General features: G+C 40.0%; 2 protein-coding genes across 3 annotated transcripts in view; one reads left to right on the forward strand and one right to left on the reverse strand.

Moving 5' to 3' along the window:
- Positions 1–3619: 3619 nt before the first annotated feature.
- me1 (malic enzyme 1, NADP(+)-dependent, cytosolic) lies at positions 3620–92050 on the forward strand. 2 transcript variants are annotated; one of them, XM_071469609.1, is made up of 15 exons: positions 3711–3846; positions 4658–4747; positions 36408–36541; positions 39913–40062; positions 65760–65835; positions 67865–68026; positions 76598–76701; positions 86838–86947; positions 88161–88258; positions 89312–89425; positions 89990–90095; positions 90625–90767; positions 90904–91077; positions 91159–91257; positions 91379–92050. In XM_071469609.1, the coding sequence occupies exons 3-15, from the start codon at positions 36411–36413 to the stop codon at positions 91544–91546; spliced, it is 1635 nt and encodes a 544-aa protein (XP_071325710.1). In that variant the 5' UTR covers positions 3711–3846; positions 4658–4747; positions 36408–36410; the 3' UTR covers positions 91547–92050. The 2 variants fall into 2 exon arrangements, with proteins under 2 accessions (XP_071325709.1, XP_071325710.1); XM_071469608.1 differs by lacking the exon at positions 4658–4747 and having other exon boundaries at positions 3620–3846.
- A 50801-nt stretch (positions 92051–142851) lies between these two features.
- The window catches only part of prdm13 (PR domain containing 13), a 6096-nt gene continuing 4768 nt past the window's right edge, over positions 142852–144179 (reverse strand). The window contains exon 4 of the mRNA XM_071470604.1: positions 142852–144179. This exon is cut by the window's right edge and continues 737 nt beyond it. Coding sequence (XP_071326705.1) covers positions 143427–144179 — 753 coding nt within the window. The 3' untranslated portion in view covers positions 142852–143426.

Genomic DNA, 144179 nt, shown 5'->3' on the forward strand with positions numbered 1-144179 from the left:
ACAGAGATACATCATGACATGATTGTACAAAGTATAACAGTCATGTTAACTACAGCAATATCTATTATTCTGAATGGGGTAGTTTTCTACTTATTTTTGCGTCTGGTTTGAATATTTATTGGGCTGCTCTTCATTTTTCTTCTCTACTTTTGTCAGTGGAGCAAATACCAAGCATAAAACTGGTATTAATTTTGTTTGTTTTTCCACTTGCTTTTTTAAAGCCAGATGATAGACAGATGAAAGATGACAAATTATACAGAAAATAATGAGGTAATAAATTAACTAAAGTATTTTCCCTCATGTACTCCCTCAACAAGCTGTAGATTCCCCTTTTTTGCTCCAGGTTGGTTTTATATTTACATTCCTTTCAACTAGATTTATATATGTAAATATCTAGAAACATCTTGTTGTAATTTTCAGATTTAATTTGAAACAAGAGATATTTAGGATTTTACACAAATAAAGCAGATATTTTTGAAACTGTCAATAAAAACAAGCCTTGTTTCACTGACAAATGATCTGTGGGAAATGTAGTGTTCGCCAAATTTAAGCTGTTGCATATTAGAATCAGATTTTCATAATTTGTTCTCACTCAGAGACATTACATCCAGGTAGACAACCTCTCTGACAACATCCAGCTGTTCCAGAGCTGTGATCGCCCTCATTGGGTGGGCTGATGGTGCTTCCCAAACTCTCACTGCATTCCTCGTGCCAGGCCACTGCCAACTGGCATCGTGCCTGAACCTCAAAAACAACTTCCAGACTTCCCTCCTGATATAGACACAGATGTTTGTCATCCAGATTAGTCATTCAAACAGGGGCTTGGCGCTGCTATATAAGGAGACATTGATCAATATCAAACAGTGACCTCGCCAGTGCAGCTGCTACTAGTCCTCAGCATTCACAGCTCTTTTTCAACATTCATTATTCAGCCAGTGATAAATTTTACCCGTGTCTGGTTAAAACTATATCTTCTCAGGTTTGGTCATTTTTATGTTCATAAAATGGACGATCTCGCTCAAAAAATCCTTTATGTGTTGTAAAATTTCTCCAAGCATCTCCTTCATTCAAAAATGCACTGTCATCAGGCCTGAGACCAGGTTGTTCTGGAGAAGAGTGAATAGTTTGGAGATGAAGGACATATGTAATAATGATTTGCACATTTAATGATGATAAGCCACCAATAAACTATAAATTCGACTACATTTTTGTTGATGCCCATACACCACGTTTGTTTGTAACTTTTCTACCTTTTAAAGGCCCTGAAAACATATTGTCCTATCAGTATTTATCATAATGTGATGACAGTAGGTGGTTTTACCGTCAAATCAACCTGATGAAGTAGATACGCTCAGTTTTTGAGAGTTAAACATTTAATTAACAATATCTGTGGATGTTTTTCCTCTAAATATTATTTCAACATGGATATTTAATATTTACTATCGTTGCAAAAATAATAGTTTTCTTGGACTTTAAAACATCCCAGCCCTTGAGCGAGGGAGGTTTTCGACTATGCCGGGTTAAGACAGAACCTACATGGTGTATGCAGTGGGTCTGGACCAGTAGCTGCTGATCACAGAGAGAGTAGTCTCACAGAGCTTAGTCAGGTCTGTCCATTTGGCAGCAGTCTGATGTTGACTCTGAGCCTTATGGACAAAGGAGCCTACCACTGAGTCTGTTGCCAGAGGGAACCATGCAGTATAAATCCCAAGTGACCCCATGTGAACCTCCACACGCTGTGGGTACTGCATTGGTACTGCATGTTTATTACTCCTGCAGATAAATATGCAATTGTATTGAAGATAACACTGCACTGTAATTCTTTCTTTCTTTCTTTTTTTTTTTTTTTTTTTTTTACTTCAGCTGGAATGGAAAATATTAAGAGAAAAGTGTTCAACAATCCAAAACATCAGAAGAAATTTCCAGGCTCTTTGAGTACCTGCCATTTCACATATTCAGCAGCACATGCAGAAATCAGAGAAGAAACAGAGATACCAATCTCTTTACTAATAGCAGTGTGATGACATTGACATAGAGCCACAGTGTGGCATGATTTATGTGAGGAAAGAATGTCTGGATGCAACAAGTTCAGACATTTGCTCCACTCAAAGTATTGTTGGGAGATTGGGTACAGTTTTAGGGGAATATGAGGGGAGAAGACATGAACAAAGAAACTTAATCCACATAAATCTTGAAAACCTTTCAAGTCTGACACAGTGTATGGAGGCTACCCTTCTAGGTTCTTATACTCTCTGTTCTGCAGACACACTCTAGATGACATTATCAGTGCAGCCATCTTTACAGTCTTGGCACAAGATCAACCTCAGTGAGACATAAGGCGTCCTCACCCTGGGTGCCACTCCTTTTATCTCAGTGGCAGGAACCCTTGGTAATGACGACAGGCATGAAGGAGCCAGAAGAATAATCAAAACACAAAAATTATCTGTAACCTAGTTAGTCAAAATGAAATGGATAGAATATACTGCTCTTGACAGATCAACAAGACTGTTGTGAAATTGGAGCAGTCACCCCATCAACAGGAGGTATATGGACTGAGGGTTGAATAACCTTTCTCCCCCTCCCAGAATGCAGTGATATTCCTGACTGTCAAACTCACTGCTGCCTAATGTTGCATAACTCTCCTGCTGTAACCATGTGAAGGCTGAAAGTTGACCTCGGCTAGAAATATCCTCACTCTTATCACAGTCCTCAGACACATCGTGTTGTAAAATGATCTTGGTTAAGTGTTTGTGACAAATGACATGACTCATTAAAAACTGGGGGATACATGGTACAACATGAAGGTCTCTGCTGTTTATTTTAGACCTAAAAATGTAGTGTCATTTGTGGGAATGCTACTTTCTCAGTGTCTAATTTTCTGCTGTTTTGCATTTTGTTGTCAGATAATGCTTTAGTTCTGGGCAAATGTTATTTTTATGTCCTTACAGGCTCTGAATAAAGCAAATACTAAACAGTATGAATTAATTTAAATTAACTCAACTATGTTGTTTGCAAAGACAGTGGTATGTGTGGTCACTTAAATTCAGTGTAGCCTTACATTTACATTACTTTTTTTTTTTTTCATTCAACCCCTTTAAAATTAGTTAAGGGAGTGATTACCTGGCTGAGGCTCAGACAGGTTCAATTTATTGGATTCATCAAATCAAATCAAATCAAGTTTTATTTATATAGCGCCAAATCACAACAGAAGTTATCTCAAGGCACTTTCCAGTTGGAGGAGGTCAAGACCTCCTCTATAAAGTATAGGAAAGAAAGAGACCCAACAATTTGGATTGTTGATATTTTCACATTAATATAATCTTTAAAAAAAAAGTCTTAATAACTACATCTCCCATAAAACACCCTGATCCAAACCCTTACAATGTAAAATTATTTTCAATTATTATTATTATTATTATTATTATTATTATTATTATTATTATTCGTTTCACAGAAAAAGGTTTAAAGGAACATTATCTCCAGCTGTACTACAATAACTAAGCACCTGTGCACCTGTTGTTCGGTGCCACTTCAGGCTCATGTCAAGATCTCCAGTGAATTACTGAAAACAATAAAACGGGCTCATCGATAAGGAGCCACGGCTCGCCTTCAGCCGGGAGACAGCGCAGACAGACGCTCTGTGGCTGGACTGCGGCGCATCCACTTGTTGAGTTCACAATAGTTCACCGGCGTCGCTCTATTTAAAGAGGCACCAACATGGCACACGGTCTGGTCCGACGGGAGTCAGTGGACACGGAGATGCAGAAGTCCGAGGACAAACGGAAAACCTTCGTGTACACCAAGAAGAGGGGCTACGATGTCACCCGAAACCCTCACCTCAACAAGGTGAGTCTGGACGCGCAGTTGTGTGAAGTTTTCATTTTGTTTCCATGAACGACAAGGCTGACAAGCTAGCTGTTGCCTTCAGGCGCTGTAGGAATTGGCATCAACCAACCATAAATGTCAATATGAGAGAGGATAGATGTGGATATTCTGTAGTTTAATGTACTGTAGTGTCACAGTTCACCAGATTTAGGTAACTTTTAATGTGGAGCAGGCTAACAAGCGATGAGCCGTAGGCCCACAATAACGTCTTGCTAATAAGTGGCTATTGTGCTAATGTTAAACATTGACACCTAGCTTACTAAAGACTTATGTTTTGCTACACATTCAGTGATGTTGCTCCTGTGTTCAATATATAAGCAGCAACCACGACAAATATTTAAGATTTCAGGTGTGTTTTTAATACCTTACATGTCTTGTTTTGGATTTCCGGACCTAATGGCCGAGCCCTCAAGGAGCTAGTGAACGCAGCATTAGCCTGGAGGTTTAGGTGTCAGCTTTAGACGAAGTTATATTTAGATTTAAAGCGACCAAACGCTGCTGTCACACAGCGAGGGGCTTTTGTTAATATTGCCCTGTCACGTATTGCCTTACAGAGACGGTGCGGTGTAGTTATTATTGACTTATTATTGCTGAGTGACGCCCTCCCCAGTCCCCTCAGACACCACAATATGTGATTCAGCACATTGTGAAAAGCTGCCCTGAGACCAGCCTGTAAGCTGATATCTTGCCAAGATAAGGTCACTACTGCATCTGTAAACCCCCGATAGATTTTTAAGATTAAAGCTTGTTTTTACTTTCTTTTTTTTGTAAGGGAAAATGAGGAACAATGTTGGAAGTTGCTTAATCATGCAACAGATAATGCTGAGCAGCTTCCTCCCAGCCTAGATCACAAGAGAAAGAGGTGACTTTGCATGTTCTTATTCTTGTAAAAGCCTTTCACTGTAGGCTGCTGAGCTTTCTAACATGATTCTTATGACCGGCCTTTGCTGTTGAATTCGGCTGATGTATTTTATTATTTTTTTCCCCCTCATGCTATAAATGTATCTTTAACAAAAGAGCCTGTGGCTGCCTTTTAGCCCTTCCAGTGTTTTCCTCTGGTTTGTGTGGTGGGATGGGGCCCCAGAGGTCAGGCTGTGGTGACAGGGTCTCTGTCCATGGTGCTGACTGACCATCAAAACAACTGGCTGAATTCAGGGCAATTCTTACGTCAAGTGTGCCCTGCAAACACAGAGTGTAGTCTGATTGCTCTTTGTCACTGTCAGGCTTATTTTAGAGCACTTGTGCAGTCTATTTTTTACCTTCTGATCTGACTTCTGCACTCTCACTGGCCAAATATGTTTCCCCATTGGCAGCTAGAGAAAAACATTGAAACCATAGGCTTATCTGCACCATATCTCAAAGCTATTCTGGTTTATTTCACTATGAAGATACAATTTCCAAAATATGAGAGTCCGACCACTGTGTGTTTTTAGTATAAAAGCTGTTCCACTCTGATAAAAGCTGCAGGCAGTTTACCACAGCTGAAGGAGCTGCCAGCCTGGGTGGTGTCAGCACTGAGCTGATAAGTGAGACAGTGGAGTTCAAACAGGCCAGTGTGTTTGGGGTGGGGGTGGTGGTAGCTGCACAGAGGCCTGTTTGTTAGGCGAGTTAATGACTCCACTCCTGAGACCGCCACATAGTGCACATCAACCCTGTGTGTGTTTGTTTTCATGCGTGTAAGTGTGCATGGTGTGTTAGGGGAGAGTGAAGCGAGGTGTGTATACACAGATGCATTATGCCTAATAGGAACAAATTAGGGCATCCTTTGTAATCTAGGCAAGTTCAACCAACACACAAATGTCATGTGGCTGTAAAAGGTGCATGATGCCAGAAGTTTAATCATTCATAGATAACATTCAGTGTGTAGAGAAATAACAAAATCCCCACATTTATTTTGGAAGATAGTGAATAAAATTAACCAGACCAGATGTCTTTGAGAAAATGGGCATCTATCCATCAGTATTAATATTGTTAATGAAAACTACGATGAAAAATATTCAATGACGCCCTACATTACATTTTCAGTCAACGAATATAAAATCTAAACAATAACGTGAAAGACGGACAAATGGACATGTTTTAATGCAGCCTGCGTGCATCTGCAGAACAGCTTCCTCTCCTGTTCAGGAGATAATTTAGCCACTTGACCTGTTGCATTACTATAAATAAATATCTTGCACAGTTATGTGTCTGTTCTTTGAAGAAACATATTTATGGACTAAATTAATTCACAATCCGTTGAGAATTAGACAGTGAGCGGCAATAAAACAGCCGAGACCAACTATGAAAACATGCAGGCAGCACACCAACATGTATAAAAAGCCAAACTAATATTCCTCCTATCTGAATCAGTCCAGCTGTGTACACAGGCTGTGTAGCTGTGCCTCCTGTGTAGACGTATGAGAATAGTGACTGAAGGAGCAGATTTTGGAGCATTTGGAGCTCTGGAGCATTTCCAGGGAAGGAATGTGCTTATCGTTGACTTTGTGAGGTCATTCATGATCTCTTTCACTGCTTTTGGAAGTGCTGTGTCTTTGTACTAACCTCACTTGCTGTGTCCTGATTCAAGGGGTCTACAAAGACCCTTCGTAGCTGTCGTAGACTGCAAAGGCTGAAATGAAATGAGATGGTCTGGCCTATAGAGGATTTTCACTTTGTGCTACCAGCTGTACCCCACCCTGACTACACATAACTTGAGGTTTTAAGGCCCTCGGTTTTAACAGTTGTACTGTTAGCTTTTGAACTGAGCTGAAACCCAATACTTACATTTAAAAGTGTAATCCTCTGGCGTGGTGTCTGTGTTGTTTGCTGACATATTAGTTTTATTATTGGAGCACAATGAATCTTGGGATAGGTTGGGCCATGAAGGATCCACCTGTTGCTCAGGAAAAGAAGGACACATTTTCAGGCCACATATGAAGGAGCTTTTGAAATGGGAGAGTCTAGTCATGCCGCTGTGACGCAGTTGGTCTTTCCGAAGGATGTGGCCCCTGAACTGCGACATAGCCACTTGTTGACTACTGCCAAATATTGCCATGTAGTCAAGGGATATACTTACCTGCTATCTGAGCACAGGTCTGTTAGCCCAGTCTGTTTTCTTGAATTCTTCTTCACTTCTTCAACATGTTGTCTGACAATAAGCTTCATTGTTTATGTCGATACAGGCAGCGTTTGACTCAACCAGGGTGAGGTCTCAGGTACTCAGCCACCCTTTGTGCCGCCATCTTGAAAACTCTCCTTTGAGTTTCCGTTAATGAAGCCTGAATTTGTTAAGAGAACATGTGCCCCACTGATCTGATTTGCAAACCCTCACTTTAGACTATGAGGATGGCTGTTTGTACTAGGGGTCAACCTGGAGGCCTATTGCCTCAGTGCTCAGACCTGGCCCAGTAAACTGTTTGTTTACATCTCAATTTACACCTCGGGGCCCTGAATGGACCCAGTGTACATGGAAGCTCTTAAAGAGGGCTCGATATGTTGACCTAAATCCATGTGGAAGCATGGCTGGTCTACCACTAAGGATGTTACGCGATGTTTTGTCTATTTTAATGAAGATTTTAAACTCTCTCATACAGTTCACTTTCTGTTTTTCTTTCTTGCTTTTTCCCCTGCGTTTCCTCACTCTTTCTTTTGAGCGTTTCTTTTAAGAGCGAGTGTTACAAGATCCTCAGTTCTTTGTTCTTCATTTTACGAGGAGGCTTTTAATCTCACTTTAAAGTTGGCCTGGTCTTAAATGAGCTCACAATTTGTGCTGTTCTGTTGTTTCTTAAAAAGGTGTGGTTTAATAAGATTAATTCAAAGACAAGAGCTGGATTACAGAGTTTCGGAAACAAGGGTCTGTTTTGTACTGAGCGCAACAGCATGTGAGAATCTGAGAAGAAAAACAAGGGTGAATTTCTAAAAAACATGGTCTCAGTTTTTTTTTTCTACAAAAGGAAGAATAATGAGTTTTGAATTTTAATTTTATTTGACTTAAATAAAAGTCTATCTTATGCCACCATTGTATGTTATTACAAAATGACCTTGTTTTATTGTTTGAGGAGATACCAAGAATACATTACATACTGCGTGAGTGTTGTATCTGATCCTGACCCTCTCATCAGCTGGCTAAAATGACCCAACACACAGGCTCTCTCAAACACACACAGGTTAGAGTAATAGCAGAGAAGAAGGTTGTTTATGCTGCCAGGTGAACCATCCACTGTCAGCTTCGCACATGAACTGGGGCGAGGAAATTGGAGGAGAGGGTAGGAAATGACTGCTAAAGCGTGTTAGCGGCCCGGCACAGGCTGGCTTCTGTGGCTCAGGCAGTGGCACATTGTTGCCTTACCTCTGATTTCAGCGAGGCCTGGGGGATGAGGTGTGTTTACCTCCCTCAGCTGGCCCACTTCACCTCTAACAGGAGCCAGTCATAGCACAACCTGCTAATTGATGCTGGGGGACACAGCGCTGAAAGCAGCGTGTCCTCACACCAGCGGGCTTCGATTTCTTTTAAATCTCTCCAACACACACACACACACACACACACACACACACACAGATATATATATATATATATATATATATGCAGAGCAGATGCATGGGCACACACACACATACAAACACACACTCACTCACACAACTTCACCTTACTCTTTAGGTAACACTCCCTCCTCCCTCTCCAGAGGTGGAACCGGATATTATAGGTGTGTTTTGTGTGCGTTCACCGTGCAATAAAGAGATGAAGTGGGGTGCGAGGTGTAGAAAGGGCTCTCTGTGGCGAGGAAGAGAGCGCTGGCTACGCTCCACAGACGCCCCTCTGTCTCTCTGCTTGATCACACATTAATGAGGCATCTGTGTGAATCCCGGCCCTCAGTACGTCTCTCTGACGCTGGTTCCGACTGCCGCGGCCCTGAAAAACAACAACAACTACCTCCTTAAAAACACTTAGCACCCAATCAGGGATGCTGTTTCACCTCAAACACTGAACTGAGTTGTCGGCGTGTCAGCGACCAACAGATGCCCATTCACCGGCTCGGCACTGTAGGTGACGGTGACTGTAACAAGTGCAGTCAGTCATAAAGGTGAAGGAGAATAAGAACTGCAGCTCATGTCTGTTTTACAGTTTTACACCAACTGTCTGTCAGGCACATTTTACTTGTTTGCACAAAAATGTCAAACCCGACAATGAGTTGTAAACACACAAAGACTTGCATTCAGATACAGTAGGCCCCTGAGTGAGAAATGGGGCTGTCATTCAAGCCTTTAGTACTAAATCCCATGAAAACACACATTGATCTCCTTGATTAAACAGTAACATTTTGTTTATTGAGGTTTTTAAAATCATTATGCATCATTTGAGCCTATGAATGCTGAATAAAGTGGAGAGACCAAGCCCAGACAGCACTGCAATTGGATGCCCCATTTGCAACCACAGGCTCCAAATATGACATTGCAAGATGGCCCGTCAGATGGATGACTAGAATTAAGAATCTCTGTTCTTGGCGAGCGCTGAACAACAATGTATCTGATTGGGGATTGAGGATGGGCTGGTAAGCCAAATGGCGACAGTCCTGATAACCCTCTGTTGCAACTGAAAGTCATTTGGCACTCATGTAAAATTTACTCTGGTTTGGCTTCGACACTCATCGACTTTTGCTCCCAGAAAAAGATTTTTTTTTTTTCCTCCACCAGATTCACATTTTCCTCTAACCAAAATCCACATAAACAAATTTAGCAACAAACAAACAAATGGCAACAAATATGCTGAGCTTTTAATTCTAAAGTGGAAATACCTCAGTGTGGCTCTAAATCCTCTCCTTTGGGTGTGTGCCATGCTCTGCAGGGTACCGTACAGTGACTGATTTACTGAGCCTTCCATGTGAAACATAATGTGCTCCAGCCGGTCTGTGTCTGTGGTAAGGCCTGATAAGGTTTTTATAACGGTGCATGCACTCTAATAGAATTATGTCACAATTGGTAAAAGGTGCCAGTGAGAAAGCAGCTTGATGATTTGGCACTGACTGAAGCCAACGCGGACTGGAACTTTGATTCCCACTGAGTCACCATGTCAGCACGACACGAGTACAAAGTTTGTTTTCTGCACATTGAAGATCCATAAAAGCTTTGTGCTGACAGTTTCCTGTTTTGGTGAAGTATTGCAGCAATGCTTTATTTGTGCTGCTCGCCAAGGTTCCCATGGACCTTGGTAATCTTTCTAAATTTATCACTCTCTAGGCCCCTATCCATCATAGGATCAACAAGGGAAATCCTTTGATGGATGTCTGTGATGACAGAGCAGTGGATTTATAGTTTCACGATTTTGTCAAGTGTCTCTTGACTTGACAAAATCAGGAACAAACAATGAGCACTTGCAAATGCAAATGTCAGGAGATTAGATGAGACGACTGATACAACACTCAAGTCTGCAAGATAAATATAAAGCCAGAGGCAGCGTGTGACTGTCTTAGCTCATCATAAAGACTGGAAGCAGAGGCATCTAGTTGCCTGGCATGACAGTGACTCCAGGAAGCTATTGTTCGCAGCCAAGAAATAGTTCCAGCACATGACAACCTGTAGTTTTTATATTTCAGATTTAGTTTGGATCTTGTATAGATTTAGTACAGATTAAACAAATTAGATATAATGTGTTAATTAGCGAGCTATACAGGTGCTAGCCACACTAGCGGTCAGTCAGTCACTTTTATCCGGACTGAAATATCTCAACAACTATTAGATTTCCATTAAGATTTGTACAGACGTTCATGGTCCCCAGAGGATGATGCCTACTGACCTTGTTGATCCCAGGACTTTCCCAGGACTCTTATGACCAGACATCTAATACAAAACTAATAACATTCAACAGCCTCAGCTGTTGTGTTTATAGCTCTAATTAGCAAATGTTAGCACGCAAACAAGCTAAACTGAGATGGTGAACATTGTAAACATTGCAAACGTGCTGATGTTAAGCAGATACTGTGAGTATGTTACTATGCTGATTTTAGCATTCTGCTCAAAGTACTGCTGTCCCTAAATACAGCCACACAGAGCTGCTAAAATGTTAAGCTAACTGGGTGCTGGCTCTGGCTTCTTATTTAGATTGATATCAATCCTCTTATCTAACTCTCAGCAAGAAGGGACAGTAATGGATTTCCTCAAAACTTGAACTATTCCTTTAAATGTAACCAAACTGCAGACAACTTTTAAACCTTCAATCAAGACATTTAAAGTGCTGAAAAGAAGTTGTGGCTACGTTGCTACTCGTTCTACTAATATCACTGTCTCTGGGCTGGGCAGAAATTACATTGAAATACCAGTATATATATAAGTGTGTGTGTGTGTGTGTGTGTGTGTGTGTGTGTGTGTGTGTGTTACAGGATGTTAAGAGGTGGATGACAGTGGTTATGTGAGGTTGAACTCGATGATGCTGGTAGTCAGATTACTGAGCTGCGTTTAACTGAGCGGTGAAAGTGGGACAAACCTCTCTCTGTTCAGACTTCATACAGAGCAGCTGCACTTGTCAATCCCCCTCACTAGGTGGACCGCAGAGCTCTATGGATATGTGTGTTCACGGTTTGAGTGTGTGTATGTGTGTGTGTGTGTGTGGGTTGTCCCAGGTGTGGCCAGGTGTTTCAGGTCGACCGCACGCACTGCTAGTGACCAGACATTCCTCCGATGGACTGGAGTGGATCGGCCAGACAGAAGAAAGTGCACCTTCATTCTCCTCCAGTGACCAACCTGTTAACCCGAGCTCTACACACACAGACACACACACTCTGGCATGCTCACAAACTGGTTTAAATAGGTTGTTAACCTGCAGACACATAAGTGCTTTTATGAGTGTCTTCTTCAGGATTGGCTCATGTAAACTGAATGTAATATGATCAGACTGTCAATTCAACTGTCTGCACACACACACACACACACACACACACATACACATACACACACACACACTTCTGATGCTGTGTTTATTCAGCAGCAGGTCCTTCTAAATAGCCTTTCCTCCTCAGCTCACCTTTGTGTTTTTTTTGGAAGATGGTCCTCATTCATGCGAGGACAACGGAGAAGTCATTAGCTTGTCCCAGACAGAGAGAGGGAGACAGTCTGAGCCTCATCACCTTCCTATGAAGCTCATCTCAAGCATCCCTCCTCTTTCAGCCCCTCCTGTCTTTTTCTGCTCTTCTCCTCCTCAATGCTGCTTTTGTCTGTGATATTAGAGTGGTGGAGGTCCCCATTTGCTTTAACAGATAGAGCAGCAAGAATTTAAAGGTAGTATTTGGTTTCAGCATTCTGCAACATAGTGGATGTATGACCATTATGTACAAATGGTTTTCTCATGGTCTGAGAGAAGACTATCAGTATGACTGATACTGTGTTGATTGACAGCTTTTGTGTAGTTGCAGGTGGAGTTTGTGTGGTTCAGAGCTGAAAATGTATCAGATTAATATCTAAATGCTCAGAGACACCAGCTTTTAAAATCAGTTTAACTGATGGACCTGCTGCCATCACTGGATTTGCTCATGGGGGTGAAGTAAGTCTGTGCTTTTATTTTGTGTCAATCTTAGCTTTTCTGAACTCTGACACACTAAATTGTGCAATTTACCAACAGTAGGGCTGAACGCTCATATTGCGATTATTTTGACAGATATTTCTGATAGCGTGAGTCACAATTTTAATGTGAGAATGGTAATTCTTGCAATTCATTTTCACTGAAAAAATATAAAAATTATTATGTAATCTTATCTATCAAACAAGCATATTTAGTTACATTGGGAGAATATGATTTGTGGGCCAGGACATCTCTGTAGTCCCCACAATCCTGCTATGAAACACATTTGACCTTTATCAAAAAATTTGCAGCTCCTGCAATTTGTACGTTGGACTTGGCCATAGTGCAATTTCAATATTTAGATTAATTGTTCTGCTCTTATCAATAGTGAGCCGTCTTGACCTTTGAGAGAACTGGAGAGTCAATAATGGAGGAAGCTATTGCAGCTTGTTATCTGTGTAGTACCATCATTTAACCTCCTCTGTCGGAATATGAACTGATACACAAAAGAGGGATAGTTTACAGCTGATATGACTTCGAATCAATGGCATGATTATTTCAAACTTTCTCTTTGATTACAATTAATGAGTGATTACTTTAGCGCTTATCGGTTTCTCTCTTTTTTTTGGGGGGGCCATGCACTATTCAGATTTAGCAATGTGATTGTGCTCCAAGTGATCAAACAAAGTGGTGGTATTACCTTTGATCGGTATCCATGTTGCATTCACCACTGTCTGGTAGTCATGACTGATAAGACCCAATTAGGGGGCGAGGCGGGTGTCTATGTCATCGTTTCCAAAAGTCTCTCTTTTTTCCGGCCAGACTACATTGCAACCTTGGATAAAGCAGGACCAGCAGTGATTCCAGATGCCAGAGTAGAGTGGACGCCAGACATAGATGCAGCACAGGCGAAGGGTTAAACTAAAGCATACTAGTGTGGATGCAGCCTGATGCTCGGTGTATGTGCTTGTTTCATCCATATCACCAGCTTCACTTTGAGTGAGCACTGACTAATGTTAGTTGGACGGGGCACAGGCATGTGACTGAACATGAGTTAGCATTTTTAATGGGAAAGTTCATGAACACACGCAATGGGGAAAGTATTAACCAAATTAACCAACATGAGCAATGTTGGTTAAAAACGTAGGCTAAATGTTGGTTTTCATACTTTTTCGGTCAATTGCCCAGCCCTAGTTATAAAACATGAGTCAATGGTACAAATAAGTCTTTTGAAAACACATTTGTGAACTAATTGTTCGTTCCTTCCCTCTCCTGTAACTCTATTTTGAATGAAAAGGTGTATGATTATGAGAATAAGATGCCAGGAGGGAGTAAACAGTACAGAGAAAATAGTAAGGAGCTTCTGACTGATTAGTGCTAACCTGGCAGGCCAGTCGGTCAGTCAGCGGCTAAGTTGCCAGCAATAGTTTGCCAACTGGGTGTCCCAGTTGTCCCTTTGTCACCAAAGCAATAGAACCACTTTTTTGATAAATGTTGCTATTCCACCTTCTGGGGTGACTGGGCCTTAAATCTTCATCCAGCCTGTACTCCTGATTCCTTTAGTCATCACCAACCGATCCAACACAAACAAGGCAGTTAAAAAAAAAACTGCAAGCTCTTGGTGAATTTGTGCCCTTTACCACTGACCATGAGCTCCTGCGTTGCTGATGACAGTGTTATGGCCTTTTCCTGTGTTTTAACAGCAGTGATATTTGCTTTGTGAAGAGTTGAGAAGTTGACTGGAGAAGTTGTTGCTGTCTGGGTGCATTTAGAGAACCAACTGCTGTGTAGGTGGTCATTTCTGTCATCACAGAAACTAGCACTGACAAGAGGAAAACACATTTCAGTGGGGCCCTCACATTAGCTTGACACGTCTCAGTATTGATGCCGTACCTCCCTAACTGTAGTCACACAGGTGAGTGTAGTTCATTGCTACAACAGAAAGAGAGGCAGCTGCAGCTACAGTACAGTTCCCCTCTTTGGTGATGCTAAAATATCCTTGTTGTTCCTTCTTGGGATTGCTTACAGAATTAGACAGTAATTTGAAGACAGCCTGTGAAATTGGATTGGCCGTCTGTGAGACCACAAGGAGATTAATTCAGGATTTCCTGTGTTGTTAAAACAGGTCAGTCAGACAAGTGGAGACTCTGCTGTGGAAGTGAAGATATCCGCATTATTATTGCAGCTTTTATAGTTTTTGAACTTGGGGAAATGACAAGCATTAGTTTAAAGTTTTTGTTTTATCTAATGGACTCTGTCCACATGACTCATCTGCAGAGTAGTCTTTCGTTGTTGCTCTGGAAGAAGGACAGAATACAAATGGAGAGTCACAAACACCTGTGCAGTCACACATGGATAGCGGGCACCACACTGTCGCCTTACCATGGCCAGTGAATGCTGATGCATGATTAGCCAAAAGTGAATATTGAGACCCAAGACTGAACAGATTTCTTCAGAGGCTTGGCCCCTTTCCCAGAAACACTCAGGCTCCTGAGGGACCTGGACTGTGCAGCATGAAAAGGCTGCCTCAGGGGGATCGCTGCGTTTGAAGAGCCCTACATGTCCGCTACCTCCACCCACTCAAGGCTGCCCTCCCTAAGTCAACAGTGGCTCCGTTTTCAAGGCTGTTTGACCAACAAGCGTGTCTGTACATTCACAAGTTGACACCTCTTGATTTAAGGAGCCCTGCGCTTGCATGTTTGCTCTGGATGAGGAATTTAAGCCGCTTCTTTTGGTCGGCCTCGGAGATCAGTGTTGCTAGGTGGGGATCATGACTCATGAAAGTGAGGAGTAAATTAGAGACTGAGTTGCTGTCTGCTCTCACAGATTTGGACAAGAGATGTGCTGTTGTCATCCATGTTGAAAGCTTTATACTAGATGCTAGTGGAGCCAGGGGTCATGACACACAAAACTTCAAACACTATGTGGGGTCTTTATTTCTCACTATTCCAAGATTATTCTCTAGTTATTTTCCAGGGTATTTTTTGCCTTGTTAATTGAAAATAATATGGCTCTAAAATCCAAGTGAAATGATAATAATATAATAATACTTTATTTGTATAGCATTTTTCAGTACAAGTGACAAAGTGCTTCACATGAGTCAAATATAAGACATCCAACAAATCAAATAAATATGCAAACAAATTTTTTACATTTAAAAGATTGAAATGATGGTGATATGATTCTTGCTTGGGTCTGTATGTTCCCTTACATCTGGAGAAAATGATTTGTTGGCATCACCACATTGGTTCATTGCATCATTTATAATGGTATGTTATGACACATTTTACCTTTAATAAAAAATTGCAGCTCCTGCAATTTGGATATTGCACTTGGCCATATTGCGATTACATTAATATTTTGATTAGTTGTAAATTAAGAGTAACAAGCCTCTGTGGCTTACACAAAACATTTCTGAACTAATAACACCACAGCAACACTGCAATATTGGGAGGGTTACATAATCTTTTGTTACATGTTTTTTCACCTCGTTACACTAGTTTAAATCCCTCAAAGCCCATTAATTGCTGCTGCATCTCATCACATGGTGTCAAGTTCAACATTCACCAAAAAGCTAACCTTGTCCACACTTCAGTAACAGTACCTAGCTGATATCATTTTCAACTCAGGTCCTTTAAGACTGATACATGGAGAGTAAAGAAGTTTTTTTTAAAGAAAATGATATATCACTGTGTGATTAATCACAGTTTAGATCAGTGAGATACATGGTGAAACCAAACATATGAAATTAAGCGTAAAAAGCTAGTACACAGAGCTCAATTTCTGCCTTGATTACTCCTCATTTTGTTGTCAGCATGCTTTTCTTTGTGCTCCTATACAGCATTATTAGTACAGTGCAGAAATGTTGATAGAGAAAACACTAGTTATCTTTCTGATGAATGCGTTTGGCCCTCTGAACAAAGGTCGGGTGCCACAGTGCTCGGCCTGCTAATGACCAAATTTGTTTAGGAACAAGAGTGCACATGCAGGTCTTCCACGGCACATTTATTGGGAGGTATTCACAGGGAAAAGCTTAGTCAGGCTGTAGGATCCTGAGAGGAGATGGATGGGAGCTGATGTGTGCGCTTTCTCGTCCTCCAGAGAGGAAGGGATGGATTTAAAGGGTTTTATGTGCAGGGCAATCCTCTTGAACCCTGCTATAGCTGCCATGTTAGCAGAAAACAGATGGGGGGCTGAGGAGAGCCAAAGGCTTTGGACATAATAGAGCAACCTGTTACCATGTGGCTTCACATTCAATACAAACATACTCAAACATTGAGAGCTTACATGGACAAAAAAATTACACTGTGTAGCTTCATATTCAATTCAGGCAGATCATCCCAGCACAAGCAGGAAATGACTCTTCTTTATCTTATTTTGTTTAGCACAAGAGTTTAAGATAAGTAATGTTCCATTTTATGTTACCATATCTTTTTTTTCCCCATTTCATTTGCCTTCATTGGAACATTTAGTGGCATGTGACCTTTTACTGAACTGTATCTTTTCTTCAGAAGTAGATTGAGATTAATCATTGTGAGAAATCTAATGTACCGCAGTTTCACGGTGTTGGGTAAAAAAAAAACAAAAAACAAAACTGACTTGGAGACAAATATTTGTTGAACTCATCGGCCCCATTTTCTGAGGCTTTGTACAATCTGTATATTGAGGCGATGTTTCCGTTCTGCTCTAGAAATTATTAACAGTCTCTTTGTGTGTTTCATGTGACATCAATGCCCTATACATTCCTGCACTTTTTCCTGTGCTGTTTAAAAAAGATGGACAATGAGCAAATGCTAAGATTAGACATGGACTCTAACTTCTTACCTTCCTATTTGCAGCACCAGTTAAAAGGCTCAGGCAGCTGATTTACTGTAGAAAAACATGGGAATTATTTGTAAATGAATGTACTTGTCATAAATGTTAAACACTGTGTACAGTATCATGTATTTTCTATGCACAATATCACTTTAACATTATACTTTACACTCTTCCCTCTCGGTCCTCTCTAGTGATGATCACCAGACGCTGTTGTCTCTCACACTGCATTGAATGAACTATTAGTCTGGTAGTTCATACAGGTGGTCTGGTGTTTCTCCCTGTGGCAGGTTTACTGGGCTCAGCGTGCAGTCCTGTCTGTCACTGAGATGGTCCACTAACACGTGGAGGAGATGGACAGGAGATAATGAGATAATGAGCTCTTTGATTGTCTCTAAGCCACTGCAGGCTAATACAGTATGTCATTATGAAGGAGATGGAGAAAAGCAAGAGTAGGAGTGGGTGATATGGATAAAATCCACTATGTCTGTACATGTATCACAATATCAATATGCCTCTTCTGGATAATAAATTGAGAACATTTTAATGGATATCATTACCAGGGGGCATTTACCATTCAATGGACATAGCTTCAAGAGACAATAGCTGGGTTTCTGTTGCAGTGTTTCACAAAATAGACGCTGTTGTTTTAGAAAAGCAGACAAAACGCATGGTCTGTGTTTCCATTGAGTGGTGTTATATGAAGGTGCAGGTGCCCAGACTTGAATGCAAAAGTGTGTTTCCATTTCAATTTTTCAAAATATTGTTGTGTTGAATAGTATAATAGAAAAATCACCTAATGCGAGCATATCATTTTTCGGGTCATTTTAGGGTTTTTTCTTTGCAATTTCAAATTGCACATTAAGCAGGTTAAAGGAAATGCACCTAATGAAAACACTTTTCCAGAGTTTCAAGACAGTACTGTTTCACACTTGCTAAATACTGAATTCAAATAAAAATGGCTTAATGGTCCGTACTCTCCACCCGTCCCATATACAGGATTGTCCCATATTTGAAATTGAAATGCTGCATCCTATATTGATTCAATACACACAATCTGTCCTGTATCCCGTGCTGTGAATAATGTAATGTCAAGTAAAGGGGGTTTCCCTTATTTCTTCACATAGAAGGTGGCAACTCTAACTCTGGGACCTCTCACACCTGAAGTGAAAGTTTTATGCTTGTTTCTGTGGAGGAAATGCTGAGGATTTGTCACTGTAGGAAATAATGAAATTAATAATGGCTGAAATCCATTTTACTGCTTCAGTTTCATTGTCTTGGTATTGTGCATGCTTAGTCACTGGCATGGCTTATGGGGACACTTGAATAGAGGGATCCTTATTGTCTTCCTACTGTGACAAGTGAGAATGTCTGCTGTGAAAAAGGTTTGATTTTAATGCACTGTTTTACACTTTATAAACACTGGATTCAAACTGAAAATGACTTAAAGCTCTGGGCTCGTCTGAGAATTTAACCCCCGTACTGCTCACACCTAAAGTTAAAGTCTTACCCCTCAGTCAACAAACGCTGCAGGAAATACTGCTCTGGTCATAAACATACAATAAAGTCAGTGTAACGATTGCCACAAGTAATAGCATTGCACGGTTATAAACTAATGGCTGATTTTGCATTTGTTTTTGAGACAAACTTTGTTTTTCACTTGAATTTCTCATACGAACCTGTGGTTGAAAAGTGATGCTTTACCAAATCCCTGTGCGTCATCTGTGTTCAGACACACTCATGTAGGTTTGAAAATATTAAATGAATAGCAGAAACTAAAATATCTATCCCTTTCATGTGGGGGTCTTTATGGCGCTTGAACAAACGTTTGTGTTACCATGAAGTTGTTAGAGGAGATCCATTGCAGCCATTTGTAATGGAATTTCCACCAGAGAGAGAACTTCCCCTGAACACAGTGTAGAGCAGCTGTAAGTATCTCTGGAGTGTTTCAAGGCTCTCCTCAGTACACCAAGTGGACACACACACACTCCCTCTCACTTTCTCTCTCTCTCTCTCTCACACTCACACACACACACACACACACACACACACAAAGTCCTGCACATGCATTCATGCATGCAAGCATGCACATACAAAGTAATTTATACCAGGTTGTGCAAGGTTTTCCATTCTTCGACACTACACCTGCAGGCAGGAGGCAGTCCATAAATAAACCTCCCATTCACTCTCTGTGTACAATTAGGACTGTTTAAGAAAACCCTTACTCTTTCTTTTCAGTGAGAGAAAACACTTAGGGTCCTCAAGGTGGCCTTTATGAAATGTTTGGATCTCTTCACTGAGCTTGTTACTGTGCAGTTTGTTAATTTTAGGTGACACCATGATGACAAACTGAGAAGGAGCGAGGTGTCAGAGGTCTTTAGGTTCTTAGGGAAATCTCTTGCACCTGTCATGTGCTGAACAGAAAACCAGTCATGTTTGTCGGAGGGCAGGGGTCAGCTAGCGTATGATTCTCTGGCATGTGTGGTGTTTTGAAATGAAGGCAGTGTGGGGAGGGTCATGTGAAGGATGCATGTCAGTGCCTCACATCCATGGGAAATGAGCACAGACATCTCTAGCCTCTACTGTCACATTGCTCCTTCAGACTTTCTAACTCTCCTCATGTCCTCTGGATGTTGAGACTACTACTATGTCCAGATTTGCTTTGGAGTATATTAAACAAAATGTCTAACCCAGTGAAATTTTAAGACTCTTTTGACAAAGTGTCTACATTCTCAGAAATTTACAAGCGTTTTGGCAGATGTGTGCTTACATGCTATATGCTAGCTGACCCCTGCCCAGACAAATATGACTGGTTTTTGGTTGTGGACTTTGAGTGAACATATGTTGACCGGGTGTCAGCCTGACTGTTCTGCCTGCTCCATTAAATAATCAGATGCTCTTTCCTGGCTCTACTTTCAGAGGGATCCCTGATTGAGCTGTTTCCAAAGAAAAGCCACACAGATGACTGTGTTTCTCATGCTTGTCCCCATCTTAAACATAAGCAGATATAAAATCAATTGGGACTGTAAGCTGAACACATTTATTTTTAAGGGGAGTGGGCCAGATAAATCAGTTACTGTTTGATGTGGAGGCAACAAGCACAGATAGCAGTTTGACAACTGTGATGAAAATTGTGACAAGCGGCAGAAGCGGTTAGTGAGGTCACGTCCCAGCTGACGGGTCCAGGTTATCGTTCTGCTAAAGTGACCTTAGGAAATCACTTAACCTCTGCTCACTGCAGCCTGGCAGCAGAAGTCTCCTTTGGGAAATGAAAGTTTTTACAAGTATGTTAGATGTTGGACACTGCAAAATTGGATTCAACTAATTGTTTTATGCATTTACAGTAAACACTGCTGAGGGATTTTGTATATTTTTCTTGGATACTAGCATAAAATAAAATAATGTACTTCACAATTTTGTACTAACATGAAATTATATAGGATGATTCTGATGTCAATCAACTTAAAATTTCGACTTTATACAATAAGAAAGCAAAATATTTCCTTTTAATATATTTAATACCTCATTTATATGTATTTATTTTCTGTTGGGTTACTTTCCTCAATGTAGCCGACTCACCACCAGGCACAATTTCCCATCATCAACACACACACAAAACAAATAAAACAATTTAATGGATTAGACTTGTAATATTTTAAGTTTCTTATTGCCAACAAATACCATGAAAAGACAAATACCAACAATGAAGTCAACCTACTAACAAGTATTGTTTCTGTAGCTAAGAACTAATATATCAGAGTTCCACTGTGTCACTGAGTGACGTCTTCATTACTGTCAACATGGGCACTGCAGTTTATATTAAGTAAATCTTACATACTTGTTGTTATATAGGTTGATGATATATAGAATAAAGATATAGACAGAAATGTATAATAATGGAACTTTATACATTAAACATGAATAATTGAGAACGAAACAGTTTGTTACATCCTCTGCTGTATTTTATAATATTGTGTGAATGCACTTGTGATGGACGTATCCACAGCTGCACAACTGAAATAGAAATATTTTAATACTCATCCAGTCTCACACTCAATATACCAATCCAAAGACAGGTTTATAGTTATAAACCCTTTCCCACATCATTACTACAGACTGTTAGCTTCCTTTGGAGTCACTTTTCTGAATTTTGTGGATTGTAACATTTTGATACAACACTGTATTGTTCTAAATGACGTGCACATTTGGTTTACCTTGTTCTGTCATCATCAGTTTGGACAATTTAAATTAATTAATTTCTCCTTTTCCTTTTTGGGCCAAAAGAGGTGGCAGAGGGCGGAATAAAAAAATTCAGAGGTCCATGAAATGCACCAGGCAAATAGTTGTATTGGGAGAATGTTGTTTCTTTGAACTGAGTTTTAGTTATTGTCTGTGATGTTTTCCCCTTTTTGTTTCTAATGGTGTGATCAGCCAGTATATATGTCTCCCTCCTGTCTCGTTTTATTAGGTCAGTTATTTGAGTTAAGGTCCTGTTTTATTAGCAGTATTTTTTGGGGTTGATTTCTCTTTGCGTGACCTCTTTTAAGGACCCAGATATTTACCAGATTTTTCATTTATATTTTTGACATGTTAATGGGTGAAAAGGAAACCTGTGCATACTTGTCCTTTGACTGCTTGGTCCCTAACAGCACCATACAGTCAAAGCCTGGTTAAAATCAGTATGTGGTATGATATTGAGACACACTTTAGGCCACATTTCTCTGAGGCCATATGTGAGCTGCTCTGTAGCCACAGCTGGATGACTCTGTGTCAGGATAGATGGCCTTCTTATGTTGCTACTGTTTCCACTTGATTGCTGATGCCTGTAGAATTTATATAGTGTCGGGTGACTGGTGCGGCCATCAGGAACAGTGAGTGCAGTGATGGCATTAGATTTGCTTCCTTTAAAACAGGAAATGCATTCCTGTGAAGCGTGGGCCCAATATGTAGCTCTGTGAAAAGACGTGGTTTAAGTTTACCATGAAACTTGAATTTACCTTTCTGAAATCCAAGAGCATCTGTGGGCAGACTCCATATGCATGTACAATTTAGATGATTGACACAGACACTGATCTCAAGACCCCTCCCAGCATGAAAGATATCCCATCAATGAGTGCAACAGCTGGGTGATTGACGGCAGCCATGCTATCAAGCTCACACACAGGTCTCGTGGCTCCTAGAGATTAGAGAGGAGATAGATTTAAGGCTAGAGATGATTTACGAGTGAGGAGGACAAATATTTCTGGGGAGACTGGAGCGAGTTTAAGGGGATGGGTCAACAGTTTGAGTGCGAGGGTCAGTATTTGTGTTGGAAGAGAACCAGTCCAGTGTTCACTTCCATTCAGGTTTAAAGCCACTTTATGTTTTGCAGATCAGATGCAGAGAGTGACCATGAACACACACACATGCATATACTGCCATGAACGGAATGCATTCATTTTTCCCTCCACTCCCTCTCTCTTCCCTTTTATCACTCACCCAACACACACTTACCAACTTAATTTAATGTAAAATGTGAGAGACCAGATGAGAAAACATCATACGTCACTCAGCTAGGTTTCGTTGGCTGTCCCTGCTGTGCACCGGAAACCTCTAAAGACCGCACTACAGAGGTTTAACACCTGCTTTCTTTCTCTCTCTTTCCATCTCCTTAAAAGTCTGACCTGAGAGGTTTTTTTGAAGGCCAACACCAATATTTTGTATTGAAACTGCTAATTGCAAATGAAGTTTCGGTTTTAGACGTCTACATTTTCATGCAAGAATCAAGCCATAGACATTGCATTCATAGTATATATATTATATAGTAGTTTTAGTGAGGTACCTATACCCCAGAGGTGCAGATGGCGGTATGTGGAAATACTGTAGAGTAAAAGGGGAAAAAAAAAAAAATCCACATATATAGGTAGCTGTAACATCTGAGCACATCAGTTTGTCTAAAAACTAAGGATAAGCCTTCTAAACAGTAATAGATAAATGGTTGAATTAGATGGCATACAGTCATAATAGTTAGCAAAAAGTAATGGATAAAGCCAGAAAAGATGCATAGTGGAAAAGCGAAAAGTCAGATAAAAGATAGATATATTAGATAGTTTGTTTAAATAATAAGTGATAAGTAGTAAGCTAAAAGTACTGGATGAATAGTAGTTCATAGGAAATAGCCAAAAGTAGCCGACTGATAAATGTTAAAAGAGACGGGTAAAAGTAGTGGACAAACAGTTGAAATTGTTGGTTAAAGCAATGGATAAATGGTTGAAAAAGTTAGCTGAAAATAGCTGATAAACATTTTATCCGTCATTTTCAGCTAAGTGTTTAAAGAGTTGAAATCATTAGCTAAAAGTGACGGATGAATGGTTTAAAATGTTAGCTAGTCATAAACAGTTAAAACAATTAGCTGAAAGTGACAGACTGTTGAAATGATTAGCTGAAAGTAATAGGTAAATATTAGACAGTTAAAAACACTGGATAAAATGTTCAAGTATGTAACTAAAAGTAATAAATAAATGTCTGAAACACTTTGCTTCAGTCACTAGTTGTACGAAGGCAAACACTGACAAATTAGGTCTTTGAAAAAAAATTGTTGAAACGCTCTAGTTTTGTATAGTTAGTGTTCATCCAGTTTAAATGACACCCTCTTGCCATGGCATCACATCAGCTGCGACGCCCATCAACATGTTGACGTTCTGACCCATGAGTAGTTTAGTACTACATCATTACATGAGTACTCAGCACTCAGGGGTCAGACCACACCCATCTTCGGACTGGGCCTTCATTTTTTTTGTCAAGTTTTGTGACTGTGTTTTGCACAGTTGTCGTAATGACCCTGCTCTCATGGCTGGTAATCACTTCCGATGAACACCCTTGGAAATGGCCTTGTGGTGTTGATGAGGACTTACTTCAGTTAATCTGACAGGGTTGTGATGACTAAAAAAGGTTCTTAACCACGGGGTCACGATGACGCTCACAAACTTGGGTCCTTATAAAACTCTGCTGTCTGCCCCACACATCGACCAAACCCCATTCTTTTCTCCTCTCTGTCCTCTTCATTCTTCCCTCCTTTCTCCTCCACCTTCCCTCCACCACTCTACTCTGCTCTCTTAAGGCTTTCTTCCCACATACTCTTTCACGCCCACGCCTTCTTAGTCTCTCACTGCTCACCTCCAAAAAGCTGCCCATGACTGAAACAAAAAAAAGTTCTGGTCATGTGTCATGGCTGGGTTGTCAATACCACAGCCAAAGAAACTGGAGTGGGATCTGGTTGGTGTCACGTCTCCAGGAAAATTCTCCTCAGGCTTTTCACTTCACAGTCATTAACTGAGTGTTGAGTCTAAGAGAAAAGTCTTCTCATTTACAGATTTTATTGATTACATAGCTTGACAGACACTTTAAAAACTCGCTGCGTTCCCTCTTGGGTTGTAGCCTACTATAAGCTTTATTTTTGCTTCTGCTCCTTTGGCACTTTCTGTGGACGTTTCATATGTAGCAGTTTAGACTGAAGGACAACAGCGAATCCAAAAACACATCGGGGTATTATGAACACAGGTGCCCGAGTCTGGACGAGTCTGCTGTGGTGTTGTTGTGTTTGGGTTTCGAGGTGACAGTCTGTTTCTGTTTCTCTGTTTCCGATTGGTTACAATGAACTGAGGTATCTACAGAAGCCGAGAAAGGCTATACTCGCAAATATATTTTTATCGATAAAGCTTGTTATCTTATATCTTATCTCCAGATAGTGGGATAAAAAAATATTTGCGTGTATGGCCTCTCTCTGCTTCCATAGGTGTCAGTATTTCAAATGAAATGTGCTGATTGATTTTATGGTATCTAACAGGTTTGATTGGTTGTCATTTGATTTTTTTTTTTTTTTTTTACAGACTGCCACATAGCTTGCATGATATCATATGGCTGGGCAGTGGCAGGGTGCAGAGCGTCATATGGTTACCCAGTTGTATGAACATGGGTTGAACAGACATTCAGTGGATCAGTATCACATGTGTCAATCTGTTTGAGGTTCACCATCTCTGATGTGTACCTTTCTGTGGATAAAGTGTTTTTATTGCTTCATTGCTTCCTGTGTTCGGGGAAAATTCCCTGCAGCTGACCTCACTTCATGGCAGATATGTATTTTGAATGTGCTGGGCTGCTCTTCACAGTGAGAGTCCCAGTTTTTGACTTGGACAAGTGTAATGTTACCAAACAATCTTGCCTAGTGCAGCTTTAAATGATTCCTCTGCTCACAGCTCAGACCACATTTGAGCAGGAAGCAGCCTCGGATTGGCGCTGCCTGGAGCACGGCAGACCTGTCTCTCTTTTTCTCTACGTGGCAGCACCAGAGAGAGGCTGAGCTGAGTGTGGTGGTGGTGAGTGGTTTGGTGGTTTTGCTGTTATATAACGAGCTCGGTCGGCTGACTGATCACAGCCTAAAAGAGCTGTGAACACTGGCCCACTCTTACTGGTCTGTTACATCCAGTGAGCCGGTCACCCCAGCAGCCAGACATGGGGCCTGATCAGTTTGCCTTTGACCTTAATAAAAGGAAAAGAAAAAACCCACCTCCCACTTTCTTTGTTTTTTTCCCGCTCTTTTCTTTGTTTTCGTCACCCTCCAGCCCACCATTTCTCTCCTCTTTGGACTCTGTCCTCTAATCCCAGCTATGATAACTATGGGATAAATCTGTCATTCCACTGGGGTATCCACTCTCTTACTCCCACCAGCTGTTTTCACAGAGTCTAGACACACATACCGCTATTGATAAAACAAGAGGACGCCATGGTGTGCTGCTGGACAATGAGGATGTTGTGGAGCGTGGGTCTTCTCCTGCAGCAGGATTAAATGGACTCATCGTTCATCTTTTTGGGTCGGAATCAGGATTTAGTGAAGCTTAGTGTGTAGTGTGTGTGTGTTTATGAAGCATCACCAGTGTATGTACCTGTGTATACACTGTACATCCGCACACATAAGCCCAAGGCTGTGTCTGTTTAGGAAGATTTCACTTAAATCTGCATCAACTTTGCTATTGTTGCATCGAGTGTATACGTGTGTGCATGCATATCAGTGTGTGTGTTTATAAACAGTAGAGTGGGGATGGAGAAGGGGAGGGATATGACTCAGTCTTTCCTCCAGCTGTTGGCCAGAGTCTCCCCCCAGTACGAGTCACTGTCGGCCAAACCAGTGAGCTCATCAGGAGGCTTCCTGTGATAGCACGTTTCTAATTTAGCTTCTGCTGACTCTCAATATTTACTGGTCTCCTGCATGAGCTTTGGTTTCCAAATGGGCTTGCTTTGCATGTCTGGAGCACATATTTCATTTAGGACTAAGAATAAAGATGTTCACATGGGCATGTCTGAGACCTCGAGGCAAGAAACCGCTTTACTTTGATGCCAAGTCCAAATCCTCCTCCTATTGCTGTTTTTTCTTCCTTGCAGAGATACTGTTCTTTTTTTTGCTGATTGCTCAAATTCATATGATTAACTGAGATGCTGAACGCTGCACCTCTGACTGTAACAAACAGTCTTTCTGCAGGAGTGCAGGGTGCCCTGTGGGAGAAGACGTGGCAGTAATAGTGGGGTAGAATAGATGGCGCTGATGGTGGTGTTTACGGGAACAACCTCAGCGCTGCTCTGCTCCCTGTTTGGTCAGCTGCACAGAGGTTGCTGGTCTGAGGAGCTCTGACATCACGCCCAGAAGTGAATCCAGATACAGTGGTATATGGTGTAACAACAGCGTGGGCAAACTCAACCGCTGTAGATGACTTTCTCACAGTTCTGTTCAATGTTACGCAAATTTCACCCCCCCCCCCCCCCCCCCCCACAGTTTCATTTCAGGTTTATTCAAAGTCAACTTTTGTATTGGCAGCCATTGAAGAAGTGCTTCTTTGTGCTGCCAGTACAAAAGTGTTCAGCTCTTTGCCCTCCAAGTGGTAATGATATACAGTACCAACCCTTTTGTGGGTCACTCACTATGTTAGTAGGCATGAAGCAGATAAACCAACTTCCATGGGGTGAAGTCCACCCATTAGATTCAAAAACTCATAGTGCATGTCATGGTGCCATTCCTGAGAGGTCAATGAAAGCTTTTCTTACAGTACACTGGGTTATTTAATTTGTAGTCAATTCGTAGTCATTCAGCCTGCAACAGTTAGCATGTCTTTAAGACTTCATGTCAGTTATGTGAAATCTGGTAATGTGTGATGTCTTTAAAGCATGACATAATAAGGATACATTGACTTTAGGACTTAAAAGTAAAAAATGAAAGGTTTAGGACTTGACTTGTGACTTGTTGATCTTGATTTGGTATTTGGAACTGGAACTAAATCTGCCAGATTATTTTGATAATCTGATTTTTTTTTTTAATCTATCGAATTGACAGTTTTGCATTAAGCTGTACCTAATGTTGAAATAGAGATTCTCCTCCCACCTGAAGAAGCTTATTATACTTTTATCCACACTGAGAGTGAATGACAGACACAACTGTGTCACATCAGGAGCAGCACAGCACCTGGTTCTACAATAGATCTCTGTCATAGCAGTAAAAGTTACCCACAGACTCACTTCCTCACTTACTTCCTCTTCAATGATTTGGTCTACAAAATAAGAATATTTGTTGGTTTTTTTTTTTGTTTGTTTTTTTGCAATTCTATAGTTCAAACAAGTTTTTATCTTTTATTATGAAAAGTTCTGACAGGAAGTTCCAAAGGTTCTGTCCCTTGGTGGACCTCTGAAATAGCTAGTGACATGAAAAAATAACACCAGTTCAGTGAATCAGTCAAATGTATATATGTGACTGTGGCCACACAATAAAGTAAATTTAAGTTGCATTTTTATCAATAAGTTTTTTTAAATTAGCCTCTGATTATGTTCTGCCCGCCATGTGATGGTAAAAATTGGCCAGAGGCCAAACTTACTTGCGGACCCCTGCTGTGGATCAACCTCACCTCCTTGCACCTCCTTTCCTGTCTTTAAAGTGTTAATTAAAGTCCTACATTAACACCTTTTAAACCTCAGTGTCACTTTTATTGTTTTCCAGTCTGACTGGTTTATGTCAGTGTAATGTGCTGGCCCATTTAGATTTTTTGTTCTATTTTAACCTCATGAAAAACCCCAGAACAATTTGTATTCAGAGCCCTCATAGATACTGTTGACTTGACCTGAACCATTAAGGTCAACATTCAGAAAAACATTTAAAAAAAGGCTTTGGTGGCACTAATGCAACATGAATACAAGGCTGATGAATGAGGGGAAGCAGGGTTAAGATGGCTATCACCAGACATCACTTTCAGCAAGTGGTTTTACTGATAAACAAGTCATACAAGAAGGCCATCTCTTGTAGTGCCTCAGCTCTCCCCCATGAAAAGAAAGACCTCCCTCTCCCACACAGTGCTGAATAGAGAAGTGCTCTGTGGCCACACACATCTCTGCCAGGCCCGTATCTCAGTGCCAAACATTTGAGCCCTCTCCCTGTTGAAGGCCTGTGGGCTTTTGTCTCCGTGTCTGATCCGCAACTGTGGTTGTGAGAGGCTCAATGGGGAAAGGCCTCTCTGTCGTGTTAGGCTCAGGTCTCTCTCAATAGGGGCTGTTTCTCCCAGACCAGAGGGCACTTCCATTGAAGCTGCAGCTCGGAGAACGCACAGGGAAAGAGAAAAGGTGGAGTGAGGCAACATACAACTGTTTGACAGATTTTATATGGAAGAGGGATTTTTTGTATTGGGGGTAGATGGTTGTGAGCAGGAAAGTCCCCCTCCCTCTTCTTGTCTTATCTGGGAATCTCACACGCTGTGTGGAATTACATCATTTTAAGGTTTTCCCAGAGAGCGGAAAGGCGTCTGAGGGTTTAAAGTTTTTGGTTCAAGTTTTTCTTTGGCAACACATTGATAAAAATGACCAGCTAAACCAGTTATAGTCTCATGGGGAGTCACACAACCTCAGTTTTGTTTAAAAAAAGTAGAGTAATGGCTGAAGGAAGGGATGATTGAGATGAGGAGATAGACTTCCACTGTGAGAAACTCTTGTTCCTTACTGCCATACAGTTGTGATGTGACCTTGTGTTTTATCTTAAGGTACATGCAAAAATTTTTAAATTACATTAGAAGTAGTGTAGAATAATATAAAGATACACTATATACTACAATATGCTATACATATGTGAAATGTTATAGATTTCTTGATACAATATCTATCCCCTGTGGTTGCAGATAACCTTTACCGTACCAGGTGAGTCTCACTGGATACTTATGCAATGGAGACTTGGTCAGGGCAGTTGCATATAACAACTGCAGACAAAACTATACAAAGTCAGGCAATGGATACAGCCACTCTCAACTGTTAAAATAAGGCAAAGATAAGACCAAATTCATGAGCAGGATTGTTTCATGCTATTTGCAGGCAGGTGTTCATAGCCAATAACAATACTATTTGAACTGAACTGGATAGCCAATGTGGCTATTTACACCTGGATTTAAGGCTCTCCTGGACCACTACAATGAGTCACAGCAGAAAGGATTATAACACATGGTTACATAGTGAAAGGGTCTCAACTAAGACTAAAAATACGTGAATACCATTTTGATACACACAGTACTCAAACCACTGTCTCCTAAAGAGAGTCAGTGCTTCTCGGATGAAGTGAGGAAGTGATTTAATGAAGTGCTGACATTTGTTGTGCATTTTATTCACTGGGTTTAACAAAAACAATTTCTGAACACATTTTTCTAAAACCTGCCCTTTAACAGAATATACAGTATTTTCCTGTATAAATATACCGATATATTTACAGTTTCTATATTTGCTGTTGAGAGTCAGCACTTTTTTTTCTGAAAGTGACACTTCAGCAGTTTAGTGTTGCAGTCCCACAAAGTTGGCAGACTTGCAGGAGACTGATTTAGAAAAAGCATGGTCAAAATCGAGTCACCAGAGTACGACATATTCCAGTGTTTTGTCTCCACTGTGGGTCAAACTCCAAAAATACAGAATCCTTCATTTCCCATAATACAACTCATTAGACTTCCACTTCCCTTCCTGTGCACGGCCTCCAGTGTGTATCACATGATTTATGTTATAACTTCATCATGTCCAGGCTAAGCTGAGACAACCTTGATGACATCATTAGGATTCATTTCTCACACTTCCTCCAGGGCCACAGCTGTTTTCACAGGCCAGTGAGTGAAAACTTACCTGTTCGCTCTTTTATGTTCGACTGTATGAGTGGTCCAAACGACCATTTCTTCAGTGCAGGATCTGACATTTATTTCACTCATGTATAACTTGTCTCTGCATGGTCCATTACATTCACTTAATGCCTGTCACACGTTCAGAGTAGTGTGTGAGAAAAGTTTATGAACTGTAGTAATATTGTGAGAAGGAACCCACTCCTTCAGTAAAGGAAAGGAATTTAACTCTTTCCTGATCAGGGGAAATTGTAACTGTAATGAAGGGAGTGGCTCTGCTGTCTTAGAAGCCCACTGTTACACAGACCTCTGTGTGGTTGTGGCAGAGAAAAATTAAAAGGTTGAAGGAGCAGTGTGTTTAACTTTCTAAATCTTTACACTGAAAGGTTTCAACAAACCCACCCTTTGAACTCCTTGGGAAGCACAGAAAGGCTTTTTATCGGTCTTAAAAGAACATCTCTCTCGTTTGGCCCGCGGGTGAACTAATTAGCTGTTTCCTCTCCGCTGAATGTTTTGGGGTGGGCATGGCAGCAGTCCGAGGTTAAGGGGTGGCACTGCCCAGTGGGTAGATTACAGGTTTGGTTTGTTACCACGGCTTCTGGAACATGGAGCTGCGGGCATCACATGTGTTGGCACAGGGTGCGGGCACTTCAGATGTGGTCAGGGACATGTGGAAGCTTTCGTGGATTTATCCTGCCCAGCCCAGTTTAGAGCTCCAGAGGGGAGAGAGTGCAGGGTTTACAGCAGCCAAACATTTGAAAACCTGTATTCAGTCAAACAAACAGGGACGGTTTGTGTGTATACATGAGTGTGTGTGTGTGTGAGCGTTTTTGTGAGCTTTTGGTTTTTGACGTGTAGGTGTGTATGTTTGTCACTATAATTTGGTTTTGGGGAACATAAACAAAAAAATAGAGTTAAGGAAAATGTTGACATCTGTTATTTTGATAAAGCTCTGATTCATCTGTTTGCATGTTTGGCTTATTTAGGCTGATACTAAACAATTACAAGCCAACCAGGGACTGTTATTTCCTGTTGGAGATTTTTGCTTCCTGGGGAGCAAACAGCATTTTTTTTGCCATATTAAAGGAGAAAACACACCAGAGTTTGAATATTCTTAGTATGAAGCTTTCATAACTTTTCAACAGTGAGATGAAAGCTTCCCTTTCACACCATTCTTGCAGTATATTTACCTTGGCCTTTAAGACAGTTGCCTCATGGACATGTTGACTGAAAGAGTCCAGCAGACAGGACCTTGGATTTGAAGAGATTGGCAGTTCTGTTTATGTGCTGAGGATGGGGGCATCGCACAGCCAATATTCAAGTAAGAAGTCAGAGAGACGTTTAAAACTGGCGTCACAGTTCCCACGCTTTCTCAGCTAAACTCTTCGAACCATGCACCGCTAATCTTTCTTGCAATGAAGCCACCGACCCCCATCCCCCTTTTTTTCTCTCTCCATCACCAGTGCCCGGCCCCGACCCAACCAGCTGTATCTGCTGTCATGTGGTAGCTCTACTGACCAGGGCCCCCCCCCGTATGGCCAAGCTGCCTGCTCCTTTGTGGGGATGTTAATTGGCCATTTTGAGCCCAACTGCACGATGGTATCTATTTCACATGTGAAAATGGCCTTTGAGGGTCCACAGTGCTGTGTGGGTAATTGTTCTAAATGGTGCATGGTACACTTTCACGGGCCCTTTCATTCAAATTGACTTACAGTGATGTACACCAATAATATATTTTTAATCTCTGTTTCTGTTTTTTTCATCAGTCTTTTTATTTTTCTGACCACCTGTGTAACATGAAGTTAATTTTCTGATTCATTTATACAAACCCAATTCTAACACACCATCAAAACAACTGCCTAGCAGTTTGAATTTATTTATTTTATTATGCATACATATGAATACAATACAAAATACAAACTGAACACAAGCAAAACAGGCCTCCCCAGCCATACTTCCTTACTTATAAGATATGATTTTGGAGAATTTGGAGAGGAAAGCTGTTAAATGTGAAAATCAGACAGAAAGAGAGAAAAAGGCAGAGAACATTAGCAGAACAACAGGTGGGAACCACAATTCCTTTCCTGTAGAAATGTTTGTATATTTGTGCATACAGCTGATTATCAGTTATGAATGAACAGCAATATACAGTGTGGCTTTAGTGGAACTGAACAGAAAAGAGGACAAAACTCAAACAAATCAAAACGCAGCAGAGGGATATAAATAAAATAAATGAAATAGCCCAACAGTTCTTATAGGAACAACAGCAGAATTAAACATCACTAAGGCAGACATTAAACAGTAGGAACACCACAGCGTGCAGCCCACAAAAACACACATTAAAGCAAAGAAAGAGCCTGCACAGTTTTAGTGCACTGCGCACTGAGAGCCTTGTGCACCGTGAAGTCCTCCACGACCTGCTGTAGGTTCAACTTCTTTACTTGGTCATTCTCGGGGATTGTGGGATGAGACAGGGGAGGCTGTGCACCCCTCACTCAAAGTAGAAGTCCCTAAGTGAAGGTTGAAGTCAGTGCTGGAGGATCCCAAGTCAGACCCAGCAAATTGAGCACTTTGGGTGTGTTCAATTTGGGTCACCCAGCATCCTCACTGGGTGGTGCATTAAACCAGTGATGAATTAAGGAGGATGCAAACTTTTTTGAAAACTCTGCTGAGGTATTATACCTCAACTTTACCATAAGCTATAATGATCCTAGTTATTCTTAATTTTATTGCACTGTTGTCCATTTTTTTGTACCGCTCTCAATGGAGCCAGGGGACTGCAGGTCCCTTCTCTTCTAGGAGTCAAAACTGAGGATGTGAGGAGTGAAAATGAATTCTGAAAAGCTTGAGAGTAGTGAAAACAGTAGAAAAGTCAAATGTAAGCATAATTGTTTGTGTGTGTTGATTATAGATCTGCATGCCCATGTCTGTCCAACTCTGCTTAGTTATTCTGTGCAAGTGCTGCAGGAGGAAGTGTAATCCAGTATGAACAAAGTGTGATTCAGGTAATTAAAGGCTCATGTGTGCTTGTTTGTGTGGGTGTATGTGTGTGTGTTTTCCTTTTTCAACATTTCAGTGTTCAAGTGTGAGTTGTGTCAGGAAGGGCCATTCCTCCCACAGGGACAGTATACCAGAGAACGTAAAAGCGCTGCAAAGTGCCACTCTGAGTGTATCTCAGCTAATGAAAGAGCAGAGTGACTCTGTGTGAGGAATGAATCTCATTTTATAGCCTCATATTAAGCTCAGTTCGCCTCATGTATTTTAGGACTTTGCTCATGGTCAACAGTGGCAGACAGCAGAGCAGTGGCGCGTCCCAAACACACACAGAGTCTGAAGTGAACAGCTGGCTCTCTGAAAAATAGAAAATCTTTTTTGATAATTGGGGAAGGTTGTAATTCAGAGCTGCTTCTGCCTATTTGAGGCCCTTTAAGTACAGACTGTGTCGGGCCTCGGCGAGCGACAGGCGGATGGGGACTCGTACTTCACTGTCTGAAATAACTGATGTCCTCTTTGCAGCCATGCTCAGATAATTTGGTGCTGTGGACTAAACATTGCTTGTAAGGATTTATACATTCTGTGTTAACCTGTGTAATAACATGCAGTAAGTCCTGATAGATTTTAGACAATAAGCATTTGTTTCAGATGTTCAGCCAAAAAAGAAAGTGCAGATCTTTGCTTGTTTTCCTCTTGTACACTCAGGAATATATGTGATTATATCTAAAATCCATTGTCAGCCATCTCTTCTTTTTTTAAATTCAAAATTATGTAAGTCTTATGAGATCTGGAAGCGTGTCTGTGGTCAGCACTGATGGTTCGTCTGACGTCAAAAAAAGCCACATTTTCTTCCAAATGCCTTATTCTGTGTCGTATGCTTTTTTCCTTCCTTCTAACAGCGCGTCTCATGTGATCAAGCACATATTTTTTTTTACAACCTCAGAAGCGTTTTAACACAGCCAGATACACAGAAAGTGCTGGTGGCTTGGAAAGGCTGTAAATTGTGGCGGCAGGGCCAAGCATCCGTGGACATGATCCAAAACAGAGACGTTTACGGTGCAGCTTTGCTTCTGTCTCAGCAGTCAGCAACAGTAGCTGGCATGTTGAGGCTGAGGTTTCACCGGGTCGCTGGTCTTTTATAGATGGAAGGATTAAAAATGCCCAATGCCCACCACATCATGGCTCACTGGCGGAGAATAGTAGAGAAAGCTGTTCCAGGTTTAAATATGGACTCAGTGCTTGTATGTGGTGCTTGAGGGACTTTTTTTTTATAACTTTCGAAATGCAGATGAGCTGCATCTCAATCTCTTACTTTCTGATGTCACTTCAACACACTCCACCTTTCCTCAGTGAAATCATTGTCTGCTCTGTGGAGTTACCTCACAGGTCAGAGGTCAGACTCCTCAGCGTTAAAACCTTGACACTGAACCTGTGCATGTTTTTCAATTTTTCCGCTCAGAGGTCAGGGGTGAGCGAGATACAAGCCAAAGTAAAGGTCCAAGTGAAGCAGGGCCTTGTTGTGTGTGCACTGTATATGTGTGTTGCTGAGGATGTGGAGTGGTGAAAGCTGACATCACATCACTGTGTGAGGTAACGGCAGCCTCTCTGAACACAGGGTGGCTGACAGGAAGCCCCTCTGAGAGCAAACACCCCGACAGAACAGAGGACACGTTTGACCCACTGTCTCTCTCATCACTCAGGAATGTTTGAACAGAAAGGATATTTTCCTAAATATTCATTTGTTCAAAGTTCAAACAGAGTTTTCAGAGCGTAGCGGAGCCAGGGAGGTAAACACCGAGAGTGCAGCAAGATGGACCAGGATTAGGATTGCTTTACAAGCAGAAATATCTTATTCTCAAAAAAACAAAAACAAAACATAATTTTACATAATTTTATATTCCAATGTTATTTTGTTTTATTGTGGTTTACTGTACTTCTACTTGAGTTTTATACCTCTTTTCTTGGACTGTCCAGACTGACGTGTTGTTGCTGAGAACTTGCTCTTGTGAGCAGAGGTAGTAGAAATATTCAGACCCTTTAAGGCTACTTCTGCCTGCAATTTAAAAACGTTGCAGTCCAGTAAGAATATTTCAGCCTGTGTTTGATTTAAATCAATTTGCTTAAAAAGGTTGCAGATGAATAATTGCTTTTAGGAAAGTTGAAATATTCCTATGATAATTGCTGATTTTTGCACTCTTTGTAAGAAATGAAAGGTTTAAGGGCTCAATTCCAATACAATAGTGTGTTTTTTTTTTTTTTTTTTTTTTTTACTGTAATGCATTGACATCATATTTTTTGCATCAAAAATAGTATATAAAACATGCAAAGTAATTAGAGGCTATAGCTGTGGTGCTATACTTTCCTCTGAAAGGTGGTGGATTAAAGCTATAAAGTAGTACAACATAAAATATATGTATATTCAAGTAGACAATAAGTATCTCAAAACTGTACTTGAACCAGTAGGTAAATGCACTCTTCACTGTTGGCGAGCTCACTCATTTGCAAAAATTGTTTTAGCCACTTAAAAAAAGCCCACAGAAAAAAACTAATATCAAGTCTAAGCTTTAATATTTTCACCTCTCTATCTTGCGGTCAAACAGCCCTTTCCTTTGGAACTACATTTTGTGAACTGTTGAAGTATCTGCAGATCAGCTGTTTGAGTTAGACAGAGCTAAGCGTAGGTTCACCTGTGCTTAGGAATACAGTAGTTTAATGGTTGAAGAAATGTAGTTCCAAAGGAAAGGCTGTTTGATGGCAAGATAAAGGGTGAAAATTTTTTTTTTTTAAATTTTTTTTCTGTTGGCATGTTATTAAGGGTCTAAAATATGTTTATTTGCCGACCCTGTCCACAGCAGCACATCACTCAGCTTCTGTGCTGCTTCTCTAAACTGAGAGCGCGCTGATCTGAATCTACTGCAGTGATACACTGACTATAGAGAAGCACCTCACTCAACCCCAATCAAATGACCCAGACTATCACTTTGACCTCTCGGGAGGATGATGGAGTTGGTTTGTGTGTGTATTTTTAGGGTATGGCGTTCTCCCTGGAGGAGCGTCTCCAGCTGGGGATCCATGGCCTGCTCCCTCCCTGCTTTATCAGCCAGGACGTCCAGCTGCTACGAGTGCTCAAAAACTACGACATGAAGAGAGACGACTTGGACAGGTAAGACAAACACGGAGAGAAATCGCCTCATGGTGTAGCTACTATGACTTAGTACCTTATATTCTACAGTTCTAAATCAGCAGAGTTGAGTTTCAGTTGATCCCCTCCAGAGGATTCCCCTGCCTCTGCGCACACTGAGACATCTAACATCTGGAAGCCTTCAAAACCTGAGAGGCAGATTAGCGATCAACCCTCTGAGATCTACATCAGTCTCCTAACACCATATATTTTACTAAACAAATCTCCACACTGTTCTCTTCTCTTTTCCCTGCCACATTTCTCCATCTTCTCCCTGCGCTCCTTCATCTGCATGTTTTTATAACCTCCACTGCGACCAAATAAAAACTTCAGTTCAGTTTTGCATGTTTCATTAGATGCTTTGGAGTTCTAGCTGTTAGCATTATGTAATGAATGTACCACATGCAAACATTTCAGTCCGGGCTCAAACTGAAGTCATAGCCTGGTTTACTGTTTTGAATTAAATGCTGAGGGCCTAATATAATCTGTGTGTGAAACTGCCTCTTATCCCAGTCTCTATTTCTCAGTCAGCCGTTCCATCAGCTGTCACTCCTAATGTCAGGGATGAGCGAGCTGCCTGTGAGTCAAGCTTTCGGGTCAACAGGAACTAGACAGCTTCCTAACTTTCCACCATAGCAACACGGCAGCATCAACATCTACAAACAATCATTATGAGCTTGTCACTGCCATTCCCATGCCCTATCAATGTCACTGACAATCTGTCTCAGGCTGGGGTGCGTTCCAGCTTTAGGCCTTGGATTAAGGGCTGCTATTTGCCTGCTGTTGCTAAAACCTGCTGTGTTTACACACAGTCTGTTCCCCGACTCTCAATCCTTCTTTGGTATTCACTGCTGGCCGCTGTCATTAATTTTTTACGACCATAACTCAAAACTTTCACTACTTCCCAGTCTATTTTAATCAGTTATCTTGACTTCCATGTTTAGTTTTTTCTTTCAGTGGAATTTGTTGCGGTTTTGAATTATTGTGACAAATTACTGCACAGCGCTGCTTTTATGATCTGAGATGATGGAGAGAGTCGAATACCTACTGTGACTGTGTCATCAGCAGAGGAAATGGATGTTCAAACGCTTTGCCAATCAAAATACTGCAGTATATAAAATGCTAAAGGGGAAGCCTCGTAGCCAATGAGGTTGTTAGAAAGCAGGAACATGCCTAAAACGAGCCTGACGGAGCAGAGCCGGTTGATCACTCATGGTAAAATAGATTAAGATAGAGACAGATGTGTCCTGGCTGCCTCAGAAGGTTGACTTTAAAGGAAACACTGCAGTCAGTAAGTCAGCATGGATACAGCTTTATAAAGAAGTGTGTACTGTAAATATTCCTGTTTCCTGGGTGTGGGAAGTGTTCACGCCTTGTAAGGTTAAGAATGGAGTAAGAAACCTTCCTTAATGTGTGCCAGCATAAAATCAAACAACAGCACACTGCGGTGATACTGTGCTCTATGAGGTAGGGTTGAATTGCAGTTTTGTTCGATGAGTCAGAGCCGTTGATTGAGTGAAATCATCAAAATGTTGCAACCTGTTTGAGCTAAGAAGAACTGTTTTATTCTCCTGCTGAATTCAAGTCAGTTACTAAAACATCTAGAAACTCTCTAATGTATTTCCTTACTTTTCTCTTCTTAAAGGGACACGTCACCTATTTCACACATGAAAATCAGTTTACTTGTCAAACTGCTTCCACACCTCCTGTGAAAGCAGTTGCATAATGTCTTATTAAGTGTCAAATGTATTTGAAAGAAGCTTTCTAAAGGATAAATGATATTTCACCAAGAGTTGCAACTCATGATTTTTTTTTTTTAATATTTATATGTCCCATAAAGGGTCAGAAAATACTAAACAAATGTTCATCACTATTTCCTAAGTCCAAACACCAAAATAAAAGCAGAAAATTCTTACATCTGAGATGCAGGAACTAGCAAAGTTTTTACTTAATCATCAAAATACTTGCAAGTTAAATTCTCAATGGACAACACTGAAGTCCTCAAGCATCCCTGTGAGATTGGATAAAGGATCACATGATTTGCTCCTACCAACATCTAAGTTGCAAAAGCAAATATATTTTAATGGAAACTTAATTGTGACCGGCAACATATTTTCCACTGAAATATCTGGCATTACACTTTTTTATGGTCACGCTTAAGCACCCACAACACTCTGTTCTGGTTTAATACAAGAAAGATCACAGTGACTTCAGACACAATGTGTGGCTTTACATTAAACAAAACCACAATCTCTCTTTGACCTCAACCAAAGTTATTTTGTAGCCTAAACCTAACCACAGATGGGACTGTGGATGTGAGTCACAGTCACTGGTGTGCCAGGCTAACAGGCTAACATCACGTTGCCGTGGTCAGCCGACCAAGCAGGGAATGTTTCTCCTCTGTCAGTGGTTTCTTCTACTAAAATGTAGTAGTTCACACGAAACTAAAGCACTGAATTTTAAATAAAAACCAAAGAAAAAACAAAAAAAGATCAACTTGCAGGTTTTTTCATAGCTTTCAGCCACAACTCATGGATTTCCTCAGCTAAAGAGGTTCAGTTGTCATGGAGATAGGATAGGATCTCCATGACAACTCAGCAAACTCTTATCCGACCAAGAGATTGACATGCAGTGTTGGAAAAAGCTAGTAAGTGGCTAGTGTTTGGAGCTCAAGTTAAGACATACATGTAGTCTAGTATTTAGCTATACTTCATTCTATATGACAAATATTCACTCAGTGGAAAAGTTCATTTCACCTCTGTATTGTCTGGCATACACAAACCTTTCATATGATAAATTACATGTGGCAGAAGCTACTTTGGCTCACCAATATGAAAACAGTTTTCTTCAAGAGCAGCTGTCACCACCTTGTATTGTGCAGCTGCCGTGGCCTAACCTGTAGCAGAGAGGGGGTGCATGCTTCTCAGCCCTCAACAAGAGGCACCTTGTGCTCTTGGCCTTATGGAAACTTCTCTGATTAGGAATAGAGCCCTTTCTGGTGCGCTCCTCTTAATTTGGGTCATATGCAAACCTTTAGTTCTCAGTCAGTCTACCATCAGAACAAAGCACCTGTGTAGGCTATCTGAGGGCCTGAATTTTAGAGAGTGTATTTTTCCAATCATCATAAGAAAAATATCTATTATTTAATATTTACGTGGGATTGGTCTCATACTAAAAACCTTAACCTTTTCCACCCAGTTCCTCCAATCTCTCTGGTACATTTCACTCACAAACACACAGGATTTAACATCTGACTTTAATAAAGCCTTCCTCAGTTCAGCAGGTATGAGTCTTCAAGATGTTAAAGATTAACATGCAATGTTTTCCTACCTGCTCCTCCCTGTCGTTCCCAGATATGTGTTCCTGATGGGGCTCCAGGATCGCAGCGAGAAGCTTTTCTACCGGGTGCTAATGTCAGACATCGAAAGGTTTATGCCCATCATTTACACCCCCACTGTAGGCCTGGCCTGCCAGCAATACGGCCTGATATTTAGAAGACCGAGGTGAGTCACTCTCTTAACATTCTTCTCCCTCTTGAACTGTGAAACAATTTATTCCCGAGCAAATGAACTTAATTTGTGTAAAGATGTTTTTCAGCTTATTTCTCACTGCTGTGAACAGGAAGTGGGTGATGCTATTTTCTCTCTCTGCTCCCACCCACTTAGTCCTTCACCACTCAGTTATTAAGTGTTTTATGGTATTGGCTGTTTTGTTGTTTTTGTTGCAGCATTGTGTATAAGCCAGCATTTTCTTTAACTCTTGGTTGTGTGGCACCACTATTCCACTGCTACTACACTGTACACTGGCAAAAACGTCCTGGTCACAGGTTTATGGCATACAGTACATTCAGAAAGTATTCTGACCCCTTCACTTTTTTTCACATTTTGTTAAGTTGCAGCCTTATGCTAAAATCGTTTAAATTCATTTTTTCCCTCTTCAATCTACACTCAGTAAACCATAATGACAAAGAAAAACAGAATTGTGGAAAGTTTAGCAAATTTATGAAAAAAGAAAAACTGAGCATAAGTAAATACTGGCACATCACACACTACAGGATATTATTAAGATCATCCTCTTGGGGGGAAGCAATCAGGGAGTAATGCACCACCTCACATGGTTTGTGATCACATGGGGGATGTAAACACCATGGAGACTGTGGTGTAATGACTTGTTGTTACGTTAATAAAACTTGCAGTGAGAAAAAGCAAAAGCAGAAGGCTAAACAAGTCTGGATGAGAAAATTGTTGGAGTGAAGTGGTCAACCCGGGTTTCTTTAGTGAGAACTGGAGGTGAGATTTGTACTGTCACTTTCAATATTTGTCAACAGTAGTACGTTAACATTAGCCTCAAGAGCTTTATTAGGAACACCATACTAACACTAGGTAGAGCCTCCTTTTGCTCAAAACAGCCTAAAGTCTTTTTGACATGGATTCCTCAACGCTCCATGTTGACATGATTGCATCACATAAACGCTGCAGATCTGTCAGCTGCACATTTAGGCTACAAATCTCCTGTTGTATCACATCCCAGAGGTTTTCTGTTGGATTCAGATCTGGTGACTGGTGACTGGTGACAGTGATCTGACTGTCACATTCATTGCCACCAGTTTGAGACGATTTTTGCTTTGTGAAATGGTGTGTTGTCATACTGAAAGTAGCCGTTAGAAGATGGTAAACTGTGGGTAATAAAGGGGCGCACCAGTCAGCAACAGCACTCAGACTGTGGTATTTATCGGTATTAATGTATGTATGTATTAATGAATGTGCCAAGAAAACATTCCCCACACTTTTACACCACCACCGGCCTGTGCTGTTGACATAAGGCCGGTTGGATCCATGGATTCATGTTGTTGATGAGGCGTCAGTATGATTAGATTGTCTCTGTAAAGATTTCAAAATAATTTCTTTTCTTAAAGCAGAAGCACTTTGAGTTTGATAAATGATTGCATGATCCAAAAAGTGAAATCCAAACAGAGTGTATTTTAAAGAATTATTTGAAAAGCTTTTTTAATCCAAAACAAATACAGAACCTGACAACATGGAAAGCTTTGAAATTATTAATCTGGCTTCGACCACGCATGAGGATTACACCTTCCTAAACAAAGACATCACCCCGGAGGAGCTAAAAGAAACAATTAAAACTCCAAAACCTCAGGCCTTGACGGGCTCCCTTGTGACCTGTACAAATATTTGTTGAAATAGTCACACCTTATATGATTGAAATGTTCCCTCGGGCCCTAAGAAATACACAAGCTTAATGCTTAACAAGGCTGTAATAACACTTATTCTGAACAAGAGCAAGGATCTGGATAAGGTTAGAGGATAAAGACCTATCTGTCTCTTTGATGTGGACCAGAAAATACTGGCTAAAGCAAATAGGCAAATACACTGAACAGGTTTATGAGGACACTATGCGTCTTTTTAATACGTTGCAATACGTACCATTCTAAGTTTGGCCTGAGTGATCTTGCTATTGTCTCTCTTGATGTCAAAAAAAGCATTTGACCAGGTAGAATGGTCCTATCTGTTTTGACTGCTGGATGAATTTAATTTAGGAGATAAATTTATTACCTGGGTGAAACCAAAATCCCAGAGCCTAAATATTGACTATTGAAATATTGTCTTCCCACTTCAGCCTTTTTAGCGGCACAAGAGAGGGCTGTCCCCTCCTGTTTGCAATGGCTATTAAGCATCTTGCAGAGTCAGTTCATACATTGCTTCTGTATCATACTTTGAAATCTTAATGATACTCATCTCAAGGTGAGATCTCAGTTTTAAACCCACAAAATAACACAAAGGGACCTATCTCACATCTGGCACAAAGCACAATGCAAGTGTCTTTGCTAATTTCAGACCGATACAGTGGTCGTTTTCCTGTCCACCACCCACATACCCACATTCTTTAAATTGTGCCCATCTGAGCACCTGTGGGCATGTTTGTCTGAAAATGAGGTGTGGTCAGGCACATTACCATCAAGGCAGCAGAAAGCGATTGTGCACCTGACAAGCAAACAGCTGGCCTGAAGTCAATAATGCAGTTTTTTTTAACTGTAATTTAAGGGCACATTATCAATGACTAATAGGCATCAATATAGAGGGCACAACCTGCATACACTCTGTTACGTACAAGCAGAGTGCGCTGAAAATGAGCTTCAGATGTTTGGACAAGTCAAGTGGAACATTACAAGCCCTCAGAAGGTCGGGGTGTCCTTTGTGGCCTGCTGTGTGTTGCCAGCCAGGTCCAACCCTTTCCCATTCAGACTGCGAAGGTCAGAAAATAACCATAATGTCTCTAACCCATTTTAAACTAATGCTTTGAGACTGAAAAAGTTCCACATTTACACGGGCTAATTTCATCTGTCGGCATATTGATTATCCCATTACCCAGACATCTGTTCTTTCACTGTCAATAAATGGATTCAGTTTGTTTGTGCCACTGCAGTCATGGTGGTATTCCTAAAAAGCATAACATGTACTGTATATCAGGTAGTGGGTTCATCTACATGTGAAAAACGTGTGTTAGCTATAGGTTTTTTTTTATTTCGCAGGCAGGAATTTTCTGAACTTTTCTGGGTATTGTTTGACCTGAGGCTCCATTAACTGGTAAACCTAAAGACCTTGTTCTTCTTCAAGCATGTCTGCAAAAGCCAGAAATTATAAAATGATTTGATGTTTTCTGACAAAACCAAAAGCCCAAGGACTCTTAAAGCATGTATATGTTATGTTATTGGAGCGGGTCTTTCATGTTATAAAATCCAAACCAAATTTGGAGGTTGCGGTAGCCCGTGCAGCTGGAGTTTGGTTAGACAATTCAGCTCGTGGCAAACCTCTAGGAGCTGTTGAAATCAGCTCAGGGTTCACCTTGAGTGGCTCTGGCTCTGCTTTTAGCAGACAGACGTTCATTGGTTTCCTCTCCTCATCTACTGTAAACACACTTCCACTCTCTCACACACACACACGCACACATCTCTCTGCTAGTGTCTGTTTTCCCTCAGATCGGTTCATCAGGTCCAAGTCTCTCATTATCTGATAGGAACACTCCCTAAGCAGTTCCTAATAGATATTGAATTGATAGGCTTTCTCTCTCAGTGCTGCATTCAGGGCCACGTTCTGTTGTACTTGGCCCTGCCTCCCTGCATTTACACGTACTCAGGTGGTTACGTTGGGTTTGTTTTTACTCTAATGAGAGTGATAGGAGGAAGACCACCCAGGCCAACTGTTCTTCTTGGGCATTTAAGCTCACTTACTGCTGTTAACTACAATCATATAAACTATAGGATAGATATAATTCACTAATCTACACACCAGTGGTGACCTATTGCTGGTAGCCAGAAGCAGCAAGCCAGGAGGATTTTTAACCTGATACACTGTGGTAAAAATTCATACCACATGGCTCTGGTCATTTTTTTGAAGTGATATCAGAGAAATATGTCAGTCCTAGTTTCATAAGGATGCTGGGAGTAGCTATAGAGGTTCACTGAGTATGTTCCTCTATTGTGCATCTCTTCTCTAGAAGTGCCAGAATTTGTCAAACACTTTATTCAGTGTTGGCTTAATTTATATTACCACTATGGATGTGATTAGCTGTGAAACCCCAGTTTTCCTAACTATGTCCAAGCATTTTATTATAAATGCCTGCCTTGGGTACATTTAAAATACTTTAAAACCAAGTTCTCCCATGCACATAACTTTTTTACCCAACAGCTCCCTGCTTCCCCCATCCCTGCGCAACTATGTGGAAAATATTCCTAGTATGCTTCCCTTCCTCTCACACTGAGCTGACTGGAGGAGTCATTTTATACACTCCCTCACTCTCACAGCACACTGAGCCAGTTCCTGCCGCCAGAGCCCCCAGGTTTGGGAGTTGAGCCTCTAAGAAATGTGCATCGGGGGGCAGTTAACAGAATACACCGGGGACAGCTGACTGTTTTCAGCCAGGGAAAAGGGCCTGAGAGAAGGGATGTAACATTATCCATGATACCTATGAGTCTGCATTTGCTGCATTTCTGTGTTTTAGCCATGCTAGCAGCATAGCTCCAGTGATGGAAATGTTGGTTAGTCTGTCAGCCTCTTTGGTTCAGACTGAAATATCTCAACAACCAGTATGACATTTTTGTTTTTTAATGAGGTGTCCAGACAACTATTAGATGGTTAGTCATAAGTACAGGTACTTATGGTACCCAGAGGATGAATCCCAATTACAAATCCCCAGATCTTTCTCTAGCACCAAGAGCAGGTCAAGGATAGATTTTCAGTTATCCAGTGGAACATCTCAGCTGAATAGATTTGCACAAAATTGTGTAGATATATTCATGGTTCCCAGACAATGCAATGTTATGACTTAGTTTTGAGAATATGAGTGAAATACCTTGCTAAACATAGGATGTATTGCCATGAAATTTGGTACAACATCCATGTCAACTGTCAGGATGAACGGTAACAACCATCTTCAGATCAAAATTTCAGTTTGTCTACTATTGGCCATTGGTTTACAACTAATCACCTGTCACAATATTGACATATTCCCATCAGCCTCAGCTGTACTTTGTGTGTAATGCTTATTAGCCAATGTTAGCGCGCTAACATTGTAAACTAAGATAAACATGCTGAACATACCTGCTAATCCTCAGCATTATCATTGAGAGCATTTTAGCATGCTGACATTTTAGCACTTAAGCACGACTAAGAACAGCCGTGCAGAGCCTCCTGTGTAGCTGTAGACTCTTAGGCGTCTTTAATAGCATAGTCAATGTGAGCATGTTAGCATGATGCTGTTCAGTCCAAAGCACTACTACACCTAAATACAGCCTCACACCCCTAGTCTGGCTGTAAACTCTTCATGTGGTTTCATATAATCTTGAAGGATCAGGACATGTCTCTAATCTTGGCTGCGTGTGTCTTGAGTGTAAAATATTATTCTGTTTTTATCTAAATCTAATGCACAGGGCATTTTACTCATTATCATCCACCAGAAATGCCTGTAATGGATTACTGATGCCACTTTCCGTGTGTGTGTGTGTGTGTGTGTGTGTGTGTGTGTGTGCATGCGTGTCTTCCAGCAGGACCACCATAGCAGCAGATTAGGTCTCTAATCGCTGGCTCTCAGGTATAAAGACTTTCTGTGTGAAAGCAGCAGCCTCTCTTTGTCTTGCCTGACTTTACCAGTTAATCTGCCTCATGGAGACTAAACACTCCAACACCAGGCTCTGTACCTGAGGGGAAAGGTCAAGCTCCATTAAGTGTCAAAACACGGCCGATTCACTGATCTTTAGATGGGGCAGACGCAGGAAGCAGAGCTGGAGAAAGGAACACATTCACATCATCAGAAGATTAGTGGACATGCTTACTTTTATTGGTTTGTAAGCTCATGAGCGGACACAGTGTTTAAGCAGAGAACGTTTGTCTGTCTTCATCACACAAAGTTTGTTTCTGTTTTCACCATAAATGCGGGTTGTGTACTTTGTTTGACAGCTGAAAGTGCTCAGATGTGATAAATGATAATGTTTTGTAGCAGAAAAACGATCCAGAGTATTGCATGAAAATAATTATGTTTAGTTCAGTCTTTTCCAGTGTCACTGTGAACTCTGTGGTGCACTGCTACAGAGTGTCTAAATAAACTTGTAACAGGCCCTTTTAAAGTAAGAGACTGCCTATTCAAGGGGATCTTACGATAAATGACATGAACCAATCCATCTTACTGATGGAGACAGATGATCATTGGTTGCCCATTAGTGGATTCCTGGTTAAGGGTCGAGGGTCAGTAGCTCTGTTCTACTACAGCTGTCTGTCAGGAGCTGGAAAATAAGACAGAGGCATTCTTAAACTCCCCAGAGAGGGTTTGGTTGAAGACCAGGTGCTTTCTTTTTCTACTGCCACTCCTACTGTAAAAATCTGACATATATTTGTTAGATATGCAATACAAATTTCATTTTGTTTCATTTTTTGACTGTAACTGAGATTTTCATTTATTCTTGCACAACCAATCAAAATTTCACAAGCAAAGTTTCTACTTTGTGATTAGTCTGTATGAGATTTGCCATAATTCGCAATGAGATTCCTATACAGGAAGTAGCATCAAGCAGACAATCTTTAAACAGCTGTCAATCTTTAAACAAATTGTTTATTACTTGCAATTGTGCAAGTTGTTTTTCTGCTGGTACGTTCTTATGGGTTCAATTGTTGTTATGATGATGAATGTCCAGTATACCTGCTGACCTATGGGTCATATGGGTCATATCACAGGGTAGGGACAAGTGATCTACTGTATACAGATGTTTAAGTTTGAGGACTCTTAAATACAGTGTCCAGCTGTTTTAGGAAATTACTGAGCCTTTTTGAAACTAAACTAAACAGAACAGCTGCCGCATTTTTTTCAAACAGAGAATAGCTTGTTGAATAACATGTTCATCTACTCATAATCAGGAGGGACTTATATTGATTTTTAGTGAAAGAGAACACCTACAAAATAACTGTTTGCATTGATGATGCCCCCAACCCAAGCAAATGCTTACTGAGCCTTATTAGACCACATAGAGCTTAGACCAATGTATGGATGGGCTGATTCATACCAAAAATGACTGTACTTGTCAATAATGACCTAGTATTACATCATATCAGTACAGTGTATACACCAGACTGTGATATGTCTGTGTGAGGTTGATTGTTATGAAACCACACTGAAGTGCTGTTTGATTCAGTATCAGCTCATTAAAGTAATCTGAATACAGCTGTATTTGAGTCTTGAGATGCTGGTTGGGATGAGGAGGGAGGAGGTTATAAAGGCCTAATGAAAGGCATCAGCTGAAGCTGCCTGAGCCACCTCTGAAGTGGCACGTGCTGGATGATGAAGCGTTCCAACCTTCCAGATTAGTGGCTTTTTGGCTGTGATCTCACACCATTCAAGCCCACACACAGTGTTATACTGTGTTTGTGTGAGAGAAACTCCGTCATTTGGATTGATGAGCATCCAGGGCAAGAAGAAAATACCCTTCCCTTCTGGGGCATTAATCCATACATGGTTATTGAACCATGATGACCTGCTTAAAACTGAATAATAAATAGCTACTCATTCCACATAAGTTGAGTCCAGAGAGAATTTGTCCCTGATTTTGACTGATTGCATGACTTTTACTGATGTATTTGTTTACCACAGTTTTACTCTTTGGTAGACCATGAGAGAAGCTCAGAATATGCTTTGGTTGAATGGGAGAAGTAATGGAGATGTGGGGAGGAGAGAAATGGTTTGGAATTACACTGACCTCATGAGGAACGTGGCAAACATTTGGGATTAATTCCACCCTGGACTTCGAAGACCTTGTGCAAAAATACAGAGCTCATGTCCGAGGAAGTTTTCGAGCCAGTGAAAACAAAGAAAGTGTAGGGCACATTAGACTGTAACTCCACTTTTCCTGCACTATCCCTTAGTATAATAAATGAATGTATCAGTGAATACCCAAGTTAAATCCAGAGCAGTGTTACGATTTACTGTGTAAACATGGAAAGTAATTTAAACTAAATATGTTTCCAATAACTGTCTACTCAACTAAGGCTACCTGGCTGAATTGTCTGTGACCTATACAGTACTGGAGATCATTGCTCAATCAAATAGCCATAACTTTCCAGTGAGAGCACAGGAGCTTGCCCAGGGAGAAGGGAGTTGGATTTGGCTCTTTGTTTCATTGTGTCTCTAAGAAACAACCATGGAATCATTACAAACATATGCATTTAGGTTTTGGTTGAGCTAAAGGGTGTCAGCCTAAAAGCCTGCCTGGTTCTCACTATCTCACCTCACCTGCTGGTCTAGATCCAGTCTGGGTTTGTTAACAACTGGCTGTCAGATACAGGATTCATCAACTGACCTGCTGTCACTCAGGTTTAGATTTTAAATTTGTTATAAACATTACACAGACCTTAGGAATGCCAAACTTGGCACAGTAAAGAACAGACAAGCAGCTGTTATGTCTGCTTTCACTGTTTACCTTGTACAAGCTAACAAAAATTAGCCTAGTGATGCCTTTGGCTATGTCCATTGGTTATGTGGGCCTCGCCATGCAGGTCATAGAGGTTTGTCAGGAGTCTTTTGCCAGTGCTCTGCCTGCCAGCTCACAGCCAATCAGATTTGCCCGCTGATACACCCGTTCAGAATGACACGAAAAGGAACATTTATAATATTTCCCTAAAGATCTGTTTTTGTAATGTGATTTCACTTTGACTTTACCGGAGCTGCTGAACGATGCATTAATAAAAGGCTCTCCATTCGTACCAGGGATTAAATTATAGAGTACAGTTCTTTTTGGATGCAGTCCCAACAGCATCACCGCTGGTCAAATTTTGGTGTGTAGTAGTAATATTTCACCAGCCCGCACTGGAAAATACGACTTGCTGTCCATGCAGTGGAGCTTATCTGATGCTCTGGGTGAGTCACACTCAGCCTGGTTTGTAGTTTTAAAGAAAACTCTGAGGTGTCTGAGCAGCATGCGGCAGAAAATTCATTCAGCACGTGTCACACAGATTGGCAACAAGTGTAGGTACTCTCAAATGGCTTGACATAAGAGAAGAAATTGGCATTTGGTTCAAAAGAGTTGGGTATATAAGGATATTCAGCCTAAACATAAAACGAAACATCTGTCAAAGCTTCTCCCACAATAATAATCTGAACTAGTATGGATGTAGCTTTGATCTCCTGGCCTTGTGGTACAGCTATAAAACTTACAAGTGGGAGAAGTGGGTGAGTTTAATATGATGCCTTATGGAATAACCCTTATATTTACAAATGTTGGCCACTTCCATTACTTTGAACTTATATGCTCAGTATGTTTTAATGATGTTATCTTTTCCTCACCATTACTGCTGCCAGGGCCCTATAAATTGACAAAGAGCCTGCAAATTGGAATAAAGCTACATCATTTCTTTATTATACCAGGTGACACATCAGATGTTGGAGGGCTGCCAGTGCCTCAGCAGAGTCATTTCACCACCAACCTGCTCTGGCCTCATTCCCGTGTGGCTTGTAGCAGCCAGGGGGATATGTATGATGTAATACAGTGCATGTATGCATATGTATGTGTATGGGATAACTGGAGAGTCACAAACACTTTCAGAGGTTGCATTCGGGCCAAGGGTTGGACAGATTTCTGGCCACACACTGGATTTTTCAAGCAATGTTGTTCCTCACTGACAGGCTTCCCAGTTGCCTCTTCCACACGCAGGTACACAGAGAGGAGTCTGGACGTCAGTGGTTACTGAAGATATGAGTCTGAAGGCCAAAGTAACCATGACTTTGGACAAACTGCTTTTCTGCCACAACAGTTCCCACAGGGATTCCCTCATACTTACAAGAATCTTGTGCATGAAAGCTAAAGATAAAAATAGAGTCAAACGGCATGCAATTAATATGTAAGTGCCAAATGTGAACAGATTAATGTTGTCATCTCAGATATGATGAAGTGTCCACATAGAAACCACTACCATAGAGCATGGAAAAGTGCCTCACTGGTTTGTTGAATCCAGCTTTGTTTCCCTCTGGAATGAGTGGAAACTCCAAACCAAAATTTCCCTGATTCACAGTCCAACCTTATTGGCACTTTGTCATCTACAATCTCTGGTGTTTTCTTTCCCTTTTGAGTTGAGTGTAAAACTCACATTATGGCCTTAATGTGAAACATTGTGAAAAGTGCAACATCAAGCCCATCAGATGCAAACATCTGCCGCCATGTAATGTCAGTAATGACCTGATGAAGCTGTTTGGACTGTGTGGACTTGTGAAGACAATGGAGCTTGACAGTTTGTGGTCAATGAGCCCAGCTGCCCATCTGATTCAGTAAAAGGCCTGTTTTTCCAGGTGTGGCACTCGAAGCTTCAGCTCCACATGCAACTGTTTTTTTTTTTCTGTGTTACCAAGAATTACCGTGGGAATGTGGGAGCCAAACAGAGAATGATATATGATTGGATTTATTTTTTTATTGCTCTTTTTGCATCTCTGTATTATATACACTGTTTGTTTTTAAAGCACTTAGATCAGCTTATGTGGTTTTACTCCTCTCTGCCAAGTCCCTGAACAATACAGTTAAAAGCAGACATAACAATTCTTATACAAAAATGTCGATCTTTCACTGTTCTGCTTTAAAACAGTATCCCACAGATTTAGCAGTGTGCTTCACTGCTGTAGCTAGGAGGGGGTTAGCTTAGCTTGGCATAAAGGCTGCGAGCAGGGGAAAACTGACTCTGTCCAATTAAAGGTAAAGAAAGTAAACAAATATATCCAACTATTCAAGTAGGTCTTTTAACCATAACAGCAAAGGTTTCCTGACATTAACCAAATAGTATTTTTTTGAATCCAAACTATAACATTTTTTAGTTTAACAAAGTCCATTTTGTGCCTAAGTGTAGCCTGGCCTCAACCAAAGGGATGGTTGCTTATATGGGAAGTGAAAGGAGGTTGACAAATGACTTTTAGTTTGAATGACTCATTTTGGGGAAAAAAGTCATTAACTCAGTTCACAGTGATATGATTTTACCATTCATTATGCTTGGAAGACCAGTAAAACTCTAAAACTGGGTCAGCCTCATGTTGATATGGGACACTCCTCACTGCTGATAAGAAGTAAGTCAACAAAACACACATTAATCACCATCCAAAGACACCATTTCTACATTTGCCCTTAGATATGACCATAGATCTTTCAATAGTATGAGATCTGCAGTATCTGGCACTAATATCTGCTTCTTATTTTTCAGTTTAAAACTGCCCTCTGTGTAGTTAATGGATGTGTTGAGAAAACACTGAAAGGTCATTTGTCTTTGTTTTGACAGCTCCATCAGCTCTCAGCTCAGCTTTGGCTGTGAACACTTGTAGTCCCATCATGCTTTTGGCCTGAGGTTAGAAACTGAAAATTTGAAGGTATCCATCTGCACTCACTCCATGGTGTGTGAGTGGTGGAATCAAACAAAAGGCTCCAAACACTTTCCACTGCTACAGCATAACATCACATAAGACATGCAATATTAGATAGAATAGATTTAGGTATTATGTTCAAGTTAGCAAAGACAGGCAGGCTGCTGTTTCAAACCTATAAAATGAGTCTGTCCAAACTTCAGTGTGGCCATCAATTAGAGTGAAGGTATTGAAATCAACATTAAAACTTCTCACCAACTTAATCTTGTAAATGTTGGTAAATTTGGTTAATACTTATCCCAATGTGCGTATTCATGAAGTGTCTCCTTGAAAAAATAACACATCATGTTCAGTCTCTGTGCCTCTGCTCTGTCCAACTAACGTTAGTCCACGTTCACTCAAATCGAAGCATGTGATATGGATGACATGAGCGCAGCACTGAGCCTCAGGCGACGTCCACACAGATATGTTTTAGTTTTAACACATCACCTTTGTTACATTTACATCTGGCATCCACTCTACTCAGGAGTTTTCAAGCCCCTAAAACAGGGACTTTTGGAAACGCTGCTAACCCCGTTGTAGTCTAAAAACCACAGGGTTACGTTGTAGTCTTGACAGGGACCTTTGGAAACAATGACGCAGTCTCGCTTTCTGATGGGTCTTATCAGTCCTGACTACCAGGCAGTTCTGAATGCACCATGGCAACCAAAGGTAACACCACTAATTTGTTTAATCACTTGGAGCACAATGACATTGTCGAATATGAAGAGTGCATGAAGAGAGAGGCTCATAATTGCTAAACTAATCATTCATTAATCATAATCAAGGTAAAAGTTTAAAATAATTGTGACATTGATTTGATGTCAAATCGCCTAGCCTTGTGCTCAATGGTAAAACTCTCTGTGGAAATGCACACGCATGAGCCTCCCTTCATGGCCAGTTTTTGTCAGTTGCTCTGATGCTTATATTAGATTAACAGTAACATTAAATACTCTTAATATCAACACAGCATTAAATGTAAGTGGGAAATCAGTCCAACAGAATATATCTGCAGCCGGGCTTGATCTTACACCTGCTGGCTCTTCCAAACATGGGAAGACTGAAATCAGAGACAAGTAAGGAGATGATTCAATCTACCAAAAATGTTACAAACCACTGCTATTAACAGTATATTAATGAAAGTGTACTTCATACTTGCAGTTCACACGGAATGGATGATATGTACATATTGTTGTTGGAGGTCTGTGGGGTCTGTGATACTGATTTATATGTGTGTATATATGTATGTATGCATATATCTTTGCATGTGTATATAGCCATTTTATTAATGAAATCATAAGTAAATGAAGAAGTTAGGATGTGTCTTGTGACTTGAACCCTACTGAATTTTCAATTGCATAATTGCTAATTCAATAACATTTCTATAGGAATCATACTGAGTGCTCAAATTCCACTGTGCAATGAGATGAAAATCTGACGTGGGCTCAGAAGTCAAGAGACAGTTTTTCAGTGTTTCATACATTAAATCACCGCAGCAAATCGGCTGCACAGTTTTCAGTTCCCTGCTAACTGAGAGGAATTTTACATATCTAAACACTGAAAAAAATCTTTGTGGAATCTCACAAAAGCCTGTTTGATCCCAGACATGGTGTTATTATTACATTATATATAAATATGCATGACAAATGCATGTTATATGTCGAGCATATTTTGGCACTGGAGTGCACTGGATTATAAAATCTTCCTGCTGTTTTATAGTTTTCATATTTCAACTTGTGACACTGTCTGAGGTCAGATGTTGTGCTTTTGTGTTATATAAAATGTTCTATAGAATAGAAATGATTGTTTGAGGATTCTGGATGTATAGCAGGGATTCAGTGTCTCTATGCAGGACAGGCCATTAATTAACACAATGAATCTGAGAATATTGACTCTCTGACCCTTTGGTTATTACGGATGATCTCACTGTGTGATGATTATTTTTTGTGGTGATGTAGACTAGCTTTCCAACACTCAGTCTGACCTCTACAGGAATGGGGTTTGACCCCAGGTGACTTTCCTTCTCAGCCGCCTTTGATGTGTTTTCATTATGTGAGACTTGACCTCTCCCCTGGCACCCTGAACATTCACTTTGATTTAGGTGTCAGCGTTACATCAGTCTCAGTTTCCTTGGTAGAGAGTTGCAAAATGTCACTTTCAGGGCCAACAGGGGGGTTAAATGCTAACAGGGCACATGTTCTTTTTGTGTGTAACAGAACTGCTCAAAAGCAAAAATTACACATGATGGATTATGCATAGAAAATTTCCTTTGTCACACAAATGGAGAACGTTTGAACTCATATCGATCACTTTATTTTTAATGGAATAGAATGAATTATTACATAAAAGTAACATTTACCCGATGTTGATAGTTGGTGTCTGGCACTGACCTCCTCACTTTCCATAAACAAGCACCAAGCTCAGCCCAGCAGGGAGTCGGTGTAACGATAATAACTTTCTAAGTCAGTGGTTACCAACTTTTTCCAACTCATGGCCCACTTGAAAAATCTCAAAAATGTTGGCGACCCACATCCAATACACCGGCGTCAAATAATGCGTTCTCAGAGCACTCTTTAATGAGAACGATGAAACATTCAGGATTGAAAGCAGATAACTTGTCAAATAACCTTCTGCCTCTTGACTCTTTCTTTTAATTCTTCCAGTTGTTTTCCATTTTGATGCTCCAGTTTTTGCCATGGATCTTTTAGCACACAGTCAGACTGAGATAGCAAACAAGTATATGATGTGGTCAGGTTTCAACAACATAAAGATTCCTATCATCTCAGTGATAAGTCTTTATACGAGAAATTAAAAACGCCTTCACCAAAATTGTACTCTTTTGCAAAAGATTTGTCGGCCTATTGCAATACCTTCACGGCCCACCAGTGGCCCCCACCCCACAGGTTAGGAACCATTATTCCAAGTCACGAATCCCTGGAAAAAATATATATTATATTTTTGATCTCGTCTCACCTGATGTGACCCATCAGGTGAAACATACAGCTGGTACTAAAAACATGTATTCCTTACTACTTATGAACTTTAAATTAATTGAAGACATTTTAACTATGAAAAAATTTCATTCAACAAAAAACAAATCAGACTTTAACACAGGATACTGCAGTTTGTTTCCAACCCTAAGTCGACATTACTTTTTTTAAAAGGATGACCACCATCTTCCCCTAATGGTGAGCATGTGTTTATTATTGTAACCATGACGATGAATTACACCTAACCTTAAATCTCCAGTGTGGAACTCTTGTTTCCCCCCTCTGGCAGTGAGAGTAAATACACAAACACGCCTCTCTAACAAGTAAAAGCCACACAGTGGTTATCCAGTCAAATGTGAGAGAGGGATTGGAAATGGAAGAGGCCCCATTCACCCTGTTTAGTGTACCATGTAAGTTAGTGTACCATCAAAATTATTTTGAGGCTGTTATTTTAAGGTAAATAGTTGCATAATGTTGATTTACACTTCTTTTTCTTTTTTTGATACTACAGTGGGGCCCAAAAGTCTGTTGGGAAAGTTGTCTCAGACTTTCTCAATGGGAAAGTCGTCTGTATATTGTAAAATATAATGGTTTTAACTTCTCACTTAGTGTCATTTACGACACATAACATCTCCTCTGCTATAATCCATGAAGAATTGGAAAAACTGAGAGCACTTCTCCATGTGTTTTATAGTGGACACTACACACACCCCCAAAATTGAATCCACATTTTCTGTAAATATCAGAGAGAAAACAATGGGCCATAAATCGCTGTCTTCCATGCTCCATCAGGGAGCTGTATGTCTGTTTTAAGTGAAAAGATGACCTATTCGAATTTTAGATAATATATACTGTCTGACCTGGTCTTGACCACTGTTGCGAACACAAGCCACCATTTGCAAATAAACATGCTAAAACTTCTAGTGGCATCGTTGTTTGCAGAGGCAAAGCCAATAGCTTTTGACTGTGACTTTGCATCCCACACGAAACGTCATTGGCATTCCCCAAATGTCAGGAAGTGTGTGAAAAGGCGAATGAATGGAAAACCTGGTTGCACATGGCTGAAACTCATCTAATAGCCAGCTGGGTTCATCAGGTCTGTGCCTCTGATTCCTTTAGCAGGGCCTTTGTGCTGGAATGAGCCCTTTCCTGCCGCTTGCCCCATGAGTTATGTAAGGTTGGCTGAGAAAGAAACTGGACTTCCAGAGGGGTTGTCTGGACACTTGACTGCCTCTCCTTCACCCAGACATCTACCGTAGACAACAGGCTTTGAAACCCCTTAACCTCACACTGTCTGGTTGCTATTTTCGTCACCTGCAGGTTGGCCTGTGTCAAAGATTCCATGTCTTTTTATGTTGTGCCTCAGCATGTTACCAAAAGTGATGAAAGGCCGATCAGATTGGCTGAAGTGTGTTCCTTTTGGCCCCCAATTCTCTAGAGTTTCCCTCTTCTCTAAGTCTGGAAAAGCTTCAGGAGGGAAGATTAGTTGTTGTGTGGAGGCCCGGGCTGATTTCAGTGGGCTGCAGTGGAATGAGGATGGGGGTGGGTTATGGTTTGCCAAGGCCAGGCGCTGGAACTGGTCCTCGCTTGTATAAAAAGAGAGCGTGATTCAGGCAACATGTTGAATATTTGTAATGTGATGGAATCCTGTCAAAGTCTGAGCGTGCCACAGAGGGTGGGAGGCAGAAGAAGAAGAAGAGTGCATTGTCTTTGGAGAGTCTTACTGTATGGAGAGAGGAGGGTGTGAAGGGAGAGGAAAGAGATGGGACTGGAAAGAGAATTCCTGCCCGTCACGTTTCATTTCCAAGTGATGAGAGCTCTGCGCTGAACAAAAATTACTGGGTACTGTTTTCTTGCTGCTAAGATAAATTCCTAGAAGAAACATACATAAAAACACCCCCATCACATGTCCTACAGAAGTGTATTTTTCTGATTGAACAATCACAGGGAACCAAAGGGTTACATGTGCTCACACAGAGGCTGAGACTGGGATTATGGGCTGGGTAATTGTGTTTGTCGAACTGATGCTAAATTATTCACCCACTATCCGGATCCCTTTGTCGCTTCTATTTATTTTTTTTTTAAATGTGTTTACAGAGCACATTTTCCTCTTCCCAGAGCTCTGTTGCATATATAGTTTCTTTGACCATCATCCTTTCCATTGCAATTAGTTATTTTTGAACTGGGCAGAGTTCGCGTCAGCGCAGGCTGCGGCATGAACATGGTTATTGATTGGCACTGCCAGACCCCCTGTTCTCACTGAGTTTTCTTCTTCTCCTCTAGTGGTTCAGTCAGTTGCTTGGCTGCTTCATTGCTGCAGCATGAGTGTGTTATTTGTAATGCCAACAACTTCATTGCTTTGGATTCACTTACTTAATTGCCTTGGAAATTACCAGTATTAAAAAAACAAGTTATGAAGCTGAGTTACTCTCTTATTACACTATATTAATACTTCACCAGCACTTCACTTAGAGCTAAGTGCAAAGACTACAATAAAATATAACCAATCTCTGCTGTAAAAAAAAAAAACTAAACGTCTTCTTCTCTGTCCATGGAATGCCATTAACTTATTAAAAACCACTCAGGAAAGCAAGCCAGAAAGTTGAAACCAGCGGTCTCATTGCCTAAATAGTGTGTTGTGAGTCCATTTCTACTGCCTGTGGTCAGATACCACATCCAGTCATAGAAGTTTCCCTGTCTCCCTATGAGTGAACTGTGTGTCTGAGTGCAAATGTTGGTCCCTCAGTGGATGCTGCACTCAGCTGATCCAGAAGGGTGACAGACGGGCAAATGTGTGTTTCAGACCCACACTGATGTCTCTCCGGTGTAGCAACCACAGAAAATTGATATTCAATACGAATTAAAACATCGAGCAAAATCCACAACACTGTTTATCCACATATCAAGTCCATGGATGAAATGTTTGGTTTACTTTGACAGAGACATAACCAAGACCCCACTGTGGCCAGTAACCAGCCAGAACTCGAATCCCTTTGTGTCTGTGTTTGTCCTGCTTTGGCTGCTGGGAAACGGGGGTGTAATAAATGTTTCGGTGGTTGTTCTGGTATTAAGCACATATGCCTATGCACCTTCACAAGAACCAGAACGAAGACAAGAACTAACTTAAATTAAAGGAGTAGAGAGGCACAAATGTATTTGTTTTTTGTTTTTGTTTTATCCACACTAGTGTCATGACTCCATGGATGTCAGTGTCAGTCTGCTGGGCTGTCAGTTGGTCCATCACTCAGGTCCAGACTGCAGTGTCAGGCCATTGGACTGTTGGCCATTATGTTTAGTACAGACATTCATAGTACCCTGACATCCACAGTATTCTAGTACCTTTTTCAAGGTGGACATTTTTGTTTTTAGCAAAATGTCTGGAACTATCAGATATAATTTTTGTGATCTTTAAACTTTTCATTTAGTACCACCATCAGGGCAAAATTTCAATGTCCCAAATTGTCATGATTTCATACCTGCAGAACTGACACCATTCTCATCAGCTAACAAGTGAACATGGTAAACATTATAGCTGCCAAACATTAAAGCATTGTCATTATGAGCATCTATTTAGCATTTACAGGCTAAGGTCAATACCTTAGAATATTATAGAGAGAAACAATAACTGTAGCACTGAAGGCCAAAGTAATGCCATCCAGAGTTACTATATTATCAGATAATGTATTCCAGAGGTATTTTGGGCCAAATACAATAACTTCAGTTTTGTCTAAATTTAGAAGTAAACTATTGCTGGTCATCAAGTTCTTTATGTCCTTAAGACACGCCTGAAGTTTGACTACCTGACTAATTTAATTTGGCTTCACAGATACATACAACTGGGTGTCATTTGCATAACATAGGAAATTTATCTGGTGCTTCTTGATAATATTGCCTAAAGTAAGCATATATGGGGTGAAAACTATTGGTCCCAGGACTGAACCCTGTGGAACCCCATGACTACCCCCCATGACTTTGTGTGTATGGAAGAGCCATTGTTAACAGGAAGAAACTGGAATCTATCTAGGTATGATTTAAACTATGTGTCTCTTTTAATGCCAATGACATGATCCAGTCTCAATTAGATCTTGTGATTGATGGTATCAAATGCAGCACTAAGATCTAATAGGACAATTGATTTATTTTAATTGAAAATAACTTGGTCAGCTGACTCATGTGGAATGGATTATTATGTAAATGTGAAATATGCACAGTGTTGATAGTTCACATCTCAGTTCTGATCTTGTTGCTCCCAGCAAGGAAGAACCAAGGGCAGCAGGGAGGGGGGAGCCACAAGAATAACTTTCCAGGTCATGAAATCCTCAAAACTGAAAAAAGTGAGTTTATTTTTGCCTTGTCCCACCTGATGTGACCCAGGCAGGCCCAACACATTTTGGTAACAAATAACTGCACATCAAAATCTATGGTTTATTGTGATTTTAACTCTTTGGTTGTGACCATTTGAACCCTGACGGACTGGTGAGTCGATTAATCTATTCTAATGTACATATTAACCTCTTGTTATTGGCAACTGCATGATTTTTGTTTCTGTGAAAGCCTGTTGAACTTCCCGGCTATAATAAAATGATATCTGAAATGTCCCAGCAGCTGGTCTGGCAGAAGGATCCGGTGTGTTAATTTTGGAGTGATGCTCTTGTTTGAACTTGTTTTGAAAAGCCATGGATCTCCACCCGGGAGTTCTCCCATTGAATAAATGTGTTTCTTTTTCTGTCAAATGCAGACTGTACCTTGGATATTTCTCTGCTTTCATGTAGCATAAGTATCATACTGTGCTGGAAGCCACACTTTAATGATTACTCAGTACATGTTCACGGCCCATTTTGCACACACACACAGCTCATTGTAGAGGATCTCAATGTGATGCATGTCATTGCTAAGTGAGTGAGTGTGTGTGGCACCACTGCAATCCTAGAGGATGACATGGGCTTATATCACAGAGTGCTAAATAATGTCTTACTATCTCCCTGTGTGGGTGACTGTATGGTTACTGTCATACCCCCATCTGAGAGACATGCAGCTTCACATGTTTCTCATAACTTATTGCAGAACCCTTAGGAGAGCTATGTCAAACAGCTTATTGCAAATGAGACAGTAATTGGTCTAACAGTAACGTTTTTTTGGGTCCGATGACAGCTCCAGCTGGCTGATGGCTGGAACAGGTACAGAGATGTATAAACACAACTGTATGTCGCAGCACTATTTCTGTTGACTCCCTGAAAAAAGAAACACGACTAAAAAAAAACTAGAAATGAGATCAGTAAGTTATAAAGAGGTTTATATTGTAATGGTTTTTATTGAATAATTTTTAATGTGGTCATAATCAATGTTCCCTCTAATTTTTCATGTGTCTGGGCATACACACAAGCTCCCTGAGCACACTGAGGACCATTGTGAGCAACATCAGATGTGCACGCTGTGGCCACACACCAGTATCACACCTGATCAACACCTGGGATCATAGCAAGTTACATGGCTTATTAAAAGAATCAAATTACAGCAGCACTTTCCATTCGTTTACTTTTAATATAAGTGATTTGGCCCACTTAAAATGAAATGCACTGTTGTTAGCTAACTAACTTGCACGGTGCCATGGCGCGTATGGGAAGGGCACCTACGCAAGCAATGTCAATGCTATGATTGGCTGCGTAGCATAAGTGAACCGTATCGTGTCATTGGCTGGACGTCTGTCACTCACTGTGTTACACTGCAAAAAGTTACAGAAAAAAATGTTATTGCTCTAATTAATTTACAGTTTATGTTGAATTTTATTTTATGCGCTGTATAGATTTTCTTGTGCGCGGAGAATGTGTGAGCAGTGCGCGATTGCGCAAGCAAGCAGCTTAGAGGGAACATTGGTCATAATGAATTTACGGTGTACAAAGAAGATACATCTTAATATGTGTTTTGAACGCCTATACATGACTATTACCTCTGTTTTACAGGATATAATGTACTCAAACTCATGATAATCCAGTTTTTCTGCATTCATTGGCCTGCTGTAATTATTGCTGCCACTGCTTCAGAATCTTATGAAATGTCATTAAGTTGCAATTACCTGATGCTGCTGAGGGCTTTCAATCTGAATTGAAGGATGTCTATCGTCTATGCATCTGATGAGAGGGCGAGAGGAGAAATGAGAGAAAAAGACAGAGAGGAGAAATGAGATTGGAAAGATACACAGGTTAACTCAGCAAAGCAGCGTAGAAAACACTCAGCACCTACTCATCCGGTGCTGAGCCTCGCACTCGGTGGTTAAACTGACAGATGTGGCTGGTGGTACGTCGTATCAGCTGTCAGTATTTAATGTCAATAATGTCAGTAACTTACTGTTAGGCCTAAATTACTTGGCTGTCGTTGGTTTGTGTGTCCACTACAGGCCGTTAGCACTTGTCAAAGATATCAAAAAATATGTTAATAATACTTTTTTTTTTCCTGTCTGTGAAACAATGCCACAAATTTCAGCATGGGAAGACATATACTAGGTTTTATGTAACCCATTGTTTTGTAACTTTGGCTTTGCCTCTCAACAAGTAAATTCACTCTCTGTTAAAGTGACATTTGAGAAGCTTTTACAAAATGTCAGGCATTTGTTTTTTTAAAGTGAAAAAGTTCAAGTGACACACACTAACAAAACAGGAATTCTCTGCACCTCGTTGACATTTACCTCCTCCCTGTGGGCAGAGTCACACTGCAAGACGTTGGCTCCGGTCAGCTCCAATTAGGGCCCTTTCAAACAAATTTAGAAAATCAAGGAGAAAGTCTTCTATCAAAATTTTTCTCAGGGGACACAAACCAACCATAAAAACTTGTCTGTTGTGGCAGATTTGAAGCTTAATTAGTTGGAGAAATCTCACACTGAGTGAGTGTGACCTTTAACACTATTTTCAGGCTTTTCTCAGTGATTTGTGTCCATTGTGTCACTCAAACCTTCTGTGGTTCACTAACTGAGGGCATCCAGCACAGTGAAGATTAAGGTTATGCATTTGGACTGAAGAATGGTGATTGGTGGTGTTTTGTGTGGACACGGGTCAATGACTGGAGGCTGGCTTCCTCATGGGAGAAAACAGTTTTTCCTCCTGCCAGCACCCCACAGCTCTTCCACAGTCCTTGGGGTGTGTTTTGTGTTGGGCTGCAGGTCAGCGGTGGTGCTGTTTCAGGCCATCAGGTTGTTTTCTTTACCCTTTACCCTTGGCCCTCCTCTCATCTAGAAAATGTGGTGACTGCTGTTCATTGCGGTTACTTCAGCAGCAGCAGTCAAGACACACGCGCACACATACAAACACACACACAATTTAAGTGTCTGTAAGCATCAATATAAATAGAAATATGTCATGTGACAATGATTCCCAAACAGGGGTACTTACAGTTTAAAGAGATTTGAAATAACTTAAAGTCATGGATAATGGTTTTGGCAGTGTTGATGGTGGGACACTTGGTTCATGGTTGTTAAGCACAGAGCTGAACATAATAAATATTATTGAAATCCCAATATGACCAAGTGCAATATTCAGATTGTAGAAGCTGCAGTTTCCTTGGTAAAGGTAAAATGTGTCACAACATAAATGAACCTTTGTGGTGTTACAGAGAAGCTCCGGCCTAAAAATCATATTCTCCAGATGTAAAGGAACATGCTTGTTTGGTACAAGACCCAGCAAAAATTACATCACCATCATTTTTTACATTTTTTTCAGTGAAAATTAAATGCAAAAAATCACCATTCTGACTGAAATCGTCACTCATCATAACTGAAATATGATTTTTTTTTGTGTGTGTGTTTCGCTCAGCCCTAATTAATAAGGAACAATTAAATCTTTAAAGAGCTGTATTTATAAACTAGAAATGATGCAGAACACGTTATGGTTACGCATTCATGTTAACTTCACAACCATAAAAATATCAGAGGATGAAATTTTCCATTAACCCTCAACCCAAATCCTAAACCTAAACTAGCAGTTAAATGGACTTTATGACTTATTTTTTGTTCTCTAAAACACACTTTTCTATTTTATTTCTCTCTCTCACTGACAGACACAGACACACACTCACACACAGAGCCTGGGAATCTTTATGAATCGTGGACAAATACCTCTCATGTCTTGCTCATCCCCTTGACGGTTGCTGTATAATGTCAATGATACATTAAGCAGTTTTTTTTCCCAACATTTCACATTTATTTCTCTGAAAAGATCATCATCCTCTAAACATGCAGTGATGATGAATTTGAAACAGCATGACTGCTGACACCACAAGATACTGTTGCTTCAGTCTTTACTCCTCTGGGTGCTGTAGCTGCTTGATGGGATACCTTTGAAGAGGTGGTTCGTGTGTGTGTGTGTGTGTGTGTGTGTGTGTGTGTGTGTTTTTACACTGTTAGAAGGTGTCACAGACACTCCTGGAGCTCTGCTTCAATATACTTGTCAGGGTCAAAGGGCATGAGGTCTACAGCTCTCCTGAAAGCACAGAGAAGCAGAGAATGAGGTTCGAGGGAGGAGAGGAATGATGGCGAGCTTAACCTGAGATGTGGTTGGTAACATTAACGTTGACAGAGATTAGGAATTACATTGAGCCTGCCTGTCTGCTTTGATCTATCTTATAAAGTTGTTTTCCAGCTGTCATATTGTGGGGTCAGCCATCCAGCCACAGTGCTGCTCTTTCTCCCACAATTCCTCATAATGCTGCTGCTGGCAGTGACTCACACTCAGCAGGCCTCACTTTTCCCCTGCTCCTATTCCTCTCACATAAATATATTGTATAAAGACAAATCCTGTCCAGCTCCCCACAGTCCTTTACAGCTGTGCAGACATCACACAGACCCCTTTTTGTGCACACATGTGTAGCTCTACAGATATATGCAGATGTGCATCATCATATGGGCTGAAATGTTGAAAGGTGTTTAAAATGACAGATGCCAGATGTCTGTGCTCTAGTGACCTTTATGTGACCTGCAGAGCTCTTAACATAGGGTGGACCATGTTGCTTTGAAAAGCTTCATAGTCAATTTCTTTTCTGAGATTCAGAATCAGAATTAGATTTATTTGTCACTTCAATAATATTTACTTTGTTTACATGGAAGCGAGATATTACTCTCATGAAAGCAACATGTTGAAAACACAGAGACTAATAAGAAGACGCATATTAAAAATAAACACATCGTTTGACATGTGTGTAATGTGTAATACACGAGCTTAGGCACTGGTATGTTTTAAAGTGCTGGTGCAATTGTGGTGAACTTGTCTATGCTATCTTGTGTCAGAGGGGGGAGAGGGCCTGCATCTGAAGGGTGTTTAGAGTCCTGATGGTTTGGTGGAAGAAGCTGTTGCATAGTCTGGCTGACTTTGCATGGATGGTGTGAAGCCTGCTTCTGGAGGGCAAAAGTGCAAAGAGGTGATGGGAGGGGTCAGCCATTACGTTTGTGGCCTTTCTAATACACCAGTCTGTATATAACAAACAGGTCTATCCCTTCTTCCCTTTTTCTGTCCTTTCTGTCAACTGTAGGGCTGCAACTAGTGATCATTTTCATTATTTATTAATATGTTGATTATTTTTCGATTATTCACTTAAACATATAGCTGATTAAATGTCAGAGATTCAAGAGGTTCAAGACTGGGCTGTCCTTATTTCCCAAGTAATATAGATAGAAAAACGTAAAAGCAAATGAATTGCGACAAACACATAGGCGATCAGTGATAAATACTTTATAAGAAAATGTAAACAATTAATTGCTCACCATTGATAAATTCATTGAATAATTAACAAATTATTTTATGTTTAACATTAATTACTATTAGTATAATTTTCAAAGTGCATGTCTTGTTGGCTGTTTTGTCATATCATATCATATGCAAAGCAATACTGTGAGGCAGTAACACAGAGCAAAAACAAGGAGTGTGACAACACTCTTGTTACACTGTAAGGATATTTTTGTCCAACACTTTCTGTTCCAAGTGGTAGTTTCACTGATATGTAGTAACAAGAATAGGTGCAGAGTCGTTTAAACTGCAGCCCTCGGCGTAGTGTCTGTAAATGCCAAAATGGCTGAAAACACACAGTCTCCAGTGTGTGAGTTCAGTAACTGATTAGAGATTAGAGAGGACACAGTGTTTACCTTTGGAGGGCAAACATGCCGGGCCCTGGGGCCATTGATGTTGGTTGCCATGTGTGAGCTCCTCTACTATTTAACTGTAATCCTTTGGTCATTGTAGTGACTGACTGGCCATCGTTTGTGCTCACACACAAACACTCACACCTCAGCTGAGAAAGGATCATACAGCATTTCCCACAAACTTAAGGTTTGCTTAAATTTGTTGTAGGACAACTAAATTATTATGACTGAAGTTGTTTTGAAGCTACATATCCAGATTGCTTTCAAAATGTGCATTTTAAGGTGGTGCCTGATGTATTCATGGGATTTCCATTTGTAAGTTTTTGTTTTTTTATTGTGTTCACTGCTCTGTAAGTGGAAACCTATGCTGACAGTGCTCTGTACCTTATCCCTGACTTATCAAAGCATTTTTATCTGACATTTTTATGTCTTTCTCCTCAGATTTGTATATTTTATTTTTACTTTAAACAATGTCTCATACTGTTTGCATTTGACATTTCACCACCGTTTTATTCCACCAGCACTGACCTGGGATTGGTTTTTACTTTATGAGCAGATTCTTACAAAAAGTGATATTTTTACTGTCGCTGGCACATGAAGGAGGTGTTGCCCCCATACTACAAACCAGATGGATTGGTCGGGTAGGAAAGACGCTGCAGCTGGACCCCACGCACTGAGATGATCTCTTTATCCTGGGATTGTCCTGGAGTGAAAGCGCATTGATGCCAGGGAGCAAGGAACAGAGAGGGGGGTTGGTCAGAGGGGAGCGATACTAAGATGAATGCATATTTTTGGAGCCTCCAGGGTCCAAAACAAACTCCTTACAGAGGCTTCGGCTCTGGGCCTCAGCTCTGGGCTCAGCATTAAAATCCCAGGTGCCATCGGTATTCAATAAAGTCTTGGTTAGAAGAAAGAGAGGCAGAAAATAAATAGCAGCTTAACTTCAAACAGTATCTGAGCTACAGCTTAGAGCTGTTTTTACCAAGATTATTTTTGTGATATTTTGCTTTATTTGAATAGAGCTGACATAAAGCTTAGGGAAATGAGAAAGAGTAAGACAATTGATCATCACACCCCACAGTGCCATCTGAAGATGTAAAATGTGTGGTCTAATTCTTCTGCTTACTGAAGATCCTCTGTTGATTTGTTTATGTTGCAGGGGGCTGTTCATCACCATCCATGACCGTGGCCACATTGCTTCACTGCTCCAGAACTGGCCAGAGAAGGACATCAGGGTGAATGAAATCATTCAGACTATATTCATGTTGTTGCAGCATCACCACAATACAAAATCCTTAGGATTGTCTTGTTCTTGTTTGACTGCATCACTAAAGCAGAACATGAGACAAATGCACAGTAAAAAGTGTTTGAATATCTAAAATGTTTAATTGATTTGCCCATTTAGATATAGTGATGAGAAATGCATTCATATCAAAGCATAGCCTGGTGATATGCTATAATTTCTGTTCTCAAATTCCATGAAAAGACTAAAACCAACAATGTCATATGGTAACAAGGTGATATATTCGTTCAATACAACTGACAATGGGCAATGCATTAATATGTTTTAAGCAAGTCCCTTATACTAGGTGGTGTAAATGCATCCTACTTTAGCTGTCTAAATTTGCAAGGTCAAATAGTCCACAAGAAGTGCACAAAACTTCAGTATAGTTTGACTAAACTATACTGCCCAGCCATTTTAGAAACATTATTTTTTGAAACTTTTTAAAAATTAGAGTATATATTTTTGTGTGTTACAGTATGTTTCAGGAGGAAACAGTTGGCTTAGGGAAGTCAGAAAGGATTGAGGAAAAGATAAACAAATTGTTGGTTTTGGTCTTTTCATTGGATTTTTTGACAATAAGAAAATTATTAGGAAGATACTATTTGCACCCAGGGGTCTGTAGCTAATAATGCTGTTTTCACCTATGGTGAATAGTCAGTGTGGCTATTTACACGTGGGTGTAAGGAATGGCTCAGTCACCAACAATGCTATTTTCACCAAGTTGTCTGTTGCTAACAATTTGCATCCACATGTGAGTAGTCAACAATGTTATTTAAAAAAATGAATAAATGATATAATAACAAAAGTAGAAAGCAGAAAATAGAATTGCACAACACATCCATGTGTCACACTATAAAAACTAAAAATTAGGATGGGAGGATAGTTATGGGCATGTTGTTCCACAGTTTAGAACAAAACTATATTGCTATGTTGTGTTTATATTTTATTATTATATAAAGTTTTTATTCTACAGTCAGTCGTCTTACACCGGGCCATTATTAAAAATGCACTAAATTTAGTGGTCTGTTGGGATTGGTTCTTTTGACCTGCTGTATTGGCCAATTTTCCAAAAACCTGAAATGCTCCCTTATTCTTGTGTTTAGAGCAACTATGTGCAAGTCATAATCTAGTCATATTTAGAATGACGAAACCGGCAGGCATTCCTGGCATGTCAAATATATCGGCAGCCTCAGCCACCTGTTCACAGCTGTCAACAGCAGGGCATTTACCTTAGGGCTGACATGCTGGCTCTCATTGTCAGGGTGGTCTTATTGTGAACTCACCAAATATGCCCTACTTTTAACATTTCAATAGAGAGAGGGCAAATGGGAGCCGAGGTAGCCATCCATGGATAAGTCTTGGCTGCCTTTCTGTCACATATTAACAAGTCATAGTTAGGCACAAAATTAGCTGCTAATGGTATAAAGTACGGTCATTATGCATTTTAAACATTCATATGGGAAAAGTAATGACACTCTTTAAACTTGTCAGATTGTGGGAGGAACACGGCTGTAAAACCTTTGTGCCAAAGTTTTGTACGTCACACTGATGGTGGAAAAAGAAAAGAGTCTGAATTAGGAACATTTCAAATGAAACACTTCTGCTGGTGATATTAAGTGTTACACAATTGATTTGTTTCATGCTGTGGAATCAACCCAGAGGAACTTATTTATTGCTTAATAAGAAAAGCGAGCAGTGAGTGGAAAGCCAGGAGGGTGTAGGAGGACCTGGCTTACACTGAGGAAAAAAACATGTTTCTTGGTAGCAGGGTGGACTTGTTTTGGTGAAGAGGATTCAAGTCTAACAGGACAGGGAGGTAGAACTGCTGCTTCATTTATTGTGTCGTTAAACAGTGTAAAATGTGTGATATGAAATATTATTTAAGAATGTCCTATAGTGGTATTACAGTCAGGTTTAAAATGATGAGTTGGTGGGTGTGGCTGGCGTACCTTATGGCTGACAGTTATATTGTTTGACAGGCGGTGTGTGTGACAGATGGAGAGAGGATCCTGGGCCTGGGAGACCTGGGCTGCCATGGCATGGGCATCCCAGTGGGCAAGCTGGCCCTCTACACAGCCTGTGGAGGTATGCCACCACAGCAGTGTCTGCCTGTCATGCTGGACGTGGGCACAGACAATGAGGTAAGAGCAGAGATCTAAAGAAGTGACAGACTGTTTACAAAACTACAAGCAACTTGTTATATTATTTTTAGATTACAACAATCAGCAGTGGAAATTAGTATTTATTCGTGTAAGTATAATTTTCTTGCAGCCATCATGCATCATGTACATATTTTCACTACATTTTTAAAAGGCGAAACATGTAAACATATGATATGCTTAAAATACACAATTTATAACATAGTTAAAATTAGCATCACTGAACCATCCACAAGATTAGAGGACTGAGAGTCTTCAGCTAATGGCTCTGTGACGCTGTGCTTACAGGCACAATGCTAAAACGAGCATACCAATGTGCTCACAAGGATTATGCAAACATTAATGTTTAGCAGGTATAATGTTTACCATATTATCTTAGTGTTGTGTGTTAGTGGGCTAATTTTGCTTAAATAAAATATAAATTCATTAGTGAGCTACAGAGGTGCTCGTCAGTGGACAGCTCCAGGCTACATATTTCCCCCTGTTTTCAAACCAGTTCCTATTTGTAGCTTCCTAGCTCTTGACAAGAAAACAAAAGGCGTACTTCTTTCTTAAATGGTTTGATTTTTTTTTCCCTCTTTCTCACCTTCCACACAAGCGTGAAATATAAGGTCAGGTTCAGAGCAGCTGGGGCTCGTAGGCTGTCCTGCTCAATTTAAAGTGGATTACATTAAATTAAATGAAAGTTTAATCATCTCTATGGGAAATTTGGTCATTATAGCCCCATGTAGTAATGGTCAAGTGTTCTCTTCCTGCTCAGCTCTCAACTCCATTGCCTGAGACCCTTAAACACCAAATATTGCTCCAACAAATTTAAAATGCAATGATATGCCAGTAGGGAAATGCTCTTAATCCACCGTAGCCAGGTAGAGTTTGCCTCAGAAATAGCCAAGAAAAAGAAAACAAATCTCACACTTTACAACCAGGAAACACCCTTTACATAAGTGAGGTAAGCAGCTCCATTGATGGATGCCAGCTGGGAAAGCACCTCACCCCTCTGAAAGAGTCATAGCCAACAGAGCAGTAGTTATCAACCTGGCACAGTGGTCCTTGTTCTCTATGGCAGTGTGTCTGAAGGATGATTCAAACTCTGGGCAGGGCAGCACGTGTGTCTGTAGCCTTAAACAGACTAAGAATAGTCTGTGTGCACTTCTATATATACACAACTCCCTGCCGTGGCCATAGGCGTGGCAGCCTCAGATGCCTGTGTGCCCAACACAGCTGAGCTCAGCCTGTCAGGAGCTGTCCTTCATTTTCCACGACAATCTTCAGATGACTCAGATCCTGCAGTTCAGTTTCATTCCAAGGAAATGTCTCAAGTAGATTAAGGGTGAGAGATGTTGCATGAGTTTGCAAATAAAATTAAACAAGAAATGTAAGTAGCAGAAAGAACCTGGAGGAGTAGTTACACTGGACAGAGACCAAGAAGAAGAAAACAATTTGAGGTCATGCAGGTGATGGCATCCTTGATGGCCTGAGGTCCTTCTCTTAGCCAATACGCACTTCATCAAGTACCCTGGCTCACAGCAGAAATCCTTTGCATTTTAACAACAGAAACACTGCGGTCTCTCCAGAAAGACCATAAAAGATTCTGCAACATTAGTCCTTTTTGTGCCACTGAAACTGGATTAAGAGAGAAAAATCATCTCTCATTCTGTCAAGTCTTCCACCTCAGCTCTTTATCTTTATAGACCTATTTATTATAGCTCTACCTTTTGACCTCTTCCTGTACTGGCATCTCTGTGCATCTCTAAGTTTCCACATTGACTCTGCTGCTCTGAATGTTATTTTAGGGTGATAATACCATCTGCAGCTTAGATTTTTGGGTTCAGGGCAGACGTTTTAGACATTTATGGCCATCACAACACAACTTGAACAAGCTGCCCCGGAGTCTTTGATCTACACTTGCCTGTGTCCTCAATTTGCTTTATACCTGTTGCCAACAGAGTAAGAAGAGAAACACACACATATACCTGTACACGTAGTGTACAGGTATATGTGTGTGTAAGAGTGTATGAATGCAGAGCTCATGGATGATCAGTCTGTTGTAGCTAAGGTAGTGCTGTTGGACTTCAACCCTAATAAGTTCATATATGCAGACCTGTTGAGGGAATAGTTCAACATTTTGGGGAACACCTATTTGCTTTCTTTCCCACAGTTAGATGATAACACTTATGCCACTCTGATGTCTGGGTTCACCTGGAGCCAGGTGGTGATCAGCTTAGCCTAGCAAAAAGACTGGAAGCAATAGGAAATAGTTAGCCCGGTTAAAGTTGAAGGAAACAGTTGCCGGGACTTCTAAAGCTCACTAGTTAAGATACGGTACCTTGTTTATTTAATCCTAACAAAAACATACATGTAAATAGGGCATTTTGTGGCTTTAGTTTAAGTTGTGGCGATCTGCATTATAGCAGAGATGCTGCACAAAAGTGCTGGATGGATGGATAAACTGTTGTATGTCAAGATATATAAATATAGCACATAACTTGCCATAAACAAATGAGATGCAGCACATTAATTACTCATAGTTACAGGTGTAATTTTTGAAGTTTGACAGAAGGTTACAGTAAACATGGCTGCAGGATCAATAAGATGCAAAATGTGGATTATAATATACATGTACAGCTTTATTTAGTTTATACTGCTCACTCAGCTCTACACACACCTCAGTCTGGCCTGACAGCAGCCACTACACCTCATTCAGCCACTTAATCACTCTGCTGGTTCACTGCCCAAATGGCAAAGTCCTCGCACTTCAACACAACTGCTAACAACTTACCATTAACTTACAGTTACCAACAAAAGTTTGTCTACACTGTCTCACCTTTCCACAGACAACTCAGCTTTTGGCCTCTGCTCAATCACTATTGGTTGTCAGCATAACAGTCATAAACATAAACAACCTCATCATTTCAGAGCTAGTTTATAATAAACACAAAACACAATGGAAACCTATTTTCACAACATGGGACCTTGGTTGTATGACACATATCCCAATCCTCTGCCCAAAAAGCCGAGTGTCTGGTTTATAATATCTGAATGGAGAAACACATCAAGCCAATCCTGTTGTTGCAATGACACAAGCGCGCAGTTGGGTCTATGATACTGTCAAAAACGAGTTAGCTTACAAGAGAAAGCTTACTTTCTAGTCTACTGTCAAACCTTGTCTAGGGAAAATGATTATCAAAATAAACACTTGTGTGATTCATCAACTTTATTTAGTCAAACATAACCTGAGGAGAAAAAAAAGTGGCAAGACTTTCCTATAAGGACTTTGTAAGCTAGCTGTTCGTGGTTAGTAAATACCTGACTGTATGACTAGTTTTTTGTTTCTATGTGTGTTAAATACAAAAGATGTGTTGTGTGGGTTTGGAGTTGGTAGTAATATTAATAAATAATAATGAAGTAATGTAACTAACAAGATTTGCTGTACTTTACTATACTGCTGTACTGTAACATGTAGCTAATGAGTAATTCATCACATTTTTAAATATTATATTTAAGATGAGTTTAACTGTGTACCAATGTTCCTGGCTCTTTGGGGAAAAAAAGAAAGTAAGCTAGTTCCCCAAATGTTGAACTATTTCTTTAATGCTGCTAATAATGATAATGATAAACAGAGACACACTTTGTAACTTCGTATTTCTGTAAGAGAAACAGCTATAAAGAAGATTTTACTGTAGTCTGCCTGGCTGTGGCCGACTTTTCCATTTTTCTATTATTCTAAAGAGTTGACAAGCTAAATTAGATGTAATGGGATAAATGGACCAGCTGTGTGTGTGTGTACATGTGTAGTTCTTCTGGACCGGCTTCATATGGGAGGCAGGCTCGCCTGGTGCCCCTCGGTACTGTGCCTCACTCTGCAGCCCTGACTGTGAAGGCATGATGGGAACTGGTGGGGTGGGAGAGGCAACTGGGTAGTGGTAGCTCTAACTAATTATTAAAATGACTGTTATTATGGGATTATATTTGTCCTTGAGTGGATATGGGGCTAGATATAGAGGCAAGCAGGCAGACATCCAAACAGCCAAACAGGCAGACCCCCTGAATTTTTTTTTTCTTGAAATGAATAGTTCAACATTTGGGAGCAGAGGCTTATTTTGATTTCTGACCTAGATAAGAAGATCAATACCACTGTTAATCTTTCATCAGATCACGAGGAGTCTCAGTGCCTATAAAATGTCTGTTTGGCTTAAGACTTTCAGAAATTGAGTCACTGCAGAGTGGTTATTTTTCTTTTGCACAGGAATGTGGTAGCTGTGTGAGAACCAGCAATAAGCTCTCACTACCTGGGCAGCTCGTACCTCTTCCCCACATACAGCACATGCAAAAAATATAGCCATATCTGCAGGGGGAGAGGCACAGAAACACACACACACACACACACACAGGCACACAGAATGAAGGAAAATGTTTTCAGGTAGTCAAGTTTTTACTGGGTCACCCTGTTATCTCCCTGGACTGTATCTGTATCTGTCTGTGTATCCCTTGGCCTGATGTCACCTGGAGTCACCTCAACACACACCAACTCTTGCTGAAATGAGAGTCAGTGATGTCATCCAGGACAATATGCTGTTTGTGTGTGGTTGTGGGGGGGTTTCATGGGCCCAAAGTGTCCTTTACCTCAGACAGGTCCAGGCTGTTCCTCATGTCTGGTTACCTCTTCTTTATAATTCATTTATATGAAAGCCACAGTTACCATTTTAACTCCCTCATTAAAAGCCCAGCAGCTTTATATTATTTTCCTTAAGTCTGAAAGTCATTGGTTAAGAAATTGTCAGCGAAAATAGAGCTTTTGTGTCTTTAGCGAGCATTGAATGTAAAGCATTGACACAAGGATTAATCCCTCCTGAGAGAAAAGGGGCTGTACAACACAAAGGGCAGCTTAGCCAATCAACAGTAGATAATCTGGGACAGAAAGACAAGTCATGTCAACAGTTCAGCACAGTGTCAACGAGGTCATCCCACTTCAAACTCACTCAGATCCACCAGAATCACTTACACAGTAATGCAGCTTTTTCTATTTCATATTTAAAGGCTGTTTTGTCACTTTTTTCTTCCTTTTTTGTATAAATGGACTGAAGAATAAAACAAAACCTCACCAATATATTTTGTAACTCAGTAGAAGAAGATGGAAGACAGAACTTTCAAGCAATTTCACTGTGACAGAAAGTTTCCAATGTTGGAATAAAATCCTCAGAGTTTTAGCAGAGTTGCAGAGCATCATCTTGATCGTTTGGTTTAAGGTGATTGTCTGAGCTGCCCTAAGTCTTTTTTTCGTCTTGCCATTCCGATAAAATCAAACATGTTTAATATTGTAATAATATAATATTACATTGTTAATATTGTTATTGGCTCATGCAGATAGTGACGTTCCATGATGCACCAGGCAGGAAGCAACAAACTGAGCTGATAGTGAGCATGAAGGCATTGAATGTAAGGCCAGCATTAACTACATACAGAAGGCGAGGGTATTTGGACAAGGACAATTATTTCAAAATAAAACAGGAAATCATAAATATAGATATTTTAGGGGCAGATCATGATAATTATAGTGTTGAGTTAATAATAATAATAACAATAATCATCATCATCATCATCATCATCATCATCATCATCATTTTAAGAGTAAAAAACAGTTTTTCTTCCCGTAAATTTCCACCAGGAGCATGATGGGATGCAATCTCAAATCTTGAATTTAGTCTGGTCAAGTCTTGCAGTTGGTTACCATGGAAGGACCCCAGTATTTACAAAATCTAATAATGTGAAACTAAATACTCTGTGGCTCAATGACACATCATCTTTAGATGTGAGAGGGTGGTAGACTCTTCAAAGTCTTCTAGTGTATGGTAGGAATTAGTTGCAGAGCTTAACTCTTCATGATTTTAGAGGGGTTTTTTATCTCTCTCCTTGCACGCTGTTGCATCATCTTGTGAAATAACCACCAAGCTCTCCCTCTGATATCAGTCCACTTCTCTGTGGGATCACATGAAAATGTTTTGCTTGTTTTGGTTACAGTTGAACTTAGCCACCTCCTGCCTCTTACAGTCCATTAAAACCTTGCCAGGAAATGACTTGTCAACTTCAAATAAATATCGCCAGAAATAAACTTTTTGAGCTGCTCTTGGACAGGGCAGTTTCTGACCCTGCCATGGGAAGGTGGCTGCTGCCTTGTCCAAACCCCACTCATCTTGGTGCCACCCTCTAATTATCCATCTCCAGAAGTAAAGGTCGCCTGTCCCAATGAGGCTTGACAGCGCTCTGGATCGGCTCTCCAGCCCTTGGGATCGAAATTCTCAGGAATTTTCAGTTTACAGGGTGTAGGACATTGAGATTATGAGTCTGTGTTCTAAAGTCTGTTGAGGTAGGAATCTGCTTCTTGTTGTATGTTGAGACACAGCCATGTCAGGCAGGTGCAGGATGTCAAAGATCTGATGAAATGTGGGCAGATACCTCAAAGCGAAGTCTGCAAGCAATCTAACACTGCTAAGTGACATTTACTTCCACCTATTCATCACTGTCTCTCTGTCACACACACCTTCACATCCACTTCTGCTCTTAATTTTCTGACTTCCCAGCTGTGTCCCTCTCATTCTTCAAAATACTGTGGTGGTCAAAGGTCCCTCAGTCCCTCAAAGGTCCCTCAGTGGTGAGTGTTAGTTCACCTTTGAAAGACTCAAGGGAATTTAAAAAACAGTGCTCCAGACCTGTTTCCTATAGTCACATACGATTTTTACATTTTTTATTCTTGTTCATCCTCCTGCAGGAACTCATTTAACTTCTGTCATGTTCTCCTTCTAATCTTACTTTATAGTCATGATTTGGACATAGTAGGACCAGACATACAAAATAATAAATGGTAATTCACTAATCCAGTGTCATTATGACCTAAGACCATGCGAAAGTGATTAGTATTACAATAAAAACAACAGAATTTGCAGCAGGACAGTGGTTTGCTCTACATGGAGATGCATCTGGAGATTGTGTGTGAATTAACATGACAGGAAGTGTTGCTCGGTGCTGTAGGATCACACACGTGTTTCACGTTAAAGCAGAGGTCTAAGGTCTACAGAGACGCAGTTGTGTGTATGTGTGAGGATGTGCTTACATTATATACAGTATATATCTCTTCTCTCTGTCTAAAGATCACATGTCAGGACTCGCACACACAGTTGTTCCTGGTACAGAGGGGTTTATATTCTGTGTGAGCATACAGAAGATGTACAAACACTAACAAACATCTAAATGAAGCACCTTTCCCCATAATTATTTTATTAGTAATCTTCCTGTAAACAGTTTTTACAGGTCAGTAAAAGAACAGCCAGCTAAGGAAAAATTTATTATACAGAAATAGAGGCAGTGGCAAGTGACTCCTGGGGGTTAAAGGACTGAACTTTGACCTTTCTCTCAGAATGAGGTCATGCTGGGTGAGGGGGTTTCAAAATAAAACCATTCTCTCATACTTTGAGGTCATTTCTATTCATCCACCTACGAAGGTATCATTGAGCAGTGAGAGAAATTATGAATCATAAAAAAATGGTCCAGGCTCTACTCACTGAAAAGGGAACGCCACCAATTTTACACATGAAAAAATTGACTCAGCCTGTTGTGTAATGGCTTCTTTGGAACCGGAGGGTGCTTCCAAAAGTTTGAATAAACAACCCTGATCATCAGGGTTGAACACTGAACATTTTTATAGCAAAGTTTGTGTTACAAACCTGAAGCAGGGAGTCCAGGCTGGGCTGCTTCATAAAATTGCATTATGGGAAGTGTAGGGTCAAGTGTGTTTGTAGCTTGATGCATAGGGAATAAAAGTCAAGATGTCTCCACTTCTGCTTTTAATTAGTCTCTCACTAATCACTGGAGTATAGTCTAGTCTATGGGACTAATTGCTTTATAGCAAAAGTACATTTTATTAAAATAACTGCTCCATTTAAATGTAAGTAAACACTTGTTCATTACTCATTTATTATTGGAAACTTTGTTCTTAACAAGTGTTGAACTGTAAACTTCACTGTAGACAGATTTCACATCATATTCACCTGATCTGCAGTGAACTGACTAATGACTCTTGAGGTTATATTAACAAATTTTAGACAATTAGACAATTTGTAATTAGTTCCAAATGTAGGAAGTTATGAGAAATTACCATTTTAAACTAAAAATATTCTGTTAATGTCAAGTTTTATTATGTGTTTATTCATTAAATCCACATTGCCTGATCTGTGTAAGGCTTTCCAGTGCAGTTTATTTGCAAGGCAGAGTCATAAAAGTTATTAATGTTCAAATATATATGTACTGCATGTAGTACTCACATTTTGGTAAATGACTGTATGTTTGTAGTTTACTTGCATCACATTAATGACTTTTTGGACAGTTTCGCTTGTAAATATGTGGAGTGGACACATACTTTGTGACAGAGTGGACTCTGTTGCTTACTGAAGTAAGATGCTAAATATGTTAAAGTCAGTGTTTTGAAGTCCTTTCTCTCTCCTTCACTTTCTGTCTTCCGTGTTTTATACGTGTTATATCTGCTGTTCTGACCTTTTGCAGGCACTGCTGAAGGACCCCCTCTACATTGGGCTGAGGCATAAGAGAGTCCGAGGCCAGGCCTATGATGACCTACTGGATGAATTTATGAAGGCTGTGTCGGACAGGTATGATCATATTGGCCCTCAATTCATCATTTGCCCACTTCCTTTATGCAGTCTGCTCTTGTCATCATAACAGAGTCACAGCACTCTTAAAAGAAATATGTTGAGCAGTTTAGCGTGGTCGATGCATGCAGCGCGATGCAGCCAAACCTTCTGGAACTTCAGTTGCTGGTGATTCAGCTGCAGCTTCTTTGAACTACGTTTTGGTTGCTAAGTAACATCAATCAAAACTCTGCTCATTGGCTGAATGGCATTAGCTTACTGAAAAGTGATCAAAGAGCTTTGGTAAGAGTTGGAGCAGCTGATTTTGTTGGGATGACTCTCCAGGCAGATGTCTGAGGACAGCTTACCAACTATTTGAAGGACGATTGAACTGTGAGCAGGCATCATAATATAATATCATTTGTTTTGAAACTGCACCCAATAATTTGATTTACTTAATGCTTATCCACAAATACTCAGCCAATTATTTTGTAGTAAACAAGATATTTAGAACTAAAATTCTTTACTATTGTGAAAGCTTAGGGAATATCATGGAGCATGTAAACAGAGATGCTCTGTATGTGCATGAATCTGTGTTTTTTCTGTGTTGACTCCACTTATCCTCTCCAGAGAAAATATCTGTCCATATCGTCCCCAAGCACAGAGGATGTGCGATTTTCACAGCGAGAGGTTAATTCTTGCTTCTTTGACTGTGATTCTGTCCCATATTGTCACTCAATTAGTTTGTACTGATCTTATCTTTACCATCTTCTTTGAACTGATATTTGGAGTCATGCACTGTGATTTCCCTCAGGACCTGTACCTAATGTGTTTACTGCAGTCATATCCCTGACGAGACCTTTGTATACCTTTGCTTTGTACCTCTGTGTCTCTATGCCTATCTCACTGAGCCATCATAGCCACATACACACACATGGGCCTGGTTAAGCCTCGTCCTAACCCTGAGAGACCAGAGTCCAGAGGGAGAAGCCTGGGTCTGGGCCCTCTCCAGCTGGCAACAGGAAGCCATGACTCTAATAACTGGTTAGCTTCTCAACTACAGGGAACAGTGATGCTTTTTTCCCCAAAGGAGCCAGATTGGCGGAAAATGAATAATTATGGGCTCAGAGATTGAATGAATGATTACAGCTCTGCAGTCTTTTAAGTAATATTCATGTTTAGTTTTCTAAGAAACTAAACATGAACTAAAATACCCCAGACTGACTCACAATCAATAAGCAGAAGCCTGGAGGGATTTTAATCCACCACTTAAAAATACTATAGATGTTGAATGCAACTGTTTGATTTCAGGAGAAGAATCTGCTCCTGTTGAACAATCAGCACGTGCTGTCTGCTGCTCCACAAATAAATTATCTCATAATCTCATTGCTCCTGCACACGCCCGCCACACTTTGAAGGAAGGATGAACCAAGGCTCAGCCATGGTTTTAAAGCGCTGAACTCTGTATTTTCTCCCAGGGTAACGTTCGCCATTTTGCCATATTTCATCACACTTAGTCCCTGATGCTTTTTTGTTGGTCTTTCTTTGCATGAAGGTGTTGATATGATGATGGCGTTGAGGGACGTGCTGGAAATGAATAACTAGACAAGTAGTAATTAACAAAAGAGTGGCTTAAGTTACGCAGCAATAACTTCATTATCCTAAACTTAAGGGCGTGTAGACATTAACACAAAACCCTGCTCAAATGCAGGTGTTGTAGACAAGCTGAAATAGGATTATAACCAGAAGGTTTTTTTAGGGTGCAGTTACGTGTCAGAAAAAGACATATGTTGAAGAAATATATATTAATAACACATACAGCACATTATATTAATATTAAAAATCTTTTTTTTTCATTGGCTCAAGTCATTCAGACAACTTTATTAAAAAAGCAAAACTGTGATTGAGATGCCTGTAGATGACGTTGCCATTTTAACATAAAGATAAACTCAAATACTCAATAAACTCAAAAAAAGGAAAAAAAGCAACATGTACCCAACAATTCTCTTCCCAGTCCTGCAGGAAGCATTCGTGTTGCATTGATATGACAAGTTTGAGAGATAGCAAACATCTTATAGTTGCATTGATCGTGTAATCCAGACTGCTATGGACACCTCAGAAAAAAACAACTGTTGGTGAATAGATACAAAATAAATAACTGTATATTTACTTTATGGAAATTGATATACAGATGCCAAACATGTAAAGCTGACCGGTCTGAAAGTTAAGATCAAATACATCAAATCAAAGTAAAAATAATAAAACAAAACACATCCTCTTCTTGTCTTCAGACCAGTAGAAGATAACTCCTCACTGTTAGTTATTTAAGGGACGGATTTTATTTGTTTAATTGATATTCAAAACCAACAATGTGTTCCTATCCTGTCTGTGACATGCAAGACCCAAGACTCAAGGCCATTGTTTCCTGTTTAAATCTTAAGCAAATGTTACTCGAACAGGAGGAAACAGTGCATTTGTTGGGGACTACTTTCAGCAGTGGATTAATACATATTTGTTGCTCTCATAAGTATTCATGGGAACTACACTGTGTGTGTTCATCATAATAATGGACAATAACACTCATTGCAATGGTCTGGATGTGTTTTTAATCCAGACCCAGACGAATAAGATATATCTGGCTTTAGCTACACAGACAATACTTGTTAGTAGGTTGTTAGTCATGGTTGGATTTGGTTTTAAATGGGATTTGTTTACATTAAAGAAAATATAGAATGACACCAGCTTTATTCTCTAAAACTAAAAGCACTTAAAGTACTTGTAGCTAAATGTATATCTTTGGCTGCTATAAATATACTAGCAGACATACGTTGTAGTCAGGAGTCCTTTGCGTCATGATGTCGAAATGGTTCATGTCACATGTAGATCTACAGCGTTTGACAGAACAGGCTCTAGGGTGCTCCCCATATACATCTGAGTAGCATGCGAAGACTACAGGAAAGCCATCAACTATTTGAAACTCTTGGCACTGGGAGAATAAGGAACAGACAGACGGATGGACAGATGGATGGATGAAAGTAACAGAGGGGAAAGAATGCAGAATGCGTCTTAGTCATTAATGACAACTCAGGGATTTGAGAAATAATGTGTGCTGAGAGATGCTGGCTCTCTGGAGAGTTAGAGGGGGCTGGGGATTTATTAAGGCCTCAGCCACAAAGCTCTGTAGGGAATGAGGCAACAGACAGCCTGTGTGTGTACTCAGACACACATATATACACACAGGTTCGACAGCTGTGTTTGTATAGAGCACCCTTGTCTGTGACCTTCTTCGCTGAGGTCCTTGCTGACTCTCTATGGCCTCATGAATGTGCTCAGACTAAAATCCCTTCGTACCTTCTCCTCTGCATCTGGTCTCCCCCTCGGCGCTGGAAGTGTATATCACATCCACCCACGTCCTATTAGGAGGAGATTCAGATTTCATCAAGTCTCAGATGAAACTAGATTGTGTTTCCTGAAGGAGCTGGGTCGATCGTTAACTCCCCCGTCCTGCAGATTGGCCCAGACATAACACCAAACGTCTGAATGATTCGCCACATGGGAAATCGCCTGTCGTCTCATGTATCACGCTCTTTTTCGTGCTATCAAACATTAATAATAATGTCACAAGCATTTACACTCACTATATTTGACTGCTTTGGCAGCAACTGGCAAGAAACCATACAAGAACTACTCCAGCAAACAATGAGTCTAAGTCTTTTTCTATTACTTTAATACCCAAATTATTGTGGCAAGTCATAAATCACAGCCGAATAAAAGTTTTGAGAACAAAGGATCTCTGTGTTGTTCTGGTAGTGTGGCTCAGATAGCTTAAACAGCCCCATGGCAGGAAAGGTTAGACGGCTGTCTTGTCTGCCTGTGTGGTTGTTTTCTGTTTGCAGTGCCCAAGTCCAGTGTGTATTACGCACTGACTTCCTTTCACTGGTTTGTAGTGGACAGGGCTCAGATGGTGATGCCGCTCATTCCTGAGCACCTATCAGGATTTGTCAATATTTAAATGAAAATAAGATAACGATCACAGCCTGATGAAGCAGATTTGGTGAGTTTTTGACCATTGAACCCTAAATAAATAATACTAATAAAGTTTTTATTTTGTTGCACAGGATACTTAAAGTTATTTTAGTTAGCTTTTCTACATTAAAATGTCTAAAAACAACTAGAATAATATGTTTTTTGAGCTGTCTACTGACAATTTCCCAAATGTTTCCAGAAGTTCTCAAACCTAAATACGTGATTTAAATCAAGCTCATAAGTCAGTGTTGTGGGTGCCTGCCAGTCGCGCAAAATTGACTTTCATCCAGTTTTAAGCAACATTTTTAAGATGCACTTTTTAGACCTTGATCATTTTCAAATATGTATTTTAACCGGATGATGAGGATTTCAGTCATCGGATGTCTGGATGTTAAATTATCGGAGAACAAAGCTAGGCAAACGTTAGAAAGCTCAGCTTCCATCTACTTCGTGATGCCCTGTGTCTGCCAAAGAGCCTCAGTGAATGACTGATTTTTAAAGTGAAATCAGAAAGCTTTATTGATTGTTTCTACTGCTTTTAACCCCCTGGTCCATTTGTTATGGAGAGAAAAAAAAAAAACAGTGAAAGCATAGGTTAGCAGCAATCTCACGTCAGCTTTATTCACTGCTTTTACTGGTTATAATCACCGGATCTGTTTGTTTTGGAGAGGAGGATAATTCGGCTCCCCGTAAAAACCTCCTGAACTACTGACACCGAAGGAATCCAAACTGGGAGAGCCTTACAGCAATGGTGGAGAAGACAACAACCCCCATCACAACACCGTCTTTTGGTTTTATTTTGAGAGACCCCTAGCAGCAGAAGTCACATACTGTGCATTGCAATACTGCAATAACATATTTTGGCCACTTGGGCAACACTGACATACCATCACATTTTATGCTAACATGGTAGTTAGCATAAGATAGCAACCAGTTGTTTAGCACATATGTAGCAACATTAGCATGCACTTGAAGTCATGTTTGTTCACCCACTGGATATACATCCACTATTCACTCTCCTTTTAACTCTATTTTCCTCTCAAACAACTTCTGAGGAAAATGTATGGCTTTTTAGCTGCTAAATGTTGCACTATGTTAGCCAGCTAGCCGCTAACTCTGTGGCAGACAGCGTTGAGTGGATTTGTAGAGCCTTTTCACTGAGAAAAAGTGCCTGTTGTAGCCGAAAACGAGAGAACGAGAGAAGCAGGAGTGAAACGAAACAGTAAAAACTGCAACAACCAGTAACCACAGCTCGCCGTATTGTTCTCCCTTCAGCTACTACAAGTCAGACAGGTTGATGAGGAGTGAATCAGTAAATGAATAAACAAATATGTGTGTGAGCTTCTGTCCAACCTGCAGCTGCAAAGTTGTTAATTTATACGATTTCTACCTCATGGGGTCACAAAGGTCACAAATACTGCAGGGCTGCATTAGGAAACTTTTGTTGTTGAATTCATAAATGTGATAATATTATAAGATATATATGTAATCCTTTACCCTCATTCTTCATCTCTCTGCTCATGTGTTATGGTCCCTGGGAAACTTGAGCAGCCATATCAGAATTAAAAATTGTTGCTGTCACATTTTACACTCTCAAGCAGGTGTAGAGAGGATTTTTCTTGTCCATTCTCTCATCCCAGTGACAGACATGAGGGCTTTCCCACCAGGTCCTTTTTGCTCTCCAGGCACTGAGGAGACTGTTGACAAAGCACTGGATCAGTCTCCCTCTTTCACCCCCCCCCCCCCCCCCCCCCCCCCCCCCCTTTTTTTGGTTTTGGTTTTTTGGTTTAGGTTAAATAACAGAGATGAAAAGTGGACCTGTCACTGTTTTACATGACATCAATACTTTGGTCACTGGAGTTTCAGCATATACTTTATTTTGAGCTTTAAGTCTTCTAACCAAATTTAAAGGAGCTATAGCTGTAAGTTCTGCTATTGCTACATAGCTAACATTAGCATTAAGCTGTTCACTTATCAGTCTAGAAGAAACGTTGCAAGTTTATTGTCAGATTTCATTCCTTTCCTTACCAACAGCTCTCTCCAGAAGTGCAAAGCAATGTTAAATTTTGTCTCTATCACTTCTTTTGCTGAAGATAGCATGCTAACAAGGTAGCCACAGCAAGTCTCATCACTCTCCGATAGCAACTAATCTGCCCTAAAAGACATAATGCTGCTCAGAGGGTGTATTATAACCTCTAATTTTGTAAACGCAACAATGGCCAAAGCTCTTGTTAAGCAACTGCCACCCCCACCAGGCAAGAAACCACAAAAATTCTATTTCGAACTCTGAATTAATTGTATTAGACACAGATTTATAAGATAGATAAAAGAAACAACTAAAAGTATAGTTATAAAGATGCACCTGTCATCCCAGTTATCATACAAATAAATGGAGTGCTTCTTGTTATGATAACAGTAAGTACTCCATTAAAATGTATTTTGGTACATATAAATGATAGTATAACTACTTTTATTTTATTTTATTTTCCCACTTGTATATTGACTTTTTATGTACTTAAGGTAACATATCTAATCAACTTGAATAAATGGTTTATTTACCCTCTGCCAGTGTTAAACAACCCAAGGCAAAGGATCCATAAGAGGAGTTCTCAGTTTAAACATCTGCATTTTTATTTTTGCAGTTATAGTATATTTTGTGTCTGTCCTGATCCTTCCATCTTTCTCCTCTGCTGCTGAGAAATTAATAGATTTCTCACAGCACAGTCAAGAATACGGCCTGTGTTTTTCATCTTTTTTGGGTGTGCCCTGTCTTGCTTAGGTTACTGCCCTTGATACTTCAGCTCAGACACAAAAGCAAATCCTGCTTCTTTGTGCAGGGTATTTTTCTATTCATCTGGCAATGAGAGACATTGTCAGGTTTTGGCGTTCCATTCAGAGGGTCATCAAGAAAAGACAACTGACTGCCGGGAGAACAGGGACGAACACAAATGGCATCCAACAGGAGCTTTGTTCTAGGCAGCACAGACACACACAAAAACACCCCGCCATATCTTTATTGGCTCAGACTTAGCACCAAAGATCTTTCTGCACTGGGAAGATGTTTCTTTCTTTCTGCGATCCCACAACCACAGATAGTCACTCTGTACTTTATGGTCAGTGGATGTCCATAAATATGCTTGTGTTCACAGCTCAGTCATTCTCAGATCCATGTCAAAAGTCTCTGATCTTTCGTCTCTGTCACCATGACAAAAAACTATGAATTCAGTGTTTGGCACACCACATAATCCTCTGTCTTTACTGTATGATGAGAATAGTTGCAGCATATTCAGCATGTTTTTCAGCTTCTGCAAAAGACTACACTCCAAAGTCCACCTCTTTAGACTCTGAGCATGAGCAGTTTGGTTCTGCATAAACTGGCATGACCCCTCCTGTAGTGAGATGCACCAAACCATACCAGAGGGAGCTACACTGGCAGTGAGGAAAGGCCACATCTATCCTCGCCTGTCGCCTGTCTCCGTCTCCTGAAGCCCAAACACAATGAAAAGTTTATAGCTCCCTTCTTGGCCTCATTATTCCTCCTCTTCGCACAGGCTCTCAGTATTTTAGTGCTGCTCTCTGCTTGATAGAAAACACATTTCTCTCTTCAACGCTACTGCCGTGTTGGCAGTAAGTCAGCAGCGCTGTCAGTATCTGTATTAGGCGTCGGTCTCTTGCAGTGCGACAGAAGGAAGGATAAACACTGACCCCGTAATGGCACTCTCTCATCAGGACATTAACTTTTAGTACAGCTGAACTCAGGTCGCTTCTCATCCTGCATTTCTTTCTTGCCTTGCTTCCGCTCAGCTTCATCCTCCTCCTACTGAAAATCTAAGCAGTTTAGCAGCCACTTTAACAAGTGGGAAACAGCTTTAGTGAATTGTACAATAACAGTGCAACTGAAGATTCTTATGAGGGAGTAGGTGGGGTTTTATGACAAGGCTTAAGAAGAAACAGGATGAAGGAGAAAGTTAAAAGACAGTGTAGGAATGGAGGAAACAAAGCGAGAAACCTTAACAGTGGGAAGTGAATGAGATGAGGAGGGAATGAAAACATTGCCACCAGTGAACTCACAGGGCTGCAGGTGTTTGGGACAGCTCGCTCTGTTTGCTTGACCTGCTCTCTATTTCCTCCTTCACTCACTGACTGAAATATGAGCACGAGTGTTTTTAACATAGGTTTCAGACAACCTCACCCTTCCTTCCATTGTTCATAGCAGTGAAATAGACTTAATAAACGTCACACTGCTTATCTTCACTTTGAGTCACAACATTTAAAACACATTAGTGTAGTTATCCAATATCTACTGCTTTTATAATGTGTATTGCAATAAGATTAGTGTCAGTTATTTAGTGTACTACAAAGTCTTCATATCTTATGTGATAATTTTCCTACAGCAGAATAATGTCCCTCATCCTGTCAGTAAAGTTGCAAAGTGGGAGGGGACTCTTCTTTCTTTCTTAACACACATAACATTAACTCTCTCAGTTGTAGGTTTACATTATGGCCACCAGTATTAACTATTTCAACTGCATCCATCATTTTTACATGTTGTAGAGGTCCTGATACTACATTACCCATGAGCCTTGGGTGCTGTTGCTATGGAGATGAAGCCAGTCAGAGGCAAATCGACAGAGAATTCAAAACGCTTCATTGTTGCAGTTGTGAACACAGTGTGGCACCACAGCTGCTGAATTCAACCAAAAGTGAAGCTGCAGATTGTGTTTTCAGTTGTCTCAACACTTCAACCTTCAGCTGTTGAGGTTATGAAGTCTTGAGCCTCTTGTTAGCAAATCAAGGGACACAATTTAAAGCTCTGTGATTGGATGTTCCTTTTGGAAATTAATCAAAGAACCAGTGGCTCATCATGAACTGATGATTAAACCAGGATAGTTACTGTGAGTCAAGTGAAATTTTCCATGGGAAAAAATGTCAATCCTCAACATGCTGATTTCTCCACTGTCTTTTTTTTTATCATCTCCAAAATCAAAGCTCAAGAGTAAATTGTAAGAAATGGGTAAAGCTGTGTGTTTATCTGCTGTAATCTTCAGCAAGTCTGGATAACTAGCTAAGGTTGGTCCTCATCCTAAAAGCCTTTTCTCTGCACTGGAAAAAGTGAAACAACAAACATTGAAACAATAAAAAGTCTGTCTTGCTTGGATTTTAATACTGAGTCTTATAAAATAACAAAGGCAGACATCTTTGAAGTAATAGCCACTATAAAAATCTTGATTAATATTGTTTTTCCTGCATCTGCCGTTAAGTCCGTCATCCTACACACCTTCACCAGTGTTCTTTCATCCTTCTTTTTATTCTGTCCTTGCTGTAAACCTGTCTTTCATCTCAGAGACAGAGCAGCAGCAGCAGCAGTTACTCTGCAAATATCCAGTAAATTCCTGAACAAAAGTTCCATCTGTTGAAAGACGTGGGAACTTGGGATTCATTTTTGTCGCTGTCTAAATCTAATTTACAGACTCATAACACTGGGTTTAGGGCTTATTTTTGTTATGTGTTTTTGTAGGAGCTTATTGACACAGGCTCCTGTGCTATGGCATTGACTATATGTGATAGGTGGTCTGAGCAGCATCTTGTAAAATTGAACACTGCTGGTTTTACTGGGGCACTGGGTGGGCTTTGTGCTCTTTTCTTTGAAATGTAGTGTTTTTGTGAATATGCTCCTTTGTGGAGGTTTGACCTCCCTCATGGAAACTCACTGTGAGGCGCTGTCAAACAGTCGGGAAAACAGGTGTCAGCTTGTCAAATGTCTATTAAACAGAACAGTATACAATGTTCTGTGGCTTTATTTTTCACTTAAGCCTTTCAACAAAACAGTATTATTTTTTATTTCATTGGAAACATGTTGATATAATTGTGCATTTTCAGAGAAGTGAAATCCATTGTTATAACTAAGAAGCCAGGATCCCCTCTCATAGCATAGAGGCAGAGTGCCCCCCTCTGGACTGAAATAGTCTTTGAAAGCAGAGACTGCCCTTTCTATGTGTGTGTCTGTCTTAAGGTTTATAAAATTAGCCCTCACCTATAAGATGATTAGCACATTCATTACTTCCTGTATCTCTTCTTTTTCAAGCTTCCTGTTGGTTCAGCCAGAATAAATGCAGCTCCTCTTTCCACAGGTATGGGATGGACTGTCTGATTCAGTTTGAGGACTTTGCAAATGTTAATGCTTTCCGTCTGCTGAGCAAATACCGCAACAAGTACTGCACATTCAACGATGACATCCAAGGTAACCAACATTAAAGGAAAAACAGGGAGAGAAATTACACATGCACAGCTGTAACTTTGAGGAGCACCTCACTCAAATCAAAATCTGTGTGTATGTAAATGTATCATGATATGAATAACTGAATACTACCTTTTAGTCAACCAATTAAAAGTAAAGCCATACTACGACCATTAAGATATTAAAAATCTTTTTTTCCATGTACACCTTATTCTTTTCTTAAAATAACAATGTACTGGCAGGTGAGAAACCCTCTTAGTCAACTGGCCCTGTGATTTAACACCTTGTACAATCAAAGTGAAAACTACACAACACACGCTCAAAGCACCCTTACACTGGTCCCATTATTGAATATACCAGATTATATTAATATCTTCACATAATCATTGCTTTTACACTTCAGATATTTACTTACTTATTTACTCACATTCAAATAATAAAATGAGCAGCTCACAGCAGTAAACTTCATGAGCAGCAGTGATTGCAATAACCTTTGTTTCCCTGTGTTTCATATCTCAGTCTATATACAGGCTGCTTTAACCTTTGAGGTGCGTGTTAACACCAGACTACACATCAGCTCTGAGCAGGCTTTAATCTGTGGTGTATTCACATTAGAAGTAACTGAAGCAGGCAGTGAGCTGTCTAAAAATGTTCAAATTTTGGCCTTGGTGTTGATGTACAGTATTCTCAGTTTAAAGTTAAAGGCGTCCTGTCCACATTTCTTGTATACAAACATACATATCCTTCCACATAAAAACATATTTTGGATATTTCTGTATACATCTCTTTATATGCTTTCCTTGTGTGTATGTGCTTTATACATTTGTTTTACTGCTTTTATTGATTTTAATTGTCTTCTGTACAGCACTTTGGTCAGGTCAAGCTGTGATCTAGAAATAAAGTTGACTTGACTTGACATCCGTAACTTTTAACAACTGTCGATCAGAGGAATAATGTGCAACCACCAGTGAGATGTGACTCTTTCTGCCCGCATGCTTCCAGGGGCCTACTTGTAAAAACATTTTTAGGAGATTATTGCATTAATGATACAGAGATTTACACAACATCTCTAATTCTTTGATAAGACCACCATTATTAAGAATAAATCATTTAATTATTCTTGAAACTACAACAGTAACACTAATGTCATAAATCCTATGAAGAAGATCATTGAGAGCAGATTTAACTCTTGGGTTTGATGTCGTATATTCCTCAGGTACTGCTGCTGTGGCAGTAGCTGGACTCCTGGCTGCCCTCCGTGTCACCAAAAGCAAAATGTGCGACCACACCATTGTGTTCCAAGGTGCAGGAGAGGTAGGTGCAGCACACTTTAAGTGAGACTCACTGTGTAGGTTCAGCTGAACAGCGATCCCTGGGAACACAAGAGGTAATAGGAAGATAGTGTTGAATTGAATTTTCCAAGATTTCCTTGAATCAGATGCTTTAAATCATAAATGTCCAGATGGTACAGTACAGAGTCTTAGGATGTTGACCCTCTGTGTCCTGTCAGTTCCTGTCAGCTCCGTAGTGCATCCTTTTTAATAAAGGCAAACTTTAACACAGAAAAGACATCATCATCATCATTATCATCATCATCATAATTAGGGAAAATAAAATGTGACCACGAGTAAGAATAACACAAACAAACATTTCCTAGTGAAATATAGTGTGTTTAATTCTCATTTTACAAAAGATTCAAAAGTTACATAATCTCACTTTAAAGGGACTCAGACCATTAACATGCTGAATGCTGTTTTATCAAAAGAACCCATACACAAATGTAGTGTATGTACTGTACATATAATGAATTTCCATATATGAAATGTATGTACATATAAAATAAAACCATATATGTAAAAAATGATATATAAAACCTAAACCTTGGAAATTGGAACCATGTTTTACATATACATGCTTATTTGGTGACATATATCCATCTCAAAGCGTGTTAAAGTATGTTGATATTATATACAGTAGGGTCCATGTTTAAAATCAGATATGTTATAAACTTATATCCTCATATATTCAGAGGATGTTTATGTGTAAAAAAAAAAAAAAGTACCCCCTTATAAGTGACACATATGGCAACATCACTCTTGATATTGTGACATATGTGTCCTATATTACATTTTTATCTGGGAATATTTTCGCCCCATTTGATTTCTGAGCCAAAGAACAAGTTCAGTTTTTACATCCATTACATCTGATACCACCACACAAGCCTTTTCTCTCTCAAATGGAAAGAAAATATTACAATTTCAGATTAGATATTCTTTTGAGATTTTACATGTGAAACTAAAGCTGCCAAAGCTGGTGTGAGGCTATCATGAGGCAGCTCCTCTTTAACCCCTTTTGTCTTGCTCACAGGCAGCGATGGGGATTGCTGAGCTGATCACCATGGCCATGGAGAAGGAGGGACTCGCTAAGGAAGAGTGCTTGAAAAAGATCTGGATGGTTGATTCCAAGGGTCTCATTGTCAAGGTGTCTTATTAAAGTAACAAGCAACATGTACACATGCAGGCATAAATGCACTAATGTAATATAATCTAACCACTGTAGCTGACCAGGATGAATCAGTCAGGAAGTACAGCAGATTAAAAAAAAAATCATGAAAACATATTCTGAAATTAACAAAACATGACAGACTAATATGAAATCACAGGTAGAGAATATCTGAGGGTGGATTCTCCTGAGTACTTTGACATTAGAGCTTCCCCCACAGTCCAGAAAAAAAAAAGATTTCCTATGGTTCGTTAATTTATATGACAGAGGTCTTTCTTTGGAATCACTGCAGAAGGCTCTCCAGAGGGTTATACATCTGTTTTGTCCACGATATCCATGTTATTTGTTATTCCTTCCTCATTCCTCCTCCTCCTCCTTTCATCCTTTATTCCCTCAGCACTAAAACTATTAGAGAGTAATAACAGTGACTCCGCACATTGAATTCAGCCATGTTTTTTTTTTTTTCTACAGTGTTTAGTCTTTTCACAGATGGTTTAAAGTCTTCAATGGCCTCCTCTGCATCCACTCTTTCCAAATCTTTAGGGTCGGGACCACCTGACTCATGAGAAGGAGAGGTTCGCTCATGAGCACCCACATGTGAAGAAACTGGAGGATGTCGTTCAAGAACTGAAACCCACAGCTATCATTGGTAAAACAACATGCATGAATGTTTCCCAGCCTTCCACTAGCCTAAGCAGTCATGTATGTCATTTGTCCCTCTGAACATGCAGTTATGGTGACGACACAGCCATGGTTAACAGATACAACAGTGACTACCAGTTTGAAACAGGAAACAAGCATTGGTCTCCAGTGTCAGAGTCCCATACACAGACTTTGTCACTCTATATACTCCAGTTCTTCCTTTGTTTCCATCATCATTACAGCAGCTGCTGACAATAAAATGTAACAATGGGTCGTAATAAGCTGCTTGCACAGACGACCTATAGGTTTGTTTTTTAGGGGAGGAAAGACTTGTGTTATCATGATTGATCATGATTGACAGATTGTCAGATGATCATAGTGTCAGATGACACTGATGGACTGGATGCAAGGGACTGTTGAAACAAAAAATGATGATACATTATTTGAGGATTGTTGAAGATGATGCACAGAATATTCAGCCTCTCTTTAAAGTTGAAAAACTAGAACTATTGCCCATTGATGTCCTTCTGTCTCAGGTGTGGCAGCTGTGGCCGGAGCTTTCACTGAACAGATCATCAGGGACATGGCTTCTTTCAATGAACGCCCAGTCATCTTTGCCCTAAGCAACCCAACCAGCAAAGCCGAATGCACTGCCGAGCAGTGTTACACATTTACAGAGGTACTCATTCAGGATGCTCTGGAGTCTTCTTTGACTCCCATACATGCTTATGAATGATTTCTGTCTTTTGATTGAATAATACTACTATAATAATACTACTAATAATATACATTACTACATGACTCTGGAACTGCAGGGGCGGGGCATCTTTGCCAGTGGCAGTCCATTTGACCCTGTCACGCTGCCTGATGGGAGGACATTCTACCCCGGTCAGGGAAACAACGCCTACATCTTCCCCGGTGTGGGCCTGGGTGTCACAGCTTGTGCCATCCGACATATTACTGAAGAAATCTTCCTTGTTGCAGCGGAGGTAACACACTGACATATCAGAATATACACACACATCTTCTGTATTAATAGTAATATGAGTGATGTGTTTGCCGTTTAACAGGCTCTTGCTAACCTGGTGACGGAAGACGACCTGGCACAGGGAAGACTGTATCCTCCTCTCAGCTCTATCAGGGACGTGTCTCTCAAACTGGTTGTCAAGGTGAGAGCTCAGTATAAACACAACATATAGCAGATGTACCTTATCGTGTTTGCCTGAGTCCAGTCGTGTGGCGAGGGGGACTTTGGAAACTGCAAAAACGTTCATGTCTTGTCCGTTACAGATCATGGAGTACGCCTACGAGCACAACATGGCCACACTTCGCCCAGAGCCATCTGACAAAGAAGCGTACGTGCACTCGCTCATTTACAGCACTGACTATGAAGAGTTTGTTGTGGACTCGTTCCGCTGGCCAGAGAGCAGTATGGCTGTACAGTCATGCAAACTTTAATGCACTGGACAGAGACAGGATGAGCCCTGGTGTGGCAAGATAACTACTGATATACAATATCACCAGGAGAGGTGGTACTGGGATATGAAAGAGGCTGTGTGTAGATTTTTCTCATTAATATATTACTGTGAAACTAATGGTGACAATACATTTTGCTGGAAACCCACAAGCCATGCTGTTGGTGGGTGCTGTTGCTTTATGAGTTATTGGGCTTTATTTCTTTTTATTACCCCCTTCCCTCCAAGAATAGCTTGCTGGTTTACACAAGTGTATGAAATAGTTAATAATTTATAAAATTCAGATGAAATGGAAGCCAATGAAATGTGAAATAGCAGTTTATAAAATGTATGAAATATTGCACTGATAATTGTTATCTCATTACATTTTACAATAATATATTTAGGGAAAATCTTACTGTTATTGTACTTTACTAGGAGGCTACTTCATGACTGTGTCAGCTATAATCCAAAAACTCTTTGTCAAATAAAAATGGTTTCGATTAAAGTTTTCCATGTTTGTTATTACATCTGTTAGGTCTGGATGTAAAAGGGAATTTATTTTTTTTTTTATTTGTGTCCATCTAATGTTTTCTCATAGAAACCCTGTTCCAGAGTTCACCTCACTTAATCTCTTTCTGTTGCTCTTTTGTAATCAGTGCCAGACAAAATGTGCAGACTGTTCACTTAGTCTCACAGTCACACCACTTACCTCATTCATCACCATCTTACATACTTAATCTGTTTACTTTACTTTGAGTGACCAACTTGAAAATGCGAGGGCAAGGTGTTTCTGAAATTCATTGAATGGTGCTTTGGCCTCCTCCAGAGGTCAACTTGCATTATTGCAGCAGAAATAACAAGTTGAGTGTTTTTGTTATTTTATTCTTTTTAGTTTATTTTTATCATCAGATAAACTTAAATGCTCTGAAAGCTCTGGCTTCAAAGCAAACACATATTGAGGTATTCTTTATTAGGAGAAAGCTCTGTTAATTTGCTTCATTGGGACTGTTCTGTTGTGATTTGATAAGATCTGATTAACAGTAATCAAACAATCCAGCAACTTTCAACACATATTTTAGTCAAATGTTGCTAAATTCACCTAAGACCAGTTAGAAGAGCACAGTGAAACACATCTGTGAGACTCCAACACTACAATAGCAGTCTCCATTATTTTCTTTTGCATGCGGTTGTGGATGCAGAATAACCCATAAACATGCAGAGTTACACACTAAATTCTGTGGTGCATGTGAGAAAGCCACAATAAAAACAACAGGTGAATCAAACTGTCTTATGGTCCAACAGTGTATTTGTGTCTATCTGATGCTGTCTGAAACTGAGGATGATTTTACGTTAATTAATCAATCACGGGCCAGACAGTTAGTACCAGAGGCCTTGGCTGGGCCACTGCCCATCCCAGTCTGAAATCAATAGAGGAGCAACCAGACCAGTCAGTGTCCAGCAATGAGCGTCTAGCCCCAGGCAGAACTCTGGGAGACAAATATTTGTTTTCATCACTTTTGCCTCACCCTCCCTTTAAAACCCCAAATCAGCCCTGGGCAACCAATGCTCTGACATGACAATATGTCTCAATGTCAACACCATCCAATAGCTGGTTAGCTGTCTGGGCCATAAATGTAAAAAAAATCTGTATTTTAACACATAAATCACATTTCCTTGCTTGTGATTAAGTTCTTAATATTTCTGCTTCCTGGGATTAACTAAGCGAGACAGGAAGGATTTCAGGTGAAGAATGACACCTTAATGTCACAAGCAGCAGCCACCAGTATATCACAGTGAGCTTTTGTAGCCCTTTATCAGCACTACCTGTCATGTTCGTTTGAAGCGATTTAAACCGGATCTTCTCAAGTTCCCATTCATATTACTCATGGTTGACATTTCAACCATTTATCCATTACTTTTAGCTAACTTCTTCAACTGCATGTCCGTTAGTTTTAGCTGTTTTAGCCGTTCATCCATTATCCTCGTTTAAGCTAACTATCTCATCATTTATCCAATACTTTTAGATAACTATTTCGACTGTTTATTCAACTCAAAATTACTTATCAACCATTTATTCTTTACATTTAGCTATTTCAACCATTTATCTCTTACACTTGTGTATGTATTTTAAACATCTATGCATTACTTCTAATTAATTTTAACTGTTTCCATCATTTATGCACTACTGTTAGTAGTATCTGTATCAGTATCTGTTGCTTCCATTTATTCGTAACTTGCTAATTGTTTAGTCTTCTTTGCTAGTTTGCTCGCTAGTTTTCGCACACTCTTAATTGCACTGTGTGGTGCTCAGATGTACAGTGTGCATTTTTTTTTTTTTTAAATCAAATCTTTTTTCTTTTTTTTTTTTTGTAACTTAAGCTACTCCACAGTCTTTCCACATAGCCTACACTGTAGCAACTGCAGAAGTGTTAGGGATCACTGTTTTAATAAGTTCCTGTTTTAATAGTGTACATCACTAGCTCATCTCGTCTTTGTCTCTTTGACTCTCCACATTACCCTGCAGGCCTCTGTGGCACCTTGCTGGTCACAGACTAGCCGGGTGACTGGCAGCTGTAACCCGACATCCTTTTGACCTTGTTTACAGTCTCACATTTAATGGCACCTTGCTAAGACCTTGTGATCAGTGTCTATCAGTAAAGCCCCTGAGGGAATGTCGCCTGTACGAGTCTGTCTACCCATCCTCCCGCTCGCCCTTGTGACATTAAGCCCAAAAACCCTCACCCATCTGCCCGGCCACCGCTGCACACAGGCTTGTCCCGCTTGCACTCCTGGGTTCAAACGCTGTCACTTAATTTCCTCTCAGGACCCATAATTTGTTGTCTTTGCTTTTATTACAGTTAGCCTGCCTTCCCAAATTGTTTTGTTTTGTTTAATTTTCCTGTTTACCTTGAGTAAATATTATACATATGATGTAAGTACTATTTTAACTACACACATCATTTACTACGGCAGTGAATAGGCTCAAATTTGCAGCCCCCTCCTATAAAAGACCAGCAGAGGGCACTCTAATATACTGTTTGAGCAGATATCAGTAAAAAGTCTTAAAAGGCACTCGTGCAGCATTTGTGACAACTATGATTTCAATGCACACATTTGTCTATTACCATCTCTCCTCCTTTTCCTGTATGTCTAATGAATCAATATGATGACAGAAGGCAAAGGAAAGTGTAAATGCAATAATGACCCACCTATTAAATCCTTTCATGTACCCTGGTCTAATTTCACCAGCTAAATTTCCATATACATTTAATAGTTCAGGTATGTGAGGACCAGTGGATGGACATTACAGGCTGCATTGTACTGTGAGATAATGATGGGTAAATTGGACTAAGCCTACATGGATAACACAGTTGTCTATAAATAGCAAAATGGGAAAAATTACATTATGTTAACATATTACATACCACAGGTCTGTTCACCACTAAAAATTACATTTATCATTAATTTATGCTGCCATCCGAGCTTTTGCATTACATTTAATATTTTTGAATGTAATCATTTTTACTAAATCAAGATATCTTAGATAACAGCCACATCTCACAGTCTATCACCTCTTCTCAATCAGCTGATTGCGTGGAGTATAACATTCAGACACCTTTGTAATATGTTATTTTTAATTTTTGCTGTTGTCAATATTAAAATCCAAATTATGGTTGTTGTTAGCACATTTAAGATTGGATTTATAATTACTCCTAATAATACTGTTCCATCTTAATATTACTTAAGATTTGACTTTGAATTAAATCTATTAAAAGAGGTAAACTTCTGTATTTGAAAAACTGTTTTTGTTTGAGAAATCTAACATCTGCTCCCTGAGTTGCAAATCAGTCTAGTTTGTTGGGTGAGAGTTTACCCTTTAAGGATTTTTGTGCACACCAGCACAGCGCTCTTCCTTCTCACTCACAAAGAGCAATAAACATGCACTGAAGATGGCTGCAGGAAGAGCTGATACGCAGAGTTTAACCAGTAACTGTGAATAGAATGCAACCAAAATGCAACTTTTCTATGCCCTTTTGAAATACACTTATTCATGCTTGCTGTGTGCTGGAGTGGAAGGATCACTGTATAAAACGTCCCTGAAAGTATAAACTAGTATCCTTTGCCTCCACATTTCATCAGTTCATTCTTTAACTTTGCCTTTGTTTGCTGAATAGATGCAGAGCACAACTTTGTTGACAAAAATCTTCAAAAAGTTTCAGAGCAGCCACTACGTCAGAAAAGCAGGTGTTGGATGAACAGATGTGATTGAAATCCCATGATGCCTCTGCATCTTTGCTGGTACTGTATGGAAACTGCAAAGGCCTGCATTCACAGAGGCCCTCATGTCTGCTCTGTGGTGAGCTGAAACAGTCGTATAGATTTCCCTGCATAGGTTTTCAAATAGAACATAAAAGGCCAGCCTAGCTTCTGTGCAGCCACACCAAGTGACAGAGCATCTGCTTTAAACAGTGGATGTTGAGGTTGATGTTGGAAATGAATTAATGTAGCTTAAAAAAGGGTGTTGTTGTTATGCTGGAAAGTTAACAAAGGTGATTGACTGTCAGCATATTTCATAAAATTACATACAGAGGCACAGTTGTGTTAAAAATAAGCTCGGATGCACTAAATCAATATCAATCTTTTATATTCAGTTGGTGTCATAGACTATTTAAAGATGTAGTTAAATATTTAGATTTTTCCATCAACTTGCCTTTTAACCAGGAACTGTGTTTATATATTACTTCTCTTTTTATATGTCATGATTGCAATAAAAAGTAATGCAATGTTATCCAGCTAGCCTTTGGGGAGCAAATGTATTGGATATTACATCCATTCTGCAGTCAGCGGCGAAAGTGAAATTCTTGAGTGAATTCTCATGTTAAGTCGATCATCTCTGGTTTGTGATGTTGTCTTTTAACATTTACAGGCTTAAATCTTACTGTGAAGACTGTGAGGACAGTGTGCTCATTCAGAGTAGCATGGTGTTGATACTGTTTGACCCTGCTGAATGGTGCCTGAACAGCTTATTATCAGCTACAGCCCTGACCTCTGACCTCCACCTGTTAGTAACCAAAAGACAATTAACTTTGAAGGATCAATAACACTGACATCATAAACAGTAACTTCATTTGATTATATTTTCTTTATTTTGTTTTTTTCAGGAGTCCAGGACCTACTTTATGTAAAATAACCTAATATAACCCTTGCTACTAAGTACTGTTTGTGATATAAGACAACACAAGTTGCAACACAGACTGAACTTTTCCTCAGCAAATCCTGCCTGCCTGGTGGTGGGCTGAATGAGGACTATTAACCAAGAAACCACCCCTGCCCGGCAGCTTCATACCATTCAGCTGTTCCCGTGAATGAGTCTGTGAGTAATTTAGGGTGACATCTCTGTTTTGCAGACACTTCGTGAGGTCTGCACGTCGCACAGGTTTTAGCCTGTGAGGCAGTGGTGGGCACAGGTTTCCGACAGCCTGTTGTTTCTCGGGCGGGTACCACGCGCAGATACCAAGCAGGAGCGCCAGCGCCTTGACAACTTTTCCATAATTAGATGAGGCCTTGCGCTCAGCGTGGGTATTCTTGCACTGAAATCTAACATGACATGTGTGATCACGACCCAAAGTCGTGTTTAATTAATTTTTGTGGCAACACGGGGCACACAGACATCATTCCCTGCAGCTCTCTGCACTGAAAAAACCCCAATGTTCTGCTAAAATAGGCCACTTTGGAGCTTTTGTGAGTATTCAGATGCATGTTTCAATCAAGTTCAACCTGTATTTTAGGGAAAAATCAACAAGTGATTAGACCAGGGTTTTGTCTTTAGAACAAAGATTCTGTTCTCCTGTCTTACAATTTAAGAGCAGTAAAATTAACATGTTCAGTTAAGCTAACCTAGTTCATCTAAACTACACAGCATGTTGCCTTTAGCTGTTGAGCATGTCTTTGCCGCCTTTTGAATGTAGGCACATGCTAGCCAGGCTTGTGCTTATTATTCTGCTGCAAGCTCCAGATGGATCAACACATGCTGAAAATATTACAAGCAAGACATTTGCATGTGACCTAAATCCCTCACTTCTGCTCCACCATGCAAACAAGTCAGTCCAAAGACATTATTTAATGATCCTGGGTTGGAACATTTGGACCTCATAATCTATTTTCCCATACTGAGAGAGATTTAAAGACTGGTTCAAAATGCATGTCACGTGTTAAGTCAAAACAAGTACGAATGGTTCAAATTTTGCCAACAGTTTAGATACCTTGGACCCCATTTGGAAATTGAAGGGGCAGTTATTACTCTATCGTGCTACTTTTTGTTTATTATTATTGTGTGTGTCAGGATTTGATGGTGCTACTCCTATGTTGATCACCTTAAAAGTACTATGCACAGGGCAGAGCACTGCAGGCCTATAATTAATGCATTGTTTAATTGTATTATTTAATGCAATGTGTATGTGTGCTTTATGTCATTTGTATTGTGTGTGATGTATTGATGTTTTTAAAGTTGCATCCTTAATGAGCATGGACCATGGGCCAAAACAAATTGAACTGACTGACTGACAAAGAAAGGTAAGCCAACCTTCACACTTGATGCACTCAAGACCTGTAAGAGAGCCCTGACAATCAGCCTGAGGCACACTATTGGCTGAAATCACATTTGACATGCATGCGCTTTAAGATATTAACATGCATGTATTTGCAACAATAGGCTTTGCTGTTGTTTTCTGGATCTTCATTAATTCTGTAATTGTTTGCTGCCAGTGATTTACTGCCAAGTTCTGTGAACATCAAAGCATTTTCTCTTGTTTCTGAAACCAGACATAACCCATTAAATTAACATGCATATTGCATCTTGAGCTCAATAAGTTGCCTAATTAATTGTGAGAGGCAACAACAGCTTGTGGTTCTTATGGGCAGAGAAAGTATTTTTTCCTATTAGCTTGTGTGGTTATAGTGCGTGTCCTTCCAGCCACATGTATGTTCAATGTGTGTGTTGCTGATTTTAAATGAGGACAGTGAGGTGTATGTGATGGTAATGCAGCCTCCAGTGCTCTCCTTGCCCATTAATAACCAGGTTCCCTTTGAAGAGGCCATGATGAGCAAGGTGGCTCCTTTTTTTTCATCTGTTGCAGCATGTAAATCTGTCTGCTGTGTTATCTCCTTAACTGCTCAAGGGTCCACCAGAGTTTGTCCACCTGATGGATAAATTAAAGAACCTACAAAGGCTGTATTTTTTCTTTTTGATCAGTATGTGCCAGTGCGGTGTACGATGCCAACATCACACATTGCGCTGACTGAAGGTTGGACAGAATGAATACTGGAAACATTGTGTCCATTTTAAATGATGTTGAAGGCTACGAGTTTCTTTCAGCACTGTGCAGTTTGTAACACAGGATCTTGTGGAAGTGTTTATTGTTACAAAAGCCAAGCTAAAATAATGACCATGATCATCAGGGTTGTGTTTTTTCCACCCGAGCCACAGACAACATATTAGCCACATTTGACCGTTGACAAGTAGATGAGCTTGATATATCACATTGGTGGAGAGTTGTTTTATTCATTTTATGTTGAATAAGCCAATTGAAGAGCGAGCTGAGATGTGAAAACTTTGTCCGTTTGTTTGTTTGTTTTTTTAAGCTGCTACAGTCAGTATTTTTATATTGAGTGGAGTAAATGATAATGCTAAAGGGGTTACTGGTAGTGACAACCCCACAGAATTACTCCCCAATACTGCAGTTCCCCTTCGCTGTAAAGAGCATTTTAGCAACTTTCAGCCAATTGTATTTATTTTGTGCGATAATTTTACTGTTTTAGTTCACTCTCGCAGCAGGAGAGCCTGATGTTTCCCTTCGGAGGTAGTAAAGACCAAAATAGAGCTAAAATAGGGAGTGAATATTTGACTTACATACGAGGCTATTTGTGCATTTTCTCTGCTGCCAAACGTGGTTTCTTGCCTGGAGCAGGGTGTCATGATTGTTGTTTGACAAGAGACTCGCCATTGTTGCATTTACAAGACAAGAGTTTATAATTTGCCCTTTGAGCATCAGGGCAGACTGGAGGCTACAGTGAGTCACTATCGGAAAGTGACAAGATGAGCCTGGGCTAGCTGGTTAGCATGCTAACTCCAGTGGCAGGAAAGATGTGAAAGAGATAAGATTCAAGTTTCGTGTTGCTTTCCACAGCTGGAGACAGTTCTTGCTGGGTGAAGGAATGAAGTTCGATGCTGAACTTGCAACGTCTCTTGTAGACTGGTAAGTAAAAAGCTGTTCTCTGATGCTGGCTATGTAGCAATGGCAAAACTTACAAATATAGCTCCTTTAATCAGGTGGCCAGAAATAGGACTTCAAAATAAATGCTAATGTTGTGCTGTATCTGCTGGATATGCAATCATGATAAAAAGTTTATCATATCAACTTAAAAGATGTTAGTATGTCAGTGCTGTGTTTTCATTACCCCTAGGTGGCAAAAAAAGCAGGTTTATGTTATAATTCTTAGTAGTTTGGAAAATAGACTGCGGCTGAAAGTTGGATATTTCAAAGCAATCAGACTGTCAAACTCTCCAGTGGATCCCCATCATGGAGCCAGACAGTATTCCTATAACATTTCCGATGCAACTATAATGTCTATGATGTTGTCTATGAGTTCTTCTAATAAAATTCACAAATATAAAATTTGGCATTACAATTACGAAACCAAATGTTTTATAAAAATGCCATCTGCTGCTGTGGTCACTGATTTCTCACAGACCTGTAAAGAGCACCTGATCAGACTCTTGACCTTGTGATCATAGCTCCCTGTGCTTTCTTCCACTCCAGACACAAATCCCTACATAAATGCTCTGGTCAGATTATTTCATGGGAAATAAAAAATGAAAAAGAATAGATCAGTTGATCAATGATAACTGAGGACAACACTGGCTTAGTAAAATAATACTCTCCTGTCTGTACGTGCGTATATGTGTGTGTGTAGGTGTGTCTGTCTTCTGCTGGCTGCATATGGGTGGACAGCTCATTATCTATTGTCAGTGGGCACAATGGCCTGGAGGCCAGGCTACGCTTGCCCAACAGCCCCGAGCACAATACCTGTAAACAGCGAGCAGCCTAATTCAAAACACAGTCTAGCATCACTGTGTTGTCTGACAATGACAAAGCTGATGAATAGGGAGGTGGGCTTTTAAGCAGACAAGCATTATCTGTTGAAAGGTGGGAGTGTGTTCCAAATGAAAGGTTGCAGCAGTGAAAGTATCGAGTGTAACCTCAAACAATGTCTGATGTTTTTTCTGGGGTTTTTTTCGACTGGTTGTCAAACTGCAGATGCTCTTATCGATACTTTTTTTTCAAGTAGGATGTTGTAAAATGAAAAACCACTAGCTTTGGATAACTGTACATTTAAGATTGGACATGTTATCCCATATGAAATAAAGATGAGGCGTAGCATTGATTTTGAGTAGCTTTTAAAATGTTATGCATCAGCTCACTAATGCATTAAACCCTCATGTTGATTGGGACAAATGTGCCCCTCATATGAGCCTCTAGACACTGAAATCCTGAGATACTTTAATGGTCCTGTATGTTCCAAATGAGGCCAATATGTGCTATAAATGATGTACACGAGTGTGGAAATGTCATTCATGTAGGTCACAGAGTCTACATCCATCAATCACCTCCACCCACCAGAATCTTAAACACATCGAGAGAGAGAGAGAGAGAAAGAGAAGGAGACAATCTAAGAAACGACCTTTGTGTTACTCATGCTTGACTGTGCGTGGTCAAAGTAACAGTTATCCAATCAGATGAAACACTACTCAATGTACAAGTTTTGCCTGATATTTCAGCTGCTGCGCACCCACCACCAATTCACTAGTCCCCTGTCAACTTGTTGGCTTCCATTACACTGACCTCTGGTATTATGGACCTAATTCCCTTGATGCTGTTCTTTAAGTATGTTTTGCGATTAGACTCAGATATCTGCCTCTGGTTATTCTCAATAAAGAGCCTCAGTTATGTCTTTCTCTCTCATGCTTTATCAATGTACAGTATTTTCTTTTCTCTCTCACCAAGTGGCTCCTGCCTGCCCTGATATGTCCTTCAGTGAGCTTGTTTTCAAAGCCATAAACTGGTTATTGTGGTATCTCATGTCTCATGATATTGTTGCTCAGCTGTTGAGCTTCACTGACAAGTTGTCTTGAAGGTCAATGAAATGGACTACAAATGTTCTGATTAAACACTGGCTAAACAAAGCTGAGAATAAACAGGTTGAAAGCTGCAACTTTCTGACTGCACGTTTGCTGATGTGCTGTAGCTATAGCACATATAGGACTGATAGTATATATAAGGGGCACTCTTTGTGGATAAGGGAAATGCTACTCTGCCTGTAGTCCGCATTACCAATGGTTGGCATGAAGGTGGAAAAACATGGGCATACAGCTATTGTAACAAGTCGTTTAATCTAAACAACCATATAGGTAGTTGGTCCCTGCTGTAGTACGACCCACAGGGGTGTACCAACATCAGGGATACTGGACCTTTGTCATTATGGTGACAAAAGCACGACCAGCAAGAACGTACCAGCAGCACGGTTAAGGTTATGGGACAGTCATGGATATAAGATACAATACATAAAGAGCACAAGGCTCAATGGATACAATTCCGATTCAGATTGAGAAGTAAATGCTTTGAGCTTTCCTGAGAAATTGACCATTCACTTTTCCTTTTCTTTTCTTTTTTTTCACCTTTCCAAAACCAAAAACATGAGAGCAAAATTGTAAGGAATGGGATCAACAGTGTGTTAAAGTGTTCCAGTGTAAATTGCAACTATGAGCTTATCCACGTAACTTACTACCGACAGTATATCAAACCAAACATATCATCACCTAACTATTATTTTGGGGAGTTTCCAAATTATACTGACCAGTATGTATATAATACCACAACTGCAATATAAAATCAATACTGCTCTTTCATTGCATGTCTTACATGGATCCTCAGCTGGTGAGGATGCTGACTCTTCCTGACTTTTGGGCTATGGTTTTAGCATCAGTCTTTTAACTTGATATCATGTGTAGCCATCAAATACACATTTATAACACTTTCTCATAGTTGTAGTTTAAAAAAAGAGTCAGCAGGACACTCTATCAACTCATCATGCTTGCAATAACTAGCTAGCTATGATGAAATACATTAGTGACAGCTGACATTTTGGCGGCAAAATCCAGATGGCATCCAGAACTGAGAAGCCTGCTTTTGTCTACCCTTATCTGAAGTCATAGACCTGTTGTTTCAAAAAAAATACAAAGGATGAATCTCTAGGTCTTACAAAGACATCCGGACTTGCTTGAGGTTCTCGAAGATGTTTCCCCTCACATCCGAAAGGCTTCTTCAATTCTCAGCTGAACCTCAAGCAAGTCCAGTTGCAACAAAAGACAAAGCTTAATAAATGGTCATCTGATTAGTAAAACAAACAGCAACGTTTGTAAATTCTGAAAAATTTCTATAGGGCAAAGGTTTCCATACATGTAGGGAAATTTGCATACAAGAGCCGCTAAACTGGAATGCAGATATCTCCCTCTTTCTGTCCTTGTCTGGGTTTTCTCTGTCTCTCTTACTACCTCCCTGTTGACCATGCCCCACTTCAGCCAAACACTCGCCTCTTACTGCCTGTGGTGATGCCCTCCAGATGTTTTTTAGTCCATATCTTTGCCCACAGAAAACAGGGAGGGGTCATCATGTGACCATCATGTGTCTGACCATGCTGGTCTTTCTGGGTCGGTCAGCCTCTCCCTCCCTCTCTGCTGCTACTGTTTCAGTTCCCCGAGGCCACTGAGGCTGGCCAGTGAGGCCACATGACCCGAGGCTATGGGTAAACTCAGGCAGGTCTTGGGCCAAGACGTGCCGCCTTACATTTGCAGTTAGTTGGTCTGAAGAGCCTCTCTGATGGGCCTGGATGTGATCAGATCCGAGTAGCACTAATCCACTGGGCTGGTTGGGGCGGGTTGGGACTCTGGTGTCCCATTAAGTTTAGCCTTGAGGATCATAAGGTTGCAATTTCAAGAGTCTGGACTAGCCTTGGGTAATCCAATCTGAAGGTCCACAGCGCAGAGATCCTTGTAAGAATACAAGGGAAGAGAAGAGCTATTAGTCTATCAGAGTGACAGACAGAGAGAGAGGGGTGGGAGGGTTACATTTATTAAAAGGAGAAGTCTTCAGACCTGGAAGCATAAAAGCATTTATCTTAACCTCACACCTCCGGACCGATCATTAAATTCACATGTGCTTGAAGGGAATAACCTTTCAGAAAGTGCACATTTTTAAGTCATAATTTAAATTCACATTTACAAAAAACAAGGTCCTGAGTTTGGGTCTCAGCTCCAGTTTCCTCACACTGCCCGGTGGCAAACAAGACACCTGTACCACCATGACCCCCGGTCCCTGCGAGCCCTGTGATAGAGATCTGTTCAGGGGGTTTGACTGCCTTCCATCCTATTCATGATGAGATGGATTCCAGCCACAGCTGTGACAGTCACTGGTGAGTAGGTATAGGAAATGAATGGCTGCAATATAATATTAGCACTTACAGTAGTAACCATCCTACAGAAGTGTATTGCTGCCACGCTAGAAAAAAATAAATTAAAAATTAAATAAAAATCAGTATCACATTATAACATGAAAAGTTTATTGTTATAACAATATAGTTTCATGTTATTATGACATACAAACTTTTCACATTACAGCAAAAAACTTTTTTTTACCAACGGTAACATAGCATCAATCAAAATTGCTAAAAACATTTTTTTTTCAATTACACCTGGTGGTATCAATCAATTCAGTTTTATTTACCCAGGTTTTCACATTTCCATTATGACACCTTTGCCATTTGAATGGAGGTGAATGTAATGTCACTTGTAGTACCTACAGCATTAAAAAGCTTGCTTTTTAAAAACTCTTCAGAATGCCTTGGTCTACAGAGAGCGGAAACATGTCAGTGACTCATCTTATTGGTCTTCGCATGATCCACGTAGTAGTTGATGGCCTGTCAACAATAGCCAATGCCCTATTTGAAATGGTATCACTGCATTTTTCCTACATAAAATGTTTCATAACAGTGTATTTAGTTTTATTATGTTAGGTGGGGTTGTCTAAGTTTCAGGCAAAGTGGTCCATCCAACCTTGACAGATATTTCAAAATAAAGCAAAACTATCTACTTTGCTACAAGTCCCAGTGCTGGTAACTGGGAAACTGAGGTGAACTGGTCCTCTAATTTTTATTTTTTTTCAACGTTTGAACTAATGAAATCAAAATGAAAATGAAAACTTTGAAAAACATCTTTTAATCTGAAAAGGGGTTAAACTAACTTTTTTTTGCATTCTACTGTATCTCCAAATTCATTAGTGACCAGGTTTTCCAGTAGTAATAAAGACCTTTATAGACATTTACAGGTAAGTAAAGAAGGATTAGAGAATGTAAAACATGTATATTTTCAAACATAAACCCTGTGGGCATCATTGTTTAAATTAAAGCTGACATAATCAGATTCAATTATATCCTGAGGATATGTCCCTTTTAGATCCTGCTTTTTCTTTTCTGTTTCAGGTTTCAGCTCATGATATTAATTGGGTCCAATCTCAGCCCACTTTATTGAACATGACACACCAAACAGGCCAAGTCTTTACATCCACAATATGGAGGAAAGTGAAGGAATGAGAAGAGAAACCTTAATAATTAAAATTTAATTAGTGACCAGTTGATTTGGTAATTATAGACAATTAGCCAACTCATGGGGAAATTTGGAAATTATTGCAGGCCTGATCTCAAATGAGCATTTTGACACTGTGACCTGTTTTAGCCTCCAGGGTCAAAACAGATGTTTAGGAGCAGTTTGGTGTGGGGACAGACTTCACACCATCTCCAACAATACACACACGCAAACACACACATTATGAAAATTAACAGTAACCGCAGATAGGCCTGTGTTTTACAAAACACAAAACTTTATAATGGCATTTCACTTTACTGAAAAGTCACAAACCATTTTCAAAGTGGATGCTGAGGTTATATGATAAATACAACTGAGCCTCCACAATGCCAGTGGACTTCAGAAATAAAAGAAACAACTGCTTGATGATTTATCTTCTATGGAGAGACAAGGGCTGTCTTCAATATCCGCACAAAACAGATTAAATACCCAAATAGTGTGGAAAAAAAGCATTTTTTTAATAAAATGTTCAAATCTATTAACTTCACATACAGTTGTTCACTTTTAACTATATTAATAGCCATGCTAAGGACATTGGCTACTGGTATAAGGATATCATTCCTTTACTCAGCAAGAGCTGTCTCCAGTGGTGGAAAGCAACACCAATGTTAACTCTTCTCTCTATCACTTCTTTTCTTCTACTTAAGTTAGCTAACCAGCTAACCCTGGCTCATCTTGTCACTTTCTGATGGCGGCTCACTGTAGCCTCCGAGCTGTCCTGCAGGCTTAGCGTTGCTCAGAGGGCGAATTATAACCTCAACAAAGGCCAAAGCTCTCGCCAAGTGACAGTCACCACCACCTGGCCCGGAAAGAAACCACGCTTGGTGGCAGAGAACGTGGCACTTACAAATGGCCCCTTTAACTCTTCCTCCAGCGCCATCATCAGGTCAAAATTTTAATTTGGTGCATCATCAAATGCTTCAAAGTTTATTGTGGGCTGGAGTGAATGGAAAATTATGTTAAAAAGAAAATAACCTTGGATGTACAGTCTGTTCTGATTGGCTGTAATGTGAGATATGACTGAATTTATGATATGTCCCATACTCCACCCCACAAGAGCAGGGTCACTTATACTTGCAGTCATGAGGATCATCCCAAAAAGCACAATAATAGCTTTCACTCAGCATGCGTTTGAAACAGTAATCCATTCTGAATATGTGTTCTATTAGGGCTATTAGAAGTTATGCAGAAAAGCTAACTATTCATATCAAAATAAAAGCAATAAGTTTTCCAAACTAGCTATAATTTAGAAAATATATAATATAATATGTTGTCTATTTCTGCTGCAGAGGCAGAACGACCTGCCGTGAGAAAGCATAGTGGCACTCGTGCTGTGCTCTGTTCCAGACATAACAGCTTTCGTATGGCTCAGAGGTTATTGAAGGAATGAATGTTATATGCTTCACTTCCCCGCAGTAATAAGCAACATGAAATAGTCCAAATGAAAGTCTGTGTCAAAGACGGCAAAGTATTAATTCCTGCTGGTGATTTTGGTTTTCTGTACCTTCGTGTTTATTTCTCACATGTCAAATGAACAACCAGAGTGATAAAATGCTGTGTTACCATCGTCACAGTTAGAGTTCTCCATGAATAAATGTCTTCTTCTTCCGCCTTGGTAAGAAGCCCGAAGAAGGAGTGAAGTCAACCATTACTGTGAGTCTTGTTAGGGAACAGCCAGCATTATTCCTTCAGCAGCAGATTCTTCTGTTTTTCTATTTACACCAGTTCACCAGTGTCCTCCAAATTCACAGGTTTTTGGGCTACATAGTGTGTCAGTAAAAGAGCTTGATGTGTCATGGTCTTGAGTTTCAGTCTGCTCTTTCATTCTTTCATTCATTCAGTCTGGTTGTTTGTGCATATATGTTCGAATTCTGCTGTCATTCCAGACCCTGGCAATCTGACCCGCCTGCCTTTCCCGCCACTAGGATCACCTGACCATAACCCCCCCACTCACCTGCCCCCCTGTCCCCCATTTCCCTCATTAGCTCCCTTGTAAATACACCGGTCCATTTCCACTTGCTCTCTGCAAGATTGTCTTTGTGCCATGTGCCGTAGCTTTTCAGCACTCTGTTCCTTGGCTGCCTGCTTTGGTCCTGATCCTGTTTTGGACCTTGCCTGTGTTTCTTTTTTTTTCTTTTTTTTAAATGCTGCCTTGACCTGACCCTTTCTACTTTGTTTGCCTTTCTGGATTTTTGTATACTTGTTTTTTTGTTTTTTTTTTTTGATCCTAAGTAATAACCCTTTACTTTTACATCTGCCTGCTTAGTCGTGGTCCCTTTTCTGAGATCCATGACATTGTTCATTCCCTTGAGAGGATGTTTACCTTTATGACATCTAGAAACTAAATTCGTTGGAAGTGCTGCCAGGTTAACTGCTAAAATTTTCATCTGCGGTCAAAAGTATCAGAATGTGCCCTTGTTGTAGTTTTCTCCTCTAGAAATTTTGTTGTGACACAAACCTTGAAGCAGTGGTGTGCTTTATTTGCAGTTAGATAAAGGAAGACTTGTATCCCAAGACTACAGTATGACCTCATTCTCAGCTCATGAATTGATTTTATTCAGAAGTGGACAATTAGCAAGGCCAGTATCTTTCAATTGTTGGAAAAGTTCTTTGAGAGAGCAGAGAAAAATAATCAAAATAGCCCATTTACCTTGCACTTTCTTAATTCTTAGAGCAATTTGTCCATACCACTATACAATTCTCTCCACTGTATGGCACGCTTCAATAGGGATGAATGTGTTTCTGACTGCTCCTGAGGTCATTTGCATCACTCCAAGCCAATCCTTTCAGTTTCCAGTTTGGCAAGTTTCTGTATTTATTTGGACAAGTCATATGATATCCCTGCAGTCGAGTGATTTCCAATGGTGAGCTGTCGGGTTCTTCCTTATATGAGGTGTGAATGAGAGTGGGGACACTCCTCACACTGCGCTTGTTAGAGTTAGAGCCTGTCCTGACCTCCCTGACCCTCATCTGCACTGCAGCATTCATCAGCTGCGATTCATAAAGGCCCAGAAGCAAAACACGAACTATACTAACTTTCAAGTGTCAACACAGTGCACAAAAACACATTTTATTATTGGATAGATTATCACTGTTCAAATTTTACTTTACTTTTTAATACTGCTTGCAAATAAGTTTGTAGATAATAATAAGATAGTTGTTATCTTTACTTATGAAATAAAATAAAATAAATGTAATTATTGTCTTATTTTGAAAGTATTTGTGTGAAAGGGTAATTTACAAAAAGTGTGGCACATGTGTAAAAGTATGGTGAATAGGTGTAAAAACTGTGTCTCAGTTACAGTGCATTTTGAAAATACATTAAAAATTGGTTCGGTGGCTCTTCATTAAAATAGGTAGAAAAAACTTCCAGATTTAGTTTAAAGAATTCTACTAAAATTATGCAAAAATATATCAATAATATATTTTATGAAAGAAATTTTAATTGAAATATTTTTAACCACAAAGGTCTGATGCCTTTGCTCTCTGTGAAACTGAATCAGGACTAATGGAAAAATGTAAAACTTGGAAAAGTTATCAAATTCTGTAAGAAATTAATTCAAATGTAATTTGGAGTCTGTGGATGTTATTATGGACAGTCTGCCATGTTTTATTGTCAGGCCATCACTGTCACCCAGTCAGATCGACTAAAGAGCCAATTACAGTGATGAGACACAGGTTGCAAAGCTGGTTAAAGTTAGTTTGAATTGTGAAGCACTGCCGTGTTTTAAAATTCCTGCAAGGGAAAAGACTGGGGAACCAATTATGATAACAAGGATACTTCCTCAGGAAGGCAATGGAAATAATGAAAGAGAGGCTCTCCATAGTTTTATTCTGCTTGATTTGGTTGGTTTGCTGAGGCCAAGATATTCAAAAACAGCACTTATAGCCTTAAGCTGCATTATTAATTCATAATAGAAAAAAAAAAGGGGGGGGGCACGGGATGCATGGCAATAGGAAGATGTTTCCTTGAACATGCACTTGAATCCAGTCCGATGCGCTTTTGCACAGGGAAGTATGCCTGTCTGAGTTCACAAGCCTATCCTCCCTCCAGGTTTGAAAACTGCACTGGCCACTCACAGACCCCAGGGCAAGGCATTCACATGGCAGGCGAGCTGCATATTAGACACATATGGTGCCGAAACAGATTTAAGAAATAAGCTGTCATCAAATAATCAAATCATTCATGTTTCAGAGAGCAATAATGGAGGTATGTGAGCAGATATGTCTGGGACCTTTCCTAGTGGGATGCCTTTGTGTGTGCTTGGTGTGCCTGTGGACAAAGGCTAGTTACTGTCTCTTCTCCTCTCTTCTCCATCGTCACACACAATAACTATGCAAACGAGAGAAGTTCATCAAAACATTACAGTAAACAAGTTTGATTCTTATATCGATGATACAGCCACATTAGATCCATTTCAATGTACAGCTGAACAGAGGACAGTTTATTTATGTCCAGCTGTAAAAGGAGAATTTCAAAAAGTCAAATGAAGGAAAATTTCAACAGTATGAAGACTCAGAAAAGAGGTTTTCATAGTTTTATCTGTTTTGTTATCTGCTTTTATATTGTCTTGCTTCTTTTGCTCTGAAGATTAATCTAGAAAAGTGGTAGCCTATATAAATAAACTTTACTTTCCTACTGTTGACGCAGTGGTTCTCAAACTTCACATCAAGGACCCTTAAACTGACACAATTAGACCTCTATGTCTCTGATTTTTGCTTTTAGAAATTTTATTACAGAAAGTGTTTGAAACCCATGACCAAAATAGTCCTACATTCTTTCATTGTGTTACTTATGGATGGAAATATAGTGAAAATAAATCCACATTTTTGCTATGAACCACCAGGAACCTCCTCAAGAACCCCTGGGGTTCCCCAGAAATCCCCCTTTGAGAACCACTGATTAAGTGAACCTTAATCTTTTTCTTTAACGCGATCGTAAAATTCTGGGTCAGGTTTGAACAGCTTTCAATGTTATTCATTTTTTCCTCTTACAAAAACTAATATGACTCATAAATTCAGCTTTCTATCTGTTTTCATAACAATAAAAATCATGGAATAGGCATCAAGTACTAATATCTGAACACATATAAGACTGCATGTTGGATGAATGAATGTTTCTCTTTTAGTCAAAAGTAGTAGCTAACACTTTAGTTGCTGATAAGATGACTGCTGATCAATTCCCACTGGTCCAGATAAGCACTTAAATTAATTCATTAGAGCCTCAGCTGAGCAGTGGCTGGATATGATGCACACTATGCAAGCACTAGAAAAGACAAGCAGTGCTCCTTGTACCCTGTCTGCCCTCATCCCATCAACGTCAACAGATCGCAGTGTCCTCACTGAGAAAACAAGCCAGCACATAGGAAACGGGGGAAAAAAAAAGCATGCACCACTCCGCCCACCAAACCCCAGGCTCTGCTTTTTTTAACCCACGCCTCCGCCTCAGCCCGTGTCCCGCCTGTTCGCCTACTGCATCCCCACCCCCCCACCACCACCGCCCCCACCCACCCTCCACTTGCAACCCAAGGCCATGCGTCCATGCTGTGCATGACAGCTCGCAACATCCTCTGCCACAAACGTTTTCTCAAAGCATCCACTTCCATGACCCTATCAGCACATAAAACCTCCCCACAACCCCTGATGGAGTGTGCCTCTCACTTTTTTGAATGTGTCAACAATTTCTGGCTGGCTGGCCAGACACTGCGCCCTGGCAATGTCTGCTGTGTCTGTTTGTGTGTGTATGTCTGTGTGTGTGTGCCACTGCGTGTGTATGTGCATCCATGTATATGTGTGTTTTTGTACTTGCTTATGTATGTTTGAATATATTTATGTCTCTGTGTTTTTTCTGTCTTTTTCTACATAAAGCAGGGAAAAAAGGGCCATGTCATTCTTCCACATCTTAATCAGGAGCTACACACAGGAGAGGGCTGCTGCAGCATGGACCTCTCTGATCATGTTAATGAGGTCCCCTGGCTATGCAGTCATTGAAGTATAATTGACTTGTTCGTCTCTTATCTTCCTAATAGACACTCTGACCCAGAGCACGTTTATTTCGCTATGAGAAATGTCAAGAAGAATTGGAAGTTTCCTCAGTGTGCCCATTAAAACTGAAGGCATGCCACCCTGTCTCCAGCCAGCCAGGACTGCCATTGGCTCCCTGCCTCATTATGCAGATGCCAAACGCAAATAAATGATTTGCAGATCACTGCTGCCCCCACCATTCTCCTCCCACACTCGTCCTGTCCCTCTTCCCAAACTGTGGTCTTCTCTCCTCCTCCAGGACTGGAAAGGAGGACATGAGGGAGGGAGGGAGAAAACACAAAACTGTCCGAGGAGCACCATGACGATTTGTCTCTCTGGAACAAAATAAATAATACACAGTTAGTAATTATAATAAGACATGTCCCTGACTTGAAAACCTGGCGAAGCGCATTGATGTTGTTACAGCCACGTATGTCTCCTGGCTTTCAGGACCTATCAGAATCAAACAGGGTCGTGTGTAATGTGGATGGAACAAGAGGCAAGCTGTGAAAGCAGGCGCCAGGCGAGGGCGAACCAGTGACTGTGGTCACACGCTTGTGGATATGAGGGGGAACATCTGTGCTTATCAGCAGCCTACCGTCCCTGCATGTCCACCATGTCTACTCGGGCCAGTCGCAGAGTCACAAAGAAATTGTTTTTGGTCACAACACATTGTTTGCTGAAAGATTTCTTCCTGAGAGAAGCCTATTTTCTGCAGCTTAGATCTCCCATACCTCCGCTCTCTTAAAACGACTCTAGTTTTAAGAACCCTTGTTTTACGGTGGCAGTGGGAGCATGAAAGGTTCTTTTATAGCACAGAAAAAGTTTGCAGTGGATATAAATATGATGATCATAATGAGAACACGGGTAAATAGCTCAATAATCATTCAATGCAAATAAAAAAACATGAAATCAGTCAATACATTTCTTTTAGTCCATTTTCATCATATTATTTGATGACAGACCTGCTGTGAAAAATAGTTGTTGGTGTAGGGGCTCCCAAAGAGCGGTAAAAAAATAGTTTTACTGTGAAATGTTGGGGAAATTGGTAATAGAAGAAGAGCAGCATCCATCTGCTGCTCAAAGAAGCACGATGCAACACTGAGCCATGTTTATTAACTGAGTCACGTCTGTGTTTACAAATCATTTACACGTTATCAGGTCATAAGTTGTACTTTTCCACATATAAGCGTTAGATAAATACATTTGATTGAGAAACATTTAATGTAGCTAATGTTGTTAAAATGAGGGATAACAAATGTAGTTCACTAGCTCACAGTTAGTTATGACCAGGGGTGTTTCTAGGAGTTGAAAAGGTCTGGGGCTGAGCCAGGACCATCTAAGGTTAAGGTTACAGTGTGTACCAAATTATTATTTTTTTTTTTTTAATTTCTTTTTATTTATTTAATTTTTTTTTGGGGTGGTCCCCCTGTCCATCTGAAACGCTAATCTCTGATTAAATTTTACTGAATTGTATGATTACTGCAAAAATCATTTTATTTTGAACTCTTTTTCAATTCAATTTTAAATTGTAATGTTAAGACAACTGGTCTGAACAAAGTTGACATCTGCAAGTAAAATAAACCACCAACCTGATGACAGTAGAAACAAAGTGTACAAAGTGTTTCAAATCATTTAGAGAATATCAGGTGTTTTGAGCATCCTACATTTCTCCATTGTGTTGCCAACTCCCTAACTATCTTTTATCCTTTAACACATGTCATAATATACATGACAGAATCATGTACGAAACATTGTTCCCATAACACATTTTTCATATTCATAAAAAAAAAAATTCTTGGATGTAGCCTGTACATGTTTAGGGTCACTTTTGGAAGTCTGGTTTGGAAGCCAACGATTCTCAAACAGGTTCACTGTCACCACTCTGACTTATTTATAACTTAGCTTATGCTGCTGTGTGAGCCGACAGACGGCTGCAGAGGACTGACTGAGCTTGTGTACAATAAGATGTTACCCAGCCTCACCCACTCCCTCATCTCTGTACATCCAACACTCAGGCAGCAGCAGGGGCTGGGGGTGGTCGGGAATTACATTATTTACATTTTGTGATGCTTATAGATTTTTTTTTCCCGTCAGAAAGATTCAGGGCAAGTCAAAAGACATTCCCGGCTAAAGCCCTGGAAGCCTGATGTTTGCGCTGCCGATGGTTATAGCTAATGTTAGCTAACATTAAAGGTAGCCCAGTTACTTTCTTGAAATAAAATATCCTGTGTAAAAACTGAGGGACATTATTTGTGGAGCCATTTCTTCAATACCATATTCTGTTTGGTGACCCATCTCACAAGTTTATTGAAATTACAGTAACGTTATTAATAATTGGTCATTTCAGTTTACAGTTAACATTAGCAAGAAGCTAAACTAAATGGCTTTAACCAAATTACATTTAGCCCACACCTGACATCAAACGGACACAACAGAGTCTAATTCAATTAATGCTAAAAACACAGATGCTTAAAGTGTGGGATACATGAAACACTGAACTGAACCCAGATCGGCTGAAACTGGTCATTAAACTAATTAGCGGAGGGTTAAGGTCATTTTTTGGTGCATAGCCAAACTTTTTGTGGAAAAAAAGGAGCCAAGCCTGAATTATAACAACTCTTTATCCATCCAATTAAATAAAAGATTTGTGTGGAAAAAACATCCAATCTGGCAGCAGCTATTCTGACCAATCATCAAAAAGAAAGTTCTGTTCATTTATATTTTCTGTAAATAAAATGTATCCCAGTGAAGCTGATTTAAAACTTCTCAAAACTGCAGAGGATAAAATTTTGGTAGGAAAATAGAGACTCTTTTGTACATTTATTTATTTTGTTGGCCTAAAAAGTAGTTCAAGTCGATCTAATGGGCAATTGTACCACACCCCCAGATTGTTGAAAGGACAAAAGACATGAGTTCCTTGTCCTCAGTGGTGTCAATGACCAGGGCCAGGATGTGAGAAATGCTGAGGAATGAGAAATTTTTGACTTAAAAAGCCTTCCTTTCATGTTTCATTTATTAATTTAATTTTCTTTTTTTTTTATCCTGCACTCTATGAGACTCTCAAATTCTGTGTCACATTGCCCGGTCTGTGATACTAAGAGAGAACTAAAACCCCTTCGGTTAAATGCAATTCGTTGATTTTTTTATTATTATTATTTCCTTTTCTTTTTTTTTTGTTTGTTTCTTGCTTAAAACTGTCAAAAGTCAAGGACTTCACTGTTAAAATTATGACAATAATGATAATAATAATGACAATAATAATAATAATGGTAAATAGATTTTTTTACTTGAAAAAGCCTAATGTGGAATATGTGTGTATCTGCTGAAAAAAAACTCTTTGACTTTTTATACCCGCCCAAAACACAGACACACAGATGCCAGACTTTGATGTAGAGCTGCTGTGGTGTACAAATATTCAATAATTACAGTATTTGATTTATTTAAAGGACTAAATAATATTATTATTATTAACACATAGCAACCTACAAACCTCAAAATCATGTACAAGAACACAGTGAGAATATAGCTGTCCACCTCACTTCATATTTGTGATGGGCTGAGAGGGATCTTTGTGTCATTTCTCCTTATTTAGCGGGCATTAATGAGATGACTGTGGCCGCCTTGTGTGCCCCCTGAAATTTTTATTTTCTGATCAGCTTCTGTGTGATCGCAGCACTGGCTCTGCCTTGACTTGGAGACATCATTATAGTAATTACCACAAGCTCTAGTAGTTGCAGGCAAATAACTCTGCCGGCTTCACCCCACCCCCACCCTAGCCCCCCCCCCACCCCTTTGCTGCAGCTCCACAGAGGAGGGGAAATTACATTTTTCACCAAGCCTTTCTGTTGTCTGTATTGTGACAGTGGTCATACTCCATCACATAGCCTCTCTCTCAGCTATGAGTATCCCACAATTGGAGTAATGGTGAAAAAAAAAAAAAAAAAAAAAAAATCTGAGAAGAGGAAACAGCCTATTTACCGAACAGTCGTATACCACCTTCAGCTCATGAATAGAAGAATAGGTTTAATTCAGTGACTACTTTTAATTTGCATTCATCTTATGTGGTTCAAAGTGCTTTTTTAATTAAATGGATTTTGGGATTCCAATTAATCTCTTGCAGCACTGGTGTTGCCACAAGGTAATAATCCCTCTCTCAATTCATCCTATCAAGACAAATTCTGACTCTGTTATTTGATGGTTTGTATTTAATGATGCAAGGAAACCTTCAAGCAGCCAGACATGTGCCTTGCATGACCGGTATCCATTTGTTCTGTAACCTGTGAGTCTCTTTTTAACTCTGAGGAGGCCACTTATATGAGAAAAAGCCTTCAGTAACACAATGTGTAAAGTTCTCCCAGAAGTACTTTATTTAAGTATTTATTTTTAAATTATATGTGTGGAAATGAAATATAAAAACTCTTTTTTTTCTGCCATGTACTCTGACCTGCACAGAAAGCATAGGTGATGCATCGCTGCAGCTGCAGACCTCTTGACCTTCAGAGCTGTGGCGCTGGAGAGAAGCATGAACAGCTCGAGGTTGGGGGAGTTTGGAAAAGCTCTTTATTTTCTTTCTTGACTGTACAACCCAGTGGCTCACCCACATCTATCCTTCTTTACACCCTCCAAGATCCATAGTGTTTTCTGAAAAATGAAAACCAGAGAACAAAAATGACCTCAACAGCCATCGCTGTCCACAGAGAATTTAAATATAAAGCGACCGTTCCTTCTTCTGTTCCACATCAGCTCTTACTCACCTCCTCCATTGTCTTTTTTCAGTGACCACCATGTCTAAACCAATTATTTAGTGTATAATAACATAATTAGCATATCTTTTATTTTTAAAATGATTTTTTGATTAAGCACTAAAAACTGCACTTTGTCACTGCGCTGAAGTGTGCTAGAGTGTTAGCTTGTGTGCAACATCTCTGAAGTGCCATTGTTGTCCCTCACTTGTTGTGCACCACACTAACTCTCTATTTAACAGATGAACAATTAGGAGAGTAATTCATGCAAAAATACATAAAGAAGAACTGGTGAAAAGAAAGACATAAAGAAAAACCCAAACAAAAGTGGGATAACATTGGCTGAAAAACACATTATATGGACCTGAATATTAGCAACCACTTCACACACACACACACAAACACACAGATACATGAGGATGGGAGGGATTGCAGTGAAGTGTATGCTTTATATCAGTCACATAAAATATACAAATTGATAGCCTGTCAGTCTGTTTGTTAGAGCTGACTGTAATTTTGGAGAGAAGGATGGATAATTTTTCCACTCTGTAATTAGGTATTCAAGCCAAGGCCACGCTGGTCATCGTCTACACCCTCTGTTCTAATGAGCCCAAAATTGAACAATTTGTTTCTCTTTTTAAACCCTAAATCATCCCCTAATCTAATAGTCATTTACATCCAGAGGAGAGCAAGCAAGTGACACTGCTTCACCTCCGACTGCAGCTCTTCAAACTCATCAAAGCGCAGCTGATAATCATCAGCAGTTCAGAGTTAAACGTGCTGTGTGCAGCAGTTTGTCTTTTCTAGTTGACATTGCCGTTGTTGTTTTATTGTCTCCCCTCCTACACTCTGGATTCTAACTTAATAACTTAATACTAAAACTACGGAGTAGATATTCTATTGATCCTAATTCTTAGTGTGCAAGAAACTTTACATTTTACATTTCATTGTATTTTGCTAACAAGAAGCAAGCACCAGTGGCTGTCAGTCATGCTCTCCCTCCAATGCTACTTCCAATTTTGGAAACCAGATTTCTGGTTCTCTTACTCCTGCCTGTATTCTCATGGTGCATTTCATTGCTGACCAGTAACACCACACTCTTTTTCTGTAGGTATTTTAAAAAGAAAATTTAAATATTATTTGTTTTCATATTATGAAAAAATATATGATTTGGAAAGAAAATAATAATAAAAATAGTATTTGATTTATGTTTTATTATGAACCCAAATCATTTCAAGCTCTCAACAGAAAACTGAGCATACATTGTAGCACAATAACACCTAACTTTAGAAACCTGTTACATACAAATTTGTGTGCAGTTTTTGCAGCTTGGTAGAAGACATGCACCTGCTGATGACAACAGCCTTACACAAACATCCAGTGGTGGAATAATTGGAGAACTGCCTCTGCACAAATAATGATAAAGTGCAATATAAAGAGAATCTGATCCAGTGTTAAAAAATGTGTCTTTTTTGTTAGTGCAGAAATCCTAATACTCTATGTTGTATAAATTCAGATTTGACATTGTGAAGACTGTCTCTGTGTTTGATTTGGGTAGAGGTCATTAATAAGCTCCCTCTTGTTTTTCCTTGTTTGAACTTCAACATATATTCCGATGTTCTGTCTGAGATTTTATCTTGTGTAAGTCAAAACTAAACTTCACTCATGACAATGAATGATGTGTAACTTACTGACGATAAAACCTTTAATAAACTGGCTAAAATGCAACAGGGTGAGACGTCTGCAGCTGTCACATGCCGCAGGCTGTAACTGCTATGTGTATGTATTTTTTTCATTTTCATCAATTGTGTGATTTCTCTCTGGCTCTCTAGCTGTGTGTGGGTGTGTGTGTGCATGTGTGTTTGTGTGTGTGTGTTAGTGTCAGTGCGTGTTATGTGAGATATCACTGATCCTCAAAATCATTCCCTCAGATTTTTCGGTGACCTGTCCTGGTTTGCAGTCTCAGTAAAGTGTGTGAAAACAGAATAAGCACACCGACATATATCACTTTTACATGTTCATGAGTCCAAACCATCAGGTGTTTCCTCAGGAATCGATTTGCTGTTGGAGTTCAGTCGTATAGAAATGTGATTTCTAGGAGAAAGGGTGGAGCTGTGACAGTTTCCTCTCATGCAACAATGTGCAGAAGGCTAAGAATTTATTTTGTGTTTTAACCGTTTCTCCAGTCTTAACATTCTGACTCCTCACCTTGTTAAACTTTTTTTGTGAACTTCAGAAAAATGGTTCAAGACTCAACAATAACAGTAGATATATGTCATTGCAGGATCCTATCTCCTCTCTGAATGAGCCAAGATGTGAAAAGTGAACTTATAATGGTGAAATGAAATATATCTACTCTTCTGTTTGTCTCACTGGTTTTAAATCATTAAGGCACTGAGATGCCTTTGTAAACACAGACAAAGGTTAGAAACCTATCTTTCTATTGTCTGTGGGTTTTCACACAAGTCAAAAAATAAATGACCATGATGTTTTTTTCTATTCAAGAAACAGCAAAACCAAACAGCCTAGCTGGAATTGTGTGGTGTTTGCTTTTTGCTATCTCATCATTTCATTTGAGATTTTGATGCTGTTTACTTGAGGCAAAATGGTGGATTATTGTCAACAGCTGCATTAACAGTGAGTGACTCTGCCTTTATGAGGACATATTTATATAACACAACAGCGGGTTTCTTCTATAGAAAATTGCAATGATGACACTATTATAAAATGTGATAATGAATATTTCTTACCTTGATTTTTGTCAACATTTACTCATAATTCCAACTAAAGTTTGGGCAGATTCACTTTACACGATTAGGTGAAAATGAAATATTCACTGTGCCCATTGTTCAGAAAAATGACAGGATATGATGTGCTATACACACAAGTGGACATCCAGCTGCATGAAGCCAAAAGGTGACACAATGATGGAGCTTGCCAAAGTCTAAATAGGTATAAGGTAAAGAACGCCTGTAAGAGAGAATACCTGTATCCACCTGTAGCTGACATTACAACAGCACATATGATCACTGTGCTTTCATTTTTGCTGTAGCCATATACAGGCTAACCAGGCCTGTATGTTGGAGTTAGCATGTTTCCAGATTAGCAGAAACAATTTCACTTCCTCTATTTTCACACAAAAGACAAATTTCACATTTTGATGACAAAAATAAAGAAATAAAGTAGAAAGATAAGAGGTCCACTCCAACACAAAGATGCCTTTCTGAATGGGATTTGAATTGCAGGTCATTAGTACTGGGGTAGGGGTTAAAAATTACCCACATACACACTTTGGATGGGATTAAACTCAACCCACTTCCTGTTAATCCAGTCCAAGTGGGGCTTCAGTTTCAGTTTTTGGAGGCAGTGAAACGATGGGACTGATCTAAAAAAAACACTGACATGTGTGTGAGACAGTAACCTTTGCCCTTTCATTGATAACTACAGTGTATTACCACTGGTGTTGGTAATCACTGGTTGGACCCTCTGCAAGTGTGTCTGTGTAAAGTGTGTGTCTGTTTCTTTTGTGCATCTGTGTTAGTGTGTTTTCATTTGTGTATGAATAGATTATGACTGTGGGGGTGCACGTGTCCTTGAGTGTGTGTTTACGTGCGTGTGTGTGTAGGCCGTGTGGCCGTGTGTGAGCTGCAGCGTGTTGAACATGTGCTAGCGTTCTCAGAGGAACAGCAGGGCTCTAATAAGGACTAGTCCTGGATGGCAGCTGGTAAACTCTGTCCTCAGAATAGGTGTCCTTTATTCACACACAAAGGAATGCAAATTAGTCCCAGTGCCGAGTGGACACTGAGAACGGATCCACATGGCACACACACTCACTCTCAAACGCGCTTTGAGAGTTGCACTGCAATGCAACTTCCCTCAATCAATAGAGAAAACAAGCTGGACTAATGACAAGGGCAACCAGCACAGCTGTTTTGTGTGTGTGTGTGTGTGTGTGTGTGTGTGTGTGTGTGTGTCTGTGAGTCTACACACGTGTGGGCACTTTTCTGCTATGACAACAAAAAGTCTGGTAGGAGTCTCAAGAACTCAAACCACACACACACACACACACACACACACACACACACACACACACACACACATACACACACACACAAAATCCAGCCATACAGTCAAAGCACTTCAATTTAAAACCCCACGTGAGAGCTCAGTATGGAGTACCTACTGGTGACCTCATCATTGCTCTTGTTTTTTCATTTTTTATTTTTTCCAATACCTCTCGTGCTTTTTCACCACAACAGTGCAAAGATTGCAGATAAATATCTTTCATTAATTCAAACAATAAAGCTTCAGCCCTTCAACTTGATTTTCAAGTTCATATAGATATCAAGTGAGGGTCTTTTCTAGCAGGTCAATTTATGTTATTCTTCACATGGCATTCAAAATGTTCCAATTTATCCTGTTAGGATTTTGTGTCGCAATGATTTAATGACAGTGTTCATGGTCCATGTTAACAACCAGGGGCCTTGAAAAGAATTTGATGGGTTAAGAGACAATATATAGATTCATACTCACATGGGAGGACATGAGCTTTTGACGACATGTACAATATGTTTTAGGGAGTGTTCATCATGAAGATACATCTCTTTGCATTCTGATTCAGTGACCTGCATAAATAGTGATTTTGAAATCTCTTGTCCAGCCGTAACAGACAAAATGCTGTTCATCTCTGAGATGTTCTTCATATTGCTTTCACATTAGTCACGTTTTATATGTCAGTAATGAATTAAATTACTAAGTGCAATGTGAACATGGCCACTTGTAGTTAAACACCCACAGAGAAGTATTTCTTTTAGGGTTCCTGTCAGTTACACAGAATATTTTAACAATTTTCAGCTCATTGTTGTGGTTTTACAAACTGCAACTTCAGTTCAACCTCACAGGGACAAAAGGCTTTGATAGACCCACTGGACACAGTGTTGTGGACAAATGCACAGAGTTTTCATTTTTTGGTGAGCAATAAATTAAAACCTATCTTTTTGCAACTAATAAATGAGAACATGAGCGGCCCTGACTCTAGCGAGAGTGAGCAACGCTAACACACCAAGCTGACAGTAGTGAACCAAAAAGCTGTTTGCTAACCACCAAAAAAACAGCAGAAGAAGAATAACTGTGATTTGGTTTTACTGCGCCAGAGTTTATGGCAGCTAGCATGTGTCTAGTGTGGCGTCTAGTGCCGACAATACAAACAGCACAGTGACTGGTGCTGCTGAAGTCAGTTCATATAAACATTTGAAAACTTACATGAATGAATCAGTGCAGATTCCCAAGAAAAAAATCTCACCTCCAGGTTTGAATAAATAGCCACGTCTGTAATGAATTTGAAACGACTAATCAAGTTGAAGCATCTGACCAGTCTTTAAAAATATCTGCAAGTGAATGATGATCACCATAAATCTTCAAGAAAGGGTAAGACCATAAACCAACAAAGGGATCTCTGTCTGTGACTGTATAGTAGTTCAGAGTGATTCATGTAGTTTGAGAAGTGGCAATGATTTGAGGCTGGGGTGGATGAACAGGAGGTTCTACTGAAGGAGAATTGAAAAAAATGGCAGAAATGAAGTCTTTCATTTTTTGGACTGATCATTTTAACCTTTGTGAACTGAACTTTGAGCTAGCTCTTGTGAAGTGTGAACTTGCATAGCCATGCTGGACACAACTTGTCTGGCACCAAATGGCAGAGAGAGTGATTAGTTCACATAATGGAGCATTTATCAGCTAAATTCTCAGATATTTCCACCAAAGCAGAACTGAAACACAGTAAATGTTTACCTTCAGTTCAGCAGGTGTGTCAGAAACATGGTGCTGTATGAATGATAATGTTGCTTTATATCTGCTGGATGTGCAATTAGGTTCACAAAATTATTTAATATTGCTATAAATGACAAGTCCAGTTTGCATAACCTACCATTGCTAGTAGTAATAATACATGTGTACTTAACATGGTAATTGCTGAGATCCGGAAACATAGCAAAAAGAGTAAGATGGCACAAGTAACATAGGCAGTGAGACAGTCTTTAAACATAACTCCATGTTAGCCGAACTCACATGGAAGAGAAGGCAAATGCTAAAATTATTCTCAACATCAATCGTAGTTTAGAGGCCGATTTCAATTTTAACCCACTTCTCTTGCTATAGTTGAGCTTGTACACATTCCTCCTGAGTTTACTGACGTTTCACGTGCACTAACCTTCCTCTGACCTTTAGGTTGTAATTAAATTGTCCACTAATCAGAAGGTCGGTGTTGCTTTTTCTAGCTCCTCCAGTCCAAGTGTGCTTGGGCAAGATACTGAACCCCAAATAGTCTCTCATGTAACAAGGGCGTGTGGGTGTGGGTGTGTGGTAGAACAGTGATAGAAGAAAGTGCAGTCCTGTCACAATAAAGTCTCAGACTGTTAGAAATTACAACAAACATGTTGGTGATGAGGGCAGATGTAGCACAGACAGGCTGCTCCAAGTTCAAGGTTATTAGCACACAAAAAGCCAACAAAGCTTTATGATTATTATCAAGCTTTTTTCAAATCATATTAAGTTACTGGTGACATGTTAGCTGCCACTAAACTAGTACCAGTTTGTGGCCTGGTGGTTTTGCCAGTCTGGCTAGACCACTTTGCTTGTTTACCATCTGCCTGATTGTGGCATTAATTGTTTCTCACCATGCGGGACATTGTTGAAATGTTCCCTTAAAGGGATAGTTTGGGTTATTTGATGTGGGGTTGTTTAAGGGAGTCGTGCATAGTTAGTGTGTTACCTGCAGTAGATTCAGATCAGCGCACTGCCAGTTTAGAGATGCAGCCAGGTTCACCAGCACAGCAGCTGAGTGATGTGTTGCTAGGGTCAAGGTTAGCAGAAACTTGCAGACACTTTTAAAAGATGACCACCGAAACAACCCCATGTCAAATAATGAGAGCTATCACTTTAACTTCAGTAATGTAAATGACCTCACCTTTAATAAACTGGAATAAAACCTCACCTTTAATAAACTGGAATAAAACCTCACCTTTAATAAACTGGAGTAAAACCTCAGCTGTAATAAATCGGAATTTTTCTACAACATAGCAATTAGAGATTTTCTCTGGTGATGCAGAGATGACTTTTAGGGGATTCTTCTATGCTCAAAAATGCCTCTCTGGGTTTCTTTTTAGATACAGAGAGAGGTGTTCAGTGGAGCAAACAGTCAAAGCATTTTTGTAATTTTGGTGAGCTATCAATTTTTAGGTGTCAGAAAGTAGCACAGGAAGCCCATGATAGGTATTTGTAGCATGGTGCCATATAGAAAATGATTGTATGAGAATAGCATGAATAGATACCCTGTCAGATGCAGCAGTGGAGGTGACCCAGTACGAGGGCCAGTCAGACATCAAAGGGTGCCAGCTGTTTCCTCAAACTCAGGGGGGGTGACGAGTAGGGCTGAAGAGGAAGATTGAGATGACACGTCGGATCTCCAGGAGTGTCACTTTGTGTAATAGGTGAGTGGCGGGTATTCATCTGCCTCGAGAGAGAGAGGGAGAATACTCTACATGGACTTCAATGAGACTTCAGTAATTACTTATTACTGCACATATGGATGAGATGGGCGATGAGAGGACTTGAGGCTTTCGCGGCTCTCCCTCCATCTGAAAACCACCTTCGGGGTGACTTCAAGAACATCCCTATAATGCTCCAAGACAAAAGTCTCATTACAGGTAATTATGGACTGCCTATATCCCACCCCACCCCGCCCACCCACCCCTGTCTGCAAAAGCCCTCACTACTTTTATCCTCTCATTCAACAGGAGAAGCAGCCTGGGAGAGGGAAGCAGGAATGGATCAGGGGGGAGGGGAGGGGGCTATTACCTGGGAGCAGACACTGATCATGGCCGCTGACGCTTTACTGCACTTCCATTCATGTGGAGTGGCTCACTTGTGGGCAGCAATTACCGACCAAATGATCCAAACGGGGCCTTGTGATGAAGTAGCTGGACTGACTGAGTGACTAGCTGCACTATTCTTCTTTGCTTGTGTTCATGCTATTGTCCTATATGCTTTTAAACAGAGCAGAGCTAGTGGGTAAGTATATGCGTATGTGAATGTTCTGTTGATGTGTGTGTACTTTGCAAGGACTAGATGCAGTCTGATTAAAGAGTGAGGTTCCTCTCTCATCGGAAACCAATAAACAATGTTCATTTTTTTGTACCATTTATTGATTTTTTTCCAGAATAACTTTACGTAACACAAGAGATGGGATTTATTTCTTTATCTGGAAAATGATTTATAGGAAAAACAAGAGAACAACACATAGCAGAACCTCAGGGTACGATACAGTGTAAACAAGCACACTTCATGAACCATCCAGTCTGTTGTTTTGGATAACTTGTATTTATTGTGGCTTATAAGTTACATGAATAATCGATGGACCTCAGATACCATCTAGATACCAGTTGATTAAACATTGATCTTTCCTTCCAGTTGACTGGTATGATAGATCATCAACCTAAAATGATTTGATTAGTTTAGGTTTCAGTTTTCAGTAGTATAATACCTTGATGCTGTTTCAGAGATGCCTCTGTGCTAACTATGATAAAATCCAGCAGGTAATCACCAGGGGTGGACAGTAACTACACTGACATGAGTACTGTCCTTAAGTATTATTATCATTATTATTATTATAATTATTATTATTATTATTATTATTATTTTGGAAACTTATGACTTTTACTCACTACGCTTAAAGACAAATAATGTACTTTTGACTCTATTACATTTCTATGAACTAGTCATTATTTTTAGTCAGTGGAATTAATTTTCTTTTATTTTGAAAAATGTGATAGCCCATACATTGTGTTCATGACTGGAGAAAGACCAATCACAGCCAACTCCTCCACTGTCAGTCATGTTGTGTTTGCTACATTTGTGAACTGCTCTGTTTTAACCTGGCTGTGGCCTAATGAAAGCAAGTACTCCAGTACTATAACCAAAAATATGACTGAACAACTTTCACTGGTATTGGAGTACTATGGGAGTGCTACTGAGTTGTATGCTTTATCCACCTCGTGATATCACGAAAATTTTAATATTTCATATAGTCACAAAACACAGATAATCAGCAGACTCTGTTATTGTTATTTTGTTTTGAAAGCCCATGTTGGTCACACTCAGCATGTATTGTGCTGTACCCTGGATGCACGCCCTGCTCCCTTCTCACCATGAGATCGCCAGTGTGGAGCTGGTGCAACAGGCAGGGCTGTCATGCACAGATCAGAGGTAACAATGGCGCCTCCCTCAGCCGCCCTTTGAATATGTCACTGTGGGAACAGCATAATCAACCCCGTGTCACCACCAGCTGCTTCATCTGGACCACATTAGAATAAACAACAGGCGAGGAAGAAGCAGAGGTATAAAGAGACAAGTGGGTAGGGAAAGACAGCAATACACTTGTCTGCCACCAATGGAAGGATGATATTGTTCTGGGTTATTTGGCCCACTGTCAACACTGCGCTCCATCTGCGGCCGCTGGTGAATGAGGAGGCATGAAGCACAACTTGAGCCAATAACTGAAGGGTGGAGAGGCATGGAGAACCTCCTGTGTTCATCTCTGAGGTGCACCACAGCCTCGAGGGCTGGTCGTTGCTTTGTTCAGGGACAAGGGCTCAGGCCTATAGCATCTTATATTAGTGCAGGTTTTTCCTCACACAGCTGACCTTACTTTTGGATGTACTTTTTCAAGTACATAACTGCGTGCAAACCATTACAGTGCCAAAGATTTACCAGTATATCCTTGGATGGTAGATAATGGAAAAGGCAAGAGACAGACAGGTGAAAACAGAGGTAGTCCAAGCACCATGACCACAAGAGCAGCCATTGTTCTTTAAAATGAAAGATTTCAGGCAGGGATATGTTTGACGACAATGGAGTGTCCTTGGAAAACTCAGACAGATTATAAATAGAGGTTTTGTCAAATCTTTGACAAAGGACCAGTACTAGCTGTACAGAGAAGGCTATGCTTCCAATTTCTCTGGGGTCAAACACAGGTCACCCTCAAACACACCAAAATCTAACATTTTAAGGTGAGTGTGGCTCCAGAAACTGTGTCTCTTGAATAAATGCAGAGGGAGTAAAATTTCCCACCACCGTCTTCCATATGAAGCAAATTACATTAAATATAGGATGTGTAATGCATATACCACTCCCTATTCATCCTGTTTTAAGTGCCCTCTCACTAGCCAAGATCTTGTCTCATCTCCAGTACCTGTGAATTATACAAAATGATGCGTTCGCCATTGATTTCATCAGTCCACTGTAGTCGCTAGTAATCCCATTATAACATGTCTGTTAGTACAATAGCCAGATATGGCCTGAATAAAGGAAGCCTTTCTTTGCCTTGTCAAAGGTAGGCTGTCTTCCAAATTACTTCTTCAGAAGTTAAAAGGCCCACTGCCTAATCAGTCTATTATACCAGACTAATAGATGACCAGTAATTGCAACTAATAACTTATTACTCATCTACACAAATATTCTAATAGCTTGTATTTAGAAGCCAATTTTTTCAATGGACAATCGAGAGAGGGAGGGGGTCCTATTCACGAGCCAGACAGACAACACAAAGAAATACTCCCACAAAGGAAGCCTAGAAAGCAACCTGTAGCATGTTTTTTCTTCTCTTAGCTGGATTAATATCTAACCTTATTCATTGGGATGTGAAACCTCAGCTTCGTCTCCAGAGCTGTCTAGCAGCAGGGCTTTGTTTGGTGCCCCAGGCCCTTTTGAGAGAGAGACGGCATGGGGAATTATAGATAATGTCCTCTATCCTCTCCCCCTGCTAGCCTGCTAGGCCCCAGACACAGAGCTCAGTGGGGACTAGAGAGGTGGACACACTGTACATGATTTGAGCCGCAGAAGCCATTGTAGTCCCGACAGGGCTCACAGGTGGAAATGCATTCAGTCACAGCCGAGCGGTGAGGAATTACCTGCGAGACAAAATAATAAAGTCTAGTGTGTAGTACATGGTGCTCACATTTGTTATGATATCTGTTCGGCAGTACTGGGCAAGTAAAAAATGTAATCAATAACCCATTACATATTACTCTATAAAAAATAATCACTTTATTATTAAATTACTTCACTTATTGCTCAACATTAATTAAATATTTATAAATATTAAAAGGTTATAAGTTACAATGCCTCCACATCCACATGTCACAACTAGATAGTGAGCAAGCGGTGATTGCACACTGCAGAAGTCCTGGCATCATCCTGTTCACACAACTTCCAACTCTGAACAAACCCTGATGAATCTTTAATGCAGGCTTACCATTAGGTAACATTAGTAAGAACACACAACGTATTACTACAACAACTTTGTTGCACCAGGAGCTGCAGTTCTTCTCTGCTGGCAGAGGATAATCTGCAGGAAACTTTCAACAGACTATTATGACCTGCAAGCCGTCATGTGGCCAACGGGGATACCAAAGCTACCACTAGCAAGCTAATCTCCTAGCATATTTACTGCTGCCTGACCACGACTGTCTGCACCAGCTCTTATATTACATTTGTGTCATGTGCCAAACTAACTCAGACCAAACTAATATCATCCTTCCATCATTCTTCAGGTAAGAGAGCAAACAGGAAGACCCCCAGACTGTGGAAGTAATGGGGTTTTATAGGGATTAGTAATGTGAATTAGTGAATTTCAGATTTAAATACTTTGCTTGTTACTGGAAAAAAAAAATCACGCTGTATCACGTTACTAGGTAATGCGTTATACAACGCTACAGTGACCGGAGATTTTATCCATTTGAAGTTACATGTTTAACTTACACATCATGGTGCATAGTATGTAAACATGCTTTGGACTGAATCTACACTTGGGGGGAAGCATCATTAACAAATATGTTTATTGACCACAGTGTATTGAGGATTGAATGGGCAGAGTACAATGGGGGTGGTTAAAGGGGCAGGACACACAAAAACCCACTGGGAGTATACAGCCCCTGCTGATCAATGACCTCATCCAGAGTCAGTTTCTCTTTCAAAGGCGGCGAGACCAAAGAGCAGTGGGGCCTTTTCAGCCCTGCAGATAACAAACCAACACCAGACATCCAATAAAGAGACTTCCACTTCATTTAAAAGCAATTAATATTCTTGGCCAGCCGGCATGATCCCTTTGGTGTGGCAGGTCTGTACACGCCCCCTGCTCTGTAATGGAGTTGACTGGTTAACTTTGAGTCTGTGGCCACAGTGTTGGCTGCCTGGGTGAGAGCGCTGATGCGCAGTGGGACACAGTGTTTAGATCAGAGTGAATGGTCCTGTCTCACAGCCCACTGCACCCCAAAAGAGCCTCCTCTTCTCCATCTCTGTCTCTATACGTGTCTCGCTTTTTCCACCTCTCCCTCTCTTTCCCGTCCTCTTTCTCCCTTCCACGTTCTCTGTCCCGGCTTTTGTTTCCTTTTTTACCTCCCTGCCTTTCTTTTTTTTTAAGTTCTCTTCTTCAGTCAGTGTGAATTGGCTTTCAATAGGAGCAAGGGTTTAAATAGTTAGTCTTTGTAATGTTTGATAATGATTGTCCCTTGAGGATGTGAAAGACAGGCTGGAGGGAAAAATATTTTGTTCCTTTAACCACACGCACCTTCGCCCACAACAAGAGGTTATTAGAAGACAAATAGTTGAATGATGAGTTTACATATTTCACATATTTAAAGAGATGTACTACATGCCTGTACAGTCTATACATATAATCCATCTGTTCCAAATGAATCTAGGGCAGGGATACAAGAATGCAATTCATTACAGCCTTGTGAAACCGTTAATGCTTCACATAAAGAGTATGGACTTACTTGTCTGACAAGTGTCTTCATTTGAACTTTTTCTCCCAGCTGCTGTTTGTAGGTGAGGACCTGAACATCTCCCAGGTGAGTAGCTGAGAAAAAACACAGCCCAGATTGACATGGCAATGACACTGTGAGTGACAGACCGCAAAAACATACACTTGAAAGGAAATTAAAATAAAGTCAATTCACTGTATTTGAATGAAAACGAAGGCAGATCATGAATGTTAATCCATTCAATATTTGTACTGCTTAACCACAGGACCTGGGGTCACTCCCAGCATGCATTTGTGTAGCACTGTGCTATCACATACAGACAAACACATTCACACTCTCCTTTCCACCTTTACTTATTTCAGAGTTTTCGTTCACCTAACCTGCATATCTTAGCACTGTGAGAAGAAACAGCAGTAGAAAGAAGAATCCATGCAGAAACAAGATGTCATAGTGACCTTACTTGTTTGCCATAGTTGAGAAAGCTGAGAAAAAAGAATAGCTGAGATGTTTAGATGCTGCTCAAATGTTGTGCACTAGTTTAGCAGAAAGTTACACAAAGGTACACATTAACTCCTCTGGTTTCCTGTACCAGCAGTGTCTTACACCAACTATTCAACTTTCCTAGCTACAGCTGTAATAGCTGTAGCTAGGAAAACCATATATTCAACTTAAACATTTAAATATGCATAGGATGCATATGGTGAATTATTTCAGAGTTAGTTAGAATACACAGGAAATATACAAAAAAAGTAACATTACTACATTATTTACAAAAACTATACTGACATAATGTTTTATAATTTGAGCTGTTTTGTGTTATTTTTCCATTTAACAAAATGATTATGATAATGATACAAGCTATTATACTCTTCAGTGTTGATCACATTTTATCAAGCTAACATCAGTTATTAATATCCAGTATTTGTACACGTGTAAAAACATATAAGGGCATTCACTGTTGTACAACAGTACAACAGTGAATGCCCTTGGGGGATAGTAGAGAAAGGTTTGCCTTCAGAGACCTTGTCCAGCAAGTTGAATGGTAATGACTAGTGCATTAGCAGTCGCCTGGTTGTTTAGTAGGCTGAGGATAATGAGGAAATCAATGGGCCACATTCAACACATCTTTAGTCAAGTGAAAGATAAAGAGCTTTTGCAGCAGTAGAGCTTATTTATTCTCAGCACTGTGAACATGTTCTTAGCAGTCAAACACCAAACACATAACACAGAATAACTCCAGTCTCAGGCCTTGGCAGTGTCAACAAGGACGAGAGGCTGACCAGTTAACTGTTATTTTGTTATAGATGGGCGTAAGCAGCCTGTCAATAGCAGCTTGTAGCAGCCTGCAGGCTTCAATCAAATCCCACTTTTAACCCGCCAGTTAGTGGATAGGAGCTAGACCTGCTACTTTTACTGCCTTTCACTTGTTTCACCCACTCTGTTTCACGTCAATAAAGTACTCCATCTTTACCCTGAAGAATCTAGATGTGTTTAATTTCACATCCTGACAAATTCACACATTTTCTAAAAGTGTTTTTGGTGTCTCAGATTGACTGAGAAGTTAAATTATTATGACTACAATAACACTGAAACATAATTCAATTCATTCATTGTTACAGCAATATCTTTACTATCTTAAAGTCGTAGGTCAACATTTCGGGAAATTTGCTTTTTTGCTCTCTTGTTAAAAGGTAGATCAATTCATGGATAGTTACAGCTGAGAAACGCCTTAGTGTGAAGATGGTTGGCAACAGCTAGCCTGCCTCTGTCAGGTAAAAAAATCCACCTACCAGTACCTCTAAAGCTGATTAACATGTTATATTTCTCAGGCTACTAATGTGTCAGTTTTGCTACATTTTCACCTGCTACCCACACTGCTCTGGAGTTTTGGAAACACTACTGGCACCATTTTAGTTTGAAAAATCCAGAGTTGCATTGTAGTCTGGACGGGCAAAAGCCGAGACCTTTGGAAACAATAGACATAGACACCCTGATTGAGTCTCATCAGCAGGCTATCTTTGTTAGCAGCTATTGTGCAGTTAAATTCTGCATTTTAATGCTAAAACTGTCTTTACTGTTACACTGTACTTTCTGGAACTAATCAACTGCAAAGAAGACAATCTGCTTCCTGTTTACAAAAACCGACTAGCTCATGCCCAGTGTACATGAATGGTTATTTAAACTGCGTTTTCAGGTGTGATAGAAAGGATGGAGATCATTTCTGATACAGAGCAAAAACAGTCATCTGGACGGAGATCATATCACAGAGATAAGCCTCATATATCTGGTTGCCTGGCCACAGTGAAGACGAGGCTCCAGGAAATCATTGCTCCCAGCCAAGAAATATTCCTGCACAATAACCACAAAGATGCCACTTCACATCCACGTTGTCAGATGTCCATCAGGAGGACCACATGCCAACCTCACATACTCAATGTTCCAGTTCCCACAAAGTCACTGTATACTGGGCTTGGTAACAAAGAGTAGCCACAATATCTGCATTTATCTCACAAAATCTCTGGAGATGTGGGTTTGAAATGCGTTTCCAACTTGGACATGAATAGACTCCTGAGCTCACATGCCTGACTGCTTGATGTGAGGGACCTAAACAATAGGCATTTTAGTTTTCAGAAACCTGCGCAAATGAAAATTCATCCTCATTATTCATGACATCAAACAGGGCTGAGGCCCAGAGCGGGCTCATTTGCAGCTGAATGTGGGATGCAGCAGAGACAGTGGCCTGTTTAGCATGTGTTTGTGTTGCAGAGGTGGTGGAGGGATGGAGGAGGAAAGGGTACCAGTGGGCCACAGCTGGTGTGCCACAGTCTCAACCTTCTACCTGCTGCTATCATAACTGACAGGCTGGGCCACAACCAGGGACTAATGGTCTCTCTCTGACTGAAGTTGAGGCTGTGGACTCGACCCACACACTGACCTCATTACCTTCATGTCTGCTTGTTCATCCATCGGAGCACAAGTTGTCAGCTTGTTTCTTCCGCTGCTGTCTTTTCTGTCAGCCTGTTTGCTGATCTGTTTGCCTCTATTAGTGGCAAGGACTGAAGATTCCAGTACATTGTGCTCCCCAGCATAAAGCAGTGAAGCGTCTCCTTAATGTTTCCCTTAAATAAAACCATCATGCTATAGGCAGTGAAAGGCAGATATCTGGCTGTCTATCTTTCTCAACACAACCAGTGTCCCTTGTTTTACTTCCTTATGTAACTCTCTACAGTTGTGTTTATGCATGCCAACATGCATCAATTTCCGGTCATACTCCTCTATGCTTTTCTCCCTGTATGTGTGTGTTTCATCCCTCTGAAACCAGCTGTGTGTGTTTACTCTACCTGGTTTACCTGCTTCAGGAGAGCAGGCTTCCAGCAGCTGCCCCATCACTTCACATCTACTCTGTCAGACCCACGTCATTGCCAGGAGGACAACTTGTCTTCCTCATCATCTGTGGCCCATGGACGTGCAGCTCAGTCATTTTTGGTTGACTTTGATGTAAATGTATTTGCCTGCATGTTGTATGCATGTGGTGCCATTTGTTCCATCTCTTTCAGCTCTATCTGACCAGCTGTGCGTGTTGACTCTTACCTGCGCTCATCTCCTGGTCTACCTGCTCCAGGAAAGCAGGCTGCCAGCAGCAGAGCAGTCACTTGGCATTGGCACTGAGAAACTGACAAGAGACAAGCACTTACTGCCTCTCTCTCTCAGAAACATGTTTATTTTACCAACCTGAGTCAACTGAAATATTCAACTGCGTAGCAAATAAAAATCTCTGAGAACAGGAATAGATCCAGTTGTTTTGTTTCCTGTACAGATTGATGATCACAGAACATGTACTGAGGCCTTGAAATAACAATATAATGACATCATATTATGCTTACTAGATCTTCCCTCTGTCTGTGCTTCACTGTGAGAGAGCAGGCACTGCAGTCCACTGAAAAATCATTAATGGTGTTGAAAACGATTAAGTCTATTTTCTAATAATCAGTAATGACAGATATGGTAAACTCTAACCAGTGGCTTAGTCCTGGTCTTCAAGGAGAGTGTGCCTTTGGTTGTTAGTCCAACCAACTAGTTACTACCATTCACCTGGTGTCACAGCCCAGTGCGACAGTTAAGTGGCTACGATAAGAAGCAACAGGTTCTTTTATCACAACTCTTAAAGTCATAACCCAGTTCTGATACTGTTTACGGTCAGAATTTATTCTGCTGATGCTATTAAATATTCTTATTATTATTTACACGCTTTTAGTTACCTCTCTATGTAGGCTAGGAGTTTGTATTGCCAGTGGCAGAGCCTGCCATTCCCACACTGAATTTAAATGGTATGTATGCACATGCATCAGAGTGGACCCATGTGAATATTGCATGCATTGCATCTCGTGCCCCTAGAAATAAATAAATGTGTCAGTTCAAACATAACAGTGGGGCTTGTATCATTAAGATGTTAGTAGTAAATGTCACCTGAAATCCTGATAGTTATAACTGGGCAAATAAAACCAGCTCTATCTGCATGGCTATGTGCCACACTTCAAAAAAGGAAGTTACTCTTAGTTGCTATTTTTAAGTTTATTACAACTTCATAAAAAAGTAAACACAACTACATGTTTAGTAAACTTAAGAAGTGGATAATAAGTCAACATAATTTAAGACAAATATATAAGTTATATTTACTAATTTCTTTTCAAGGCAATGGGTTTCCTAGAGTTTTTTAGGAAAGATCAACTCATCAGATTTTACAGTGTACTAGATATAAGTGAGAAAATCTGTTTTCCTGTAATGTGTCCTTTTAATGAGGCTACATTCACAAGACCTGAAACATACTGAAGATGGTATTAAATTGTGCCCACACTGGTCAGGTGGGAAGATGGAAAGTGAAGGGAATGCCTGTGACTTGAAGAATTCCAGCTGCCTTCACTATTCTGCAAAAAATAAGAAAGCCTTGAGATTTTAAACTGTTTTTGTTGTTGGTAGCAACACAGGTCTAAGGACTCTTCAACATCTTGTGAGTTATTCAAACATGTTCTAAGTGGGGCCATCAGGGACACCTGATTCACTTCATACATGCTCAATTTAGTCCTCATTCCACATGTGAGGAAGTTGCACCCTTTGGCAAACACAGCCAAATTTAAATGGAAGAAACTATATTTTTGAGGTAAGAAAGTATTTTTATTGTTACTACATTTACTACATTTGTTTTTATGATAGCATCGCTTGTCATTGTTAATGTTTTAGCTGTTAGCTGTAAGATAAGCTAGTTCATGGCTCCAAGGGTCTGTGTTAGTTGTAACAAAAATACACATACACAGATGCAGATAGACACACACACACACACACACACACACACATAAATGTTTAACTGTTGAAGCTGTTGCAAATTTGCACATTTTATTCAGTTTTATCATTATGTTCAATTGTCTTCACACTAATAGGACTGATGGTAACTAACATACTTGGCTCACACATAGACACACAAAAAAATGTTGAGTTCTGTTAAAAGTAATTTGAGTGTTGAATAAAAAGCTTTCAAAATCATTTTTTGTCATAATCCTTATATCATAATGTTTCATTTCATCCCAGATTCTATAACCTAACCCGGACAATAGGGGGAATTGTAACATGCTAGTCCTTGTTTTTGAGACTAAACCCTGCATTGTCTGTTTGTGTTGCAGTGATAACACCTACACCATTTAATAGCAAAGACATGTAACTAGTTTATATTACATTTTGAATGCACTGGCTTAAAAGAGCTCCAAGATACAGACAGAAATGTCAAAAATGTTTCAGCTATCTGCTTTCTCCCCTTGCTGCTGCAGCTGTGGCTGATGAGAATGGCATTAGGTTTTCAGGTATTTGGTAATAAACCAAAGTACGAAATAAAATTTGTACCTGATGATGGCTCTAGAAAATCAATAGGACTCATCCTCTGGGGACCATGAATGTCTGTACTGAAATTCATTTTTCAGTCTGAGCCAAAGCGCTGCTGGACATTAGGAGACTTTTTGTGAGAGGGGAGAGAAAATCCACAGACCTGATTCTATACAAAAATATATTCCAAAGTTTGTTTGAAGCTAAAATGAAACTTCAGCACTCAGAGTTAGACACAATGAGTAGATATATTCCAATGCTGTCGTCTATTTAGCACCAAATTCCTCTTTTTCTTTCTCCAGACAGTATATGTGTCTTTAGCTGATGTGGAGAGGGTAATTTTGTACTTAAATGACTGTAACTTTGGAAGTATAATTCAGACTGGTGACGCCTCATATTAGCTTCATCTTAAGTTTGAAATTTATTTTTCCACAGAACAAGGACTATGGCTTTTGTTTCCCCCATCATCTAAGCTGAAATGGGGGGGTCTAAGGCCAGTGTGAACAGAAGGAAGGATTACAGCAACCAAACCTTGTTTCAATGTCTTTGTGGGCACCAGACTATAGTTTTAAGATATTATTAGACCCTATTCTTTAAAGCATAATAATACATTTTTAGTAGAACTCGTGGATTTTTCCCATTACCTTAAAGGGAACTGTACCGAAGACATTGCCGGCTCCTTCCTCCCAGAACATTTCTAAATTGTGTTCAGGTCTTCTGTTAGTCACCAGTGCTGAGAAGAACAACAAGAAGGTCTTGGTGCAAGTGGACATGTACAGTATGAAGGTTTTCTGGCTCATGAGCCTTTTCTTAAGCTGGGTCTGGGTCAGCCCATGGCTTTTATTGTAAAAGGACACAGTTAAATTGCTGTGAGAGACACTGACTCTCCAGCCGCCCTAAAAATTAGATGTCTTAACCTAAAGTGCAGGCAATTCGGTTGGCTGGCATTGCAGAGAGTGGCTGTCAGGCTTCAGTGTATGCAGAAACATTTTGAATATGCTGGCATCTGCACACATACGCACATTGAAACTACAACATTGGATCTTCTTTTGTCTCTGGCATTAACCTCCGTCATCATTAATTGCTGAATAAAGGCTAAATGATTTCACACCACAACACAGTCCCATGTGAGAGGTCACAAACTCTTTTCATTTTCTGTTGTCATGTTTTCTCCAGTGTCATTTAGCCATTAAATGCAAAAACACATTTAAATGTTGTATTAATTTGAAGAATACAAACACAATATGAGATGCAAGCTGCCAGTTATCTGTTGTACTTCACCATCAGTGCTTCTAATAGCTGATCCGTGGCTGAATGATTCAGTGTGTAATATACACAGTCAAACTATTGTTAAAGAAGTTCTACAGTGTTGAAACCGTATTGTCTGTAGTTTCTGTGTGTCGAAGGGTATTTGTGGAATAATGCAACAAGAGATATGCCGAACTTAATCTCCACAAGTCTCTTCTGAACACTTTCAGTTGAATAAAATCTTCACTGAAACATTCACATTTCTTTTTCAGGTTCACAGCGTCCAGCCTTTACAGTCCACATTTAACAATATAATGCATACAGCATGTTACTGTTAATTTTACAACAAAAAAAGGGGGGGCTGAATAAATGGTGCTATGTGGCTGACCCACAACTATTCGTCTCTGTCCCTCCTTAATACAACAGATCCTGTCCAACATTGCCTTTTTTTCCTCTTGTGATTTCAGCTTTTGTGTCCTTGCTGTAATCGTACTCTTTTCTTTTTTTTGTCTTTTTTCCATGAACATGCCAAGAACTATTGATTGAGTTATGTATGATGATTGGCACTCAGTTTAATGTAGCTTCATATTCAGCCTTTTGCAAAGAAAGAACATTTTGCTGCTACAAAAAGGAGATTTCCTTTTAAAGTGATTAAAGACCATAACACCATTTCAAATAGATTTCTTAAAAATCATACAGATAAGCGTGATACATTTGTTTTTATGACAGCATCGCCTGATTTGTAGTGAAACTCTTCAGACTAAATTATGTTTATTCTATGTATCTTTCATAAAGTTGACAGTGGTAATGTTTTAGCTGTTAGCTGTAAAATAAGCTAGTTCATGGCTACAAGGGTCTGTGTAAATTGTAACAAAAATACACACACACAGATGCAGATAGACACACGCACACACACATACACACACACACACACACATAAATGTTTAACTGTTGAAGCTGTTGCAAATTGACACATTTTATTCAGTTTCATCATTATGTTAAATTGTCTTCACACTACTAGGACTGATGGTAACTAACATACTTGGCTCACACATAGTTAATTTTACAACAAAAAAAAAAGGGGGGTGAATGAATGGTGCTATGTGGCTGACCCACAACTATTCGTCCCTGTCCCTCCTTAATACAACCGATCCTGTCCAACATTGCCTTTTTTTTCTCTTGTGATTTCAGCTTTTGTGTCCTTGCTGTAATCGCACTTTTTTTTCTTTTTTCCATGAACATGCCAAGAACTATTGATTGAGTTATGTATGATGATTGGCACTCAGTTTAATGTAGCTTCATATTCAGCCTTTTGCAAAGAAAGAACATTTTAAAGGCTGCTACAAAAAGGAGATTTCCTTTTAAAGTGATTAAAGACCATAACACCATTTCAAATAGATTTCTTAAGAATCATACAGATAAGCATGATGCATTTGTTTATAAGCGTGAGCTAGCCACATCAGTGAATAGCATTTTTTGTAGTTTAAAACCTCAACATGACGCTTAACTATCCATCTATCTTATGATATCTTTATCATGTCTCATTCACTGGTTGGTCAGTTGAGGCAAGTGGCAGAAAAGGATTCCTATGATCAAGGATACACGCACCAGGCTTTAGAGGAGACTCAACTGCAGCCTGGAAACAAGTCGGCCTCGATGTGGTGGTTGGCCTGACAATGAAGTCTGGTTTTGGATCAAATTCTAAGCTGGGAGTCAAACTCTCTCAATCAAACTCTTTTCCCCCAATGTTCCCTCTAATGAACGGCACTAATTGATTGAAAACGCTGGTGGGAGGGGATGAGCGAGCAGGGTGTTACTGTGTGAGAGAGACTGAAGAGGTTTTGAACGCAAACAGCGACTGGATCCAGTCCAGACTGATGCGGGGGCCCACAGTGGAGAGCACTGAGTATTGTACATAGAGGAGAGAATATAATACAGGGTACAGTGAATACAAGGGAGCAGACACATAAAGGGACAGTGAGCACTGACCCTCTGAAGCTGCTCCCCCGCTGAGAGTGAAAACACTCTGTGGTTAATTACAATAATCCCCGTGGGTTGAATCATGGTGTGCATTTGTGGCCAATTATAATGAGAATACATGTTTAGTATAAATTCTGGTGACAGATTTCATGTGCATCACACTGGCCTTTTCTTCTTCTTGTCTTAAACTCACCAGAACCAAGGAAATAAATTCAATCTGAGCCACCTAGAAAGTAAATGCATCACATCACATTCAACTGCAAAGCACCGATTCTGTTTTTTTCACGGATATCTCCTTGCAACCAGGCTAGCTTTGGCCATGCGAGTGGGGTCAACATCGCCTTGGAAAAGTCTAATTTGATCACTTGCATCTGCAATCACATTTTTTTCAAACACCAACCAAAGCTTGTGACCAGTAGGTGAACAAAGATCAACCAGCAAATCAAAAGCTTTGATTCTCTGTTTGGTTCTGTCTTTACCGCCGTGGCCACCTGACTTGCACTCACCCTCACCATCCATTTTGCCTGCACTAATGGAAAAAGCTCAAGATATCTGCACTGCTCCACTTTGGGCGGTTGTTAACTGGATGGAAAAGGCCACATTTTTCTGAGAGAGAGTCAAAGCTTTCACTCAAATCTATTGAGGCGTAAGAGGTAGTACTTGAATTGGGGTAGTACTTGCAGGTCCCAGAATGTTAGATTTGTGTCCAACTGAATACAAACACTCTTTAATAAATGTTAGTTCTTTTGGTATTATTATTTTTTTCAAGCAAACAGGTCTATTTCTTGCTCAAATAGGACACAAAAAAGGCCGTGTGTGCAGCTGTGTGAAGTTGAATATGTGTCCTTTTCTTTGAAAATCCAAAAACCATAAATGGTCTGTCCAGAGTCTTGTCCACATAAAATTCCTTATACGGCATTACCTGGTAATTCATTATGGTAATGTGATTACTTTTTGAATATAGTGTAAGGGATTACATTTTGAAATTCAGTGATTAGACACTAGTTACTACTTCCTGTAATACCTGTCTACATCAGCATTTGAAGGGTTAGCTTGTTCAGTGGAGGGTTGATCAGTCGGGTCTCTGTGGAATGACTGCTCCATTAGCTGTAGGAGACTAAAAGCAGTTCGCCTCCACTAAAATAGGAGAAATGCAACTCCAGCTGACCCCAATATTTTTGTGTTTGAAGGTTGTATGTTCTTAGCTAACGTTAGCCTGCATTCAAGAACCACCTGAAGCTGGAGGCTAGTTGAGCCCTGCAGCCTCACTGTTAGCAGAGCTGCATGCTAACGTAAGCTGGCTGATGGTCAGTAAAGACCATCATGTGTTATTATACACTCATTAAATACAGAACATGTGAGGATTGTGGGGGCGTGGATGTCAGCTGACAGCAAAGTAATAAATGTTATGTGATGAATAATGTAACATTAATTTTTCTGTTAGCTACTTAAGTAAGATTATCACTTTTTCAGTCAGAAGTATGCTGTGAGTAATTGATAACCTCTAGTAGCCTATTTATAATGATAAATACCTCATGGCCTGAAAACTGCATGTAGTTATTATAAGCAGCCTCTTTTTTATTTAAGTTCAAGTGCCTTTAACATATATTATCACTATGAAACAAATATAAAATCCTTATAAGATAAGATTTGTTAATGACTAATAGAAACTGGAGGCATCTTTGTTGCACTCCACTCATGTCTGACATCATGGCTGAAGCTTTTTACATGAAGGATCTTTACATTATATTTATATATTTATAAAATTTGAATTTTAGTAATTTTGAGACGTAGAAAATTGATGCATGTCTGATGGTTAGAAAGCCTTTTCTGTATTTCAATGTAACATATATTAATGGGAATATTTTGTACCTCAAGTAATGCTGCACCAGCATTGTTTAAAAGTAAAGGAGTGAGTTGTGACGTACAAGACACACGATGTCTAGAATGTAATGAAAATGTGTGAAATGTCAGATTTAGAAGATCTCAGCCTGAATGCTATGAAAAGGGAAAGGAGAGAAAGATGTGTGTGACTCCTGTTATATGCATTTTTGAGCAGAAGTGTTTTTCCAGTGTCACCACCATGACAATATATTCAACAGAAGTGACAGGGACAGAAAATATTGAATATAGTGGCACACTATAGGTATATTCTTTTAAATTATTACAATGGATTCACTGTGCCACATCAAGGTCACCACTATCTTTACCGCCTGTGCAGCTTGTAGAAATGAGACGGTCATTCACCAGCGTCCAATTTAAAGTATTAAATTGTGACTGTCACTGGGTTGTATGTTCTTTATTTGTCCGGTGCACACAGCCAAGGGGAATTGTGTGCAAAACAAAGCACGGATGCAGGGTAGTTGTTGAGTGAAAGAAACTCTGCAACAACCATCAGTTTGTCATATTTTCAATCAGAAAATATGACATAAAACATAGAGCAAATGAAAGCAACAGGACTGTAGTCATCAGAAGTGGAGTCAGTTATTCTGAAGCTTTGCACTGCTATATACTTTAGATGTGTTCAGATTATAATAGTGTGTTAAACCACATCAGTGGAATGTCCCAGAAATGGCTGCAGTTGTTGTCTCTTGTCTCCTGTGTGAAGTGAAGGCAGTTTGACTGGTCAGTGGAGTAGAAGTGTGTGGAAAGCAGCCGCTGAACTGACAGGATACCGAGCCTGCTGGACTCCACCACGTCCAAACAGGAGGAGGCATCTTATTTTCCCCTTTTCAAAATTCATGCCTTAATAATGAAACAAAACCACAAAGGCTTGTGGGAATGCCAATGAAGAAACATAAAATGCAAGCATTTAAGTAAGACTCAAATTCCTTGGCGTATACTAGGAATTTTAATATTCATATTTTAGATTGGTTTAAATAGTTTCTGATGAATTTTCCTTTAAAGATTAATTCTTATATGGTTGTTTGCAAAACCATAAATTGTCTTTTCTGACCCCTTGACCCAACATTTTCAAAGGATTTCTTTGGATAATTTTCTGTAAAGCTGCATTCAAAAGATTTTATTTTCCCCTCTAGCCAAGCAGCTGCAGGCTCCTGCAGGTTTCAGTTTGATTGTTTTTTAATCGGTCAGTCAGTGACCTCTGATCAGAAGATATGTTTTTACAAGGGGACCATGCAGAAAGCAGTGTTGGAATGTAACTAAGTACATTTACTCAAGTCCTGCACTTAAGTGCAAATTGCAGTTGCTTGAATTTCACTTCAGAACTCCCATTTTGTGCCACTTCATCATTTTACTCCACCACATTTCTGAGAGTGTGTTTTAAATACATATATATATTATTTGACATTTGTATTCACGCTAGCCTATTTACATATCAGTATTATGCATACAAGTATATGATGGGCCACACTGCAGACTAAAAATACTAATACTAAAAATACACATGAGCAAACCTGAGCATTAATAATTTAATAATAGCCTATAATAATAGTGCAGCCTAATAATAGTAGCATTTTACATTGCAGTACATTAAAAGTCCATTACAGTGTACATAAGTCAGGAATGCGTCTTCTACCACAGACACAAAGACATCTCCTAACATTTCCATGTATGATTGGTTTAGAATGAATTACGGACTTAATTATTATTATTATTATTATTGTTATATTATTATTATTATTGTTGTTGTTGTTGTTGTTGTTGTTGTTGTTGTTATTATTATTATTATTATTATTATTATTATTATTATTATTATTATTATTATTATTATTGTTGTTGTTGTTATTATTATTATTATTGAAAGAAGAAGAAGGAAAATAGAAGAGGGCATTGCTCTCTTTTAGCCGTGCGGCTCCTTCCACGGCAACAGGCCCGACTGACTGAGCGCGGCTGCGGATTTATGGCTGCTGTACAACACAGCTGTCGAAGCACTTTCTCTTATAAACCCGCATTAAGTCCTTGTCCATCTGTAGCCTATGTATATGTGTGTTAAACTGCATCCTTGGGGCTGATTTTGTCTGTCACCATAACCACGGGATAAAAAAAAATACTGAACTTAATGAATATTTGCGCATATTTTCTGGAGTACAACTATAATCGGCTTTTACATGGAAAACGTGAGCGTTGTTATTAATACTGAACATCTCATTGATAAAAAACACCTCCAAACGACTCTTCCAGTGTTTTAAATAAATTTATTCAAAAACAAACGACTTAATAGACAGGAGTAAGATATTGTCCTCACAGACAACATCACTTATAAACAAACGTATACAACACTTCTCCACTCAAATGTGAAATATCATACTTTACACTTCTTTACATAGCCTTTAACTGCAATCAATACATTTTCTTTCTCTAGAAATACTTCCTTAAATAAACTGGGTGCTGCTGCTGCTGCTGCCTCTTTAAGAACAGCGCGCCCCCGCAGGAAAGTGCAAATTGAAGTCCAGTGTGTGATCCAGCGAGGCGCAGGGAGAAACAGGTCCTTCATGTAGACGTGAAATCAATAACTTCAGTTACAAGAATTATCTTTGATTTGTTGAAATGAAATGCCCATTGCTGTTTTTAAAGTGCAACTAACAGTTTAGAAGGAAACATGGGAATATTGCGAGTGCGTTGCCCATTGTTATTCACAATTAAAACAAAATAATAATAATAATAATAATGATAATAATAATAATAATGAAAAGAATCATATTCTTTTACAGCTCATAATTTCCCAGATGTGTCCATATCCAGTCTGATGGAATGTAGTGCTTTTTTTTTTTTTTTCTTGGATTGGCGCATTTTAGTGAAGCTCCTAGATCTTCTCTCAGGGGGAGACATGTCACACAAATAAAATATATCTAACTTAAGTCATTTAGTCTCATATTCAGCCTTGATTTTTTTTTTATGTATCTATTTTATTTTTTATTTTTTTTTTGTATTTTCTTTTGAAAACTGAACTGAAAATGTCTGTAGCTGGGGTTGGTTTGCATCATTGTTGCTGTTTTGTGTGCAGTTGTTTTGATGGTTTTGTAGAAGTGTCAGTATTTGAAACGCGACAGATAAAGGCAGGTTCTGTTTGAATAAAAAAAAAAATATGAAAACAATTATGGTGATTTGCATTTCAAACAAACGAAAATGTCTGCAACAGCACTGACAGATCGTGTGGTTCGTTTGTGACCGTGGTTGGGGGACACAGCCAAAACCCACAGGCCACAGTGTTCTTGAGCAAGACACCAAACATTTTCGCCTACCTGCCACCTGTAAATAATATATGATCAATTAAGTTTATGAAAACCCAAACTAAACTTTAATTTAGAGGTCAATTTAGAGGTCGTAATGCTTAATTTGCAGATTTATGGTAGATTTATGGAGATTTGCGTGTCCTCTCTTGTAGTTCAGACGCTCTTGGGTAAAAATACCAGACTTGATACAAGACTAAATGACATATTTTGCTGTGTACACCATTTAAAGACGATGGGCAGTCTCTCAGTCATTATTTTTGCTGGACTCTTGGTCGCTCTGGTCGTCAGTGAAGCACACATCTACATCACTGTCATTGTCGCTCTTTTGCTCTGCGTCCTCGAACAGGCCTCCCGGTTTGTCCTCCAGTTTCTTGACAGTCTGTCCCGGATGTCTGGACTTGACGTGCCTCTCCAGGTCCCGCCTCCGCACCAGCACCTTGCCGCAGAAGTCGCACCTGTAGGGGGTGTTTCCTTCAGCGTGGAGCCGAATGTGTTTGTTCAGGTTGCTGGGGTCTCCAAAGGGCCTGAAGCACACCTTGCACTTGAGCGGTTTGTAACCTGTGTGAGTCCTCATGTGGATTTTCAGGCCGTATTTTCTGGAGTACAGCTTCCCGCAGTACAGACACAGGTGTCCCTTTTTCGGTTTGCCAGACCCGGCGTTGCTGGCGCCGCCGGCGGGCATCGAGTCCAGCCTCGTCCGGTTCTTCTCCGCAGCGATTTCGGACAGCTGTTGCGTGTGCATGGCGATCTCCCGGTCGATGTTGGTGATGGAGCCCAGGTCTTGGCTCAGTGCGGGCGCACCAAAGTAGGACATGGACTCTGGGTACTTGAGGAGGTTGCCGAAGTGGAATTTCAGCGGATAGTAGGGTGAGCTGTACAGAAGCTCCCCGTTATAGACAGTGAAGGGCATCAGTGGGATGTTACAGTCTCCCCCATAAGTTTTAACACCGTCGAAGTGGGGGAGGGTGAACCTTTCAAAATGGAGTCCAGGGGGCAT

The sequence above is a fragment of the Trachinotus anak genome, unplaced genomic scaffold (genome assembly GCF_046630095.1).
Source record: "Trachinotus anak isolate AG129_WGS33_773 ecotype Australia unplaced genomic scaffold, CSIRO_AGI_Tana_v1 ptg000032l, whole genome shotgun sequence".
NCBI classification, from domain to species: Eukaryota; Metazoa; Chordata; class Actinopteri; order Carangiformes; family Carangidae; genus Trachinotus; species Trachinotus anak.

Bases quoted from the DNA above. Each gene is read 5' to 3' on its own strand.
- me1 (XM_071469608.1), top strand. From the start codon at position 3,718: ATGGCACACGGTCTGGTCCGACGGGAGTCAGTGGACACGGAGATGCAG. The intron at 40,063-65,759 runs GTGAGTCACTCT...TTTATGTTGCAG, and splicing joins CTGATATTTAGAAGACCGAG to GGGGCTGTTCATCACCATCC. The intron at 88,259-89,311 runs GTAGGTGCAGCA...TCTTGCTCACAG, and splicing joins TGTTCCAAGGTGCAGGAGAG to GCAGCGATGGGGATTGCTGA.